Genomic DNA, 121,896 nt, shown 5'->3' with positions numbered 1-121,896 from the left:
CTGAACGAGATGAGTTCCACGCACAAACATGAGGGAACCTTGAAGATGATGGATTTGTGACAAACCCCAGGTCAGAGCCAGTGTGCGGTACAAACGCCCAAGCGGCCCCTTCCGGTGACTGTCAATCCAGCAGCAACACGAAGAGAGCAGGCGGCGATTTCCCCGCAGCTGAGGGGGCGGAGCTGCCGCTCCCAAGACCACACAGAGCCCGGTGTCGTTTCTTTAATATATAATTTTATTTCTGGTTATAGAAACAAATGCTAAGAGGAGAAACAAAACTTCCCCATCCACATACAACAATTTAATAGATAAAAGAACAGTTAAAATAAATGAGAAACAAAAAGTAGAAATTTTAAACTTTGTTATAGCTTTAAAACATTAACGTCTGGTACAATTAGAAATCACATTCAGATCTCAAACTTTAAAAAAAAAAAAAGTATGGCTCCTTATTAAAAAAATACTGTATCCCATTTGAAATGAAAACGCAGGCCGGCCCAGCTGCGGTGGGCCCCGCCCTGTCCTCTCGTCCCCGTGACGGGGTTTGTGCCGACCCTCCTGGATGTCCCACAGGCCCCATCACACTCACAGGTGGTGAAACACGGCCACGTGATGTGACCTCAGCTTCCCATCCAGTGCTCTGGGACCTAATTCACTCTACAGGATACCACCACTTTTTAAAGCACTGATGATTAAACATATTGTGAAAAATACTCTAGACAGCCACCATAAAAAAAAAAACAAAAAAACCACTCACACACAGACACGCCCCTAACAGCACCCGCCCCCCCAAATGATCTTTACAGGAGAATTCTCAGTCAGATAAGAAGGAACAATCCGTGCTGGGTTTAACCCTCCCCCACGTGCGCCAAGCTGCCCAAGGTCAGGGTCCGAGTGTAAGCCACGAGCAGGGACACACTTTCTTCTTTCCTCCCGGATCCCTGTCCTGAGCTAGAAATCGAGCCAGGTCAGTTCTGGGCTACCAGGTATTCAGAAAGCCCTTCCTGAAAGGAAGCTGGGAGGGGAGGAGGTAAGGGCCAAACTTAAAGTGTTGGAGTTTTAAATCCTATTTTTTACTTATTAAAAAAAATTTTTTGGACCAGTTAACCCAGAAATTTAGAGGCTAAGATCCTAAGAGGCCACAGGTGTAGTTCAATCCCCTTTAGGCCAGTTAACTTCATGCACAAAAAATCCATTTCAGAGTCACAGGCCTCCTTCCAGCTCAGCCAATACGTTCAGAATTTGGGGACAGGTCACAGCGCTCCTCGTGGCTCTGGGCAACAGCTCAGAGGAACAAGTCCTATTACTGCGGGTAAGAAAACCTTTACACAGGAAGCACAGAATCTTTTTAAAGTGTCAGACCACTGGAACATTAATCCCGGGGCGGGGGGTTGCAGGTCTAAATGGCCATGTCCCTCTCGGGTCTGGCCTCCCCTGCACTTTTTACTGTTTCTGACACAGAGTAAACCACCAATAAGTATCTGGACGAATCAAATGAGCCAACGATTCCGGAAAAGATTCTCAAATAAAGAATAATGAACTAGAGTTCTTCCAATTCTATCTTGACTCTTAAAATAACTGGGTTTGGGCAAAAAGGCGAGAGTAGTTTGGAGACCTCTCACGTCTCCCTTGGAAGCGAAAGGGAGACTAAAACCCGGAGGCATGAACTGAAGACACCCGGGCTCATCCGGCCGGGGGTGCGCGCCCCGTGCAGCCAGCTTTTGGCACGTCTGCCCAGGTAGAGAAGCGTGTCTGCTTTGTCTTCTCTCGACCTCTTCCCAATCGCTACCAGCATGATAAGCAGGTACAAGGAATGAATGAAATCCTCTGAGTGGGGCTCCTCCCTGGAGAGAAAGAAAGAAGCCTAGAAACAAAGTGACTGCTGCCTTCATTCTTCTAAAACACTGAGCAGCGAAAACCGTTAGGGAAAGGAAAAGACACCGAGGATCCTGAGGCCCGCTCGCCCGAAGGAGAGTTCTTCATTCCAGCCCCGCGTGAAAACACAGCACAAGCGCCCTGCTCCTGGTCCGCGGCCAGTCCGCAGGAGGCCTCCCGTCAGCGGGCGGCAGGGTCACCGTGCTGCTCAGGGCGGGAACAGGGACAGTTTCCCCGACAGATCGGACCTCCCACAGCGGCTGCTCAGACACCCACTCGGATGTGATGGGGACACAGGGGTCTCGGCACACCTAGAGGCACGAACCCTTCCAACCTCTGTCCTCTGCTGAGTCGCCCTGTGTCCCCGGGGCAGGCGGGGGGGGGGGGGCGACGGCGGTGCAGCAGGACGCGGTCTGATGGCAGGAGGGGACCGTCCCTGCGGAGGCAGGGCTGAGCTGCGGCCTGAGCCCGGCTGGGAGGCCTTCCGCAGAGACGCCCCCGACAGCCCGGCGGTGCTGGGGGCACGACAACTCGGCAAGTGACCGTCCTTTCTTTGCAGCGTAAGAGCAAAACTACTTTCCCTAAACACACTTGGCAGACGGCCCGTTTTCTATTTCCGTTTGGAGGAAATGCTGGTGGTGTGTCACACACCCCGCACTGCAGAGCGGCTGTGACTCTGGGGGCTGGACAGAGTGGGCGGCCGCTCTCCACAGAGACCCTCACAGTCGGACAAGGTCACCCGAGGGGCCACGTGGTTACCGATGGCCGAGGACACCTGCAGGCATTGGGCCCAGACCTGCCGCCCTTGGACCCAGAGGGAGCAGCTTCTGGTAGTAAAAGAAAACGCGAGAAGCGGGGCCCCGGTAGGAAGGGCGGGTACACACGCAATGGTGAGAGCTGTGTCCTGAGCATTTTGAACCCTAACGTGGGAAACAAGGCCTCGAGAAAGGAACCTGTGAGATGAGAGTAGTTTCTAAAACACGGGGAAGCAACCTGAGGACCACGCAGAGAAACCACTGCTGTGCCCACCGCACCCCAGCCCCGGGCCTCCCTCCCTCCCTCTCGGGCCCTCCCACCTTTACAGCAGCACGTGTGAACGGTTTAAATGGTGCTTTTATTAAACACCATCGTCTCTGGCAGAGGGATCACGAGGGCAGCTTCGAGCAGCCGTGGAGAAGCCACTTTCACTGTCAGCCACGTGGGGACGGGGCCTCGGTTTAGCAACTCTGGCCGTTTCTACTTGCAGAGCCTCATGATCATTTTGGGTAACTTATTCTAGAACAAGCCACGCACTGTTTACTCGGCACTGAAGCAAGGGGCGGCCGCATGGTCCGTGGCGCCCGAAGCCCGTTCCCGGAGGCACGACAGTCCCTCATCCCAGATGAAGCCATCCCAGGGCAGAGCAGAACCTGAGGCTTCTGGAGAAAAACAGCTCATTCCCCTGCATCAACTGTACGTAAGTCTAACCCCTAAAAGCCCCGCGAACAAACCTCTCTTCTCTAACATGCTCTCACATTTGGTCTGTTCTTTGTCTGCATAAAGGAAGAAACTGACCAAAGTAAAAAGCCAAAAAAAAACAGTCTTTCTCCTCCTTCTGAACTCCAAGTGGCCAAAGAAAGGGGTTTCTGTCTACAGAGATCTCACAACATGCCTGAGGAGATGCACAGCTCACTCTGAATGGTCCACGCAGAGCTACCTTTAGAGGAAGTAAGCGCATTAGCTGAACGATATCTGCGACCTTGAACTAGTCCTTCGCCAGGGCCAGTGAGGTCCAGGAAAGGGGCCAGGCAGCCCGGGGGCCCCCCACAAACCCATTCCCTTCCAGCTTGAGAATCACCGATGAGCGTTTAGCAACTCAGGAATCCACTTTCACCAAACTCCCACAAACAGCAAGCCCCAAACATGAACCAACCAGGCCCCGGGAGGGAGACCGAGGGCCCCCCTGCAGCGAGCGAGTCAGAGACGACGGTGTCCGGCCTAGGGACCCCCCCCCCCAACAAGCACGACTCTGATCTCACGGGAAATGCAGGCTGTGTACCCTTTACGGACCTAAGAAGTGAAGCTGGATAGACTGAACACTGATCGCAGGTTCTGCCCTCGACAGCGCTGTGTGACTGGGAGCTTCGCGTGCAGAGAAAGCTGCAGATGGCGGACAAGGGACCCTCGGTGTCCACTCCGGGGCAGCTGATGAGCTCCTAGGTGCAGCCCTTCCCACTTCCGACGCTGGACCCAACTGTCTTGGGGGAGATACTCAACTGCTTAAGAGCAGTGATTTTCGTGACTTCCTTCCTGTGCAGAGAGCGTGTTTTCCTGTATCTGGCACTGGTAAAGGTGATGACTCGTCCAGCACAGCCGCACAGGTGGACCCAGGTATCCGGATAGAGGGGGAGCCACTGTGACAACAGGGGCCCAAGTGCCCTGCCCCGAGCCGCACCCGCCTGGCACGGATTCCAGCCCTTGGGTGCCCTGAGGCTGCAGTGACACGAGGATCAGGCCAGGTCGACTTACTTGCGCTTATTTTCCCAGCCTCGGCTGGGTCAGCCCACGTGCCACACCCATGCTTGCGGCGGGTCATGGCTGCCAGGCCCCGAGGGCGGGGGTTCTCCTGGTCACTCTGGCCTGGCGCTCTTGCTCCCGTGGGCGGGCTTGGCGGGGGGAGGGGGTGTGGAACCATCGGAGGACATCGGCGATCCTGCTGGCCGCCACGTGCGTCTTCCTTGGGGAGCTGGCCACTCCTGGGCCTCCTGGCTGCCAGCCCCAGGGCAAGTGCTGGCGGGGGCCACGCATGCCATCTGGTCAGGTGACCAAAGGCCCATCCGGAAGCATACCGTGAACCTGGAGTGGCAGGTCCCCCGAGGCCGGGCTCCACAGGGTCCCTTCTTCTCCTTCCCAGAAGGAGCTAAAAAGGCACAAGCTCTCCACGTGGCAGAATGTCACCGAAGGATACCCTGTCCTGTCTCTCTTCCGGTTCCAGTCACCCCCCCCCCCCACTCCCTTCTCCCTGAACCACGGCCAGAATAAACAGTGGGGTCGCCGCTGATAACAGACAGAAACCAAAGAACCTCGGAAGTCAGGAAAGCGCAGGGTCAGGGCCAGACTGGCCAGACCAGGCAGCGAGGCCCGGAGCTGAGGGCGTCCTGTGGCCTCAGCTGTCCTGGGCACCTGTCCTCCGTGGGCGGCACCAGCTCTCCCGAGGAGGCGAGCCTGTGGCATCGGGGACAGCCCGTGAGCAAAAAGCCCCTGCGGGAGGCCTGCGCGGCCCCGGGACCGAGCAGCAACGAAGGGGAAGGACGCGATGGCCGCCCCAGAGCCCTGGCCGAGGACCCACAGGGGCCAGGCCACCGGTGTCGGGGCGCCCGCCTCGGCCTCACTCGCTCTCACACTCGCCCACACACACCAGACGCGGCCAAAGACAGTCCACGCGACACAACACAGAACGTCAGTGGGGCGTGAGCGCCTCTCACCACCGGGCGGGAACAGGGCCGAGGCGCCACCCCCTCCCCGTCTTGGCCGCGTCACAGGAGAAATCCTTCCCACGTGGGGTTCAGTGCCGCGGATGCCGGACCAGGCGCTTCCCGGGCCGGGCGTGCGGGGACAGCCGCGACAGCGAGAGCACCTGGCCACGCCTGGCCCTGCGGCGGCGCTGCCGTCGGGGCACTGATGCGGACGGCGCGTCGTAAGGGAGGAACCGTTTCCGCCGGGGCCCCCGGAGCTCGTGCGGAAGGGCCGACGCGGGGCGCCAGGCCACGTTTAAAGCCACTTTTCACAGAGACGTGCTTAACATTTCCTGAGAACGTTCTCCCAGAGAAGCTGAAGGACTGTGGGCTCCCCCTGCTCTGCTCACGTCTCCGGGGGGCGCAGGGGGTCCCACCGAGCCGGCGAGAGCTGCGGGCCGAGCCCAGGGCCTCTGGCGCTGCGGGCAGCAGACACGGTTCCGATGGGGAACGCCAGGCAGGCTGTCGGGCGGTGAAGACACCGGAACCCGGTGATAAAGCCTGGTGAGCGGCCGCGTGGCAGCCGGCCATCAGAGCCACAGGGAAACGGGGGCCACTCGACGTGACAGTCCTCCTGTCGAGCGGCCACCTCCTTCCCCCGAGGACCAGTGGCCGCGTGTCCCCCGTGTGGCCGGGACGCAGGCCAGACGCTGCAGCCGCCGGCTCAGGTGGGTCTTTCGTGTGAACAGCTTTCTGCCTTGAACACCAGTCCGAGAGGCCGTCAGTCCTTCTTGAAGTTAACAGACAGAGCGGCAAGTTTACTCTCCGTGGGATTAATGCCAGTAAGAAGCCCAGACCTACAGCTGCTAAACTGTCTACAGATGAAAACCGCAAAAACAGATGATCCCTTCTGTGTCTGTCTCAGGTTGACGATGAAGCCTGAATTCCGTGTTTCAGCAAAACCAGAAACACCTGGGGCCCAAAGCCAAACCAGGCGCCTCCCCTCCGTCCCATTAATGCCAATACTTTCTATGTCGCTTTTAGAAGAAGAAACCATAGGACAGTCTGAAATCCGGCGGTGCTGCCTTTCTCTCGCCTCTTTCCAATCTCTTACAAACAGGGCTGGATCCCCAGGCCTGTGCTCTCCTTCGGAGGCCCGTCCGCACCAGGCTGCGTCTCTGTCTCGTCCTCGGGGCGAAGGCTGCTCTGGGAGCCTGGCTCCTGTGGGGGTCGGGGCCGCCGGGACGTGTTCCCGGAGACGCTCAGCTACAACCTTCTCCCCACGCCCTGGACGAAAGGCACGGGGAGAAAAGGCGCTGCTGGGGGAGAAGGAAACGAACACAAAGAATTCCCAGAACCGTACGATCAGCTGTCTGAACACGTTTATGGGTTTTTGTCTTAAACCAGAGCGGGGGCAGGAGACAAGATGCCGGGAGGATGCGCGTGTCCGGGTGCACGTGGACGGAGGAGTCCTGCCTGTGTGGCCCCGAGCGCGGTCCGCGTGGAGCCCCCTCATCTCGGTCCCGAGCGGCGGTGGTGTCGGCCGCCTCGGCCCAGCTCCAGAGCTCCTTCTGGCGTGTGTCCCGCTCCACCTCCACGCGGGCGACGTCACTCCCCGGTCCCGGGGCCCTGTGGGCCAGCAGCCGCAATCGCCCCGGCCTGCGTGGTCACGGTCCCCAGGGGCTCCTCCACTCGGGACCTCTTGACCTCGGGCTCCCCGGGGGGCGAAGCGGAGGGGGCGGTGGCGGCGGTGCTGGGGGCCGCCGCTGCTGCCGGCTCCTCAGGCCCCACCTCGCGCACACGCGTGACCACCACCGGGGTGGACGAGCTAGCCTGAGCCGCGAGGAGCTGCAGGGGGCTGGCGAGGGCTAGGGCGGAGGAGAAAGAGTCACGTTGGGAGGCCGGCTGGGAGCAGCGCTCGTCTGTCCTGCGTGGCCACACGAGGGCCAAGGGACGTAGGGGCCCAGCTCCCTGGCACGCCGGGCACCTCTGGGTTAAAGCCAGCGGCAGCACTTGGCCGCCAGCCCCTCCTGGACCCCGGCCCACTCCCCGCCCCAGGGGCCTCCGTCCCTGTCTCCTCCTCGTGCTGCTGCTTGTGTGTGTGTATCCCTCTAGACACCCCGCTGGCTCCCGCCTCCCCTCCGGCAGGGCCTGCCCGCACCATGGAGCTCTCTCCCCCCAGACCTCCCCACACCCTCCTGCGTGGCGCTCAGGGCGCCAGTGCCGTTTCACTTCCCTCTCCGACCTCTATCCCCCTAGCAGGGCATGAGCTCCGTGACCTGGGGATTTTGCCTGTTCCCTCGGGGCTACCCTGGCATCGTACCCCAGTGCCTGGCACATAGCAGGTGCTCAATACACTGAATGGATGACCGCATTAACTGGGAAAATGTTCTTGCTGCACTGACCCTGGTCAAACCACAGAGCTTAAGGCCAGGAAGCGGACGCCGGGCAGGGCCTCACCGTAAGCGCTGCCGGCTAGACTACTCGTGGGGACGGTGTGCTTGCCGTTCTGAGTGACGGCCCGGACCGGAAGGTGGTGCTGCCCGATGGTCACTGGTGTGGCCGGCTGCAGGATGGTGACCGTGTGTCCGGGGACCCCTGGGGCCATCTGGCTGGCCACCGTCTGGATCACTCGGCTGGCGGCAGGGATGGTGGCAAACGCGATGGTGGGCTTCTCTTCCAAGCCTGCGGGGACAGCGTGCGTCAGAGCCACACTCGTGGCACCCGCGGTGGCACTCACAGGCGTCTCAGCCTGAGCCTGTCCACGTGGGGAGGGGGGCCCTGAAGCAGGGACACTGGGAAAAGACCCTGGTTCTCAACAGAAAACTTCCAGTGATGGAATGTTTTGAAACAAGAGAAAAACAAGCAATAGGGCTTTAGGAAAAAATTTAAATACCTTGCACTTTAACCAAAGCAAGTTTAATCTAAGAGAAAAAGTGTATTATTTGGAATGAAAGGACTTGCACTTGGAGCCATAACTTAGTTTTCTTTTCCCAAAGCGCATGTGTCGTTAGGACGGTATTACAGAAGACGTAGCCGCTGAGATCAGCCATCAGCGGTCAGTAGGAGGCTGCTCCATGCAAAAGTGTTCCCTCGAGGGTCTCTGACAGCACTGGTTGCATTTTCAACATTTACCTCATTAATTCCCGGGGACCCAGATTTCTAACTCAGGACTTTGTTTTTTTACTTTGAATGCCTTCTAAGGACCCCTGCTGGGGGTTCTACAGGACTCTTCCTCCAACTCCGATCTGAGTCCCCGTACCTAGTTCAGGGGCAGCTGGGGGCGCTGGGCATGTGAGGTGCTGCACACAGGGAACAGCGTTGCAGAGGATAATCAGTGCTGCTTCACAGGACGTGCTTCCCCAAAAACAGGAGTGGGGAGAAGCGGCCGCAGCCCGGGAGCCACTGTCGCCCAGAATAGCCTGTGCCCCACGCCTGGGCTCTGCAGCCCCCCTGGCCCAAGCTGACGGCTCCACCTTCTGGAGACCCACGTCCCCGCCGAGGGACCGCTTGGCGACGTTACCTCTCGCCTCGCTGCCCAGGTCCAGCACGGCCGTGCCCGCCGCTTCGTGGGCGCCCCCCGCCGAGGCCTGGCTGGCGAGGATGTATCCGTTGGCGGAGCTGGCGGAGGTGGTCACCACCCTGAGCATGGTGACAGGGGGCGCCTGCTGCACCACGTGGATGGCGTGGCCCGAGGGCTGCTGGGCCGTCACTAGGGAAGCCGGCATGTAGGCCACGGGCTTGGCCACCAGATTGGGCGGTCGGGGCGGCACGGCCATGATCACCGGCTGGGCGCTGACGGGAGAGCCTGCGGAGGAGGACGCGGGTCAGCGGAGACCCCCGTGTGCTCCCTTCCTGGGTGGGGCGCGGCTCCGAGCTCCGCCACATCAGACCAGAGGACAAGACCCTTCTTACCGGGTGCGCTTTGGGAATACCGATACTCGGGAACAGAAGCTAACTTTGCCCCAAAGTCAGGGTCATGCGGAATGGGTGAGCCCTCCCGGGACAGGCACTCTGGAGTCTGCAGGCCACTGGAACGCGGGGACATGAGCCCGGGGTGGGTGGGTGAAGCTGGGGCGCTCCTAGGAGGGGGGAGACAGGACCACAGCAGTGAGTACGTACGACAAGAAACGAAGACGGCACTTATCAGAACGGGAGACGTCTCAACACCCATGCCCTACATGCTGCCTTTGCCCAACTTTTCCTGATGCTTCTCTGTCCTCGCGAGGGACTTCCGACCCTGGCACTCTGCCCGGTACACGTAACATCACCCAGTGTTTAAAGGCCCAGCGAAGGCCACGATCCAGAGCGTTTACCTCCTGAAGGCCCGGGCCAGCCTCCCAGGAAAGCGGCTCGGGCTTCTGGGTGAAAAACAGCAGCTTTGCTGGGATGGGCACCAACCTCCCCCTGGACAAACTGACACCCGGAGAGCAAAGCACATGTTGGGAGCCCAGCCGTTTTGTCTCACACAGATAATAATCCACAGAACACTTCGCCTGGGTCTAAAATCGAGCACCTTGCCCAGCTCCTGCCCAGAGCATTGCCGGGATGGGCTGGACAGCAAGACCATCCCCGACCCAGGCCTAGCCGCCTCATCTGACTGGTCTGACGCTCAACCTGGTAGCCACCGGGTCACTCTCCAGTCCTCGCGTCTGTGACGGCCCTGACTCTCACCGTGAGGGCCCGAACTCCCATCGGGGCCTGTCTAATCCGGCTTTGCTCCTCCATCCCCAGCACAGGCACCCCTGCCTTCTCTCCCTGAGACGTGGCGCATACCAAGCTTTGGCTGAGCTCTCCTCCTGGCCTGGGGTCTCCCTTCCCGAGCCCCACCCGCCCCAATGCAAGTTCTACCAGCACAAGAACAGGTTCCCAACGACCAGTGTGACCTTGAGGACGGGCCCCCTTACGGACACTCTCTACAGGGGTTCCCTGGGCAGCGCTGGACACACAGCGCAGGCCCAGTCACTATTCCCAGCTGGCCGGCAGGCTTGTCTACACGTGACAAGCAGTGTTGGTCACGGGGTTGAACCGTGTCCCCCAAAGACATGCTGGGGTCCTACCCTCCAGGGCCTCAGAAGGGGGCCTTCCTTGGAGACAGGGCCTGTAAGAGGTGGTCGAGTCAGATGAGCAGGAGGGGGCCCTCATCCGCCTCCGTTCCTCCGTCTCCCCCCATTCCCACTGCGCATCACCCCAGCGTCCGAGAACCGACGTGGAGGACCAGCTGCCGTGCCTGCTCACTGCCTACCGCAGGGCTGGCCAGGCCTGAGCCGGTCTCTCCAAAAACCAGTGAGGAGGTTTGAGTGGCCACGGCCCCCGGGGGCGGTGGGGCGGGGACTTACCTGGACGACAGCGGCCCAAAGGGGGTGCGGAAGCAGGAGACGCCCCGCTGCCTCCGTTTCCGGAACGCCTGCTCCACGAGCTTGGCCTCGGAGGCGGGGTCTATCCGCCAAAAGGACCCCTTCCCGGGCTCCTCCTGGGAGCGAGGGACCTTAATGAAGTAGCGGTTCAGAGAGAGGTTGTGGCGGATGGAATTCTGTGGGCAAAGCAGAGAGAGTCACTGGTCACGGTGGGTCAGACCTGAGCACAGCAGCCGGGAGACCACGGCCTCGGGTCTGGGCCGGAGAAGTCTCCTCGGGGGCGGGGGGCGGCTCACTGGGGAAGGACAGGGGTTTCACAGTGGTTTTTCTTGTGAAAACTCAGCACAGGCTCACGACCACCCCTTATACAGGAAGCGAAACAGAAGGACAAGCCCTGGTCTGGGAGACGCCCAGCTCAGAGCTCATACTGAACCAACTAGCCAACGGGACAGAGTGGCCATGGAGGAGACCTGAGCGGCTGTGACGTGCTGGCTGTGGCCAAGGCCGGCGACGGTCTTGTGAACCCACACAAGAAACCGTCTGGAAAGAGCGGGGACAGCGTGTTTCCAAGTTAGCGCAGGAGAAGCCGGCGCACCGAGCGTGGGAACGTTTCCGGACCCAAGGGGGTGCTCACTCTGGACACGGCGCAGCCGTCCGGGGAACGAGCCCCCAGCCCCCGGGGCTCGTAAAGTCGGGGCCCAGGCGCGCCGCACCTGCCAGCCCTTGTCGGCTGTCCGGTAGTACGGGTAATGCTTGGTGATGTGCGCATAGATGCCGCTCAGCGTCAGCTGCCGGTCCTGCGCCGAGGAGATGGCCTGCACGATCAGCTGTGCGTAGGAGTACGGCGGCTTCGACTCGTCCTGAGGACACAGCCAGCGTGGGGTTAGCCCGGAAAGACGCTTCCGGTCCGGCCCCCCGCCAGGCCACCTGCTCATGGAGAAAACCCTCCAATGAGGGCGCGGATTTGCAGGGTCTCCGCTAAAACCAATCCCCACGACCTCCTCTTGTTTAATCCACGTGGTTTAAGCTAGGAAGAGCAGTGTCTCCCTCATGGGGGTAAAAATTAGGTTTATTCATAGTTTAATTCTGAAATTTCTCACCTCCTCTGCAAATTGATTTAAAAACAGTGGTCAGATGGGAACGAACTAAGACAAAGCTGTAAGGCGAGAGTCTGACATTCTTCTCAGAGACTGTAATTACGCTCGGAGCCATCCCGCCCCCGTGGAAGGGACGAGGGGAGGCCGAGGGAGGGAGGGGCAGGGACGCCGGCACCCCACGCCCGGGCACCGGCCAACGCGCCGAGGGCTGAGACCTTGGGGCTGTCGCCTCCGGACGCGTCGGCCTGCTGCTCCGAGGCGGCCTTCGCGGCGAACTCCGCCGCCAGCTGCAGGTCCGAGGTCACGTTCTGGACGAAGCGGTAGCCGGAGGACCCGGCCCCTCGGGGGCTGGCCGGGCAGGAGTTGGGGACACTGCGGAGAGAAAGGACACGTCCTGAGTTCTGACCCTGAGCCGAGGAGGCGGGCCCGGTGCTACAGGATGTCCGGACCCCCGGAGGGCGCGGGGGGGCCGGAGCTCATGGCACTGCCCCACCCCCACTGTCCTGACACCGCACCGAGGGCGGCCAGGGGACTTGGGCGGGTGACGGCCACACGATGGCGCCCGAGGAGAGGCCAGGACGCGGGGAAGCACAGTGCCCGCCTCCCCGACCGGTTCCCAGGCCCGTGGCGCCCACCGTCAAGGTCGCCGCCTCAACCCACGGGTTCCGGGGGTGGGGGGGGGTGGGGGGGGCTCCTCTCCGGTTGGAAACTGCAAGCCAATCCGTGGGCGGGACACATCGGAGCTCCCACTCCGGGTCTCAGCCCGCACGGCCCGAGCTGTCTGCGGTCTGTCCCCGCTGCCCTGCAGCTGGCACAGCGGGGCCCGCCAGCCACGGGCGGGGCCCAGTTCCCGCTGCTAACAAGGTGGGCTGCGGTCTTCAAACCATGTCGCAATTTTGATCTTGTAAGTTACAAGTATTCCGAGAAAATCCACACAAGCTCTGAAAGTGGGTCCCAAACCCAGGTAAAAAGTGTCCCTGCTGAGAGCTGACCGAGAGCCCGGGGTTGCCCGGCCTCCTTCCGCTTATCCCCGTAAGTGCTGAGGCCAGCCTGCCCGCATCCACCAGCACCCCCGGAAGTCGCCCTCCATTCTCCCAACGCGCCCAGGCGTTCCCGCCATTGTCCAAATGACAAGACGCCCCCCAAATCCCCACAAGCCAAGCTCCTGTGAAAGCTCTCTGTGCCACCTTCCCGGACACACACGCAGCGCCTCCTCTCCGGCTGCACTGCCGTCACCGGCTTCCCTGCCCAGCTCCTCGGAAGGGGGAGCCGTCTGCGGCTTGGAAGGAGGGGCTCAGGAGATCGTTACTAAACACGGGAAGGGAAGAACAAAAAAATAAAACACTGAGACTGGGAGAAACCTGGCAGTTGATATGAATGGTGAATTCCGCTACAGTCGGTAATTACCCCTTTTTGGTCAGGAATCTGCAATCTATGTAGAAATTATAAGGAATCTTTTTTTTTTTTTTTTTGAGAATTCTTGTTCTCCTCCCCACTAGATTCCCCAAACATGGAGACAGTAAGTCCTGTGAGTACAGAAATTTTAACCAACGACCGTAAGGTAGCATGCAGTAATAAAAGCAGCTCTTTCTGAATTTCATTTTGAACGAAACATACAAAACCCAAGCTTATAAAGTAAGGCAGGAGGGGAGAGAAGGCGCCTTACTAGTGACGTGCTCACACACTCAGCGTCAGGTCTTCCAAATGCGTCCATCCGGGAACCAAATGCCATGGCACAGTGGCTCAATGAAGGCGCAACCCTGATGGGGGCTGGGGGGAGGGGCTTCCTGAAGCCTCTCTGCCCTGCTTCCTCCACCGACGTGGTGCTGCAGGACCCGCCAGCACGGAAGCGCCGGCGCGCCAGCTCCAGTCCCAGACACGTTCAGCGCCCCTTCTGGACTTGCACACAGGTGAACCGAAACACCACGCCTGGCCCATGCTCTGACCACAGGGGGCGAGAACCGTCCCCCGGAAACACACCGGCCTCAGGACAGATCAGGAAACGTCCAGGTTGGTGGAAACAGACAGTGCAGGGCTTATCTGGGAAAACCTCGCTGACATCTGACCTCTGTGACCCACGGGGCACCCTGACCAGTGCAGACGACAGACAGCGACTTCTGGGCTTGGGCACCGGGGATCCACTGCCTGTCCCAAGTCCATATTTTGTAAAAGATCATAGGAAATTTATATCTAACTCTCAAAAAGCAAAACCCAGAGAAAAGTCTGTCATCCCCCACAGAATGATTTCTAGTGGAAATAATGAACAGCGGGCTGGCAAGGCTGGCTCGCAAACGGGAGGAGAGGCCGGGCAGCCTCCACGCCACTTTCTACGACGTGGCAGGCTTGTGCTGACAAACCCTTCCTGGGGAAGCATCCGCGGGGACAGGGCACCGCTGATGCCCAGAGGGCCCAGCAGGCCCGGCCCGGAGAACGTGCGTTCGTGCACACCGCCGCACAGACCTCAATAAACCCCATTCAGCTGTCACTGCAGGCTGGCCTCGGCCCAGAGGGCTGTGCCTGGTACCCCGCCGCCCTGGCGTCACACGTCCGGAGGGCAGGAGCAGAGGAGGAAGGAGGTGAGCAGGACGTCTCTGGGCTGAGAACACGCGAGTCAAAGGCGGGCCTCGTGGGGGTGTGTGTGTGTGTGGCGGGGGTCTGGGCGTCCGGGGGGCGTGTCCCACCCTGGGGAAACCGACCAAGACACTGAGTGTCCCCCGAGGGAGTTTCCTAGTCCTCTGCAAAGTCCCTGACAATCAGCAAAATAGGAAAGATTCCTACAGTATAAACACACACGTCGTCTCTAGAGGGGTGGGGGAGAGGAAATGCCGGGCCCCCTGGGACGCCAGGCTTCAGCAAAGAGCCGCCCGCTGCAGGGACCCCCAAGTGCCCGGGGTGGGGGAAGTCTGATTTGCGACGGGGTAAAGCAGCAGAGGCCAAGCAGCCTGGAACTGCCCGACCTCACGTGATAAACACCGTTCTTCCCACCTTGAGGGTTGCAAGTGGGAACGACGTGGAAGACGCACTTTAGGACATCAGTCACTGACCCCCCCCCCAACCCCCCTTTTACGGAAAAACAATTCCTAAGTCACATTTCCGTTCAGGCAAGAAGGGCTTCGGGTCAGGAGTGGAGATGGCTCATGGCTGGCCGGTCCTGCCAGCGGCTGCCCTGCATCTGGGCCACCGTCTCACCAGGACAAACGTGCCGGGCCCTGGGACAGTCCAGGCCCAGAACACGACTCCTGTGACCGCTCAGGACACACCTGGGACCACACCTCACCCCGTATTCACAGCAGCCTGACGGAGAGAGAGCGCCCAGGCCCACTACGCGGGTGAGAGCCTGAGCTGAGAAAAGCAGATCTGACCAGAGGCCACTGTCCCCAGAGACGTGCTGAGCCTCGTCCGGGCTCCTGCCGTCCCCACGGCGTGGCCCTTGCCGCCCCGCTCAGACGCCTGGCGGTCCGGCTCCGCCTGGGCCTCAGCAAAGCGCGCAGGCGGGAGGCTCTGGGTCCTGCCCCTCCCGAGCCAGCCTCCTGGGAAGGAAGTCCTGCTGGTCCCGCACCAGAAACATTTTCTGTCAGTGTTACTTGTTTATAAAGCGCTTCAGCCACTTAAAGAAAATCTGCTTATGGCACAATTTGCCTCAAATCGGTTCCAAGCCGTAGAAGGACTTTTCAACAGAAAAAAATTATAATTAAAAAAAAAAAGGAAGTGGGAATGGATCTGAAATGGAGGTGGGAACGTGGGCCGCCCAGGCGCGGGGGCAGCGTGGCCCCTCCACCCTGGCCCTGTGCCTCGTTTGCCTGGATGGAGGGCAGCTGGGCCAGACAGGACACGGGCAACACACAGAGGAGGGGCTCGCGGAGGACGCCAGATGGCGGGGAGGGGGGTTGCCGGGGAGAAAGCAAAACAAAGCAGGATCACAGCCCCAAAGGGGTGAAGAGGCTGTATTCACAACAGTAGGACACAATTAAGAGGACATCTGGAGAACAAGGAAATGCTCTTGCAATTTTTAAAAAGAGGAGAAATAAAAGTTCAATAAAGGGTGGAAGGAGAAACTTGAGAAAAGCAGAACGCAGAAAAGAGAAAGGGACGGACAGAGGAAGAGCAAGGTGGGAAAAGAAGAAGAGTACGCAGGGGGAGACAACGTCACAGAAATAAGAAGGTAACTTCCTAGAAATGTAGGAACTGAGTCTTCAGATCCAAAGGGTCCCATTAAACGTCCAGCCCCCTCCTAGGCACCCCGCTGAGACGGGGCCGGTGCTGCGGATGCCGGAGACCCAAGCCCACCCTCCGCCCCCAGGAGGACACACTGTGTACAAAAGGGCCAGGACCACAGGAGCATCAGACTTCTTAACAGACACACTCGAAGCTAGAAAGCGACATCAATTCTGAGCAAAAACGTTTCCAACCTAGAACTCTCTACCCAGGATAACCTTCTACCTAGTGTGAATGGAGAATAATGATAATTTTCAGGTGTGGAAGTTTTTATTAAAAAATTTACCTTTCCTGTCCCCTTCCCCAGGACTAGGAGATGTTGTCCAATAAAAGGAAGGAGCAGATCAGGAAAGGGAAGACTGGGGAGCTGGCAGAGAGGGGATTCCCAGGATGGTGTGGAGGACGATCCCAGGGTCAGAGGCGCCCCCCACACCTCGGGGCCAGGCGGCAGGAGGCCTGGGCTCCAGGTGATGACGTAAATGGGAAGGATATGCCAGCCGTCCCAGGTACCAGGAGACCTAACCAAACAGAGGAGGGGCCGCTGGAACTGGCGGGAGCACAGGCCGGGGAGAGGCTGAGCAGTGCGGCCGTCACACAGCCGCACTGAGGCCACTAACCCACACTTCTGATGCAATTTCGTTGGGCCGACGGGGTGGGAGGAAAAGCCAAGTCCTTCATCCCACAGGAAGTCAGTGTATGATGATCTGACACTGAGACACCAGAGGGTGAGTAGGTGCCGAGGGGCGTGAGGACAGGCTGGGCGTGGCCAGGCGCTGTTTCGTCATCACCAGCCCTGCAGAATCTTCTGCTTTCTTAGATCACGTGCACATATCACTTTGATATGAATAAACCTTTAAAAAACACGAATGACATCAGTACCGCCTCTCTCCCTGTGGGCACCTGCTGAACGTGCAGCCCAGCCGTTCTACCCGCTCTGCTGGAGAACCACCTCAGTCTCCCATCTGCAAAGTGGGGACGGCAAGGCTGTGACACCACACGGCAATACCACACAGCAACACTGCACAGGACCACTGTGGAGGTGAACGGATGTACTGAGCTCCCAGCCCACCGCGCAGGTCCGGCGTGTATGTCAGAGACAGCTCTATTTTTATCACTGTTCTTAAAATCTTGTGGCTCACGACCCTAACAAGTGTATTTTAACCAAAATAATCAAACCTGAGGGTTCCATGGCCTTAGCACAGACCGTTTAGACACTTCAGAGAGGCGATTTCAGACCCAGGAAACTAAGAAACTGGAAACAGCTGTCTGGCCCTCGGTGGGGAACTGGTCAACCAAGTACACGACACGTCAAACAGTCCACTGTGCAGCCACGAGCGAGGCAGTGACACAGAAAGGAGCCCGAGACACAGAGGGACAGGAGAAAAAACAAGCTGCAGGACACTCTGAGCTCCAAAGGACCTTTCTGGGGAGGGGTCACAAGTACTCACACCCGTCAGACAAGCTCTCGGGCATGTTCAGAGAAGACGCACCTGCAAACATGGACTCCTCTCCAAGAATGTCACTGCACGGTTTTTATTTTCTGAAACATTTCAGTTTTGTAGAGTGCACATATATTGTAATATTTCTGTAATCCGGGGGAAAATAAAGGGAAACAGAGGCCAGTCTCTTAAGAACACCTGTGCTCGCTAAGAGACACTCAGTGCTGTGAAATCCTGGGGCACTATTTTAAAAGGTTAACTCATTTATGAAACACACCTTGTCCCAGTGAGAACAATGAGCGAACCGGCCTGAACCCAGAAGTACCAGGTGCATCTCCCTCTGAGCAGAGGGCAGATCCGGGCGGGGGGCCCATGCTTCCCTCAAGTCCTCCTCCAGGCTCTGCCTGCTTCCGGAAACCCAGAGCCGCAACCTGGAAAGGAAGGGCTCTCGGCGGCAGGGCACCAGGCCGGGCCTCGCCCAGAAGGCACAGCCAAGAACACGTTACGTGGCACCCATCCCCCGAAGATGTGCCCGAGAGCAGGGGAACAGCCGCCCCAACGGACCCGAGGCTAAAGCACAAGTCCGGTCGACCTCCTCTCAACAATTTAACGCCAAAAAACACCCTGGCACGGATGTAGGCAGAAGGAAAACTATAAAGAACACGGAAGGCCACACCTTTCTGTGCAGATGAACCAATTTTTATTTCTCCCAAGTTTTCAGATGGGGAAAGGGACCAGGTGGGTGTGAGTGGGGCTGGGGGGTGCGAGGGCCACAGGTGCCCACTGACGGTGGGTCTCCCAGACCAGCCAGGCAGGGCTCCCCACTGCGCAGGCACCTTCCTCTCTGGGTCACTCGGGGGAACTGAGGAAACGCTGCAGCTGGAAACTTCGCAACAGAATAAATCACTCTCAAGGAAGGATCCAAAGTTTGCCAGAAACACAAAGACCTTCCAACAGCCAACTCGACAACCTGCCAACTCAAAAGACACTTAACACTGCGAAGTGAGTTAGGACTGAATCTCGCGCAGCGGTGAAGCAGGAGTGGGCTGGAAGGTCATGGTTAAAAATGGTTTAGGTTCTGAGGCTGGTTGCTTAATTTTTATTTCCTACAGGGTTCCGCTAACCTTGGCCAAATTCCACAACACAAATTACTTTTGGTTTTGATCTCTGTACTACAAAAATTAAGAAACGCCTTCCTCAAGAAATAGCTTCTGAAAGCTTACTCTTAGTATAAATTAGCTGCTCTCTTTCTGTGCTGCTCCCTTCCTCTGGTTGAATTTCAGCATTTTTCTTAACAAGAGAGATCATTCATTTTCTGGGTGGAGGACTTCAGCGCAGGGAAAAAACCCCGCAGAACCCGCCCCCGCCCCCGCCCCCGCCCGGCCACCAGGGAAAGGAGGGGGGGGCGGGTCAGCAGGGCAGGGCGGGGCCGCTCCTACAGGTGCAGCCGCTCGCTCCCCACACCTCGAGAGGACGGACGGGCCCAGAGCCGGAGGAGGCCGACCCAGGCCGAGGCCTGCGAGCCTCTGCAGCTGAGCCGCCGGGCGAGCGGGCCAACCGGGCAGCGCGCTCAGACGCTCCAAATGGGGACCGCGGCGGGGAGGGGCGGGGCGGAGGCGGTGGGGGCCGCGGGAGGGTCGCGGGGGCGGGGATTGCGGAGGGGGCCGCGGAGGGGGCCGCGGAGGGGGCCCCGGGGGGGGGTGGCGGGCGTAGGGACGGACGGGCGCAGGGAGGGTGCCCGGGCGGGGTGGGGGGAGGCAGCTGTTTGTAAACACGCCGGTCCCGCGCCTGCGCCGGGCGCACCGTAAAAGGATCTGGGCAGCAAAACCTCAAGGGCCTCTGAGGTTTCCAGCGGGCAATCGGATTCCGCGGGGCCAAGATAAACGGATGTAAACAGAAATCCTTTTCTGTGACACTTAAAGGCCCAAGAGTGAAAGAGCCAGTCTCAAAGTTACTACTTTCCCCGCAAAGCTGTTCTACCGGATGAAGACCAGAGGCGGGTGCCCCCGGCGGCCCGGCGCCCCAAGCCCCACTCGGGCCCGGGGTCTCCACAGTCACATGGCCGCGACTTCCCAGAACTGCGCAGGGACACCGGCCTCATTCTGCTCGGTGACGCCATCTACGCCCCTTTAGAACCGCCGGCGCCTCCTAACACACAGGCGGCCGCAGCACGTGGAGCTGCTGCACTAGCTCAGCCTGCTGGCCACTGTTTTTATTCAAAATGTTACTGGGAATTATATTTATTTTATGAAGACCTCCAGGTACAAACCAAAACATTTTTCTTTCTTAAAAAGCGTCGCAAAAAAAAAAAAAAAAAAAAGCGTCGACGTGGCCGGATTATGAACTGATTATTAGCAGCCCCACGCCAGTCTAAGGCTGACCGCGGGCTCTGGTTTCACCAGGCGTGGAAGGGCTCCGAGGCCCACACGCCTGTCTGGCTCCCAACGGCACGTAAAACACACTTGGCCACTGCTCCTGCAGCTACTCTTGAGGTGCTACTGGATAAAGGTGTCAGTGCATACAAGCTTTTTTATCAGCTTCTCTGAGCTATAATTCACACACTACACAATTCACCCGTTTCGAGCATACAATTCAGTGGTTTTTAGTGCATCCAGAGTTGTGTGACCATCACCTCATCGCACAATATTGCCGTCACCCCAGAAAGAAACTCCTTGACAGCGAGCAGCCCCACTCCCTTGAACCCCCCAGCCCCTGGCAGCCTATTTTCTTTCTCTAAGGATTTGCCTATTCTGGACATTTCCTATCAACAGAATCACACAATGTGTGGTCTCTGGGGACTGGTTGCTTTCACTTTGCATCATGTTTTCAAGGGTCATCCATGTTGTACCAGGTGTCAGCACTTCATCCCTTTTTATGCCAGAATAACCCTCCACCCCGTGGCTGGAACACATTTTCTCTCCACTCAGCAGCTGATGGACACGTGAGCTGTTTCCACTTTGGGGGCTGCTATGAATAACACTGCCATGAACCCTTGTGGATGAGTTTCCACGGAGACCTCACGATCCAGGGAGCTGCTGGGCGGTTAAGGTAACCCTTTAACATTTTGAGGACCTGCCAGACTGTATTCCAAAGTGCCTGCTTCAGTTTACTACACAGAATTTTTTATCTATGCATAAATTATACACATGTAAGTAAGTGCAAGAGCATTTTCATAGCACAACTTCATCGTTAACTCCAGTGGAGCCCTCATGTTTTAGATTATTTTCAAGGCACACGTCTCAAAGAACAGTGAGATGACATGCTAAATTTCGGGTTTGAGAACAGAGCTATTGCTGGAAACCTGGAAAGAACTAAAGAAAAAAATCTCTCGTAAATCCCTAAGGACTAAATAAAACAACACATGTCCAGTGGCTGAGCGCAGGGCCTGGCATACAGCGGGTCTCCATCACTCACTGCTCCTCCTTGGCATCCCAGACGTCTGCGATGTTGGAGGGATTCACTGAGGGAGAAAACGAAGCCCGAGGAGGCTGCAGAGACCTGCCCCCAGTTCTCCCACCAACTGGAGATGCGGCCAGAACCAGAATTCAGGTCCGTGACATTTCAAAGCTGTCCCTGAGCTTTCTCTCCGTAAGAGAAACGCGCCCGCCCGCTCACTGGCTCGGGAGGAAATTGACTCCAAGCAACTCAGTGCAAATGACTCGACACATCATGGGAGGAAAACAAAAGGCACAAGTGAAACCAGTGGTGATGCCATGATTAACCCATCTGGGCTTCTAAGTGTAACCCTTCAAGGTGCCAGACCAGGGACCACGAGCCTGGCTGGTCAGCCAGAGGAGAGACCTGGTAAGACTCAGGGACGCAAAGCTCGAGCTCTGCTGGGAAGCGCTTCTCGGAGTGTGGCTCCCAGAGGCACCCCGGGGCCCCGAAACCATTTCAGGGGGCGTGTGAGGCCGAAACTGGCTTCGTGGCGACACCGAGACACGCCCTGCCTCTTCCACGGGCTGACGTTTGACGCTGCCCAGTCCGCGGTGGCAAGCGCAGTGCGTGGCAGGAACCGAGGCACCGGCACCAAAGGCACTGGTGCTCGTGGCATCGCCAGGGCCGCACATACCAATAAGGGAAAGGCCAGCTTTGTTTTAGAATGTCCTTAATGAAGCGGTAAACTATTTTAAAGTTTATTAAATCTTGATCCTCAAGTCCATGTCTGTCAACATGTTTTATGACACAAGGGGAAGAAGGCACAGGACCCCTGTTGTCGCAAAAGTACTTGTGCCCCTGAGAGGGGACAGCTCACCAGCCACCTCCCCAGTCTCTGGTTACACACTTCACCCTCAGACCTTCCCGCAGGGACCCTCTCTGTATAACACAACAAGGATGAGAAAGTTCGAGGACTTCTCTTTCTTCAAACTCTAGATTAATTTCTAAAATTTCGCACAGGATTCCTACAAATACAGTTTAGAAAAACCTGGTCCACCAAATCCTGGTATACAAATATTCCTTTTAAACAGTTTCACTGTCTTTAAAAACTGATACCTAAGCTTGTTTTAAAAGACCCTAGTATATAAAATTTCAAACTGGAAAAGTGACTAATTAAGTAGTGATTCTTCACTTTATAAAAGAATTCTCCAGAGAGTTTATTTAAGTCCTCAGGTCCCTTGATGCACTTAAAATAGTTTCAAAATTTCCATCCATGTGCAATTTTCCAGAAACATACTTGATATTGTATGGAACACAGAACACCCGTATCACTTTCCTCCTTCTCGGCCGCGTTCTAAAGCACAGGGCCCGGCTTCTGCAGAGGCAACCGCGTGAGGGGGGCCAGGCCACTCACCTGATGGTACCAGTCGGGGAGGGGACGGGGCTGACCAGGCTCCGGAGGTCCGGCTCCGGGATGTGGATCTTCAGCGGGGAGATCTGCGGGTAGAGCGGCCGGAGGGGGGACGCCGGGGCCTCCTCCTGATGGTACAGCGACGTGAACTGGATCTTTATGGCCGTGCTGGGGAAGCGGAAGGTGCACCTGCAACGGGAGGGGAGCGCGATGTTAGGCCCAGCGGGGGAGAGGTGTCCCGGAGCGTCTACGCCGCCCGCCGTCACCAGCCGCGTCTACGCCGCCCGCCGTCACCAGCCAGTGCGCGTTCCGACCACGCCGCATGCGCACACGTGCCCAAACCTGCGCCCAAACCGCGCCACCTCCGCTTCCCTCGGGACAGGCCGGCGAGGGCACCGGGCTCCCCCCACCACGCGTGCGACAGCAAGACCTCCGACCCGGACAAGCCCCCTGGCGTCCCCTCCCACACGGGCTCCAGCCGGCCAGCCGGCTTCCTGTCTGCCACGCTCGCCGCGTGGATCCAGCACCGCGCAGAGAACGCTCCTTGGGAAACCGAAACGCCACGGTCACCTCCAGGGCAGCGTTTTAACGACAGATGCCCGTCACCCAGAAGATGGAAAGCGAGCGCTGCCTGGGAAAAGCGGCAGCGCCACCTGCAGAGGCGCCGGCGGGGGTCTCGGAGGAAGCGCCTGGAACCCGAGGGAACCGGGAACCGGCTGCCTTCACCGTCCGTTCTGGCCTCACGAGCCCCGAGCCTCGCCTCCTCTACTGGCAGGGGACCGCCCGCCCCAGGCCACTGCAGACCCCAGTCCCTCCCTGTGTGCGCACAGGAGCCCAGAGCTCATCTCCCTCCCACACACTCTGACCTGTAAAGCGGGGCGTTACTTGTCAGGCACACCTTCTAATGTCTAAACTGACCAGTTACCCGCAAGTTGCTAACCGTGGTTAGCAGACACAGGGTGCACACCGAAAGGTCCCTGAGATTTGGTCCAGTCAATTCAATTCAATTCAATACACTGTCTAAGTAGCCAATTACCTCCCACCTCCCACCCACAGAGCAAGCACTGCTGCAATCCAATTCCCTTTTCTCTTAGTAAAACAACTTTGAAGAAACAAGGTTGAAGAACAGGCGCTGGGACATGGCAGGTGGTGACCTGGCACCCCAGCATCCAACAGGGGTGCTCGCGAGCCTTCCGCCGGGAGACCCACCTCTCAGGAAATGACTCAGCAGTACACGCGTCTACTCTGAGAGCCCCTGCCTGCATCTCACAGAGAAAATCAGGAACTCCAGCTGGCCTCACTGGCCAGCACAGATTCTTCCGGAGACACCAAGCAGAGAGCGGCGGCATGTGGCTGTCCAGGCAGAGCCCCGCGGCAGGCAGTGAGGCACTAGGACACTGGGACCCACGGCTACCAGGTTTGTATTTCCCAATCTAAAAGCAGAACAAAGCGATCTTGATACTGTTCCAACAGAAGCTGTTTTCCTGTTTGATGCTGTTTTGACTCTGGGCAATTCAGCCTGAACACCAGAACGTTAGGGATGAGGGTGGGGAGGTCTGGAATGGCGACATCATCCCTAGGGTTCTCCTTGTAGGGCCACCCCAGGCTACTTAAAAATCGCCTGCCATCTCCGTCTTGTACGCCAGTTAAAGAAATGTTTGCTGTCCTTTCCACTTTCTTTAGTTTCCCCACCACCCAATGGAAATTTCCTCCGTCAGTACTTTGGCTAGAAAGTGACATCACACATTTGCCTAAGATGCTTTCTGAGGCCGAGGGTCTCTCCAGACCCAGAGGCTGGTCAGCTTTTGTAAGTCAGAGTCAACATGCATCCCCACCAAGTCCGAGATGGGCCCGGTGTCCCCGAGCCTGGGAACTGGCTGAGGGCTCCACACAGGTGAGCAGAGAGCGACTGAGGTGAGCTCCACCTGTGAAGGACAGGACTGGATGAACAGCAGGGGTGTCTGTGTACACACACACATGCACGCACGCACACACACGCACACACACCTGTTCCACCAGTGCTAGGTAGGAAGGCAGTAATGCTGACAAACAGTTAAAAAGGAGTTTCTACGGCCCTTGACCATTTGTCTCTTCCTTCAACTGCTGCAAATTAACAAAACAAGCTACGTGTTACTCTCTGCCCGAGGCGCGTGGAGTTCTGACTTCCTGCATAGTGCAAGTCCCTGTGTTAACGTGAGATCAGACTACAACCTCGAGATCATGTTACAACTACAACTGTCAATACCAACTAGAAAGAGGTTGTGGCTTCTGGCCTCTGACAGAGGTCACAAGACAGGCGGGGAATCTTAGAAAATGGGGTTTAGGGTGAAGATGAGAAAAGGCACGAGATCCGGAGAGAAGAGCTCTGGGCGGGGGTCAGTGCCTGCCTGGCCCTGGGCTGAGGAGGCAAAATGCCGGGGAGCATCGTCAGGCCCCCTTCCCTCTGCTTCCCAGCCTGACTTCCGCTGTGAGACCACCTGCCGTAACCCCTCTGCAGCCCTGGATGCTCTGAGCAGGAGAGACCACCTCCAAGACGCTTTCCAGTTCAAATCCAAGACGCTAGACAGACAGTACATGCACACAGGCTGGGGTTTCAGTGAAACAAAGCACAGCGTTTTATAGGTCAGGGATTTGGGCATGTCATCAACGGCAAAATCTGCTGCCATCCATAACTGACAGCAGCACGACAGTTTCCTACTGGAACGGTGATTTTCCAATTAAGGTTTAACCATAAACATTTTCACATTAGTTACTGCAAGAGCTATTTCAAAAGCATCTCCTGACTCACTCTTCCAAAAATTATCCCGAGGCAGCTGATCTCCCACCCGGGAGGAGGAGGAGAAAATACCAGGAAGCTGCTTAATTTTAACCAGATGCCTCCCCAGGGTGCCCGCCGAGTCTGCCAACTGTTGCTTCTCTCCCTGGAACACTTTCGTTCTGGTTTAGGGCCCCAGCTGGAGCTTTAATGAGCGTGTTCTGCAGTCAGAGCTCCTCTCTTGAAGGTGCTCCACGCTCAGGCTGGACCCAAGCACGCTCTGCCCATGCGTCGGGGTTCCAGCCGAAGGTGGGCATGCGCGTTGGAAACCACCGCCCACCAGCCCAAGGGAGGCTGCGTGCAAGCCCGCGAGTTCTGCACAGAACTCTCGCCCTGCTTTGCAGAGGCAACAGTGGTCTGGTGGCTGCCCGGGGCGGGGCGGGGTGGGGGTCCTGCAGACGGGCGCGGGGCTTCCTTCGGAGGCGATGCAAATGCCCAGCCGTCGGCTGTGGCAGCAGCTGCACGATTCCCCGGGTCTCCCGAAAACCACTGGCCTGGACGATCCAAGTGGGTTCTTCCTGCAGTGTATGAGCCGCACCCATTCGAGCTGTTTTTATTTTTTCATATAAATTTATTTATTTATTTTTGGCTGCGCTGGGTCTCCGTTGCAGCGCGCGGGCTTCTCACTGCGGTGGAATCAAGCTGTTCCACCTGTTCCTCCTGGACGTTGGGCCAAACTGGTATTGCCTCGGTTCCCCGTGAAGCTGCCCTGTTCAGCATCAGGTCAGAGATCCCTGCGTGAAGGCTGGTCTGGCCCCGCTCGGCCACTAATGAGCCTCAGGGACTCGGGCTGTCACCCACCTTCATTCCCATCTCGTCCTTAGGGAGGAAGCCCACCACCAGCCCTACCAACAGGAAGTTGTCAGAAAAGAAATGTAATTTCTCTGTCATCATTCAGTCCTCACGGAGAGGACACGGACCACCTGTATCCCCGGGACGGGAGAGGGCGCCACCTCGGCCACCCACGGACTGCAGCCCCAAAAGGCACCTCCAGGGAAAAACAAGGACCGTGGACAAGTAAATGTGACACAAAAGAAAACTTCACAAGGAAGGCTGGGTGACAGGCTTGAAAACATTACCCGGAAAAGACGAAGAAAATACAAGAAAACTTTGGAGGCTCAGGCCAGGAGGTTTAACACCTGAATGAGAGTCACTCCCCTCCTCAGGCAGTGACGGGGAGGGCGGCCCGGGACCCTGCTTCGTGGCCAGCACAGAACTGCCGCTGGCCAGGAGTCGCCAGGGCGGTCACACGGTTTGAAGTACAGGGTGCTGCCTCGTCAGAGGGCAAGGACGCGACTGCTGCAGGCTAGAAATCTGGTCACCTTCCCTGTGCCGGGTCCAGCGGTCCCCCGAGATACCCAAGGGCGGAGCCTGTGTGCCCAGGAGGCCACAAGCTGCAGGGGTCCACGGGGACCAGCGCCCGGGGCAGGGAACGATGCCACCGAGCCTGCAGCCTCAGTGGCCTCAAAGGAGCCATGACTCAGGTGAGACAGGCAGAGAGGCCCCAGCCCAACGGCAGAAAAGACCAGAACAGAGTTTTCAAGAGTGAAACCCGCCCCCAGAGACCCTTGCTGTGCACCTGACCTGCGGATGTGACGGAGCCAACGTGCTCGGAGACGCCGGAGTCGGAGCAGCCCCGACCTGGCCTGCGAGGAGGCATGACCGTCCCTCCCCAACCTGCCCGGCCCGGGGCGCCGCCAGGAAGCACGGCAGCGACGTCTCCGGAGCACCTCGGAGGAGGCCGGGGAGGCGGGCGGACACAGAGCCCTCCACGTGCAGACACGGGGGCAGCCGGGTGGGCCCCCCGGAACCTGCCCCGCTGGGGAGGGCCTTTGAGAGCAGAGCGGCTGTGACCAGTGAGTGTGCGTCCCGCTCCTCCCTTTTCCAGACGGAGCAGGGACCGCCTTCCTCTGCTTCTCCTCGGCACAGCGTTTCACAGATCCACCACTCGGGGTGCCCCGATGCGGGCACGCACACGTAACAGAGACCCTGGACCTCCGCGATGCGGTCACCGGGTGGGACTTGGGCCGCCTCCCTTGGCAACGGGGATGAGTGGTTTTTATGTCAGAAGAAGGGTCACAAACACGTGGGGGGCCGAAAGGGCAGACTATGATAGAGATGGCTAGTCCCCTGGACGTGCGCCCTCTTCTGCTTCGACACTGAACTCGTTTCAGCTGGACACATGGCTGCCCGACTAAGGACAACGCTTCTCTGCCTCTTGGGCAACCATGAGACTGTGCTGGTTAGCGGGATGCGATGGTTTGTGCCCTTAAGAGGAAGAGAGTGTCTTCTTCACTTCTTCCCTTCCCATGGCCAGAATGTGGGTGCGATGGCAGTAGCTGCAGCAGCCATGGTGGGCCATAAAACGGACACTGGGTAACAGAGCAACAGAACAGAGTGAGCCTGGAGCTGCCATATCAGATTACATTGGGACTGTTATACGCAAAAGAAATCCACCTCCCTTGCTATCCTGACCTTCGTTACAAAAACCAAACCTCCGTTCTAATTTCTAAACAGCTAAAGAGCTCCCTGTGAGGAACAGCTGAATGAACTCAGTGCACATTCATGGAGGAGTATCATGCAGCCATTTGAAAGGACGCTTTCCAGGACTGTTTGTCTCTGGACAAATCTCTTAATGCATCTGATCTGTTCTCCTCATCAGGAAAATTGGGGTATTTATGGTGTGTACTGTGTAGGGGTCTCGTGTGAGTATCAAATGAAATAGCAAAGTAGTTAGACGCTCACACAGTACCTAACAGGTAATAAGCACTCACTAAAACGGGCCCATGGAGGAACATTAAAAATGCTGATGACACAATGACAAGTGAAAACAGCAGAGACTAAACGGTCCAGCATTGCGGCTAAAGGCGTGGGATTTGAAATCAGACAGACCTGGTTTGAGAATGGGCCGCTGGGCCGCTGTGGGGGACCTGGGGCGAGTGGCTGAATCTAAGGCCCCTCCCTGGTAAACCGGAGACAGGCAGGCAGGCCTGGTGCAGCAGGAGCCCTGGGGCGGGCGAGGCCAGCACAGCAAGCGGCCGATGACACCCGCTTCGGTCATTCTCGCAGGACAAGGACAGAAGGAGGAGTGAAAACATCCCCGGGGTAAGGGTGATACTGCCGGAGACCTCGAGTCTTTCACAATGTTTTTTAAATGTTGTAACTGTGTCCTTTAAGAAGTGAAAGACTCAAGAATAGGGGGGAAAAGCTGTTACACATTTGATGACCAGTACGTTCAAATTTTGAAAATAACCACAGCCTAGTAGTGGAAAAATGGTCAGGCGTGGGGGCCAGCGGACAGCCAGCGGCCCCGCCCTCCCCCGCCGGCGTGTTCTAGGCCAGCAGGCGGCTTTTCCGGGTGGGCCCCGGGCAACAAGCAACCCTCGTTTACAGAAGGTCTGCAGCTGGCATACCAGAGGCTCTGAGTTTCGTAAGAACTCCAAAGAACAATAAGACAGTTCAGGAAATGGTTTTGAAAAACCTTTTACATGTACAATCCCCAAATCAAAGGTTTCTGATCACCTTAAGTGTTTTTAACCTAAAATATCTATCTCTATTAAAAACGTAATACATTTTGCTAGAACATCTTTAAAAAACAAAACCCAAAAACAGAACCGAGCAGAGGAGGCTGGAGGCTGCAGAGGCCATAGTTCACTGCTGTGCTGGGAAGCCGTGAGGACCGGCGAGGGGTGAGCACGTGATCCAAACACAAGCTCCATCCAGGAAGAGGGAACAAGCAAACAGCCCAGGCCCCGGGAAGGCGAAGGCGGGGCGACAACCGTCCTGACCAGGCAGCAGCTCCGCAGGGTCCCAGACACACCAGCAAAACCTCAAGTCATCCTACTCCAAAAAAACTGACGAGTGCTGCTGTATTGCGAGGCCCTTGTCCCTCCTCCTCGCACCAAGGCTACCCGCAGCCTGGACCTCAGACACAGAGGGTCCCAGCAGAGCCACACGCAAGGTCAGGCACCCTGGGGAGGAACCCAAGCCATCTGCCCAGGGACACTCTTATCCCTCAGTGGGGAAGCATCAGGTTTAAGACAAGCAAACAAAAAAATGACTGTGTAAGTCGAGCTCCCAAGCTTTACAGTTTGGAAAATCAAATGGGGCAGAAAGTCCAATATATCTGAAAAAGCAAATACCTTCCAGATTTGCCTGAGAGACACCAAAGGTGATCCAGTTGGGTGAATGGAGGAACTACAAAGATCAGAATTCCACTTCAAATGTCCTGGCTCCCTAAGGGTCACTGCCGACTGCACGGGCGCTGCAGCGGGGCATCCTGCACTGGGTGACTCAAGTGTGGGCACAAGGCCGGGCTCTCCAGGGACGGAGCTCCAGACACGGCACCGCTGCTGGGATGCACACGGCGACGGCAGAGCTCGCGGGCGACGGGCTGCCACCAAGCACAGGGCCTGGCCGTGTACCAGCAGACTCACCTTCTTCAAGATTCTGTCCCCAGAAGCCACCCCCCGTACGGAGCCCGCCTCAAGGGCCCCTGCGCATCCCCGCCGGGCTTCCCAGACCGCGGGCTCCCGGAGGGAAGTGTCCCCTCGGCCGCTGCCTGTCCCCTCCATGCCGCGCACACACATGCCGGTGCACACGGCCGGGAGCTCACCACGCTCCGCGTCTCTGTGTAACTTAGAGTCTTTCGGGAGGTAAAGGCGGGTGTGAGGCAGGAGAGCGATTCTTTCCACATGGGTGAGGCACCCTGGAGGGTGTCGACCGAAACCCAGCGGCCAGACCACAGGGAAACGATCAGACTTTTCTGACCCTGGGTTAACCTTGCAAGGACACTGACAACATGCCTTCTCTGTGTTTCGTAGAATCACTCAGCCGGAGAATCACAGGACAGCTGGCATCCCTCCATCACACATGGAGGGCAGGGGCCGCTGATTTCACCACTCAAATCCACGTCCACAGTTTTTACGCAGAGAGACTCGTGTGAAAATGGGAGCGTCTGCTGGCAGCCCGACCACCGCCTGCAGGCTGCAGACACTCCACGTGCAGAGCCCGGCCGGCCGGGCTGCCACCAGGTCAAGCGCCACTGAAGATGGGGGGTGGGTACTACAGTGGTCTGTGCAGTGATCAACACTGGCCCATTCCAACACTAACCTGATCTGAAGTCAGATGCCCAGATTATCTCCACATAACACACAGCTTCTCCCTCCCAAGGACGGGGTGTCTAAGCACGAACATGAAGAACCAGGAAAAAGCCAGGTGTGACGCAACAAGGACTAGCACAAAATAAGTAATAACCGCATTTACGCTTAAAAATTCCACCCAGAGAGCAGCAGTGACGGGCTTCCTCAGGTCAGGGACCGCCCCCTCCTGTGAGAGATGCGGATGTGACATTAGGAACCTGAGACTGGTCAGGGGCTGTCAGCCGCTGGGGCCTTAACACTTCCAGTTACCCAATCTGCAAAATCGACAGTCTACTGCCTAAACCTTAATCAACGTGAAATTCAATCATGTAACATAATACAACACTATGTAATGATAATAATAATTTAAAAGTAGCACTGGCTATTATTTATTACATGTGCCAGCAGACCATGCACTGAGCAGGTTGAGTATATCGACTAACCAGAATATTCCCTTTCTCTGGACACTTGAGATATATTTAAATACGTGTATTTTAAGGACATCCCGGAAAGGGCTCTGTGCTATCACAGCGCCTATAAATTTGAGGGGCAGAAAGAAAAGGCTCCAGGACAGGGCGGCTGTTGCACTGGGGGGTAGGGGGGAGAAACAAGAAGACAGCAGAAATCTGCTGTGCACGTTTATTTTCTGGGTCCTGGCAAGGCCCGAGTTCAATTCTGTTAAACTTGGCCAAGGAAACGCTTCAGAAGCTGAAGGCAGAGCCCAGGAGGCGCTGCCAGAAAGGTGTGGTCACCACCACTGCCACCGCCCACCGTGAGGGCCGGGGGGAGCGCGTCCTTCCTGAGTGGACCGTTGCAGGCAAACCCACGAGCCTCCTACCCAGGCATTACCGCCCAAACCAAGACCTTCCTTTAGATACCAGCCTCGGAGACAGCAGCAAAGCTCGAGAGGGAACCCCAAACACAAACCGCAGCTCCACCTCCAAAGAGAGCAAACAGCCTTTGCTGTTAAGGAAAAAGAAGAGAAAAAAGTTCCACTTGTCGGAACACAACAGGAACCGTGTGTGACTGCTTCCAGCCCGGCTCGGCTCCCCTTCCTAATTTGGAAAATCCGACAGGCACACTCGGAAACCGGACGGAGCGGCCCTGCACAGAGGCTGGGGAGGGAGGGCTGGCTCGTGGGCGGGCGGGCGGCTCCCCCTGCCCCCCACCCCCCACCCCCAAGCACCGCACGAGGCGTCCAGCCCATTTCCCCGAAGAACGAAACCGTGAAAGCTGCCGAAGCGCCCGGGGAGGTATCACAGCCGACAGAGGTGGAGAAAACCTTGCCTGCCGCCTGTCGAGGCCGGGTGGGATGGAAGCGCACCGCCCCGCCCTCGTTCCCAGGGCGGCCGCCCCGGCTCTCACCTCCGGCCCAGCAGCGAGAAGTGACCTCCTCCCACCGCCCCTGCTGATGTCAACACACAGCTCCCCTCTGTCCTCCCCAACGGGCCCCAGCAAGGGGAGAACGGGGGCGGCGGTCCAAGGGCCTCCCTGCCGGGGAGCTGGGGGTGCTCCCCCAGGGCAGCTCCCACACCCAAAGGAACCCGGGCTTCGTGGGGGGAGCCGATCACAGGGCCTCCAGGGGAAGGCTGGTGAGCGGAGTTCCGCGGGGGGCAGGTGTGGGGTGAAGGGGTGCATGAGGGCAGGCACCACCCCAAACCCACTTCCACCCCCCCCACCTTTTCCTGGGTGCCCACATCCCCAGCGTCCCCTGCCGGGGGGTGACTCATAGAAAGTGACACAGTCGCAGAAAGCCCTTGGAGAGCAGACAGACACCGCCTGAGGGGGTATTACTGCCCATCGTCCCTTCCCCCCACTCCTCACCTGGAGTGGAAATGTGACGACCGGCATGCCAGCAACCACCGTGGGCAAGGAGATGGCCTTGAAATGGAAGCCCCGGGCCAGGAACGGTGGGACAGAGAAATGGAGGCAGCCTTGATGTGAGCTGGGCCCAGAGCCCGGCCCACCTGCAGTCTGTGTTCAACACACGGCCGCGTGATTCCTCTGTCCTTTACACGTTTTGGATGAAACAAAACTGTATGGCTTAAGAAAGGAAAATAAGCCAGAGCTCTCCACTGAAGGATAAACCAACCACGGGCCGTCCTCTGCCCAGCTGGGCACCGGGCGGGGCTGCTACAGCACCATCCCCCGCACCCACACAGACTGAGAACCCAGCACACCAAGGGCCTCGACACATGGAGAAGCAGGAGGTGCAAGGGCACTTCAGTTTCTTAAAAACTAATGACAACGATTTTGAACAGCCTCTGCTTGGAAGCTGAATTCCTTGCTGTTTGCGCTGCCCCGCGGTGATCCTGCCCCGCGACGAGGAGCAGGATGTATGGGCACCGGGCGGCGTGCGGGCCCGAAGGCCAGTGTGGTACCGGTCACTCTGGGGTGGGGCAGCCCAGCGTCCTGCCCCGGCTCTGTCCCAAGACAGACCCCTCCCCGCCCACTATGAGGGAACCAGGGCGTAGAGAGAGGACGCTTTATATTCAGGATCACGACGCTGACAAATGGGGTGCTGGGGCCTGAGCCTCTCGTCCGGATGGCATCGTCTGGGGGGTGCCCCACCTGTCACCCCCTCTGGGGGTTCTTCACGCAGAGACTGCCGCCGTGCAGAGACCCCGACAGAGAGCTCTGCACAAGGGGCTTCTGGACCCAAACCAAAGGGAGAAAGGAGAAGCGGAGGTGTGCCAGAGCGGAGCGCTGGGGTCAGGGGTCAGGGGTCAGGGGCCCCCGGAGCAGGCCAGTCAAGTTTCCGTAACTTCCTTGTAAATCAGGTCTTTGAGGGAGGCCCCTGGAAACCTCCTGTGCCGTAATGAGCGAACCCCAGGCCGTCAGCTGCCCACACGCCACTGAGTCTGCCCACGGCCGGCACCGTGGCCCTGCTCTCAGCACGGTCACCACTGGGGGCGCCAGACGTCCTCTGGCCAAGATTTCAGGGAAAACCTACTCACAGAGCACTCCCTTCCCTACGGAAGTACCGCCAACGAACGTCAGAGGCTACAGTGAGAACCCGGGCACAGCTTCCGAGGGTTTCTAGAACCACACACCTTGGACAGTCCCTGCAGCAGGGACACTGGGAAGGATGGAGGACACAGACCGCAGCCCCACCTCGTGGGGTTTGTCTTCGGGCAGCAACGGAGGCGACATCAAATGTTCACTCGGACGCACACCTCCCTGACACAACCAAGCCCCAGGCCCAGGGCCTAAGCCAGGGCACCTCTCCCACGAGGTCCCTGCCAGCCAGGACCGGGGCGCGGGCGGGAGGGCGGCCACGCCACTCACAGCTAAGCTCGGTTCCCCTGGGGAGGGTCCGCGCAGGTCCCAGCTCCCGCAGGAGAAAGGGCTGCGTTGCTGTTCAAGAAGTCTAATTCTGAAATGAAAACGGAACGGACAGCTCTCACCATCTTCCTTATTTTTCGGTTGTTCCCCAGTTTTCCTGTGCTCCTTCAGTGGAAATCTAGGGGAGAATCCAATCCATCTCCTCTGCAAAGTCCAAGGTGAGCTGCGGTACTCGCACCTTTTAAAGTCAATTACTTTCGTGACGTTGAACGTGGGTCACTACTCAGAGGAAGAAGAAACAGACCACGCAACGCAGAGACCTGATCCTAGGTTTGCCGCGGATGCACCGGCCAAGGAGAGTCACCCCGCAAGGACCCCGTGGTAGTCTACGGATGGGAAGCAAGTTTTTTTCTTTTTTCTAAGGGCCAACTCAGGGAAGATTTAAATATTCAGAGGCTTTTCTACAATTAAAAATTAAAATACTATTAAATTCCGTGCAAAAACCCATACGTTCATCAGATGCTGGGCTGGAGCACGCGAGCCCACTCGTGGGTCAGGACTTCTCATCACTGAACTTTTCTACCCGCGTCGCCCATCGGGACAATGTCTTGGCATCACCACCTAATTACACATACTTGCTTACTTCTTTATGAACTATATTCATGATGCCGTCCGCTAATACACACTTCATGAAACGTGACACATACACTTTACAAGGAGAAGATTAACAATAACCAAAGTTCTGACGTCCCCTCCCGCACCCCGTGGACTCTGCTCCCGGGTGACAGGCCAGCCCCGAGGGCTTTCTGCCGCTTCCCACCCCTCCCGCCACTCTCCACAGGCCAGCGGGACAGACTGGGTGAAACCCCACCACAAACCGGGTCCTTGCTCAGCTTAGAAACCGCCCACAGCTCTCGGGAGACGATGCAGACTTCGGGCCCCGCCAGCCTCTCCGATGCCCCCTGCTCCCTCCCGTGCCTCCTCACCAGGCCTCCTGGCATTAGCGGCCTCGCTCAGAGAGGTCGCCTCCGACCTCGACGCACAGCAGGCCTCCGTCCTCCCTCGGGGCGCTCAGGCGGCCCCCTCCCAGGACGGGGCCCAGGCCTCCTGCTGGCTGTCATATGCCAGGAGAGGCGAGACGGAGAGACAGGAAAACTGCCTCTGAGCCGCCAGCCGTGGGGACTCGCAGGTCAGGGCTGGCATTATTCTCACTCTCAAAGTGTAAGAAAATTCTTTATGTGATTTATTTATTGATTTATTGATTTTTGGCTGCGCTGGGTCTTCGTTGCTGCACGCGGGCTTTCTCTAGCTGTGGCGAGCAGGGGCTGCTCTTTGTTGCGGTGCGCGGGCTTCTCATTGCGGTGGCTTCTCTTGTTGCGGAGCACGGGCTCTAGGTGTGCGGGCTTCAGTAGTTGTGGCTCACGGGCTCTAGAGCGCAGGCTCAGTAGTTGTGGTGCACGGGCTCAGTTGCTCCGCGGCATGTGGGATCCTCCCAGAACAGGGCTCAAACCTGTGTCCTCTGCACTGGCAGTGGATTCTTAACCACTGCGCCATCAGGGAAGCCCAGCAGGCAGATTCTAAACCACTGTGCCAGCAGGGAAGTCCCTTCTTTATGTGATTTAGATGAATGACTGCCGCTCTGCAGGCCCACCGCCTGCCCAAAGGAAACAGGCCTGTTGTCCCAGGGAAGGCCACCGTCTCACCGAGGCTGCTGGAGAGGGTTACACCCTCGTCAGAGGCCATGAAGCCGCAGGCGCCTCCTGGGAAATTCTGGTGGGATTTTCCATCCACTTCGACAGCACACACAATGCAAGGCCTCCACAGAGCCCAGGACCCCGTGTTAATCTGGGGCGGCTTCATAATAAAGCACAGCTAGATTTCGACAGAGACCTGCTTCAAGGCAGCAATAACAGCACCCGGAGTTTCACGGCAGAAAGCTGTTCATTAAATGGAAAACTCTGAAAGCAACAATGATAACAACAGAATAAAAAGGAAGTCTCAGGTACGCAGCACCTTTATGGAGAAAAATTATAAAACTTAATTAAAGGACAAAAAAAGACCTACCTGAATGGGAAGACAGGTCACACAGCTTATAACAGTTTACAGTAGGTTTGTCTAATCCTGTTGGCGGGGAGGAAGGGCACTGAAATGGGTGGCAGGATGAGAGGGCACCACGGCGAGTGAGGCTGGTGATTCACGAGGTCTGGCTCAGCCACCAACCCACGGTGGAGACCAGCCCTTGCCAATCACACCATCCCCCCTGGAGGGCGGGGACACACATCCTCCCCATCCCGGGTGGGGACACAGTACGTCCCCACCGAGGACAGGGGGCTCACACCACCCCCACTGAGGACCAGAGAACACATGCCATCCACACCAAGGACAGGGGACACAGGCTGGGCCCACGGAGGGGCTAGGAGACGTGTCATTCCCGCTGAGGACTCGGGGACACACAGGCCAGTACAGAGAGCAAGCAGCAGGGGTGGAGGTGACACGCGTGCGCCTGCGCTCGCCCTCAGCATCAGGGGAAGCCACGTGGGAAATAACGGGGTGTCCCCCCTTCTCCCAGGGCCGGGTCAGAGGAGTGCTAATAACATACTGGATTTAAATAAGGTCCAAAGTCTTCAAAGATTATACGCCAAATGTCCAGATTTCAATTATGAGGAAAATCTCAAACAAAATGAGAAAAGGCGTCAACAGACACCAACACAGGATGACACCGGTGTCAGAATTATCTTTCCAGGACTTTAGAGCAGCCATTATAAAAACTCCAATGAGCAATTATAAGAAATAGAAAATCTCAGTAAAGAAAAGATATAAGGAGGAACCAGGGGCTTCCCTGGTGGCGCAGTGGTTGAGAATCCGCCTGCCAATGCAGGGGACACGGGTTCGAGCCCTGGTCTGGGAAGATCCCACATGCCGTGGAGCGGCTGGGCCCGTGAGCCACAGCTACTGAGCCTGCGCGTCTGGAGCCTGTGCTCCGCAACAAGAGAGGCCGCGATAGTTGAGAGGCCCGCGCACCGCGATGAAGAGTGGCCCCTGCTTGCCACAACTAGAGAAAGCCCTCGCACAGAAACGAAGACCCAACACAGCCATAAGTAAATAAATAAATAAATAAAATAAATTTTTTTTTTTTAAAAAAAGGAGGAACCAAAGGGAATTTCAGAACTAAAAAAAATATAATACCTGAAACAAATACTCAGTGACTAGGCTCAAACAGAACGAAAAGCACAGAGAAAGTAATCAGTGAACTCAAAGCTCGAACGATAAAAATGACCCAACCTGAACCACAAAGAGAAAAGAGACTGAAATAAATGACTGGCGTCTCAGGGGCCCATGGGACCTACAACAAAAGGTCTAACTTCAGGTTATCCAAGTCCCAGAAGGAGAACAGAAACTGGGTGGGGTAAAAAAATAGCTGAAAATTCCCCAAATTTGGCAATAAAGTAAACTTACAGATTCAAGAAGATGACTGAACCCCAAACAGGATAAACTCAAAGAAATCCACACCAACCTTTTGAAAATTGAAGACAAAGAAAATGTCTTAAAAGCAGCCAGAGAGAAATGATATATTATCTACAGGAGGAAAATAATTCAAAAAAAAAAAAAATTGGCACCTAGGGCTTGATGAAGACGTGACACCAAAAGCATGATCTATAAAAGAAGAAAAAAAAAAATCAAACTGGACTTTGTCAACACTTAAAACTCTTGCTGTACAAAGAGCCCATCAGAGGATGACGACAAGCTTCCGGCTGGGAGAAGGAATGTCAAACCACACGTCGCACAAAGGACCATCCGGAATGTGTAAAGAACTCTCAAAACCCAACAGGAAAAAACAAACAATTCAGTTAGAAAGTGGACAAAAGATACGAAGGGACACTTCACTGCAGAGGACACCCAGATGGCAAATGAGCACACGGACAGACGTGCAGCACCACCAGCCAGTTGGGAAGTGCAAAGTGATGGCGACGCACCTAGAAGAGTAGCTAAGATAGAAAGCAGCCACACCACCGGATGCCGCGAGGATGCGGAGAAGCCGGGCCTCGCCTGCCCTGGTGCTGGGAATGGAAAACGGCACAGCCCCTGCGGGAGATGAGTTAGCAGCTTCTTAAGCTAAACATACCCTGATGATGCAACTGATCGACTGCACTCCTGGGCATTTATCCCAGAGAAAGGAAGATTACGTCTACTCTAAACCTGCCCGTGACTGTTCAAAGCAGCTTTATCTGTAGGAGCCAGACACTGGGATCAGCTACGGTGTCCCTCAGGAAACACAGGTGGAACCCCACACAGTGGGATGCTGATTACTCAGCAATAAAAAGGAACAAACTACTGCCCCACACGGCCTGGATGGAAGGCACGATGCCGAGCTTGGAAAAGCCGAACTCCCATTTATGTCACATCTCAAAATGACAAAGTCACAGAGACAGAGAACAGATTCGTGGCTGCCAGGGGTTTCGGGGCGGGGGTCGGTTAGGTGTGACGAGCGCAAGGGAGAACTGGGTGGTGGGGCGAGAGCCATGTGTCTTGGGGGAGGTGACGATCACACAGATCTACAGGTGCGGTAACACGACACAGAACCACACGCACCTCGTACCAACGTCAGTTTCCTGGCTTTGATACTGTCCTACAATCACGTAAGCTGTAACTAGTAGGGGGAAGCGGGTGAGGTATACAGGGGACCTCTCGGAACGTGTTGACAACTTCCTGTGAACCTATCAAAGTAACATGTGCACCTGTGGAGCTGGAGCCCACAGTGGAAAGCCACGTAACAACGGGGTCTCACTTGGGCAGCAACCCACACTCCACCCTGGACTATATAACACGTGTGGGGGGCATTCGCTCCCCTTTATCTCAAAACTGAGTTATCACGTAGAAGGAATAAAAAACCTTACAGCTGGTTCATCCACATAAAACAGTGTCTGCAGACATTCATGAAGAGAAGGTGACGGTAAAGATGCTTAATAATCCACTGTGTTTGCGACAAAAAAAACAAAACAAAACCTGACACACCTGAACAAAACACATGATCAACTCAAGGGCTGTGGTCTTCATATCCTGTAGGAATTTTAATTATTCTACAAGGGAACGTGGACTAACATCCTATAACTACAAATGCATTGGCATAATAACGTTTTAGAATCAACAGTACTTAGCCATGTGGCTCAAGCAATTTTTTTAAAAATTATTTATTTATTTATTTATTTTTGGCAGCGTTGGGTCTTCGTTTCTGTGCGAGGGCTTTCTCTAGTTGTGGCAAGCGGGGGCCACTCTTCATCACAGTGCGCGGGCCTCTATCGCAGCCTCTCTTGTTGCGGAGAACAGGCTCCAGACGCGCAGGCTCAGTAATTGTGGCTCACAGGCCTAGTTGCTCCGCAGCATGTGGGATCTTCCCGGACCAGGGCTCGAACCCGTGTCGCCTGCACTGGCAGGCAGATTCTCAACCACTGCGCCACCAGGGAAGCCCCAAGCACTTGCTTTTATAGATGAGGAACTGCATTCCAGGAGAGAGGAAGGGGCCGCCCAGGCCCAGCTGGCAGCAGGGGTCAGGGGTGGGCACAGGGCCTCGCCTCTGGGCCAGGGTGCCTGGTCACAGCACGCGGGTCCCATGCGCTGCAAACCTCCCCTCTGGCTGTAGAGGGGCTTCACTAAGAAAATCAGACGTAAACCAATTATGGGCTTTAACTTTTACTTTAAAAAAGAAAAGGAAAAATCAAGCAATCAGCTTCAAATAATACATAAAATTAAACCCCGCAGGTGTCCTTCCTCCTCACCTTTGTCAGCCAGCTGCGAACCTCTGAGACGGAGATGCCCACGCTCCCGCTCACGGGCTGCGGAAGGTGCACACACGCCTGATGGGAGCCCGTGGGTCCAGGACGAGGAGGGACAGCCGGCCTGCCCTTGGAGTGCCCGTTCCAAGGACGCGGCAGGCTCCCTTCCTCTCCCTCCCCCCGGGAACTGGACAGACTGGGCCGTGCGTTCTGACCGAGCGCATGCCCAGTGCCCCCCAGCCCACCAGGATGTGGGAAGTCTGCTAGCACACGGACCACAGCGGCCCAGGAGCTCTGCAGAGACACCCTATCCTGCGGCCCTCATTTCTGGCCCCTTAATTACAGCTTCCAGACGGTGGGGTCTAGGTTGAAGTCTGGCAATCCCACCCTGGGACCAGCCGCTAGAGGAGGCACTGCTTTCGTTCATCTTGTTTTCCCTATATTTCTCGTCTTCGAGGAACTGGCTGTGGATGTGAGCGCTCTTGCTGGTGGAATCTGTGAGCCGCCCCAGACTCCCAACTTGATAACATGCCCTGCTCAGCCACTTGGCACCACCTGGATCCCCTCGGTCAGTTACAGCGAGAAACAAAGAACTGGCAGTTTCCTGTTTCACAACACCAGAGTATTTCACATCATCCCGTCCATTCATTCTGAACTTGGCTCTGCTCAAGTCAAAAGCTGGTAAACAGACGGCTTCTCGTACGTAGGTCAGGCTTCGTAGCCCGTGCCCCCGGCCAGAGGAGGCCCGCGTCCCGGCCAGTGTGCGGACAGAGCGGGGCCGGCAGGGCACACAGACGTCCCCGGAGCCGGGAGCCGGGCCCGTGGCACACGTGGGCCTGACACTCATGGCTTCGCCCTGAGACACACTTTGCCAGCGGACGGAAGCCGTGAGTCCTGATCCCTCCTCGAGATGAAACACCCAGACACACAGCACAGTCCCAGCTAAGCTCCCTCCGAGGATTTTCCGCCAGGAGACTCAGCTGACCAGAGAAGCTGCCCTCCCTGCCCGGGGGAAGCCTGATGATCGCTGCCTGCCGCGCTTCTGACTGCGTTCTGCTTCCGCGTGCGCTCGCTTCCACCTGCACTTCCGCATGCGCCCCCCGCGTGCACGCCCCCGCGTGCGCTTCCCGTGCACTTCCGTGCGCGCCCCCGCGGCACACAGACTTCCCGCAGGGCAGGTGAGAACACACGCTCCCCACGGCTCTCTCCGGGGAAACGGAGCCCCTCCCGGGTGAGACGCCTGGGCGGGTCTGTGGGACGGAGGCTGCGGTGAGAAGACGAGGAAGCCCGCTGACCGCACCCCTGCAGCTCTTGAGCTGCGGCCGTGAATCACCTCCTCAAAAAGTACTTACATCAGAACTTAAGATGTGCATTAGAGACGAAACAAACCAAAGAGCACCCCAACTTTTATTAGAACAGAACGTGAGAAGAGCAAGAGGGTAGAGGATACCATTAATCTGCAGAGACGACTCCCCACCGCCCCCTGTCCCGTCCCTGGGATGAGGTCCGGGAGTCACTCAAAAACACCATCTCAGCGACGCCTGAGACATCAGAGCACAGGGCCCCCAGCACCCTGTTTAGGAAGCCGACCTCTCGTGGGCTTTCCTAGGACGAGCAGCTGCGTGGGCTTCACGTCTCCTGATTCTTCTCCCGCCTTGGCTTTTCCAGGAGCCCTGACCCCGGGCCAGCTCAGGGCCCCGCACGCAACAGTGCTGAACTAATTATATAAAACATTTCCCACTATTTAAAGTTTACACAGTTAAAGGTTATGAACAGTTATGAACTTTCTCTGTTGACTATTTAAAAATGTAAGCAACTATCAAAGTAATTGGGTAGGAAAAGAATTTTTTTATAAGCTTTTTTTTTTTAAATTTATTTTTGGCTGCATTGGGTCTTCGTTGCTGTGCACGGGCTTCCTCTAGTTGCGGCGAGCGGGGGCTACTCTTCGTTGCGGTGCGCGGGCTTCTCACTGCAGTGGCTTCTCTTGTTGCAGAGCACATGGGCTCTAGGCGTGTGGGCTTCAGTAGCTGTGGCTCATGGGCTCTAGAGCGCAGGCTCAGTAGTTGTGGCACGTGGGCTTCAGTAGTTGTGGCTCTCAGGCTCTAGAGCGCTGGCTCAGTAGTTGTGGTTCTCAGGCTCTAGAGCGTGGGCTCAGTAGTTGTGGCGCACAGGCTTAGTTGCTCCGTGGCATGTGGGATCTTCCAGGACCAGGGATCGAATCCATGTCCCCTGCATTGGCAGGCGGATTCTTAACCACAGTGCCACCAGGGAAGCCCCCCCAATTTTTTTATTAAGTCACAAATTTACTTGGATAAATTACCTGGTCATCTGATTATGAACCTGGATGTGAAGTTTATCAGCCAAAGGGGGCCAGGGAGTTGGCCTGCCCCTCAGAAGTACTGACCATTGTCTGTTTTTTTTACCATAATTTTAAAATGAAATCTTGTTTGTAGTTCTGCAGAAGTCACAGAGCTATGAGCACAATTTAAAAATAAATGCCATCTCTTGTCAACTGGAAATAAACAGAGAGAAATGATGCACAGCCTCCGCCCCCCATTCTCATCAGCCCTACTCTGCAGCAATAAATCTCACCCTGAATGTTTGAACAGTGTTTAATCATAAATGGATTCGAACGCACTCGGAAGCATAAACAGAACTAAGTATCTGTCAGCCGTCCAGGAGAGCAGCAGGTTAGCAAGGTGAGAGGACAGAAAACCCCAGCTGTAAAATGAGAAGCCAGGGAGCTGGCACATTTAAGTCCAATGCAGACAGGACCATTTTCAAGATGACAAGAATAAATCCAGAATTCACAGAGAGTGGTAGTTTGATTGTCAACTATCAGTATTCTTTCCCAAGGACGTATGAAAGGCAGAACAAATGGGTTTCACTGTGTCTTAGAAATGCTTATCCCTTGACAGTGAATGATCAGACTGACCTTAACTTGTCCCGTCTGCCGTGGGCGGTGCTGCTCTGTACACACAGGGCGAGTGGCGCTGGGAAGCCCTAGCGAAGGCCAGCCCCACTCTCCAGAGGGCGGCTCAGTCCTCAGTCTGGATTATTCAAAACCAGCGCGATCAAAACTACACACAAAGCAGACACAACTCACAGCACCCCGCACGTTTCCGTCTAAAGTAACTGCACTTGGGACTTCCCTGGTGGCGCAGTGGTTAAGAATCCGCCTGCCAATGCAGGGAACACAGGTTCGAGCCCTGGTCCAGGAAGATCCCACATGCCACGGAGCAACTAAGCCCACGCGCTACAACTACTGAGCCTGCGCTCTAGAGCCCGCGAGCCACAACTACTGAGCCTGTGTGCCTCAGCTACTGAAGCCCATGCGCCCCTAGAGCCTGTGCTCCGCAACAAGAGAAGCCACCGCAATGAGAAGCCTGCACATCGCAACGAAGAGTAGCCCCCGCTCGCCGCAACTAGAGAAAGCCCGCGCACAGCAACAAAGACCCAACGCAGCCAAAAATAAATTAAAAAAAAAAAATCCGCCTGCCGATGCAGGGGACACGGGTTCAAGCCCTGGTCCGGGAAGATCCCACATGCCACGGAGCAACTAAGCCTGTGTGCCACAACAACCGAAGCCCGCACGCCTAGAGCCTGTGCTCCACAAGAGAAGCCACCTCAATGAGAAGCCCGCACACCACCACGAAGAGTAGCCCCCGCTCACCACAACTAGAGAAAGCCTGCGCGCAGCAACGAAGACCCAACGCAGCCAAAAATAAATAAACAAATAAATAAACTAACCACACTGATGAGCAGGCACCAAATGCTGGAGAGACCCGAGTGGGCACCGCAGCCCGCAGGACCACGCACGAGACGCCAAACGCCGGCTCGGACCTCGTCCCCACTCTCCTGGCCTGTCTCACGCATGAGGGCAAGTAACAACTAAGCACAAACAATCCACCTCAAATATCTAAGAACCACGTGCCTGGCTTCGGCCTCGCTGGGAAAGGATTCCGGAGCCACCCCCATTGCCACTGTCCCCCCTCTGTGCACCAGCCCTCCGGCTCTAGTCCCGCCCACCTTGACCTCCCTCCAAAAGCACATCTTGATTCCCGATGTCTGGGGTCGGTGGGCCTGTCACCTGGGTCCCTGCCCCACGCACGCCCTGAGTCCACCTTAACCAAAATCAGCTCGTTAAGGCCTAGCTCGAGCCTCCAGCCCTGAGCCCTGACTTCGGGCCCCGTTCCCTGCGGCCATAGCACTCCGGGTCTGCACATCTGAACGTTTGCTTCCTGGTGATCCAGAGCTGTGTGGCCTCGGGAAGGTCCTTCCTCCGCCAAGCGTGGGAACACACACCACACCTACCTCGTGGGGCCATGGCGATAACGGTGAGACCGCGCGTGACGCGCACAGGGCACGAGCCAAGGGCCAGGAAATACACGCAGTTACCGTCGCCCTCATGGTTCTCCTATGGGTTTGGTGTTTGGGTCTTTCCTCACAAAGCGCCCACCTCACTACACTCCGTCTGCAGGCTGGTGCTGACTTGGGTTCCTGAAACACGGGCTAATCGCGTCACTCGCTTACTACGAAACCTCCAAGGGTCCCCCACTGGCCTTGGGATTGAGCATGTGTTTCCACCCTCCCACGTGCCAGGCTGCCTGAGGTCCACGGGGAGCGCCCCATCTCCCTTCACCCAAGGCCCCCGGCCGCAACATCCACATCACTCTCTCGCTACAGTGACCGCAAGCTGCTCGGGGCACAGAGCTAAACATTTCCCAGCATCCCGTGTGGTTCTGTGCATCCCTGACTCTCGTTCTCACCAAGGAAATGTCAGCGGGGGATACAAACCATCTCTGGGCCAAGGCTTCGAGGAGGGCAGTGTGCCCGCTCCTGTTCCGGCCCCCTGGGAAGGCGCTCTCCTCCCTGTACCACCTGGAAGGGGCTGGTGACTTACCTCCTCCGTGTTTGAGCCGCTGGTACATTTGTTACGACACCCTCGCCTCCCTGACTGATACATCACAATACAGACCACAAGCAGCCCTCACCTCTGCTTCACCAGAGCTGCCCTATGCAGAGGGGTGGGAACTCACTGCCCTCGTGTTTCTGGTGGTACCTGCAGGACAAATGCCAGCACAGTGATTCTTACATTAAACTAGAATAAACTGTCTTAAGCATAACATCCCAAAGAAACAGGCTGTTTTAGTAGAAAAAGCAATGGTGACTAAGGGTCAGGAGATGCGGGGTCCAGTCCCAGCTTTGCCACCTGTAACCAACTCATGGGTCAGGGTCTTGGTGCCTCTGCTCTGTGTTCTCCAGGGCCCTTCTGAGCTCTGAAACTCCCTGAGGTCCAGGAATCACGACCTGCTCTCCATACACCCCAAGGGCGAGGGCAGTGGCCAACCAGCGCCCATCGGTCACATCCACTGATGCACACACACATCACCACCAAGGAGGAACGACAGACACAGAACAGGAGAAGTGAGAACAGGACAGCAATAAGTAACTACAGTGACAGATGGAAGACAACAAAGGGGGAGAAACTTGAGACTCGTAACTCCACGTGGGGGAGAAAAGAGGCTCCGAGTTCAGCTTCTATTAAAAGCAGCCTCGGCCGCGCAGACAGATCAGGCCCCCCTCGCCGCGGGGCAGACAGCCTGGCCCCCGCGTGCTGCCCCCCTCCACGGCCAGGACCAGGCAGACCTGCGGTGCCAGAAACGAGGGCCACGGCGATGTTTTCACTGGAAGCATCAGACAGTTGTCGACACAGATTCCCAGCACTCCGCCCCTAATCCAAATGCCGATTAAAACCCGGATGGATGCTCTGTCCCTGAAGCCAACGTGTGGGTCCTGGAAGGAAACTTCCTTTAAACAGAACCTTCACTGAGGCGGCCGTGATCTCAGAGGGAAGCCGGCATCTGCACTGCTCTGCAGACAGGACACTGTGGCTAAGAGGTACAGGCCACTCCTCCAAAGTCACCAAGTCACCCAGAGAGCAAAGGGCAGCTCCTGTGCAAGCTCTGACCTCCTAACTCCTCAGAGGATGAAACAAAGAAACTGGATTTTGTGAAACAAAGTTGACAATAAAACCATAAAAAACTCCTGCTGAATCAACCTACCACCACGAAATTTATTTTAAAAAGTCGTTTCCGTGCTGCCACCGGGCTTCAGAGCAGCGCTGACCGGAGCACCGGCCCTCGCCCCTGCTGTCCCCTGTCCCCACCCACGGGCAAGGGGCTGTCATCGCACTGAGTCGTCTCACTCCTCAAGCGTTCGGGCCAACGGCCGTTTAACGGGCAACTTGAACTCTATGGTGGCAAAATTAACCAAAGATCAATTCTGAAACTTTGCCCCCTCATGCCTCGCAGGCCACACGTGCTGTCACAAAAGCAAGAAGTATTCCAGGTGGGGAGGACGCGGGTGAGGCCTGCCCAGTGGCCGGGTCCCCAGGCCCGGGCAGGGCCGTCTGGTCCACCGGGCGTCCGCTCAGCCTTTCACTCACCAACGCAGGTACCGAGCGCTTGTTGACAAACAAGTGCTGGCCCCGCACGGGCCCCGAGAATGAAAGTGATGGACCCTCCGAGGAGATAGGTAGGGCCTGCGACCTGGGCAAAGAGGCCTGTGACACGGCAGCAAGGCGGTGGACGCTGCGCAAGAGAATAAGAGGACGACGGGCCCAGCAAACGGCCCCTTGAGCCGGCAACCCCTGCGGGGCGGAGGCGCAGGGCGGCTGGCCGGGGGCTGCACGGGGGCCCGACAGCGCAGACGAGGCTCCAGGTGACACCCGGCACTCACCCGGAGGCCACATGTCGCCAGCCAGGAGCAGCGCTTCACTGCCACCCTCACCCCCCGAACTCCCCAAGAGGGGGGAAGCCGGGGGCCGGCGGCCACCCCCAGCAGCCAGGGCTTCACCAAATATCCGGGAGAAAATTCCTTCCCAGATCACACGAAGGTTGAAGTTTACACCACCTGGAGCAAACGTCCGTGTTTTTACTACACCAATTTGCTATACTTTCGCTACCTCGGTTCTCATTCTGTCACACGGTATCCCACACTAAACCAAGAAAATTACTTTCCATCATTTAAGGTCAAGTTAGACTTTAACCCTTTCAACCTTTTCCAAGGGAGTGGTGTTTCTCTGCGATCCCCTCCGACTGACCGCAGGCCACTGATAACACAGAGGCTCGATCAGAGAGGCAGGAAGCTAGCCCGGGCTTCCTCAGGGAGACGGGGTCCTCTCCGGTAACCAGCTGCGGTTTACGAAGCAGTGGGGCTTGTTTAGAGACGCCCGGGTTTGTCCTGGAGAAAGCACACGACAGAGCCCAGCGAGCAGCTACCAGCACAGGCAGAATGTGAAAAGGCCTGTGTCTGGCTGAGGACTCGGGCCCTCCCCGGAGCGCATTCCTACCATCCTGGGGGCCGGGAGAAAAGGCCACCACATCTCCCAGCTAATCCCCAGTATCCGCCCAAGCGGTGAGGCCTGGCTCTCCCTGCACTCAGCTCAGAACTGGGAGGAGACCTGGAAACAGTGCTGTGGACAATACGCTTCCACATGCGTGAAGCAGCAGACGGGGCAGGCCGAGGGACCAACCCCCACCCCCCGCCTGGCAAACAGCCGGCCCTCCACGGGGGCTCTTAAAGCCACTGGCTCGCTACCGCAGATCCCCACATCTCTGCACGTGTTTTAGCACCGTGGAGAAGAAACGATCCATTTGGGGGAAGTGGGTCATCAAACAGATCGATAACACTGAATAACTGTGCAGGGAGAAGCCTGCTTTCAGCAGCGTGGGGATAAACCAAACCGGTTTAATTGTTATGTAAACTGCAGCCTCAAACCCATCAATTTATCCCTGATGGGCTATTCGTCAGAATGGTTTTCTCTGGAATAAAAACGGAGCGAGACACTTTTCCGGGGTACACGCCTACCCTCGCGACGCAGCCCGCCCCCGGCCCGGATCTCCAGTGGCGCTTAGTGTCTGAGCAGCGCCCGCCTCCACAGGGCCCGGGCACTGGATGGAAACCAGGCACACAGCCTTCTGTCCCCAAGGCTGGAGGCCGACGCTCTGCCCAGTATCACCGCCCTGGGATCTGCGCGGGGACGAAGGCAGCATCTCTTCTCCACAGGGACGAAAGCAGGAAACCCTTCGGTTTTAATGTTCACTTTTACAAAGAAAATGCAATGGAGTTCAGTTAAGGTATAAACCAGCTAAGTTATACCTTATAACAAGTACCGAGCTCTTGTGTTACTTGTTCAGTTTCAGTAAAATTCTTTGTAGACCCTGCAAAAAGTGCTCACAACAGTGGGACGTCTCTGTGGGCCCCTCGAGAGGGAGTCACATATGGAAGGAGAGGATGTATGGGGTGTGGTACCCAGGCAGGCGAAGGAAGGACCAACCCTGACCTCGGGGTCAAACAGGACTCAAGGGCACTTACAGCAAGGGAAATAATCCCTCACGCTTCCAAACACCACGCCACCCCGTGATAAGTCCCTAACGAGATGCATCTTTTATCTTCCACATTCCTCCAGGCTGAAGACAATCCAGAAAAAACTAGAAATCACATATTGGTTTTGGTTACCATGAGCATTATCTGATCCAGTTGGTAGAAACTGGGGCCCACGATGACGGAGCTGGGTGGGGAGGGAATCACAGAAGCCAGGTCCTGCCCTGACTCAGCCTGGCCACAGCTGTCAGTGTCCAGTGGCCTCTGCCAGCCCAGCCACACCGCCCGCCCGCATTCGACACCCTGCTGGGACTCCCAACTCAGGGCAGGATCCTAACCTACTCAGCTACACAGACATTAACATAAAAAAGGTGCTTTAAAGCCCCTAGCTAATTGCATTCCGATCCCCCAGCAGTAGGGATTGCAAATATGCAGTTTCAGCAAAGCGCCTGCTCTGGTCTTTTAAAAGGAAACAGGCGTGAGGAAAACATGCTGAATGCCACGACGGTCATCTCGGTGAAGAGCAGCTGTACACGGCTTTTCTCCGTCCCACATTTCTGTATTTTCCAAACTTTCTGTAAGCGTGTATGTGACACCAGAAAGTTTGAAAAAATAAAGGTCGCATAGATATGTAACATCAAAGCTAAAGTGCACTCTTCTTTTTTTTTTTTTTTGCTTTCTTTTAAAGACTGAATCCTCCAGAAAGAAATAACACTGAACAATTTTGACTTTTAGGAAAATTAGAGAAAGCAGGCTGATAAAGTAAACTCTCCAAAAAGCTTGAGAATTCAAGACTTTTAACTTTCTGTTAACTACCACGTTAGTCATATGGAATCCTCTGGAAAAAAAAGTCACTGTGGATAGAAGAGTTCTCCAAAGAGACCCTCGTCTGCTCCTTTAAAAAGTTACTGACTTTAAAATCTTTACCCCTCCCACCCCTTTTTTTTTAGTTATCATGTTAAAAATACCTCAAACTTCCTTGGCTGCTTAAATAACAGTGAACAAAATGAAATTACGATTCTGAAAGTTATAAAAGGTGAAGTCTGAAATGATGCAGAGTACAAGGAGTTAAATGAAGGAACTGGTGGAACTGCTCAGGAAAGGTAAGCACGACCGCAGGCGTCAAATCCCCAAATGTCAGAACTGTGGGTCAATCCCTTACGCGTTAGAGGTGTATCAGAAGGTAAGAAACTTGAAGAATTAATTATCCCCAAATATGGGCTGAACGTCTCATCGGGGTCCCGGGTCCCGTACTTGCAGATGATAAACAATGAGCGATGCAGGAGCAGAGAGCACAGGAGATGCCAGCCCGGGACGGGGACGGGGACGGGACGGGGGGGACGAAGGCAGGGCACTCCCGGGGCGGCCGGCATCTGGGTGGGCGGCCTGTCTGACAAGGACTATTGCAAGGGTGGTTCCCGAGTCCTGAGACCCTCCCCACCCATCGCCCCTCCGGGTGAGCTGACGGGTGAGCTGACGGGAGGGCCACGTGTTCAGCAGGGAAAAGGCCCAGATAAGCCCTTAGGAACCGCAGCAGAAACACTTCCACACAGGGCCTCACCCTCAGGGCCTTCTAGGTTAATGGGGCAGGAAGTGGGGAGGGGAGGACACACAAATACATCATATAGGAAATAAACAATTGTAAACTACAGGAACACCTGGGGAAACACAGACTGCGGACAGTGAGTGCCCCAACCCGGCCCCGAGGCAGTGACACTGGGTGACCCCCACGGAAGAAGGTGGACGCGCTCCAGGCAGGGGATGGCAGGGAAGGCACGGGGCGCTGGGGCCACTGAGCAGGGATGGATGTGTGAGAATCACTTAAGTTAAACGGCTGTATCCGCCGGGACCGACAGCAGCGTGAAAGCGAAGGGCGAACAGGGATGCGAGAGGGGTCAGGCCCACAGAGGGCGGGTGCCAGGGGCTGGGGGAGTGGGCTGGGGCGTCGGCGGTCAGTGGGGACCGAGCTGCAGTTTGGGGAGATGAGAAAATCTGCAGATGGACGGTGGTGATGGCTGCACAACAATGTGAATGTACTGGATGTCCCTGAACTTACACTTAGAAATGGTGGAGACGGTCCATTTGATGCCACGCATGTTTTACCACAATTAGAAGAGTGGCTGACGTGGGAGACGAGTGGCCCGGGGTGGCCCGGCCCGCGGCGGCGGGGACGCGGGAGAGGTGGGGGCCTCACGAAATCTCAGGGGCAGGCAGAGCTCGGGACGCCCGCTGAGGAGAAGGAGGCCCAGAGGAGGCCGGGGACTTCGCTGCCGCGACGCGCCCACACCCCGTCCGGAGCCGGGCTGACCATCTCTTGCTGCATCACCAAGAAACCTCCTCGCTGGCCTCAGTGTCACACCTGGGCTTCTCCCTCTGCTTATAACCGCCAGCGATGACCACTGCAGATCTCACGGGCATTTAAAAAACAAAGCAAAAACCATCTACTTTAGAAAAACTAAATTCGCTGCACGGATACAAGCTCATAAATCAAAATAATATCAGGGAAAGTCTTACAAGTTAGCACAACATATATTTTTAACACTTTATACTGTATTTATTTTATGTATGTATGTATGTATGTGTGTATGTATGGCTGTGTTGGGTCTTCGTTTCTATACGAGGGCTTCCTCTAGTTGTGGCAAGCGGGGACCGCTCTTCATCGCGGTGCGCGGGCCTTTCTCTATCGCGGCCCCTCCCGTCGCGGGGCACAGGCTCCAGACGCGCAGGCTCAGCAATTGTGACTCACGGGCCCAGCTGCTCCGTGGCATGTGGGATCTTCCCAGACCAGGGCTCGAACCCGTGTCCCCTGCATTGGCAGGCAGATCCTCAACCACTGCGCCACCAGGGAAGCCCAGCACAACATATAAAACAGGAGGGAGAAGCTGTTCTGTCTCACGGTCCATCCTCACGGCTCCTCGCGGCCCTTCCTGCCCACCCCAGGACGCCGCACCAGGCCAGGGGCTCCTGGAACCCAGTGTGACAGCGAGCTGGAGAGACACGCCATCTCAGGGCCCGGGAAGAAGCGCCCCTGCGGGTGGACGCGGCCGGCCCTGTGTCTGTCCCTCTTAGACGGTGACCGGGGCCGAGGACAGACCCCGGCACACAGAAGGCGCTCAGCAGCTAGAGACAAATCCTCCGGGTTTCACTCGGAAACGGTGGGCAGAGCCCAGGTCTCTGTGGGGCTGGGGAGTCGGGAGGAGCTGGCCAGGGTGGGACGGGCTTCCCCGTGCTGCCGGGGCTGCGGCCGGGCCACGGCGCACACGCGCGCCTCCCACGACCAGCCCGGGAGCCGCGCATCTCACAGCCTGGCTCGTAGAAGGAAGGGCGCCTAGAACCCGGGCTGAGGGACGACCAAAGCTTCCAGCCACTGCCCCAGCCTTTGCTGTGACATCTGGACAAGCCCACTGTGGGCTGGATCTCAGCCCGCGGGCTCTGAAACAGGGAGAATGCTTACTCATAATCCTGTGAGCGAGACGCTCTCAGCGCTGCTGCCATCAGAAAGGCTGCAAGGGCAGGATCTGAAGCCGCACCGTCCACTGTCTGAGTGCTTCCCTCCCAGGTTATTTTATTAAGTGAGTAGTAGCCGATTTTCCAAATATTCAGATAGCTACTCTTAAAGCAAACAAAAAAACACACAATTTCTCTACGATGTCTGGCTTTCTGCATCAGCGACTGGCAGGGTTTTCAGCCTCTGTAACCTTAATCTTACGTGGCTCTCACAAACTTCCTTCTGCAAGTGGAGTCATGGGTCCGGTAGTTTCCCTCGTTTTCATGGACTATTCTACAGGCGCTGCATCACGAAAGACGAGCTGGAAACACTTCCAGAGTCCTGGAGGGACTTCCCGCAGAGCAGGTACCACTCTGAATTTCAGGGAGCCCCGGTCCCCGGGCCGGGGCTTCCCCCAAATCCTGTGGTTTATTACTGATGCTTTTAGCTTTACCACACAGAATAAAACAACCCTTCCTAACAATGTTCTGGCACTGACGCTCAGATGAATAAAATCCACCCGTCTCCCGAGCTCCGTACATTGTGTGTACACTTCCTTCCCACCGCACGACAAGGTCAGGTGACGTGGGACGAACCTGTGTAGGCTGAGGACCTGAGCTGGAGGCCGCCGGCCGCCCCTGGGGGCTCCGGGGGCCATCCTCCCCCACCCTCCCGCACACTCAGAGGCAGCCCGTCACCCAGCCCGCGGGCCACGTCCCGAATGGCCTTCAGGGTTATGAGCCTTTGCCACGGCTGCAGCCAGCACCCCGGTCCCCGTGCCTGAGCGTGGCCCCCACGGTCCGTCCCGCGGGGTGGCCCTGGCAGTGCCCACATCACTTCTCTCCTTTGAACCTGCAGGGGGACCCCGAGGCTGTCCGCTCCATCTCTGGCTTCCCCATCAGAGCACCCCGACCCTGGCCCCCGAGCCTCTGCCCTGACTCTTCCCGTCACCAGCTCGTAACTCAGACCTCCGTTAAGATGTCGCTTCCCAGGAAGGCCTGCCGCCCACCGTCTCCCCCGCCTCCTGCGGGGCCTTCCCCACTGCGCCCGCATCCCCCGGAGTCTCACCGTCACTCGCTCTGCGTGGTCACAGTGTCGCCCTCCTGCCTCCCGGGAGCGGGGAGGCAATGTGTCCCGCTTGCCCTGCACAGCCATCCCCGCAGCGCCTTACACACAGGAGCGCTCACGACGAAAGGAAACCAGAGACCTCAGGAACCTAAAGGCCGCTGGGGTGTGGGCAGGGGTTCCGTCCAGGTCCAGCACGGAGACGCCCAGGGGCCCCCAGATCCGGCCGGGAGCTCAGGGGAGGTGGCTGCGGATGAGCCCGGGGCCCCCGGGATGGGACAGGAGCCGGAGCCAACGGGTCCAAGGGCGGGCAGGCATGCTCCGTCGGAGGCCCGGGAGTGCGCAGGCGCTCGGGGGCTGAGAGGCTGGAGCGGCGAGAACAGGGGAAGGGATGCCGGGAAGGAGGCCACGGGCCGGGAAGGGCTGTGGTCAGACGGTGGGGCTGCGAAGACACAGTCAGTTATGTGTCTGACAGTCTCACCCACGAAGCAGTCTTTCTGGAGCCGTGGAAAACACACAGTATAACGAAGTAGACTGTATGACACGACTTGTGTAAATTACCCCCCCACACACACACAACTGAACGAAGCATCACTCGCAGACGTCTCTGGGTGTGGAAGGTACGAGAAAGTCCTAGAATCGAACTCCTACGGGTCTCGGGAACTCACAGGACCCCAATGTCAACTGTAACGTGTCCTTTTTCTTATTTAAAAAAAATATGACAGGACGTGAACGAGGACACGTTACATTATTGTCTACACTTTTCTGTATTTTTTAAATGCCTTGCAGTACATGTGAGTTGTTTCATCAGCTCTGGGTATCCATCTCCAAGTCACAGCTTTTCCTTTGCCAGATGCCCTGCATCCCAGCTGGTGGTGGACAAAACACCGTGGTGACGAACAGCGAATCCGAGGCTGGCTTGAGATCAAGGCCCTGGCCCTGCTTGTCTCTCAGTGTCCTGCCCAAGTGTGAGCCAGTCCCCGCACCCCGCAGAGGCTACTCAAGCCGATTCAAGGTAAAATCCCCTGTGCTCTGAGATCCCATCCTCCGGACAAGCAGCTCAGAGGAACACAAGAACACACACCCTCCTAATTCACTCTGATCGTACAACCTTAGCAGGCGGGAGGCATCCTGGTGGAGCCGAGCCTGTCCCACAGCCCATGCACGAAGGCCGCCCTCTACAGAGCCCCGCTAGCGACTGGCGCCTTGGTGAGAGAGCACAGGGCCGGTCCGCCCCAGCACGACCAGCTTGAGGCACGGCAACGGCTTCCCCAGCAACAAGCCAGATCTCGCTGCCGACGCCAGACGCCTCACCAAGCAAACACAGTCCCTCTCCTACTTGGTCCCAGGGACAGCAGGGACGATGACAACGACGGGGGCTTGCGCCGGGTGTGTCTAGCGCCAGGCACTGCGGCGAGGGCTGTGAACACGCTGCTTCCAGTTCTCAGGACCCAGGGAGTGGGCAGCGTGCCCATCGTACAGACGAGGAAACGGGAGCTTGAGTTAGGTCACCTGTTCACGGGCACCCAGCTGGGAGGTAGGCAGTCAGGTCTTTTAAAAGCTAAGCTACTATATAACCTTCGGCCACTTTCTTCGGCCGGCTCAGTTTTGCATTCAGACTTCTACTGTTTGTTTATTAATTTTGCCAAGAATTTATGAACCGGCAACTATGTGGCAAACACGCTGGTAGGTACCGGGGTTACAGTAATGAACCAGAAAAGCAGCCCTGCTCCCCTGACACTCAGACTGTGCCAGACGATCATTAACTACAAACCCTCCAGCAACAACGAGACAGCGCCACCCTGGGGCGCTGGGGGGGGGGGGCGCTGCCGTGGGACCCTACTCGGAGAAGCGTCGGGAAGGCTGCCTTGAGAAGGCGGATTTCAAGCTCCTATTGTACAGCACAGGGGACTGTATTTGGTATCTTGTAATAACCTATAATGGGAAAGAATCTGAAGAAAAAATATATATATATACATATATACGTGTGTATACGTATGTGCGTTTGTGTGTATATATATATGTATAACTGAATCACTTTGCTGTACACCTGAAACTAACAGAACATTGTACATCAACTATACTTCAATTAAAAAAAAAAAAACTAATGAAATCTGGGGAAAAAGAGAAAGTGGATTTCAGCAGCAAAGCTCCATTTGCTCTGAACCAGTTTGTAAGCTCTCCTTGTCAGGCTAGAAATGAGAAAGAAGCCCATCATCATGGTATTTATTTAGCAACACTTGGAGGCTATAGCCAACTGAACAAGACAACAAAAGCGAAGGGGATATGAAATAGTGGAAGAAAGAGACAAAATAATCGTTATGTGCAGATGAAGATTATGACCTAGAAAACACATCTGAAAAGTGAATTTAAAAACTGTTACTAGAAATGGTGAATGTGGCTGGATACGAAATTAACATTTTATTCCAGTACCACAAAAATTACTTATGAATTACAAGGGGAAAAACCGTAACTGTTTGGTGGAGGAGCCTGATAACACCTAAAGCACGTGCCCACACGACCCCATCGAGAAGGCCCAATGTGCCCGGGTGACGCCCCCAAAAGGACACACGGCCCCGTCCCAGCATCTCAGCCGAAGATGCTTCACCAGAACCTGATCAGGATGTTGTCAAATTAGGCAAACCTAAATTGAAAGGCATCCGATAAGATAACTCCTGTGGACACGAGCAGGGCTGAGGTGATGGGCACCTGAGCGCAGCCTCCAGCCTGGACCCGGCCTGGACGGCGCGGGAAACCACGCAGGAGGCCGCCAGACAACTGGCAGAAGTGGCATCTGGACTGAGGGTGTGATAAAGCGTCACAGTTACTGTGACGTTTCCTGAACTCACTGCCAGGACTGTGGTTATGGAAGCATCCTTGTTCTGAGGAAATACATTCTGTGGTACAAAGGCAAAAGAGGCCCCTCTTTCCTACCCGTGAGCACTGACCCTTTAGAAAATAAAGAGGGAAAAAAGATCCCATCATATTAACCATGCCCTAAAGAAATATATAAAATGCCCAGGATTCAGCGTAACAAGAAACATGGGGGCTCTGCGTAAAGGGAACCAGGCACACAAAGGTGCTGGCTGTGACGCTGGTGGCCGCGCACGATGTGGAGCTCGCTGTGCAAGCCGTCTTAGGCTTTTGTGCCGTGTGGCCCCAGTCTGGATCGAGCCGCGGAAGCCGGTCAACGAGCGGGTGTGGCCGTGCACCGAGAAGACCTGACCAACAGGACTCTGGGGGGGTTTCGCTACAACGGAGCGGCTCCAGTCTCCTCCGGGCGGCCCAAGCCCATCACACGCCCCCGCACAACCTCCCGGCACGCCTGGTGTGGACACCACTGCCGCCACAGGCTGAGCTGACCGGGGGCGGGGACGAGGGGACATGACACTGGACAGTGCCGGCCCGGCTCCCGGCATCGCCACCGCTGATCAGAAACCCCTATTTTGGACTTTCCGTGAGCAAGCTGTTGGAAGGGACCCTTCCAGCCGCCTGCAGGCCACACAAGGTCAGGTACATGGGTAAACGCTCAGCCGACGTTTAGCGTCTCCCAAGGGCCAGGTGTGTGCTGGCCCTGGGGACGCAGCGCCACCCCTACGGAACCTCCAGCTCCCCGAGGGGGACAGATGCGGACCAGCGCTCTCGCAGGATGGCGACCGACCCCGGGAAGTCCCGAGGGCTCGACGCGCGGGCCCCGCGCGGGCACACGGAGCAGCACCACCTGGTCCGAGCAGGCGTCCATGCGGACACGCGACAGGCACATGTCCGCCTGTGAAGGAATTAAAAGTCTGCAAGGACAGAAACATAAACACTAGCGTTGGGGAGTTGGACTCACAGGGGATCCATCCGTAACCAACACGCACAGTAAACCCAGGGCTATGGAGGGCCAGGGAGAGGATTTTTTTTATTTAAATTTTTTTTTTTATTCGTTACATGTGTTTAATCTCCTCCTCCACCACTTTAAATTTATTTATTTATTTATTTATTTATTTATGGCTGTGTTGGGTCTTCGTTTCTGTGCGAGGGCTTTCTCTAGTTGTGGCAAGCGGGGGCCACTCTTCATCGCGGTGCGCGGGCCTCTCACCATCGCGGTCTCTCTTGTTGCGGAGCACAGGCTCCAGACGCGCAGGCTCAGTAATTGTGGCTCACGGGCCCAGTTGCTCCGCGGCATGTGGGATCTTCCCAGACCAGGGCTTGAACCCGTGTCCCCTGCATTGGCAGGCAGATTCTCAACCACTGCGCCACCAGGGAAGCCCAGGGTTTTTTTAAATTTCCCTCAAAGCTGCAAATCTGTCTCCATCTTTACCTGCCATTCACAGGGGTCGTGTCTCAAACCCTCTCACTTTCTTCCTCTGGCGTCAAGAACAAGGGCAACAAAGGGAAAAACAGAACCCGTCCATCCGGACTGCGTGCAGACAGGGAAGGGGACCCCTCTGCGGAAGGGCCGCTTGCCCCGCACACAACCTGACCCCATGGCCTGGACCAGGCCTTCCCATCCCTGCACCTCGAAGCGCACGGCAGAAAGCAAGACTTGTGCCTCGGAGTCGAGCGGGTAAACTGAGGCAGCAGCCGCACCCCTGGGCCTGGGCACCCACGGACCTACCACGTCCCCAAGGACACCCGGGGGCCACGGCACATGCAGTCAGTTTAACTTAAATTAACTGAAAAATGAAATAAAAATTAAAATTCAGGGACTTCCCAGGTGGTCCAGCGGTTAAGACTCGGCGCTTCCACTGTAGTGGGGGCACAGGTTTGATCCCTGGTCGGGGAACTAAGATCCCATATGCCGCGCGATACAGCCAAAAAAATAAATAAAAATAAAAATTCAGTTCGTTGGTCACATTCGCCACATTTCAAGTGTCAACAGCCACGCAGGACCCGGGCTGCCCTGCTGGACGCTTCTATCATTGCGGGCCGTTCCAGACTCCAGGAGATCCCTGCCCGGCCAACCAAGGGTGGGCAGGCCTGGAAAATCTGCTCACGCCGCAACGCCAGAGAAAACCAGAATTGCTAAGAAAGTGGAACAATCAGTCGAGTCATGCTGCAGGCCAGGTCCTAACAGGGCAGCAAGCGCTCCTGGTCAACACGGAATCAATCAAGGAGCTGGGCACTCTGGAGGGAAGGTGCTTTCCCTCCGGCTGCGATGAGTCACTGTTCCCTGCCAAGCAGACCAGATATTTACGTCCCCACGGGTGGAGGTGGAGGAGCGCGGACTTCTGCTGTGCGATCTTCCTTTTCATGCCGCCCCGACGGCTCCAGCCTGTCTGCTCTGTCATCTGCTTTGCCATCAGTATCATCGGATTTCATTCCAACATCCTTTCAGAATCAGCTCCAAAAAGTTACTAAATTTACAAATTATTTTTTCACTGAGGAAAGTTCCAGCCAAGACCTCCTGGTAACACATAGGAGGCTCCTTAATTTCCCCAGTAAACTGTATCCAAACCACACTCGGGAGGGAGGATTTCTGGGCAGGCTTTCTACAGACAACAGCCTGGCCCTGGGAACATGCGTTTGTCTGCGGTGACTCATGCCCGGCTCCCGAGGCTGGTCTCCCCGCAGCTCACCCCGAAACCCAGCGCTGCGGGTTCCCCAGCAAAGGTACACCCGCCACATCAGATCAGCACCACCCACCTTACATGACGATGGGCACAAAATCCCAACTGAAAGATATACAATCACTTTTTGAATCCTATATGCTGCTCCCTGACCAAACACAATCTGTGAAACAGAGCAATGCAAGTGGGGGGCGGCAAGGGAGGCATCCCAGCACATTTGACGTTACAACCGTCCACCTGGAAAACAGCAAGTCCCGTCGGTTTTCATGATACAAGTCACAAAAGGCAAAGCTTTTTCAGCATAGACGAAAAATGGGTTTTATCCTATGTGTGATACTGAGTTACTGGGAGGAAGGAAGAAAGAGAGAGAAAAAGACCGGATTGGGAAGGGACAGAATGAGGTTTATGTTCATCAAAAGGGGGGCCCAGTTTTTCACAAGCGTGCTCAGAAAGGTTGCATGAAAACCCCCAAAAAAGGAATAATGTCCATAAAAGCCCGTTTTGTCACTGACATCCCTTGAGGGCTGAGTCACTCCATGTCCACCCGCTTCACTCCGCTGTTTCCTGGTGGGTCCACACCCACGGCTGAAGGGAAAAAGCAGGGGTGTCATACAGGAACCCCAGAGCACCCTACTTGGTTGTGGGAAAATAACAGAAATAACTGACAAGCTGGATGGTTCCACCTGAAATAATCAAGAATTGATTGTACATACAAAAAATACTAAATTTAAGCCAAATTATGCCACCAGATGCTAATAAAGGCCAATGACAAAATTATGACTTCTTTATTTCTACAAAATGTACTGTCACTCAACTTTTAAAGCAAATTTAAAAATCAAATTACATCAAAAGCCTGATCCTTTCATAGATTTCTGTTTTCAAAAACATGAGTTGTGGGACTTCCCTGGTGGCGCAGTGGTTAAGAATCTGCCTGCCAGTGCAGGGGACACGGGTTCGAGCCCTGGTCTGGGAAGATCTCACATGCCACGGAGCAGCTAAGCCCGGGCGCCAAAACTACTGAGCCTGTGCTCTAGAGCCTGCGAGCCACAACTACTGAGCCCACACACCTAGAGCCCGTGCTCTGCAACAAGAGAAGCCACCGCAATGAGAAGCCCACACACCACAACGAAGAGTAGCCCCCGCTCGCCAAAACTAGAGAAAGCCTGCACACAGCAATGAAGACCCAACACAGCCAAAAATAAACAAATAAATAAATACATCAAAAATAAAAAATGAGTTGTTGGGTTCAAGGGGATCAATTTAACTACCAATCGAACAAAGATAAAACATTTGTATAGTAAGATATGTGGACATTACATCTACATAATTCAATCAATATTTTTCTCAATGACCAACGCAAGAGGTTACAAATTCACACATGGGTAAAAGATTTATTCAAAATGCAAGAGAAAGCAACGGATTTCACAGAGTTTCACCAAAACTCCACTGATGAGGTTTCAGATTCCATCCTGCAACTAATGTTTAAGAAACTACTGTCCAGTTCCCGAGAGGCGTCAAAGAACATCCACAATTTCCTGAACGGCTACTAAAACACTCCTCCCTTTCCCAGCGACATATTTCTGTAAGGCTGGATTTTCTTCATATACTTAACTGAAACAATGTATCACAGCAGACTAAAAAGCCAAGGCAGCTATAAAATTCAGCTGTCTTCTATCAAGGCAGACATGAAAGACTTTTACCAAAAAATGAATACCCCTATCCTAATCTCTTTTGTTTGAAATACAAAATAGACTGAGCTATTTTTTCATAAAAACTTATTTTTGAAAGAGGCTTATTATTGCTATTTTTGAATAGATTAAGAAATATATAGATTTTTAATTTCTCAGTTCTAATTTCGAATATGGTAAGTGTAACAGACAAATCCCACATAAACAAAAGCTCTCTGGGGTCCCCAGTAATGTGTGAGGGCCCCAAACCCTGAGAGTTGATGGACTAAACAGAGGTACGGGATGCCCAGAGGTACCTTTGCCCAAAGGCAGCCGCGCACCTTGAAACGCAGGCGGCAGGTGAAGGGAAGGCCTGCAGAAACGCTGGGACCTCTGCTAAGAGATGGGCACCAGCAGCCGTGGGCAGCAGGGTGGTCAGAGCTCAGCTCTACACACACACACCGGGGGTGACAAATGGCTAAACACATCATGGATGACTAAGGGCAAAAGTTCCTTCTGAACCAAGTCATGGACAAAATATCCAGACTGAAAATCGTTCTTAGGAGAGAGAAGCCGCATATTTGCAAGCAGTTCAGGATTTAGCGCTGGAACCGTCAGGTCTCAGGGAGGCAAGCCCCGCACTGGCTCACCCCCCCATCGCACCCAGGGAAAGAAAGCCTGTGATGTCCACCTCAGGGGTGCAGCCACGGCCCGTCACCACCAAACCAGCCGGGACGCCCAGCGCGCAGCCGCTCTGCAGAGCCCAGGACAACACCCAGCATGCCTCCCTGGCTTCCCTTCACACGGTCACGAAACACGTGCACACAGGCAGATTACATTTTTCTTTCTTTTTAGATCAACTGGCAACACCTTACCAGAAAACCAGAAACTCGTGAAAAGCGATAGCAGCAAGGAAAGTTAACTACAAAATCTCCTAACAAGTCACAATGCAAGGGCCTATTTTCCAGGAAATCAAAGTAAAAGCATTTTATAAAATCCTCTCATTTTAATATGAAATCCTTTAAATGTACGGTAATTATGGAAATGAGGCATCACTGTAATTCAAGTTGTCATTAATTTAGCAAGTTTATCTCCTGACATTCACAAGATGCAAAAACAGCAAATAGTAAATTACTGTATCTCCAAATCAAATGCTTTCATTTCAGCACATAATTTTAAACATAGCTGTGTCTTTTTCCAAAGTACTATGAACACCATTAAAACTCTACTCAATACCCTTTTAGCACCTACCAATTCCATTCCTTCATCAATGACAAAGACTTTAATAAGCTTATTATAAACTCAACACATACTACACGATAAATACCATCCTTCTCCCAGACTGATTTTTTAAATACTACAGAAACTTTCTTATATGGGTGATAAGCCCAAAAAACTCAATGTGAACTCAATACTAGAACATAGATTCAATGTACTAGCTCCCAATTTGCCACACTCCTATAAACCTTTTTTTTAATTAAAAAAATTCTTTTTTATTTTTTAATAGATCTTTATTGGAGTATAATTGCTTTACAATACTGTGTTAGTTTCTGTTGTACAGCAAAGCGAATCAGCCATATGCATACATATGTCCCCATACCCCCTCCCTCTCGAGCCTCCCTCCCATCCTCCCTATCCCACCCCCCTAGGTCATCGCAAAGCACCGAGCTGATCTCCCTGTGCTATGCGCCTGCTTCCCACCAGCCAACTATTTTACATTCAGTAGTGTATGTATGTCGACACTTCTCTCACTTCACCCCAGCTTCGCCCTCCCACTCAGTGTCCTCAAGTCTGTTCTCTGTATCGACCTCTTTATTCCTGCCCTGCAACTAGGTTCATCAGTGCCATTTTTTTTTTTTTTAGATTCCATATATATGAGTTAGCATACAGTATTTGTTTTTCTCTTTCTGACTTACTTCTCTGTGTATGACAGACTCTAGGTCCATCCACCTGACTACAAATAACTCAATTTCATTTCTTTTTATGGCTGAGTAATATTCCATTGTATATATGCACCACATCTTCTTTACCCATTCATCTGCTGATGGACACTTAGGTTGCTTCCATGTCCTGGCTGTTGTAAATAGTGCTGCAACGAACACTGTGGTACATGACTCTTTTTGAGTTATGGTTTTCTCAGGGTATATGCCCAGTAGAGGGATTGCTGGGTCCTATGGTAGTTCTATTTTTAGTTTTTTAAGGAACCTCCATACTGTTCTCCATAGTGGCTGTATCAATTTACATTCCCACCAGCAATGCAGGAGGGTTCCCTTTTCACCACACCCTTTCCAGCATTTATTGTTTGTAGATTTTTTGATAATGACCATACTGACTGTCGTGAGGTGATATACCTCACTGTAGTTTTGACTTGCATTCCTCTATTAGTGATGTTGAGCACATTTTCATGTGCCTCCTGGCCATCTGTATGTCTTCCTTGGTGAAATATAAACCTTTTTAAAGGAAGTCTTTAACAAGACACAGTCTAACTTTGAACAAATACACATGACACACAATAACCGCCAACTAGCAAGAAAAGCAGAAGACAGCTTTTATTTAGAGAAAATGCCGCATTTCGTATTTTGACCACACCATCCGGAGGCGGCCTAAGTCTAACGCTCCGTTCCCTCCACGGCGCGTTCCCCGCACCCCTGACCCCCCCAGCTTCATTCTGCGTGGTTTTCATCCCTCCAGCTTCCAGATGCAAACCGTCTCTTCTACCCTGTCACCAGATCAGCACGTTCTTCCATCAGAAGATCTTTCAGCTGAATCTCTTCCTCGCCAGTCCCTGGGCCACCCTCCCGCAGGTCCTGCCGGCTCAGGCCTGAATGACCGGCTGGCTCCGTGGCCCTCCCAGCTCCGAGCATGCCCACACACGTCACTGCCCCCTGATCTCCGCTCTCCTCTCCACGTGGAAACACAGCTGGCACAATCTCAGTCTCTACATCTTCAGCCACTGCAAACAGACTGATCTGATGCCCTCTCTGCCCCAAGTGCACCCCCGGCTCAGCACGCAGATCCACTCCTGGACCAACCACCCAGGAAGGAGGCATCGGGTCATGGAAGGACCCCGTAGCTCCCAGCAGACTGGGGAGGCACAGTGAGGAGGGTGGGGGAGAGAAGGCACGCTGTTGCTGTCTCTGGGGACGCTGGGCCCTGAGGCATCCGGCAGACACCTGCTGTCCTCACTAAGTCTGGGGCGTTTTCCAGTGAATTTCAATATAATCTCCATCTGAGAACTACTGTCAGACGGTTAGTTACAAATTCGATGTTCTTCACGTGACCAGTTGGAACAGCAACGAGAAACTACGTCCTGTATGTTTTCATGGGGCCTAAACAATTATTTATGTAGTAAAATGCCTTGGTGGTTACACTTAATTACTTTTTATCACAGTGCACGTGCGGAGGCCGTGATCCGTAACGTCTGCCGCTCAAAACATGCCTTTCACGGGGCAGAATGCGTCAGCATGGTGAGGTACGTGTGCTGGCAGCCAAAATGAGTGACAAGAGTGCAGGTGATAATAGATTTACGGACACAGGCAGTGCCCATCAGAAGCTGCCACGGGGACAAACAGACGGGCCTGCTTCCTGACAGACCAACGCACCACTGCCTGTGCGGCAGTTCCAGCAAAACACATCGAACCCGAGTCTGATCAAATCTCCACGTCCGACAACCAATTTACAGGAACGACAGGGGAGAGGACGCAGTAAACGGACACCATGGGAATCCAATCTTTAAAAAGAGACCGTGGGAAAGTGTACAGGACAAATGACCCTGTTTCTTCATTGAGAAAAGAAAAAAAAAGAGTGAGATGAAGCCTATAGATTGAAAGAGATGTAAGAGATACGCCAACCAATCATAGTGTCTGGACCTGATTTGGTTCCTGATTAAACAAACACACTGCAAGAAAAGAAAAAAAAAAATTCATGAGATGGTAAGAGAAATCAACACTCATTGGAAGTTTGATGATAGTAAGAAATTGTTATTAATTTTCTAGGTGTGATAAGGACATTGTGGTTAGGTTTTAAAAAGGGAATCTTTATCTTTTACTGAAATATTTACAGATGGAGTGATAGGACATTTGTGATTTTCTTCCAAATACCTGGGGTTTGGGGAGAGAGGGCGGGGGGACGAAGATGAAACAAGCTTGGCCACAACATGGTAGCTGTAGAGGCTGGGTGATGGGCACGTGGAACTCACTCCTCTGTTTTTATGCTTGAAACTTTCTGTAATAAGAAGTGTTGAAAAGAAAAAAAAGAGCCATGCTCTTCCCAGAAAATTTGGGACACAAAGAAAAGTAAAAAGAAGAAAAGAATCCCATACATCTTACCACTCACAGAAACCACCACAAACACAAGTCTAGTTCTTACTGTAATTATTCATATAGTCCATGCTTATTTTATAACAGTATCAGGAAAGAAGGTTGGAAGAAAGAAAGGAAGAGCAGGTACAAGGCTGTGCATGGGTCTTTTTCCTGTAGTTCACAGATTACATCTAATTCAAACTCCAAATCTGCTGGTATCAAGACCTACAGTCACACACACGAACCATGTCCCCCCCATAGACCCAGGAAGGCCTGCTGACCGCCCACCTCGGAAACCCACTAAGTTGGCGACACTGCTTCTCCCCCGGGGAAGCTGCATAGTCACTCATGGATTTTTCATTCAACAAACCTAACTCCTCTGTGCACACCTACTGCCAGCCAGCTCCTGTGCTGTCTCCACTTAAAGATAAAAAGTGCCCAGCCCAGCCCTGGGGAACGAGGGCCAGAGAATCGCACAGGAGGGGCTACACCAGGACCCGCTGCACCTCCCTCTGCATGCACCCACGCTCATGGATCAAGGTCAGCTCTAAGTTGTGTCACGCGGAATTTTTTCTCTACCAGTAATTTCAATATTATTTCATTTTAGTTTTGGAAAAACTTACTTGTAGTCACAAGTGTCAGCGGACTCTGGGGCTCCTCTCTGCCTCGTGCTTCCCTGAGTGGGGGCTGGAAAGGGAGGGACGGCCCCGGGGAGCTGTGCCCTGGGGGCGTTGGAGTGGGGGATGCGGCGTCACAGGGCAGGAAAGGGTGAGACGCCACAACACAAGGAAGAGCTCCAAGTCTCAGGCAGCTGTAGCCACAAAACGCAGACAACAAAATTCCAACACGGATAAGAAGTCTGAATTTATGGTGGAGAAATTCACAACTTCAAACACTCCTGGCAAAACTGTGCACCAACGCCTGAAAGGAAACAGACAATAACTGCTGCCGTTCTTTGAAAGTCAGCACTGAATTTCCCATTTCGAGGTGACAAGAACGTACACATCCAACTTCCTTCCTCTGAATTCATTAGCATTTCTTGATTACTCTCCACGTGGTGGGCCAAACACCCTGATCTAATTCTAAAAAGCAGCTTCCAACAGCCTGTCCTACAGATGCTACCACCTACAGGTTAAGTTTTCTCAAACAAAAAGAACATAAAACCACTCAGACTGCTAACATGTTTGTCCACAGGCTTTGACCCGTGGTTGGTTTCAGAAGCAAACTGCCCTCTGCCGGGAGGGCAGACACGGACATCCACGTGCTGTTTCTCTCTCTGCCAGCACGTCTGTCCTGTTCCTGTAAATTCTCCATCACCACCTGCGCGGCTGCTCGTCAGAGCACCGCTGAACTTGAACGCAGCCAGACGCGCACCGTGGGCAAAGCCCCAGCCAGAGGGCAGGGGACAATCTGGGCTGCTGGCTACATGGGCTAGGAAGGCAGAGTGAACACCACCCACGTTTCATAAACAACGGACTCAGTACTCGCACGTGATCTGAGGACCCCTCGGGCTGAAATGTCCTACCCTTGAGTTAGAGAAAAGACTAGTGCATTCGAGACTCGGTAAGCTGGGGCCTCTTCGGGGCTGCACCCACTCAACAGCTAGGCAGGGAACTCTGAAAACAAGGTTGCTGGATGGACGCCCTTACAGAACCTGAATTATAAAAAGGGGCCTGAGCAGAACGGGCCTCTAAGAGCCACCGGGCAGGGAGGGGAAGGCGCTGTTTACCTGTCACTTTCTCACCGTGAGGGACTGGACCCAGAATGCATTTAAGGGCCCAGAAATGGAGAGAGTGTGTAGGTCACAGAAAAGGCAGGACAGAGTAACAGTAGCCATGGGATAAAACAACTCTGTCATTCACCAAGTCCTGACTTTACAGCAACACACACACACCTTCCACGTTCGGAAAACAAAGTCTGTATAGGCACCCCCCTCACGCCCCGAACACCAGTGAGTCATCGTTGATTTCAGTACAATACTTACAACCAAACGTGCCAAATGCTCTCGAAAGGGGAGATGGTTACAGAAACAGGCAATCACCCTGGCAAAAACTCCCTGGACCCAGGGTGCTTATAAAAGCGAGAGTAATTAGTCAGAGACAACTCTGGAACACAAGCACGCTGGAGAAATATAAACACTGCTGAGGAGCTAGAGGCAACTACTACACAGAAAAAGAAAGTGCCTAAAGACCTCATGAGTAACCAAACAGGCTTTCTCCTGATCAAAAGATCTCCGGAAAGCAAGGATCTCCTGGGGCAGAGCAGCTGCCCCGGGAACCGGAAGAGCCCGGGAACACGAGGATGTTGCTAAAGCACCGTGGGGCATCCGCGGCCTGTCCCCAAGTGCGCCGGGTCCCCCTCTCCTTGCCCTGCCTCCCCGCCCGGCCTCTTCCCCTCCTGCCCAGGAGCCCCAACTGTGCGGTGAACGCCCCCAGCGCTGGCGACCCCTGACCTGCGTCCTCAGGTCCACTGAGGAGAGGGCACTTCCTGTCCCGACCCCAGCCCACTCTCCGGCCGTCCCCTCCCGGCCCAAGTTCACAGCTGGCCCCTATGGCCGGGGGCTCGGGCCTGCCGGGGGCACTGGCGTTGCCCCCGGGGACCCCGCACCTCCCGGAGCGACACCGCCTGACGCCAACCCTTCTCCTCCGGAGTGCGTTTGGCGGCGACCCGGGTCCAAACAGGGTGGCGGGGGGAGGGCGACCCTGGTGTCCAGCTCGGGGAGGGGCAAGGGCGACCCTCGGGGCCCAGGCCGGGCAGGGGCAGGGGGCAGGAGTGACCCATGTCCAGGTCCGTCGGGGATGGGGGCCACCCCAAGCCCTGCTGCTGCGGGGAGGGGCAAGGGCGACCCTCGGGGCCCAGGCCGGGCGGGGATTGGGGTGGCTCCCGGTCCAAGGCGGGCAGGGGTCAGGAGGCGACTCCGTAACCAGGCCGGGCGGGGATGGGGGCCACCCCAAGCCCAGGTGGGGGGAGGGGCAAGGGCGACCCTCGGGGCCCGGTCCTCGGGGCTCCCGGGCTCGTCCCCGGGGGTCGGGTTGATCTCGGGCCCAGGCCCGGCGGGGGTCGGGGCGGGGGCGGGGGTGACCCGGGGCCCGGGCCGGGCGGGGGCCGCGGCACTCACTGTTTGGGCAGCTGCAGGGCGGGCGCGCCGCGACGCTGGAAGGCCCCGTCCACGAAGACGCCGTTCTTGCCGAGGCAGCGCAGGTAGAAGTGCGGCTCCTGGAAGCTGAGCTGCAGGTGGCGCCGCGAGATGAAGCTAGACAGACCCATGCTCAGGTCCACCGAGCCCTGCGACGAGTTGCGGCCGATGGTGACGCTGGGCTGCCGCATGAGAAACTCGAACTCGCGGCCCTCCAGGCGCGCCAGCGCGGGCCCGGGGCTCCGGCGCACCGAGGCGGCCGCCGCGGCCACCAGGGCCTCGCCCGCCGCGCCCCCAGCGCCCCCGGCGATCGAGCCCGGCGGCGGCGGCGGAGGGGGCGGGGGCTGGGCGGGCGGCGGCGGCGACGGCGCGGCGGGCCCGGGCGCGGGGGCGGCGGCGGTGGGGAAGGCGGCGGCGGCGGCGGCGCACAGCACGGGGCTGCAGGGCGCCGAGCGCAGCGCCAGCAGGGCGCGGGCCCCACTGTCCTCGCCGACTTCGGCCATGTTCGCACAGCTCCAAGCGGCCTCCGGCGGCGGCGCGGCGCAGGGGGCGGGGCTCCGCGGGGCGCGGCGGGCGCGGGATCCCGGACCGGATCGCGGCGGAGCGGAGCCTGCGGGCCACGCGCCCCGCCCGCCGGGGCTCGCGGGGGCGCGCGGGGCGGGGTGGGGGACGGTGTCCGCGCCCGGCCCGCCTCGCCGGCCCCCGGGTAGCGCCTCGCCCACCGTCCCCGGCCGTGGGCTGTCCCTTCCTCTGTCCCGGGACTGGGGCGGGGAACCCCCGGAAAAGTCTCCCTGGAAAGTTTTGATTCTGGGTCACTCACTGGAGAAGGGACAACTGACGTCAGCAGTCTCCGGGGCCCTAGTGGCTCCATCCGCCAACCCTAAAGTGCGCTACTTAAGCACCAAATTTAAGGGGTTTCGAGCTGTAACTGAAGTTTGCCTGAAGATGCTTGCGTTCCCTGTTGCCCTGTGTTCCTTTTTGGAGTCATACATTCACTCAACAAGTATCTAGACAAGTATCCTGGGACCCATACTAGGGCCCGGTGCAGTCGCCGCCGGCCCTTTACACCTCTTACAGTCTCATGGGGGAAGGCAGACGCCTGCAGAGGGGTCTTCTGTGAAAACGCGGAATTGGCCACCTTCGGCATCCTTCAGATCCCGCAGTGCTTCATGCATTCCTAATTCAGCCAGGGCCCCCTACAAAAAGGTGGCAGTGTCTGCACACTGCCATCATTTAATAATTATTGAGCGGGAGAAAACAGACCCTCCCTGGTAGAGCTTACGGTGTACTGGGAGATGCGGACAAGAATCAAGTAACATTCTAATAAATACATACAAAATTACAGCTGTCTCAAGTCCCGTGAGGCATTGTTGCCCAGTGACATGTGTAGGGACTGTGGCCCTCCCTAGGGTGGGAAGCTTGTATGCGTACCCACTGTCCAGCCTGGGGCTGCAACAGATATTAGCCCAACTGTCACATGATTGAATATATAGGTACAAACAGAATTAGTCCTTGGGGGCAAGTAAGACATTTTTACAAGAAGCTGTAACGAAAGAACCTACTTGAAGGTGGAGGAAGACAAAAACGGGGTCAGGGATCTCTTCCCTAAGGAGTGACACTTGAACTGAAGTCCAGGGATGATTAGGAGAGGGGGTTGGAGTCCGGGGATGGCATTCCAGCCAAGGAACAGCATGTGCTAAGGAACGGAGCATGGTGCCTTCCCAGGACTGACAGGTGGAAAAGAGAGTGACCACATCAGCTGAACAACATCAGTCATGTAATTTGGGTCTGATCCCCAAAGCAATGGGAACCACTGAGGGGCTGTAAGCAGAAGGGCAACATGCAGACCCACATATTGGAATTAGGATCACTGGCTGTCGGGCAGAGCCTGAATCCGAAAGGGGTCTGCGTGACCATAGGAGGCCAGCTAGGAAACTCGTAGACCAGGCCAGGGGCTGAATTAGGGAGATGGAGAGAAGTTGAGGGAGTCAAGCAATATTTATCTCAAAGACGTTTACAGACACATTGTTGGTGGGAATGGAGAATGCTGCAGCCCCTCTAGAAAGCAGTTTGGTGGAAAACATACGATCATCTGATTCAGCAATTCCGCTTTTCGGTCTATACCCACGAGAATTGAAAGCAGGGTCTTTATTTGTTTTTAAATAAATTTATTTTTGGCTGCGTTGGGTTTTCATTGCTGCACGCGGGCTTTCTCTAGTTGCAGCGAGCGGGGGCTACTTCGTTTCCATGCATAGGCTTCTCATTGCGGTGGCTTCTCTTGTTGCGGAGCACGGGCTCTAGGCGCGCAGGCTTCAGTAGTTGCAGCAGGCGGGCTCAGTAGTTGTGGCTCGCGGGCTCTAGAGTGCAGGCTCAGTAGTTGTGGTGCACGGGCTTAGTTGCTCCGCGGCATGTGGGATCTTCCCAGACCAGGGCTCGAACCCGTGTCCCCCGCACTGGCAGGCAAATTCCTAACCACTGCGCCACCAGAGAAGTCCCGAAAGCAGGGTCTTGAAATGACATTTGTACGCTCACGTTCATAGCAGCGTTATTCACAATATCCAAAAGATGTTAACAAGCCAAGGGTCCACTGACATGTCCGATGGGACATTATTCAGCCTTAAAAACAAAGGAAATTCTGACACCTGCTACAACGTAGATGAACCCTGGAGACAAGACAAGGGGCTAAGTGAAATCAACTGGTCACGAAAAGAGAGATCCTGTATGATTCCGCTTATGTGGGGTCCCTAGGGGAGTCAAGTTCATAGAGACAAAAAGTAGAAGGGTGGTTACTTCCCAGAGAGACGGGAATGAATGGGGAGTGAGTGTTTAATGGGGACAGAGCTTCCGTTTTGCAAGATGAAAAAGTTTTGGAGATGACGGTGGTGATGGCTGCACAACAATGTGAATGTACTTGACACTACCGAACTGTAGTTAAGATCGTAAATTTTGTGTTACATGTCTTTTACCACAATTTTTTCTTTAAAGAGAGAGATTTACATAAAACCTTCAAAGTTCTTTCCTCTGGTTCATCTGGGGTGACTTCCCTCTTGTTAATGACAGGTCTGTTTGAGAACAAGAGGGATATATGTGCTTCCACGGCCCTCAGGCTTGACGATATTAAATGTGAAGACTTCTGTGCAGACTGACAGACCTGGACAGTTCTTTTCCTGACCAGCAAGAACCTGTATGTGACAATGGCAGGAGCTCCCAGGGCTGACTCACGATGACCCTGCAATCCTAGATGCCCACTGAACCTTGCAATTCCTTTCCTCTTAAACAGCAAGCCTTCGATACACTGACAGCTTCAACAGAGAGGGCCAGAAAAGGAGCAATAAAAAGCCATTATAGAACCAGAATCGGAGAAAGTGAATTCTTCTCACACTCTCTCCGGGTCTAGAGGGCCTGCTTAAGCTGCTTCACGATGCATTCGCTCAAAAAAGGAAAAAGAAAAAATTTGCAAGGGAGAACCCAGTTAACTGCTGGGAGCCCACGACACCCAGGCTCTTACCCTGATGGAAGCCTCTGGAGCTGGTCGCAGGAACAAAAAGGAACAGAATTAACTACAAGACACTAAACCGTTTACAAGAAAAACACACTGTATTGGGGGGTGACGATGAAGGCCATGTTAAAAAGAGGCCATGAAATATCTGGAGAAACAATCCATTAAAAACAAATACACGTGGGACTTCCCTGGTTGCACAGTGGTTAGGAATCCGCCTGCCAATGCAGGGGACACGGGTTCGAGCCCTGGTGCAGGAAGATCCCATATGCCGCGGAGCAACTAAACCTGTGCACCACAACTACTGAGCCTGCGCTCTAGAGCCCTCGAGCCACAACTACTGAAGCCTGCGCGCCTACAGCCCGTGCTCCGCAGCAAGAGAAGCAACCGCAATGAGAAGCCCGCGCACCACAACGAAGAGTAGCCCCCGCTCGCCGCAACTAGAGAAAGCCCGTGTGCAGCAACAAAGACCCAACACAGCCAAAAAACAAAAACAAAAACAGATAATTAAAATAAAGTCTTAAAAAAAATAAAAACACATGAACAGATCCTTCACTAAAGATATAGGTGTGAAAAACAAGCCCAGGAAAAAATGCTCAACATCATTCATTGTTAGGGAGCAGGTTAAAAACCACGCTGGGATATCTGCTAAAAATGATAAGGTCTGGAGTTCTCCCACATGGCTCGCAGAATTCAAGACGGTACTGCCACTTTGGAAAAGTCTGGCAGTTTCTTATACAGTTCAACTACCTTTCTGAATGACCTGCAATCCCATCACTAGCTATTTATCCAATTGAAATGAAAACTTGTGTGGACACAAAAACTTGTACATGATTATCTGTAGTGGCTTTTTTCCTAAAGACCCCAAACTTGACAACCCGACAATCCAAATGCACCTCACTTGGGGAGTGGAAAACAAACTTAGGTACAACCGTACGACGGAATATAATGCTGCACTAAAAAGGAGCGAAGGACGCGTACATAGAACAACACGGAGGACCCCAAGTGCATCCTGTATGCTTTCATTTGTAGGACACTCGGGAAAAAGCAAAACTATAGAGACAGAAACAGATGAGTGATTCCAGGGGCTGGAGGTCTGGGGAGAGGCTACCTACAAAATGACACGTGGGAATCCCGGGTGGGAGGTGATGATTGTGGTGGTGATTACATGACTCCGTGTATTTGTCGAAAGTAGCAGAACTGTGCACAAAAAAAGTGAATTTTACTCCATGTACCTTTTACTCTATGTACATTTAATTTAAAAAAAAAAAAATATATATAGAGAGAGAGAGTTTGTGATTATAGACCCAAAACAAGGATTAAGAGCCATGTCGTCCAATTCAGAAGCCGCTAGTCACATCTGGCTATCTACACTTATACTCTAATGAAAATGAAATAAAATGAAACCCTTCCTTGTGAAACGTGGCACGAGCCACATTTCAAGAGCTGGATCTGGAGACCCACGTGGCTAATGGCTGCTGTACTGAACAGTGCAGATGAAGAAAGTTCCCATAACTGCAGAAAGTTCTGGACCGTGCTGCTCTGGGGGCGGGGTGTGGCTGAGCTGCCTCTGCCCTCTCCTCCCTTCATCCTCCAAAGTCAGGGAATCACACCAACGTGCTCCGGGCAGAGCTGTACCACAAGACCTCCGCAAAAAGCGCCGATGGGGTCACCCTCCTGCCTTGAGCCGAAGGGGTCCTCGCTTGGCCTGTTCCCCATCACAAGACAGGGGCCCGGTGGAAACCCCTCCACCTAGTCCTGGCTGGGTCTGAAGGTGGGCAGATGGGCTGAGAAGCCTCAGCATCTGAAAGCGGCGGGTCCACACTCACAGCTTCGAGGGCCTGAAGCTCGACGTGCATCTGGCAAATGACTGAGGAGCCCAGACCATTCTCTGTGTTTTCAGCGTCCCCTTCCTTTTCCTGTCTGCTGAATGTCACTTCCTGCTGCTTCTGTATCCTTCTCGGATCCTCCCTGCATCCCCAATGCTGCTTCCTGTGTGTTCACTGAGTCCCTGGGGCGTTACATCACACAGTGACGGGCCTCTGACCACTACTGGGAAGGACTGCATTTTTGTATCGCTACAGAAGATAGAGACAGACAGACAGAATAATCCTCCAAGAAACTTCCTCACCCATTTGAGGCCCCCAAAACCTGAGAGAGATGGCCCCTGTGTCCTCAGCTCACTTGGAACAGGCTGGCTTGTTTTTCTTTTACAGCCGCCCCTGGCCACCCTGTCATTTAGAACCGATCATATTTCTTAAACGCTAATTCAGGAAAAGACATGTCTGACTTCGACACCACAGGAAACTTGTTCAAACAAAGCCGGGTTGAAAACTACTCTTGACAGAACACTCGGGTGTTGGCGCTCAGGGAAAAAAAGATGTTGTGTGTTACTCATCCGTGGCTGTGTAACAGCAAACGGTTCCAAAACGTAGCAGCTGAAACCAATCAACGTGTACCATCTCACAGTGTCTGCGCGTCAGGAATTTGGGGGTGACCCAGCGGGGTGGTCCTGGCTTGGGGTCTCTTGTGAGATGCTGGCAGGGCTGCGTCTTCCAGAAGTTCGCCTGAGCCTGGGGGATTCGCCACGTCAAGACAAAGTGGAATGAAGGTGCTGGGGGAGGGGCACCAGCCCCACTGTTAACCAGCTCTGAGCCCTCAAACAAGTTAGTTGGCCTCTGGGCCTCAGTTTCCTCTGCTGTGAAATGGGCTTAGGGCTGTTGGGGGACACTGAGAGAGTCACTCCTGTGACCTCAACAAATGCAGAGTGTTTTGTAAAAATAGACTTGGAAATAAGGAAAGCAAGACTCTTAGCCCGAGGGCCAGCTCCGCAGAAGCCCCCAGAAGCTGCTCAGCCAGGCAAGCCTTACAGAGAATAGAAAGAACGCACGATGCCTGTTCTCCTCTCCTGATGGAAGAAAGCTCAAGGGGATTTTCTTCTTCCTGATCTTTACTGTGAAAACCTGGCAGGGCTTCGGGTGGTAAAACTCACGGCAGCGTCAGGGCCCCCAGGAGTGTGTGATCTGTCCACCCAGCCCTGGGTCCCCCCACCGTCTCCTGTTCTCCAGCTTCGTGCATCGTGACTCTGCATTCGTCTGTCTGTCCCAACAACCTAGGGCGGCGGTTTGCCCTGTGACCTCACTGCTCTGGCAGATCTAAGACAAGTTTTGATTCTTCAGCTCATTTAGCTTTTTTCTTGCGTGGCTGTGGTGTGTTATGGACCAATGTAAGCTCCGTGCGTGCAGGAATGGAAACAGAGGTCATTCCAAGCAGTAATTCAGCAGCTCTGTTTCTGCTTCTCTGCGAAGGTTTTTGTGCTGTTACTTCCACCACAAACAAATTCTCTAAGCGCTCAGGGGCCCGTTCTTCTGGAGAGACATCCGATGGGCTGCATAAATCACCTTTGTACCCGGTGAACAGGTCACGCCAGGTTTTTAAATCAGCGGCCTGAAGTCAGGCCCTCCGAGTGCGCAGTCAGTGGGGTCATCCCAGTGGAGGGTCCCCACTGCAGACAAAACCAGCCCCTGACTGATGAACCACTGGGGTTGTGCCCTCGGCGGGAGCCTTTGCTACAATCCTGGGGATGCAGCTGGGCAGAAGTGATGGCCCTTCTAAGGCTTCATGATCCAGAACACACGCAGAAACCCCAGAGGGATCATTTATAGCCGCTGTATAATTTATAGCTCTTGAGCACTGGAAACGCGACTCAGCCAAAGTGAGATGCACTGTCCATGAAAACACACTACACACCGATTTCAAAGACCTGGTTTAAAAAAAAAAAAAAGGCAAAATGTTATTAATAGTATTTTATATATTTATATTGGTTATAGTTTGAAATGATAATTTTTTGGATATACTGAGTTAAATAAAATGTACTACCCAGATTAATTTCACCTGTTTCTTTTTACCATTTTAATGCAGTTACTAGAAAATAAAAAATTACCTCTGTGCCTCACATTTGTGGCTCGTATTATACTTCTATCAGACGGGACTGTTATAGACCAATGTAACTTTTTTGTCCCAATAGATGTTTCCGTCTCAATTATGATGGTGCTCTGAATTTGTGTTTTAGCAGAGCTCGGGCTGATCGCTATCAATCTGGTGTCTTTGTATCATGTGTATTCCTTCCTCTTTGGTTATCAGAGCACTTTGTGGGAGTTTTAATGTCCAAAGGGTCTGTGTTTGTGGCTGGATCAGCCCAGGGAGGTGGAGAGATTTAAAAGAGCCCATTGACCACTTGGTGAGCTTTGCTGTCTCCGCCGCTGGGTGCTTCGGTTTTCTGCCACGGAAACCGACTCTGGCCAACTTCAACAAAAAGGGAATGTGTTGGCATGATGCTAGGCTGATCACAGAACTGGAGAAAGCCGAGATCCAGCTTTCAGAAAGGGCTGGAGTCAGAGCAGCCCTGGGGATTTAGCTGCAAAAACCCCAAGGCTGGTCCCCCAGGATGCCCGCGCTGGGATTAACCAGCTCCGAGCTTTCCCCTTTCTTGCATCATTCCACAGGAGATTGGAATTCCCAGGAGAAAGCGGCTGACGGGTTTAGGGAGGTTCTGTGCCCAGGCCTGGGCCAAGGGAGGGCAGGCAGCAGGCGGGGCCGGCCCTGGAAGGCGTCGCGCAGCCCACGCTGTGGGGCTGGCCCGTCCACGAAGCAGTCTGCTTACTGTTAGCAGAAGGGGCGGGGACGCGGAGCAGGCAGACAATAGATGTCTACCTCCTCATTCCAACTGGATTTCGTCAGGGGCCCGCCAAGAACTCAGCCAATTCAGCATTTTTGCAAAGACCCTTAAGCTCATCTTTTAAAACTTTTAATTGTGGGAATGTTGAACACATAGACAAAAGAAGACAGAATAATGCAACAAACCTCCATGTACCCAAAACCCAGCTCCAGCAGGGATCCGTATACACAGCCTTGTTTCATCTATAAGCCGCCCAAATCCTCTCGTAGTATTTTGAAGCCCATCTTAGGCATTATATCATTTCCTATAATTCAGTGTGTATCCCTAAAAGATAAGAGTTGGTTTTAAAAAAAAAATCACCTCAATATTATAATCCATGAAAGAATCCTAATCCTGCCTTAATAGTATACAATTTTGGGCCAGTGTTTTGATTTTCATCTTTTAATAACCTTATCGAGGGATAATTTACCTCAATTGAGGTATAATTTACATACCACAAAATTCACGCGCTGTAACGTACAGTTTGACAAATTTTTGGAGGATTGTACAGTTGTTCAATAATCACCGCAATCCAGTTTCAGAATGTTTCTGTCACCCAAAAAGTTCCCTCAGGCCCATTTGCAGTCAATCCTCACTCGGACCTTCAGCCTCAGGCAAACACGGATATGCTTTTTTCTCTATGGCTTTTCCTTTTCTACCAATTTCCCATACACAGAATCACACACTATGTGGTCTTTTGTGTCTGGCTTCTCTCATAAAGCGCAAGGTTTTGGGGTTCATCCATGTTGCACAGATCAGCAGTTCATCCCTGTTATTGCTGGCAATGCTTTATTGTATGAATATACCACCGTTTAAAAAAAGAAATCAGTCCACAAGTTGAGACACACACATGTTGTTTCCAGTTTGGGTTTTAGTAAAACTTCTGCTATAAACTTTTATGCACTACTTGTTGACATGTGTTTCCATTTCTCTCCAGTAGATTTATAGGGGTGGAATTGCTGGGTTACACGCCGAATGTATACTTAACTTTTAAAGAAATTACACCAGACCGTTTTCCCAAGTGACTGCAGAATTTGATGTTCCCAACAACGAGTGAGGATTCTCTTAATCTCTTTTAGTCCATGTTTTCCCTCCACCTCCTTTTTTCCCCCTTTCGATTTATTTTTAAAAACGGGGTCACTTGTTCATTAAAGTTTCCCAGAGTCTGTTTCCCACTTTTGCTGATTGCATCTCGTGGAGTCTAAGTTCATCTGAGCTGAAACAAACAAACCAACAAAAACAAGATTAAGCCACACAGTCAGTACACAAAGTGCAAACCTTAAAGTCTACGAGAGAGTCGGTAGAGATAAATCCCGGTTTTAATTCTGAGCTTCCTAACAGCCCAAAGAAGGAAAGAGGTTTGGTTACAGGAGTCACTGTCATAAGATAAAAACAAACTGATTGCTCTGAGGAAGCTGGCTTTTTCCTGCCAGAGACCAAAGAGACATTTCCACCATCATTCCCTCTTCCTTATTAGGGACGTGGTAGGAATTCGTGGGGCAGCGCCCTGACTGGTGACCCGGCCAGCTCACGACAATGTTCTTTGTCAGGGGATGCCAATGATTAAAAAAAAAAAAAAAAAACCCAGTAGGCTCCTTTGGGATCTGATGAGGTAACGTAACAAGTCAGACTCCCAATCCCAGGTCAAAAAAGGCAACTTTTAACCACATAATTCAGGACCTCATGTGAGTGTTCATCAGCCAAGCCCCAGTGCTGTGCTGCTGGGAAGAGAAAGAAACATTGTTATAACGTAAAGATAATTCCCAACAAAGCACCTACTATATTAGCTGCCCTTTCAGGTCTGTACCAAACCTCCCCACAAAACACAAAAATACACAAACAAAACGAAAACAGACAAAAAACCCACTGTCAATTCATCCTTTTTTTTTTTTTAAATTCACATAGAGTTGATTTACAATATTGTGTTAGTTTCAGGTGTACAGCATAGTGATTCAATTCTTTTTGATTCTTTTCCATTATAGGTTATTACAAGATATTGAATATAGTTCCCTGTGCACTAAAGTAGATCCCGTGTTGTTTATCTATTTTATATACAGTAATGTGTACCTGCTAATCCCGAGCTCCTAATTTATTCTTTCCCCCCGCTTTCCCCTTTGGTAACCATAAGTTTGTTTTCTATGTCTGTGGGTCTGTTTCTGTTTTGTAGATAAGTTGATAAGCAGCCTTTAAATGCAGATCATAAGCACCGTCCTCTGTGCCCATTCTCTTACCCTCAAGTGACAAACGGGCAAGTGTGTGAGACGTAGGGGAACAATGACCAGCACATGAGTAAGTGGCACCTTCCTGACAAGGGTGACTTCCCCGGCCAGCTTCCCACGCTGTGGACCTGCCTCTCCCCCCGAGGCCACATTTGGCCCGCTTATCTCGGAGGCCCAAGAAGAGACCCCCCCCCCCCCCAGTAAAGGAGATGTTTGGCGCTGACCTTGCTTGTTGCAAACCTGGCTTAGATAAACTCACGTCCTTTGCATCCTGTTTTTCTTCGAAGTGTCAGCTGTACATCAGGGTCCATCTCAGCACTTTTCTCTCCCTCCCTCTCTCACTGCCCACGTCAGCCTTGGAGGCCTCCACGGTGACGAAGGGCACTGGACAAGAGTGACTTTTCACCCCAAGAAACTTGAACATGGAGTTCCTGGCTTACTTGAAGCCTCACTGTTTATTCCAAGTCCGACTTCCTGGCAGGAGCTAAATAATTTCAATATCTTATATTTTTGTAGCGATTTATAAACGTTAAGATGTGAGAGAACGAATTCGAATCCAAGCCCCAGGAGGGCGGGGACCGTCTTCTGTTTGCTGTGGCTTCCTAGCACCCATAAAAGAGTTCGTGCTCAAACTGTTGTGTGAATGGATGCGTGACTGTGAATGTACAGCCATTCTACGGGATGTAGGAGATGTCCCCGTGTTTCTACAAAATTTAAAAACAATTCTTTGAGTGCAGAGGTGGTGCAAAATTCAGTTTCTCTCTTGCTGGCATCCTCCCTCTAACCCGGAGGGGTGCAGAGGCCTAGGTGTCCTGCAGGAGGGCTCAGGCCTTTAGCCCACACTGAGCTTTGCTGATACGTCCTTTGACCAAGACCAATGCGGCCAAGGACCCCGCAGCTTTGTGGCCAAAGTCAGACACAGGAGTTTTTGGCAAGGCTGGAGGCCTGGTTCGTGGGGTCCAACCTTCCCATGTGCGGCCCTGTTCCCTTCTCGGGGCTCTCCAAGAGAGCAGGACTTGGGTCCCCGTGGCTCACAGCACCCCGCCATCTGGCGCCTTCCTTGATCTTGGTTTGTGACCCCTCCTCTGGGAGGGGCTGGGAGCCACCGCTTCTGGGAACTTTTCTCTCTCCTCCTCCCTCCTCGGAGGCCCTAGTATAACCCCTCACTGAAAACTTAGGCTTCACTTCTGCAACTCAAGCTCCCCTAAAACAAGAGGACACAAAGCCCGGCTACTTGCAAAAATAAACACAGAGAGGACAAAAAGACAAATTTATATATCGGGAAACACCCTGCCGCAGACGCTTTGAGGAGCTTGTCTTCATGTCTTACCATTTTCAAAGCTGCTGTTGTTTTTTTAAAAAAATCTGATTTGCTTGCAGAGGCCAACGCAGAGGGAGGTGTCATCAGTTCCACTGTACGGCCTGGAGACTGAGGTTCCAACAGGACCGGCGAGGTGCCCTCGGCTTGCAGAGGTGGGCCCGCAGCCCAGGCTTCTCAGGGTCTTTCCCACCCTCGTGAGGGGATTAGAGACTGCTGTCCTGGTTTTACAGCCGAGAAGATGGCCACGCAGACTTGAGTCTCATCCAAGCTCACAGAAGCCACTAGTGAAACATTAACCAGGCTCAGCCCAGCAGACCTTCCCCTACCAGACCCCCAGCTCTCCCTTCTGAGTCACAATTTACTTTAGTTGACATTTATCGAGCACCTATTGTGTGCCAGGCACTGTGCTGGGCGTCTCGGGTATACTATTTAATTCTCCAAGCAACCCTGTGAAAGGCGTTACTAGCAGCAGCTCCATTCCAACAGAGCCGAAAAGTGAAACTAAGACCCAGAGAAGGGAAATGACTTGCCTGAGGGCATGTCGCTGGCGGGACGGGCTGAACTGAGGCTTAGCTCTCAGGCCATCCGATGCTAAAGCCCCCTCCAGCTCTTGGTACTACTCCCTGCTCTTTGCAAAGGGATGGAAACAATTAATTGGAGGGGAAGTTACTAAATACTCAAGCAAAAGGCTTTCCCTTTGTACTTTCTACAAAATGCTCTGTAACCCATGCAGATGATAATATGCCTGTGTCCTCAGGTTAATGGAGCTGATGGCATGCGGGTGTGTTGGGTGCACGGACAGGCCCTGGAGTCAGAGCCCCTTAGGGTCCAAATGCAGCTCCAACACTTAGTAAGTGCAGGGCCCTGGGCAAGGCACTTAGTCTCCACAGGTCTCAGTTTCCCCTCTTCGCACGAACCTCCAGACCACAGGAGGGCCGTGTGTCTGGGGCATGGTGCGCGGCCCAGCAGGTAAGCAAGCTCTCCACACGTGCTACTGAGTGTCAGGACGACCCAGATGCAACTGCCACTCAGAACTGGGCAAACGCGGTCCATCGGTGTTCCTTTCACATGGTTCAACCTAAACTTATAATCAAAACTGAAGTTGAGGGTCTTCCCTGGTGGTCCAGTGGTTAAGACTTCGCCTTCCAGGACTTCCCTGGTGGCGCAGTGGTTAAGAATCCGCCTGCCAATGCAGGAGACATGGGTTCGAGCCCTGGTCCGGGAAGATCCCACATGCCACGGAACAACTAAGCCCGTGCGCCACAACTACTGAGTCTGCACTCTAGAGCCCGTGAGCCACAACTACTGAGCCCGCGTGCCACAACTACTGAAGCCCGTGTGCCTAGAGCCCGTGCTCCGCAACAAGAGGAGCCACCGCAATGAGAAGCCCACACACTGTAACGAAGACCCAACGCAGCCAAAAATAAATAAATAAATATAATTGGGAAAAAAAAAAAAAAGACTTTGCCTTCCAATGCAGGGGGTGCGGGTTCAATCCCTGGTCAGGGAGCTAAGATCCCACATGCCTCGCAGCCTAAAACCAAAACATAAGACAGAAGCAATATTGTAACAAATACAATAAAGACTTTAAAAAATGGTCCACATCAAAAAAATCTTAAAAACAAAACAAAACGGAAGTTGAAACAAATAGGCCCAAGGGTGGGAGTTGAACTGGAAATCTTCAGAACTCTGAACAGGGAACAGGATGAAATAAAAACAGTGAGAGAAAACGAAATTGGGCTTCGGTGACTTATGCGCCGTAGGTAGGAAATGCTTGTTTCTCATTCTGCTCTAGGTATATACATTCCTAGTTTTGAAGTCGGAGAAAAGGAAAAAGCAAATGTAGCTTCCCACATCTATGGGGAAACCTGTATCCGAGAGCAGGAAAGGGAATTCAAGAAGCCCTAGCTTTCAGCCCTGCTCCGGCCGTGTGTAAGAAGAGCAGTTGTACTAAACACACACGGCGCTAGGGTGACGGAAAGCACAAGAGACGCGGCCTCCTGTTTTGGGTGGACCTTGCGGATACCTAAGCATCACCTCGTCCCTACGCAGCTTAACCTACTCATGCTTCAGGGGAAAGAACAAGTTGGCTAAGAGAGTCTTACGAAGTTCAAGTTAATCGAAAGATTAAATCTTCAGGACATGATGTCGCCTCCCTCTTTTTATGTTTTTTGTTGCCATAAAGAACAGGCAACAGCTGTTGAGATTCAAGTGAGTCAGCATACTGACTTACCGGCTTTGAAATCCTCCCTAGCAAGTGTTTTCCTACCAAGCCAAGAGTAGTAAATGCAGGTACCGAAGGCTATTTGGAATAAACCTAGGATACGATGATAGTTACCGTCTGAGAAAAGCGCCAAATAAATATGATTTAAAAAAGAAAAGAAAAGAAATACAGGACCCAAGATTCCTGAACCCCTCTCAAAAGTAAGAACTGAAAACCCCGATTCCCACTCGTATACGAGTGATTTCCACTCGTATAGAGCCGTATTGGGCTGCACACACAGAAAGGAAAATAGAACTTCTGTAAACCTGCCACGTATCACGTGGTGGGAGGGGTCACTGCCCAGCCCCTCGGCTACAGGATTTAAGCAGCCCCTGAAGATTTGAAACACTGAAGGATGGGCATGATTCTCCCCTTCAGGCTGCCAGAGAGGAATCACTGTTTGAATGAGGAAAACAGGCAGCATGTCCTAAGGGAGACCACTGTCAGAGGACCCGGCTTCTTGTCACAATCTTGATGACACCCATGTCTCAGGCAATGCCCGCGGGTAGTTAGTGGTTACAGCCTGGAGTTAAAAGGGCAAAACCACCAGCAGCCTCCCCTATGGCCATTCTGCCCTTTTCCCTAATTTTTCCTGGGATGGTAATGAGCCCAGCTAAAAAACTACATTTCCTGGGATGGTAATGAGCCCAGTTAAAAAACTACATTTGCCATCCTTCCTTGAAGCCAAGTGCGGCCATAAGACATAACTAGGGTTAATGCATTTGATGAAGTCACAGGGTTTAGGACGACCAACTCATTGCCTATACTCTCTGAATTTCAGCCACGAAAACCCTGCATCCCGGGAGACTCAGCCCCGGACAAACTGGGATGGCTGGTCATCCTAGTCGAAGGCTCTGTGAAAGGCGAGATGCAGGTGGCACGTGCCGGCTCCCGTCTGCCCGTCCCCTCTTGATGCACGGGGTGTGGACTCAATCCTAGAGGTGACGATGAATCGACAGACATGAGGACAAGAGCCACCAAGTTATGTTAACAGCAAGAGCTTGACAGGAAGAACCGTTAACTAGGTCCAAAGCTGTTAACAAGGTAATGGAAAGGGTACAAAGAGAACTCTGTCTCTTGGAGGTCTGGACTAAACGAGGTGGCTAATTCGGTGGTGGTGATGGGGGCACGAAGTGAAGGGCTTGGGATTATGGAAATGTAGGAACTCAGAGGAGCTGAAACTCCGGTTCACGAGTGGGGGCCGGCTGTGCTGGTGGTCCCGAGGGGTCACAGTGAGTCGTTTCCATAGGCGTTAGAAAAGCAGCAGACAAGAAGCTGCTGCTACCCAATGGAACTGACGATGCAGCAGTAGAGAGGCTTTGCTAGAACAGAGTTTACGGGAGTAAGGAGCTGGTGCAGACCTAACGCGGAGGAACCCTTCTTTCCTTCCTCTTCCCTGCCCTGCAGGCTTGGTCTAGCGCCACCTACTGGCAGATCCTGCCAGGGAGCCAGCTGGCTAAACAGAAGCATGGTGTGCAGGTCTCAGCCGCAACTCCACAGAGCCCCCGTCTAGGACGATGGGTTTGGGGCTGAGAGGCCGTAACTTAATAACCGGCACACCTTCCCCGGTCACATCACCTTCCCTTCCCCCCAGGAGGAAACCACGGCACCAACTTTTGTTTTCTTGCTTTTCCTTAGAGTTTTATCACATACCCATGCAACCCTGAATAACGTGGCTTGATTTTCCTGTTTTTAAACACTTAATGATTGGAATTAAACTGCATATGATCTATCCTGTCTGGCTTTTTACAGTCGAATTGGAGATGCACCCATATTTTGCAGGTGGGGGTAGTTCATTCATCTCCAATGCTTTACAGGATTCCATTGCATGAACGTGCCGCACTTTATTCATTCAACTGTCGATGGACATTTTTAGCTACGACTCTGAGGACAGTTCCTGTACGTGTTTCCTGAAGCCCATGAGCACACATTTCTCCAGGTGGTTCTCAAAGTGTGGCCCCCAGGTCAGCTGCATCAGCGTCACCTAGGAGGGAACTTATTAGGGATGCAGATTCTGGAGTGCCACCCCACACCTACTGACTCATTCTGGGGATGGGGCCCAGAAGCCCTCTGGAGGACTGTGATGTCGGCTAACGTTCGAGAACCACTTTTCTAGGTTACACATCCAGAAGTAGATTTGTGAGTCATCGGATATTTTTCTAGACAATGTCAAACTATTTTCCGAAGTCACTGTACCAATCTACACTCCCACCTGTGCTGTCTTAGAGTCCCCATGGCTCTCTGTCTTTGCGACCACTTGGCTGGTTTTTGCCAGTCTGGAAGGTAAAGAGATCTCTCACAGTTTTAACAGGCACTTGGATAACTTCCAGTGAGGTTGAACACCTTTCTCAAATGTTTCTTGGCCCTTTGGATGGCCCTTTTTGTGAAGTGCCCATTTTTTCCTATTGGATTGTCTATTTTTCCTTATCAGTTTGAAGTTCTTTACATATTTGGAAAACTGGTTTTTCTTGGTTATATTTGTTGCAGGTATCTTCTACCACTCTGAGAGTGGCCCTCTCAGAGGGAAAGCTCAGTTTTCTCTTTGTTGCCATTCTTTGATGAACAACTTCTTGATTTTAATTTATCGCTATTTTTATGATGAATGCTTTTAATGACATAAGAAATCATTCCCTACCCCAAAATCCTGAAGATGGTCTCCTTTAATGTCTTTTTAAAACTTTGTAGCTTTGCCTTTCACATTTAATTCTTTTTTTTATAAAGTATTTTTTTTTAAATTTTTATTTATATTTGGCTGCGTTGGGTCTTCCTTGCTGCGCACAAGCTTTTCTCTGGTTGCAGTGAGCGGGGGCTACTCTTCGTTGTGGTGTGCAGGCTTCTCATCACGGTGGCTTCTCTTGTTGCGGAGCATGGGCTCTAGGTGCGCGGGCTTCAGTAGTTGTGGCGCACGGGCTTAGCTGCTCTGCGGCATGTGGGATCTTCCCGGACCAGGGCTCAAACCCATGTCCCCTGCATTGGTAGGCAGATTCTTAACCACTGCACCACCAGGGAAGCCCCACATTTAATTCTTCAATCCAACTGCAATTGATTTTTGCATATGATGTGAGGTAGGGATTCCATTTCGTTCTTTTACCATGTGAATACCTAATTTTCTTAGCACCATTGATTGAAAACTACGCCTCCGCAGTGCCACTTTTGTCATCGTTTATGCACGTGGATCTGTGTCTGAGTGCTCTGTTGTTTCATTGGTGTATCTGCGTGTACTTGAATGGATACCGCGCTGTACAGGATACCCTGTCACCTCTTCGCTGCCACTCTCCACAGGAGGATCCATCCTCTCAGAGGAGCTTGATGCCCTCGAGTTGAGTTGTTCCTTTGCCCCGATATCATTACAGCTGGATGAGGTAACGGCCTTGTCTGTAATTTTGCTTTTGGCTCACATGTTTCCATGGGTGTTTCACGCCCTCTCCCCACACAGCATCCCCGCCTGTTGACACCCTACCCTTCCTCCAAGGCCCCTGCGAGGCCGACACCGCTGATCATCTGCAGCCAGAAGGGATCCCCCTTCCTCCTCAGACACACCCGCAGTAGGATGTCTGTGTGAGTGTGCTGGGGCTGCCGTAAGAAAGCACCACAAGTGGAGCAACTTCAACCACAGAAATATATTACTGCGCAGTTCGGGAGGCCAGAGGTCTGAGATCAAGGTGTCGGCAGGGTTGCGCTTCCTCTGCAGGCTGTAGGGAAGGGTCTGTCCCGGCCTCTCTCCCACCTGCTGGCAGTTCCTTGGCTTGTGGGCAGCTTAACTCTAATCTTCCCAGGGCATCCTCCTGTGTGCCTGTCTGTCTCCATTTTCCCCTTTACATAAGGACACAAATCATATTGGATTTGAGGCCCACCCTACCCCGATACAGTTTCATTTTAACTAATTACATCTGCGACCACCCTATTTCCAAACAAGGTCCCATTTCGAGCTACTAGTGCTAGGGTTTCAACAGGTGAATTTTTCAGGGACACAACTCAACTCATAACAACAACTGTATAACTGATCATCTGAAACTGGGACACTCTGGAGAGTGAACCAGGACACTCGTGATAATTATCCCAGGATCACAGGTTAGACCGTGAGTGCTGGGGATGGTCCACGAGGCGTGGGTTACCCCACGAAGGGGGAGGCCAGGGGATCCCCATCATGCAAACCCGTAGCATTGGCACTGGCTCACGTGGGAGGCTTTGACTGCAAACAACAGAGAGCCCAGCTTGACGTGGCCCCCGCACGGGGCAGGTTTACGACCTTACAGACGAGAACTCGGGAGAAAGGGCGGCCCTAGGAGGACTGATTCAGTGACTCAGTGATGCCATCAAGGACTCAGCTTCTGGCCAGCACTTGGCTCCTTTGTCCCTGATGGATCGACTCTTGCGATTCTGAGGTGGCTGCAGGGGCCTGAGGCCCCTCATCTTCCCAGACCAGGATCTGGAGACCGTCTCTGCTTCGCGCATCTCTTTTCTAGGAACAAACACTTCTCTCAGGACCTCCCTCCCCCAGCCCACTTCCCCTCACGTCTCATTCGCCGAAAAGACACCACATGCCTGTGTTTAAACCACTTCCAGGCAAGGGGTTTGCGACCACCATGCTTTTCTTAGCCCAATCATGGGTTTCTCTTAGGAGCTGGGCCCCAGGTCTCCTGAAGCTGAAGGAAAGATGGTACAGGACAAGAATCTGGGTTCTCGTGGCAGGAAAAAGAGAAGGGTGGGGAGGAGGCTGGTAGGTCGGCAACTACAACACATTTGCTGCAAAGGAGAGAGAACAGGGTCCCGGAGACCAGCAGCCTCTCAGGGACAGGCAGAGGAGAATTTCACGGCTGGGCATGGGAACGGAAAGCTAGGAACCACGGATGTTTAAGGCGTTATTCTTTCTAGTACATTTATTAAATGTAATGTTTGGGGAAGTTGGCAGCAGTACCCACAACTCCTAAGGTGGAAAGTGTGATAATTGAGGTCAGATAGTTTCGTTTATTGCTCTGGTCTGAAATCATTTCACACCGTTTTGCTCTGCAATTCAGCGTCACTACAGAGTACCAATGAGGAAAAGGCAATCAGTAACAATGATTGTTACCAAGCAACAAGCAGCCATGGCAAGAATTAAATAAAAGGAACGTAAATGGACCACAAAACTCAATCACCAGAAAAAGGAAGCATATGGGAGAAAAAGAATATAGGAGAAAGTTTTCCCAGTTTCTGTTAAACTTCATTGAAAAAAACCACAGGCCACGACGCAACATACGGTCACTGCAGAAAATTAGGAAAATATGTATCAAAAAGAAACTAATCACAGGCATGACTTCACCACTGATGGCTTTTAAGAAGAGTTCGGTGCAAAAAAAAAAAAAAAAAAAAGTTGGGTGCATTTTCTTCCCAGCACACACATGCTCAGTTTCCTATCTTGCTTCTTAAGCCACTTCACTTTATACAGTGTTTCCCCATGTTATTAAAAATCGCTAGTGGACATCATGTTAAGTAACTGCATAGCACAGGCATTGATCAATTACTCTTTGCAAAACACTATAAATTGGTGCTTTGGAAGGACCGCACAGGGGAAAGGAGGTGAGTTGAGAACCTAAGCGCCAGGCCTCCCTCACTGTTCTGCTGTGCTGAGTTCTGACGTTAGGTCAAAGGTGTGGCATCTTTCTAATCACCAGTTTGGGAAAAATAAAAACCTGTGCTGGGGATGGGGTGGGAGGGAGGTCTCTGAATTTTTTGGTGGCACCCCGTGCATTGCTTTGTGCTGCAAACCATAAAGCCAGTACACAAAACTTTCCAATTATTAGTGGCATTTTTTTTTTTTTTAAGGTCAGCCATCAAGGGCCTCAGCCCTTCCTGGAATCACAGTAAGTGGGCCTTCAGCTGTACCTTAAATTTCCTACCTTCACTGGTGTGCTGGCTCCTTCGGAAGCTCTGTAGAGCTATTATTATAATCATCTTTCCTGTTAGAGGGTCATTTTATTTAATTAAAAAAAAAAAAAACCCTCACAATAGCAAAGCTGCAGAAGTACTTTTTAACTGCCGTGCTAGCAATTTCCCCCGCTATGTGATTACAGCGCGTGCCAGGCAAGACCATCCACATTCCAGCCGTTTAACTCCGTTAACCTCTGAGGAATGAGCAGGCATCATCGATCGCAAATCCAGTTGCAGAATCTGCCTCTCAGGTTTTTCTTTGTGACAAGAGCGCTGCTAGCCCTCTTGGGTTGGAGCAGTGCATTGGTGGTGTCATGTGAGACCGCGCTCCCCTGGTCTCCTGGGCGGCAGCACGTGAGAACCACCCTCCCCCGGCCCCAAAGTGTGTTCTCATAAATTATTCAAGAGGCCAAGTTCAGGGGAAGGAGCATGGACTCCGGAGCAAGACAGACCTGGGTTTAAATCCTAGGTTTACGCTAAGCGGCCTGTTCTCGTGACTAGACCGGGCCAGCTGCATGTCCCCTGGGAGCCTTGGTGTTCTCACCTGTAAAACAGGAAAATAATACCCGCTCCACAGAACCCAGAACTCAGCAAGGGCTCAGGACTGGACGAACATTGCTAGTGGGAGGCTTCTGTGCTCAGAGCCCAAGGTCGTGTTCAAGGCGAGACCGGCATGCCAGAGGGAGGCCGTATCCAGGGCAGGCAGAAATCTGTACCGTGAGTCACACCCCTGCCTTGCGAGGCCAAGGATGATCCTTTTTCAATAAACTGCTGTCTCTTTATTCATCTGATTCTCCAAGCTCATGCTCTGCGTTGCTTCTGGATGGACTTCTGCCCTCAAATCTAAACGGATGACATGCCGATGCTCTTTGAGCCAGCTTTTTTTCTTTCCTTTTTTCCCTTCAAATTAAATTTTAACGACAAAGAGCTTGCCTGCACTCAGAGGCATAAACGTCTCGGACTGTTGCTCCTCCTGCCTGATAAGGGGCCCCAGCACCTGGATAAAAAGGCCATTTCTCTCTGTAACAGGACAATTCAGACACAGACACGGGACCAGAGATCACATTCCCCTTGGTCCCTGGGGGGATGAGGGCTTGCTGGGGAAATGACTGCCTAGTGCTCTGGCCTGGGCCTTCTGTTAAAAAAGAGCAGCCAAACTTCCTATTTATAGATGAACGAATAATGCAGTATCAGTTATTGGTTAAGGCAGGACAACAACATGGGAAAAAAACAGACAAAGGGGCTGAGGTTCAAGGTTACGTCGGAGAAAGAAAGCAGGTGGGATTTTTGTTTCATCTCTCCCATCCTCCTAGTATGTGTCCACTTTTAAAAAATACCATTTAATTGGGTCTTGGTGGTTTCTAAAATAAAACAAGGCAGGGGCTGCGTGCAAGTGAGACCCCTCGCTGGCCATCCCAGCGCAGCCTTTTGGGGCCACAGGCGCAACCGGCTGAGGTCCAGACCCCTCTCCAGGCGGCTCCTGTTCGTGTGTGCGGGTGCGGGAGGCCCCGGCAGGCGTCTGGTGAGCGTTTCGCCCGTGAGAGGGGCTGGGGACCCTCTCTGCTCAGCTCTCTCTCTCTCTCTCTCTACAAAGCTCTTCCTGCTTAGAAAAGAGGTTTTGTTCGACTCCTTTTTTGGCCTCGGAGGCACCAAAGGGAGTGGTTAATAGGGAACCACCTCGAGGTTTCGACAGGCCACAGCGAGAACTCCAGGGCCGCGGGGCCTTTGTTCACTGGGCTGCGGCAGCCTGGGGGTGCGGCCTTGCGCTTCGGGTGGGCCCAGGGGGCGGCGGCTGGGCCTCGCCAAGCGCTAGGGCCCGCTGGGGCCTGGAGACCCGGTTTCTCCTGTGAAATCCAGCAGACAGGAGGCAGGGCTGGAGACGGACATGCCGATTCCCTGGGGCAGGGTGCAAGGAGGGCTCCTCGGCGGAGGCGGCATCGCGGTCTGGCCTCCAGGCCTGGGGACAGGGACCCGGCGCTGGGCCAGGCTCGGCTAAGCTGTGGGCAGGCTGAAGGGGGCTCCTGTGACCACAGAAAAGCAAGGCGGGCTTGGGACGCAAGCGGAAGGTGACCAGGCACGGGGTGGGGAGTGAGGGGGAGGGTTAAACAGGAAGGAAAGCAGCCTGGCCTGCCCAGGCCTGGAAACCATCGTCCCTGCGGGGGGCACGTGGCTGGATGCTTCCTGGGACTGCATTTGTCCCCGCGGTGGAACAGGGGGATTAGAAGGTTCTCCTGTGGAAGTTTCCTTTCCTCAGGCCCCAGGCCCCTTCCCTTCATTCATTTGACAACTGCCAGGCCCCCGTTAGGACGGGAGCATCCTTGCAAACTCAAGCCGGGCACCTGGCAGCATCTGTGGAGACTGTGCCCGGCCCTGACCACGTTCGCAGGCGCAACACAGAGAGGAAACGACGACACGGCTGACAGCGACCTCCCTGTAGCACGGAAGTGTTTCACGGCATGTTTTCAGAGGAGGTAGAGCATGGTTGATGCGGGGAGTGTCTTAGTCAGCTCGGCTGCTGTAACAAACACAGCACGGACTGGGTGGCTTAAACAACAGACATTTATTTCTGACAGTTTGGAGGCTGGGAAGCTCGAGACCAAGGTGTCAGCTGATCAGATGTCTGGCGAGAGCCTGCCTTCTCTCCGTGTCCTCACGTTGCGGGCGGAGAATGAGAAAAACTGCTCTTGTGTCTTTTCTTATAAGGGCACCAACCCCATCCACAAGGACTCCACCCTTGTGACCTGGTTACCTCCCAAAGGCCCCATCACACTGGGGATTAGTGTTTCAACAAATGAATGGTGGGGGAGGGGATGGATAAACATTCAGTCCACAGCAGGGAGTAAGGCTACCTGGGTGTGAGCCCTGGCCCTGCTCCTTATAAGTCACGTGGCCTCGTGCAAGTGACGTGGCCTCTATTTCACCGTCCTCAGCTGCAAAGTGGGGCTTTGTTGTGGCTGAACTGCATTTCCTCCAAATTCATATGTTGATGGCCTGAGCCCCAGTGCCTCAGAGCGTGACTTTATCTGCAGACTGGCCTTTACAGAGGTGAATAAGGCAAAGTGAGGGCACAATGTGGACCCTAATCCCATGGGACTGGTGCCCTTATAAGAAGAGGAGGTCAGGACACAGACACGCACAGAGGGACGACCATGTAGAGACACAGGGAGAAGATGGCCGTCCCCCAGCCAAGGAGAGAGGCCTCGGAGGAAACCAACATTGATCTCAAACTTGCAGCCTCCAGAACTGTGAGAAAATAAATGTCTGTTGTCTAAGCCGCCCCATCTGTGGCATTTATTATGGCCGCCTGAGCTAAGATGGGGTGATAACAGTACCTGCCTCCCCCCAAGGCCGTTCTGAGGATGAAGTGACAGAACGCCTGGGGAGCAGCTGCAGGCGATATGTCGCAGGCCACAAAGGGCTTCAGCCCTGAAAACACGCCGCCCCTGTGCCACGCCCGCCCATGTCTAGGCGGAGCTGCAGACACAGCATCCAACGGCCACTGTCCCTCGTCCCCATCCCCGTGTCCGGACCTGGTTAATGGCTTTACATGGCGAACGAATCAGGATGCAGGTTCAGCCCATCAGGCACCAGAAAACCCAACTCAGAATGGTCTAAACAATGCCGAAGTGTGTCAGTCACATACCTGGGATCTGGGTGCAGATGGAAGTTCGGTGTGGCTTGACCCAGGGCTCCAGCTTCCTCGGTTGATGATGACGCCGGAAGCCCGATGGTTGCATCGTCCCAGGCTGCACACGGCTCATCCTCTGCCACCGCCCCTGGAGGGGAAAGGCCATTTCTTCTCACGGCTGCCTCGTAGAAGATGGGAACCCTTCTCTGGAAACTCCTACCAAATGCCTGTTTCAATTGGACGCCTGATCTTTCCTGAATGGCTCAGGGAATGGCAGACGGTGACTTAGATCATTTGCTGGCGGGTCACCCTGTGTGGTGTAGACTCACCCGGACCCAGCCCAGAGCTGGGGTCAGCACCCCTTGCCCCTTGATGGCTCTGTAATGGGTGAGGGCTACAAGGAACGCTGGCCACTTAACGACGTGGTCCACTGAAAGGGGCCATCTCACCACATCCTGACGCTGTCCCACAAGGCAGGGACCACTGTCATCTCCAATTTAAAGGAGAGGAAACAGAGGCTCGTGGACACAGGTAGGCAGGAGGTAAAAACTCAGGCACTGGAATCCAGCTCTCAACCTCACACCCACTTTGCAGTGTAGACAGGCCACAGAGTCAGGACAGTGAGATCACAGGGACAAACAAACCCACTAAAACCCACTGCCAACCCTCCTCAGACTACCCGAGAGCATTCTGGTGCAGTTATTTCCTGCTATTTTTATTGTACTTACATTTCCTCCCCAACCTTTACAAATTGAGAAATGTAACTCACATACAGAAAGATGCATACGTCTAGTGCTGCAAAACAAAGGACCACAAGTTTAGCACCTAAAACGTACACACATTTCCAACCTCGGTGTCCGTGTGGCAGGAGTCTGGGTATACGGCTCAGCTGGTCCTCTGCTAAGGGTCCCACGTGGCCACGATTGAGGTGCTGGCCCAGCTTCTTCTGGGCTGCTTGCTGCCCTCAGGTCCAAGAAGCTCCATGGTGCCCTGCCAAGCATCCCTCTCTGGGGCTGTTTGCTCCTGAGAGGCCAGCGGGAGAGTCTGTCCTGGGAATGATGGGCGTGACATCCAACTCCCTTTACATACAATGCTACCCAAAGGGATGACATCACAGCCCTTTCACCAAATTCTACTGGTTAGAAGCACATTGCAGGCCCCGCCCACACTCATGGGGAGGTGATGATACAGGGCATTGACTCATTGGGGGCGGTGGGGGTGTTTCACCTTCCCGTGTGTCTAAGTTTAACCCAGAAACAGAACATCGCTTACCCTCCCAGAAGCCTGGCTTACCCACCCCCAGGTCCACTTAGAGGTAAGACCAGTGTGGAGTTACAGCCAGTTAGAGCTGATTGTTAAATATTCAGGAATTCCATGAGCTAGCTGTTAAACACAGATGTTATAAAAAATTGAATTATATAGAGTAAAATCAATTCTATCAAAAACAAGGTCTCAAAACTCACCACTTCATGATTATTTTACTAAAACCAGTGCTTTTGAGGTTACTTACGTCTCTTGTACCTGTATGGTGGAAATACTTTCCCTAAGTCTGCATTCAAGGTATTTCATGTTGGTTCAGATACTCCCAAGTTGCCCATTAGAGAAATAGTTACACTGTGGAACTCTGAAAATGCTACAATTCAGAGCTTGAAGGCCAAACGAGGCCCTTGCTCAAGCTAAGAATGGCTTTTACATTTTTAAAGGTTCGTAAAAAATAAAACAAAGAATATGTGTCAGAGACCATTGGTGTCCGGCAAATATGTATCTGGCCCTTTGTAGAACACATTTGCCAACCCCTGGTCTAGTAATGGAGAAAATTAACAGTGCAGCTGAACTTAAAATTGTGTCCAGTTTTTAGCCATTAAATTATGACTGGCACAAAATATTCATCCAGTACTGGAAAATGATCCAATACAGCAAAGAAGTTGCTTACATCACTGATGAATAAAGATCTATTCTATATCTTTTTGGTTCATTTCTGTCTTACTCATTGATGTGATTAAATCAACCAAAGTTCATATCACATATTACACTTAATGACAATGAATTTATTGGAAAAACAGTGGGTTGGGAGACAACTCAATGTGATAGATTATGATTGAATTTTAACCACAGGTTGGCCATGGATACAAGAGTTCATCAAAAATAAGCAATAGCAACATCTGAGAATCAACTGGCTCCAGGGAATTTACAAGAGTACTGTATGTTTTACCATTTTTGGTAGGCTGTGTACTGCACATGCTTTATACTAGTTAAAATTCGTAATAAATGTATGTGTCTACATATGCACTCCTCCCCCTGCCAGCTGTTAAACATGTACCATCAGCCTGAACTTTGGGCGAGATACTTCCTGATTTCCTTTATAATTTAACCACTTTTAGGTTTCCTCTTACCTAGGTGTGGCCCATCTTCCTTAGGACCTGTGGCAACGTCTGGTACGTACTAGGTATTTTAAAAATACGGAAGTGGGTAAACTTCTGAGAAACACTAATTTGGCAGAGCAACCAGCAGTGGCAATGCAACTGTGAGCCTTTAAGATAAAATGGCAGAAAAAAAGGGGAAAGTTTGTTTGCTTTTCAATCTCTATAAGGCCCTGCTCAAATCTTTTTACACTTAACGGAATAAAGTCAAAGGACAAAAAAAAAAAAAAAAAAAAGGCAACAGCCGTTAACAGTAACTACCACAGACTCCTTGCTTACTATGGGCCCAACGGTGTTTCTCACGTAGGATCCCATAAATAAAACCGATAGCATAGGTGATAGAATAAAACACCCAAAACAACACTTCCTGAATATCCTAATAATTAATTCACCCTCCGTTCACTTATTTTACTAAGCATTTTACAGCGCGCCGACAGGAAACCAGCGGTGTCGGCCCTCCGGGAACTTAAACTCAGGCTGGGGAGGCGGCAGCCGGCCTGCACCCACTCCGGCCCGCGCGGATGCCCCCAACGCGCTTCACAGCCCGGCCGCCGTACACGTCCGGCCGCGGGCCCCACTTGCACGGGGCACGGCCCCGAGCCTCCGCCAGCCCCGCACGTGCGCCCCCGGCGGCTCGTCCCGCCCCGCCCCCTCGGGACCCGGGGCGCCGCAGACCCGCAGCCATCACGAGGACGCAACGGATCCACGCCCGGCTCCCGCGCAGACCGGAAGGCGCATCGTGACGCGTTGTGCGCAGGCGCGACGTGCAGCGCAGAGCACCTGGCCACCGCTAGGGGGCGCCGGGGCCGCCGGCGCCATGGGGGAGGGGAGGCCGCCGCGCCGGGACCGGACCACGTGCGCACCACGTGGCGCCCCCTGCAGCCCCGGACCGCGGTAGGGTCGCCGGACCGGCCAAGCCGCGCAGCCAGCAGCCCGCAAAGGCGAAGGGATGGGTCTCCCCGCCGGCGCCCCCGTTGACCTCTGACCTCCAACCCCACTACCTTTAGGGTTACCCCTTGCCGGTGGCCGCGCGGTGTGTTTATAAACAGAACTCCCGGCGGGGCCAAAACCCCGGATCGCGGATTCACGCCCGGGGGAGCGGAGCTTTCCGTGCCGTGCGCCTTCTGCGCATGCGTCCTGCGGGGCGCCGGGCGGCTCCTCCTGCTCTTGCGCACTGGCGGGCGGGGCGGGCCGCCGCGCCGGGTGGGGTCGCGCTGCCGGGAAGGGGCTGGCGGCGGCCGGGAAGAGCTGGATGCGGCGGCTGCAGCCCTGCCCCCGGCCTTGCCCGGTCCTTCCCCGCCCTTCCTGGCTGTGTGACCTGGGCAGGCCGCCTGCCTGCTCTGAGCCGGGTCCTCGCCTGTACGGCGGGGCACAGATGGGTAGTCGCGCAAGTGAAATACTGACCTTCCCTGGCTGCGTCCTTGGCCCTTGTTGACCCCGCGGGGCAGTATCGCCTGGCCCTGAAGCGAGCCTTAAACATTTCCGCCCACCTGTGTTGACGAGTGGGTGAACAAAATGTGGTATCTACCCGCAGTGGAATACTATTCAGCCTTAAAAAGCAACGGAATACAATTTGTGTTATGTATATTTTAATCACAGTATGACATGTGCTGGATGCTGGACATACGCTGGATCCACATGGGTGGGTCTGGAAGAATACTCCAGACACAGAATTACACGTGCTGTATGATTCCACTTACAGACATCTCTAGAATAGGCAGATTCACAAGTAGCCAGGGTCTGGGGAGGGGACTGGGGAGTTTTGATAGGGACAGAGTCTCAGTTTGGGACGATGAAAAAGTTCTCTAAAGGGATACTGGTGATGGTTGTACAACAATGTGAATGTACTTAATGCCCCAGAATCTACACTTAAAACCGGTTAAAGCAGTAAATTGCATGTTAACGTGTATTTTAAGCCCCCGCTCTCCCCCCCCCCGCCCCCCATCAGTTCACGTTGTGCCTGAAAATATCCTTCCCATGTTTTAAAAGGCTTGGACCTCTATCACCCTGCCTGTGTCATTTTGAAACCCTCTAGCCTCAACCTGGTGCTTTTCTTACCTGGAACACACCACCCTCCTCACTTCTTCTTGCGGTTCTCTCTGACAGAAATGTTTGTCCCTCTCATCTTTTCATGGCTGTGTCCTTCTTTGTATATTCATTCATTTAATCAACATGTATCCATGCTTATCTTGTGCTAGGCTTTATACAAGGAGCAGGGGACACACAGGTGATCAAAGCAGGGAAGGGCTTTCCTCTCACAGACTTTGTATCTGGCAGAGAGCATAGTCAATAAACACAAACAGAAAAATATCAGATGGTTAAGTGCTTAAGAAACCCCTGGCGATGTGACAGCGGCTGGGGATCGGAGATCTAATCTACATCAGGTGATTCTGAGGAGCTCTCTGAGGGTGGTTTGAACTGAGACCTTAGAAGATAAGGAGGCGGCCATGGAAGATGGGGGGAGGGAGGGGAATTTCCAGGGAGCGAGAGGAAGCTAGTGGAAAAAACCCTGAGGCCAGAACCATTTCAGTGTGTTTTAGGAACTGAAAAAAGGGCAGGTGGTAGGAGCCCGCGAGCAAGGGAGAGGTTTAAGAAGTGAGGGCAGAGAGATAGGTGCTCCCATTACTAAAACCATGGAACAAATTACCCTCAAACTTGTAGTGTAAAACAACCAACTTATTTGACTCGCGATTTGATGGCTCAGCAGTTCGTTGAGGGCTCAGCCAGGTAGTTCTTGCTTGTGGGGGGGGGGGTGGTCTATGCGGTGACCATGAGATAGTGATGGGGCTGTGGGCAGCTGAAGGCTGGACGGGGCTGGATGGGGCTGGATGCCCAGGTTGGCAGGCGACACTGGCCGTCAGCTGGGAGCTCACATGGGGCTGCCCGTCTGTGGCTTCCTCCACGTGGTGATCTCAGATGAAGTGCTCTTCTTGCAAAGCAAGGCTCCCAGGGGAACCAGGTGGAAAGGACACCGCCTTTTAAGACTTATCCTTGAAAGTCATGTAGTCTCATTTTTGTCATACTTGGTTGGTCGGAGCAATCAGAAACCCGCACAGATTCAAGGAGAGGGGGAAAAAGAAAAGATGACATGAATGCATTTCTACCCTAGATTCCTAGATTCTCAAACCAGTCCATAAGCACCCTCTGGGAAATGTATGGACTGATCGTCATCAAAAATAGTTAAACACAACTGTACCCAATCTAGCATTATGTATTTACTCTTTTAGACTATAACTAATTTAGTGTTACTTTAGTATTGCTTCAAGAATAGCTCACGTAATGTTGGTGGAGATAGGGGGAAAAAAAAAAAAGCAGAGGGGATGGAGACCCCACCTCTCAGTGAGAGGAGTGTCGAAGATTTTTGGAGCCAGGTTTTAAAATCACTGCACAGGTGATCTTAGCTCTTTGTACAGGTGGAGAAAATGATGCTTCCAGGCCAAGTGACTTGCCCAGTGTCACAGGGCCGAGCAGGGCTGGGCTGAGTGAGCCAGGCCCCTCCCACATCTTTCCTACCCTTCTGGGCTCCAGCCACAGGGAAGGGAGGCTTCAGGATCAGAGTCTCACGACCCGGTTTTGGCTCAGACGTCTCCTCAGAGAGGCCTTTGGAACACTGCCCTGTTCAAGTAGCGCATGGCCCACTGGTTCATGACCCTGATTTAGTGCCTTCACAGCCCTTATCACTCGGATTATGGGTTCGTTGTCTTGCCCGCTCCCGGGAGCCTCGTGTGTCTCTCACCGCTGCCTTTGCAGCCTCCAGCCGGGGCTTAGCCCGCAAGAAGCATCGATGAAGCCCCCGCAAGGAGCCTATGGGTTTAACGCAGGGTTGGCTCAGCCGGTGCACCCGGCTTTCCTAACTGCCGCCTGAGACAGCCATATAGACATCAACGTGGTCCTCCCAGCAACCCTTAGGCCCATTTTGTAGAATAGGAAATAAAGGCTCTGGAAGGGAGAAGCAGGATTCGAGCTGCGGACTGGATCGTTTTTCCACTGATGACAGCCCTCTCCCCCTCTCCCAAACTTGTCACGGGTTAAAGAGGCAGTAAGTGGGAGGCTTTAGTCGACTGTGGGGTCCGACGGGGATGACTGTGAGGGGTCTGTATTAAAATATGTGTGTCTGGGGACTTCCCTGGCGGTCCAGTGGTTAAGACTCGCGCTTCCACTGCAGGGGGTGAGGGTTCGATCCCTGTTTGGGGAACTAAGATGCCACGTGCCACGCAGCGCGGCCAAAAAAAAAAAAAAGTGTGTCTGTTTACATCACACTTTATCTCTGAAAGGACAGAGGCTTGCCACACCCTTTGGTGACATCTCCTTCCTCAGTGGAGCCAATGGTTGATTTTAGAAGAAGACCCTCGGGGAGTCTATCTGAAGGGTGTTGGCAAGTTTCATCACCGGCCAGCAGGATGGGGAGGCCCGGCCGGGCCCGTGGTCCCAAGGATCCAACAGGAACAGCCCTCGGTCTCCCGACGTCATGTGACTTGTCCCCCTGCCAGCAGAGTGGAGCAACTGGCGGAGTCCCAGACACCACTCCTCTGAGTGTGCCACAAAGAGCTTGTAAGACATGCGGGGGCCAACATGTAATTACAGGATCCCAGACCTGGAGACAATTCTGCTGGTGCAGGAGCCGTGAGGCCATTAATGCCCCTTGTGACACGAGTCCACAGTAATGGGAAACAGCTTCACTGAAGCATCTGTTTTTTTTCTTTCATTTTTATTGAGATATAATTGACACAGCGCTATGTAAGTTTGAAGCATCTATTTTTAAAAATTTAGCTTTCCCTACCCACCAAATTGTAATTTGTTCAGAATTTTTAAACCTTATTTTTTGGGCTCAGTTTCCTCCGGCTCTGCCTCACTCCCCCAAATTTGGAGAAAATCTATGAACTCCTTCAATATCAAGGTATATATCTATCCCTGGAATGGTATCCCTTTTTTCCGCTTTTCGACAGAAAAAATCCATTACACACACACACAAGTACAATGTAACTTTGCATAAGTAGTATGATCTTGTAGTAATAAACAGAGTTTGGCTGCTGAACATGAGAACACATTATAGGGTATAGGTTTGGAATTCTAACATTTAATAACGTTGGAGCACGTTATTGGAGACATTTAATGGAGACACGTAAATGGAGACATTTAATAATGTCTAAAGCAATGATCCTCCAAATGAAGGCTGAGGACCACTCCTGGTCTGTCCAATGTTTACTGGTCTCTGACAAAAAAGTACGGAAATCGGAAATAAGCATTTAGAAACTTCTTTAGCAATTTGACCTTTTAACGACATCCAGGAGTGGATTCTGTAGACGTCATTTATTTTACAAAACACATTGGGAAGAAGACTGAAGCCTGGTCCTTCACCACACATAGACCTCACCTAAAATTTTTTGTACATGATGTGAGCTCTACCTAGAAACCCAAGACAGTTGGAAAACTACCATAAGGGTGGGTATATAGCAAAAAAAAAAAAAAAAAGAGAGAGAAAATTGATAGAAGCTCTATATACAAATAATACCTCCTTATAAAATAGAAGATCCCTTTTACAGTAGAAGCTAAAATGAAAATACCCAGGAATAAATGAAAAACTGTGCAAAATCTTTGTGATTGATTTTTCTCCCTTTAAAAACCGGAAGACACAAGGAATTTTCTTGACAAAATTGAGGTGTTTTAGCTGACTAAGTAGGACTCTGACCACTTTGCAATAGTCCAAAAGAACATCCAAGAAAGCCAAGGTGTGGGTCCAGGAACTCATGGCTTCTTGAAGAGACTGAAAAACACGTCTGCCTCTATGAATCTGCCTATTCCAGATATTTCATGTAAAGGGATCATACGCTATTGTTCTTTCCTGTCTAGCCTCTCATTTAGCTTATAATGTTTTCAAGGTTCATCCATGGTGTCGCATGCATCACTACTCCATTCCTTTTTATGGGTGAATAATATTCCATTGTGTGGATCGACCACATGTTGTTTATCCATTCATCTATCGGTGGACACTTGGGTTGTGTCTATTTTTTGGCTGTTGTCAATAATGCTGCAATGAACATGCATGAACAAATACGTGAATTCCCATTTTCAATTCTTTGGAGTGTATCCCTAGGAGTGGAATTGCTGGGTCATACGGTAGCTCCATTTTAACTTTTGGAGGAACTGTCAGACTGTCTTACAGCATTACACCATTCTACATCCCGTCGGCAATGTGCGAGGGTCCCAATTTCTGCCCATCCTCACTGGCACCTGTTATTTCCCACTGTTACAACGAGATCCATCCTGGTAGGTGGGAGGTGGCATGTCACTGTGGTTTTCTCCTGCTTTTCCCTACTGATTAGTGATGTTGAGCATCTTTTCCTGTGCTTGTTGGCTATTTGTATATCTTCCCTGGAGAAAAAATCTCCAATAGATATTAAGAAAAATATTAGCAAAACTTAATAAAAATATTGATAAAGTATTCTAATAGAAAGCAACTTTTCTATTAGAATCACCTGGGAAATTTTTAAAAATCCCTGATATGCAGGTTGCAGCCAGTACAGATTAAATCGGGGTCTGTAGGGATTCCCACATCAGTAATTTTTTGTTTTTAAAGCTTCCCGGGTGGTTTCAATGTGCACCTGAGCTTAAGGACCATGGTTCTTGAGCAGAGCATCTCAGACTTTACCATGTCTATGAATCACCTACAGATCTGGTTCAAACGCAGGTTGTGATCCAGAAAGTCGGGAGTGGAGCCTGAGACTCTTATTTCTAACAAGCTCCCAGGTGGTGCTGATGCTGCCCAAATGGGAACAGCATCATGAATAGCAAAACCCTTCCAGGGATGCTGATGTCGGGGCTGCTGGCCCTTGGACCACAACTTGAATATAGTGGACGGACTGCTGCATCAGACCAGCAGCACCAGCATCTGGCATTTGCTAGGAATGCAGACTCTCAGGCCCCACCCCAGGCCAGGGCCACGGAATCTGCATTTTACACGATTCCGGGTGCTTGCCAGGCGTGTCACCCTGGGATCAGCGCTGGTCTGGCGCTGTGGTCTCCCCAGCTTGTGGAGTAGGAGGCAGGCAGTGGGTGTCACCACTGCACAGCAACGATGAGCAAATGCTTCTCTAGTGCTCTGACCTTTCTCGGACCAAAAGCTCTGATTATGAGGGTGATTCTGCGGTTCCAGCCAAGTTGGCCGCACCTTTGATCATCTCGGAGGGCCCTGGTGCCCTGGAGATGGCACTGCAGGACGGGAATTGAACAGGACCGAGCTGAGAAAAACTGCAGCAGCTTCTCCCTGACTTCTTGCCAATCGGTCTAGCTGTAACTGCCAGGACTGGCCAGGGGTCTCCCAGGGGTCCTCCCCTGACCTCTGGCTTCCCAGATAAATGGGGGGTGTGAGTCACCCCAGCACCCCTCCCTGTGAGATTCTCTAACAGGACGACTTGGACGGACACTGGTGGGAGGTTCACATTTATTGGCTGGAACCGGAGAGCATTCATTCAATTACTCAACCAGCATTTATTGATTGATCACTGTGTGACGGGCAGCCCGCTAAGTGCTGGGGACACAGATCCAGGGCAAAGAAAACAGTCGGTGATGAAGCGTCACCCAAATGCATGAAAACTATGAACAAGTGCTACCGAGGAGAGCTGCCCGGTGCTCAGAACGGATAGAAGAAGGGGTTTTGACCTTGTCTGGGAGGAGAGATCTAAGGGATAAACAAGGAGCAGACAGCTCTGCGGAGTGGGGTGGGCAGGAAGCAAGCGCAGTGACTGTAAAACATAAAGCATGGCTCTGTGTATCTGCACGAACGACAGATTTCCTTAGTTTCCCCTTCTCCCTGGTGACAACTAGTCTTGGCCAAGCAAAGCTGGAGTTTATGGGTCATTGTGTCACTCGGAAAGTGCCATAAGCTCTCCTATAGGGATGGCCCCAAGCTCCGGGGCAATCCCTGACCTCAAAGCAATCAGCATGTGCTCCCTGAGTGTGTATCTTGCGCAAGATGTGGCTCTGGGTCATCCCGAGAAGTGCTAGCCGGGCTCTTATCTGCAAAGAGCCACTGAGTTTATTGCGAAGATTGGAAACTACCAAGGAAAGGAAAAAGAACCATGCATCACGGTTTACAAAACGGCCGCTTTGGGAGTTCAGAGGAAAGGAGGTGCTGAGGGAGAAGGGGGTGGTCTAGGGGGGTGGGGGGCAGGGTGGGCCGGGTGGGAATACAGTACAGACAAGAGGACTAAGGGGGTCCATGAGCCTCACCCTGGAGGGAGGGGTGGAGTGCCTTGTCTCAAATGTACACGCCTGGACAGGTGTAGATACAGATGGGAACCCAGGTACGACTGGCTGCAGGGACCCCATTCCTCCCATACAACCAAACTGCTCAGCTGTAGACATGTTGAGTTTGCCAAGATGGCGGGCTTCTAGATGGATACGTCCAAAGGGCGCTCGCAGATGGGAAGGGATTGTAGAGGCTGTTGCTGTACCCTTTCATCCAGGACTGGACTCTCGTGTTCCTGGACTCTTCCTGTTCATGGACGGTGGTCATCCAGGGGCTGCTCAAACATACCTGGTGATGGGATTCCCCACCACAAAGGGCCTCCCAGTTCTTTTTTCAGAGACGTTTGATTGCTTAAGTTCTTCTTTATCCTGAGCCAATATCTCATTGCGGTGGCTTCTCCTGTTGCGGAGCACAGGCTCTAGGTGCGAGGGCTTCAGTAGTTGCGGCACGTGGGCTCAGTAGTTGTGGCACGTGGGCTCAGTAGTTGTGGTTCACAGGCTCTAGAGCGCAGGCTCAGTAGTTGTGGCTCACGGGCTTAGTTGCTCCACAGCATGTGGGATCTTCCCGAACCAGGGATCAAACCCGTGTCCCCTGCATTGGCAGGCAGATTCTTAACCACTGTGCCACCAGGGAAGTCCCCCTTTTTTTTTTTTCTTAATAATAAACAGGACAGAGCCAAGAGGAGACCCATGAGATCTCAAGACCTTTCTCTGGGTTGATATCAACCCATTCATCAAAACTTTGCATCTAGTCCTTCAGCTTCTTCTGAATCAGTCTCACTCAACTACCTTTGGCCCATAGTTGTCTAACCTGCCCAGAGGGGCATCAGGAGGACCTCTGTCAAGTGTCTGGCTGAAACCCAGACATGCAGTCTCTTTAGTCTTATCCTAAAGATAAGGGAATAAGGAAGGGGAATGAGTTTCCTCTGGTATGAACAGTCTCTGTGGATCCAAGCAGTCTCCTAAGGACCATCTATCTGTGCCTTCTACTCCCAGAGCCTACAAGAGTGCAGAATTTTTGCCCAGCCAGTTGTCCAGCCGTGCAGCTTCTAGAATCTACCCTTCCTTGCTTTTTGGCAAAGTGGGACAGCTGTCTGTTCATTTCTCCTCTCCTGGCACCTCCCCAGCCCTCGGGGCTCTCTGAGGATGGGGACTACATCTGTCTTGGTCACTGTCCTGTTTGCTGCAGCGCCCCCAGAGCCTGGCAAAGAGAAGGGCTCAGTCACGGTGTTGTCTGTGCTGAACTGAACAAGCTCCGATTCTGCAGTCTCGTTCCCGAGCTCTGTCCATCCCAACCTGTCTCCTGCTGTTGCTATTCTTAAAAAAATAAAAAAAAAAACCAAACAAAACCCAGCGTATTCTCTTTTGTAACTAGACAAGAAACACATGCCCGCTAAGGATCCTAAAAATAACCAAACAAAAATCATCCACAATTCAATGCTCAGAGGTAATGACTGCCAACATTTGCTTCCTGAGTTTTTGACTGAGATTTCCAACTGCCGGTAGAATATTTCCATCAGGATGTCTCTCAAGCATCTCAAGCCCTACCTGACCCCAATCAACCTCATCATCTTCCCCAATCACACTGCTCCTGAGTTCCCTAGATTGGTGGACAGCACCACCATTCACCAGATCACCCAGGACAGAAATCTCGAATTATTTTCCTTTCGACCCCCAACATCCAATTATTCATCGAGACTTGTCCCGTCTAGCTCCCTGCAATGTGGTTTTGCGCTGTTACCCTGGCTTCCCTGGTCTCCAAAGCAGCCCCTTATCATTGCTCATCTGAATGACTGCAGCAATATTCTTACGGGTCTCCTAACTTTTAACCTCTCCCACCGGGGCAATCTAATCTCTACACAGCTGCTGAGATAAGACCATATTATCTCTCTGCTCAAAAGCCTTCAATGACACTCCATTTTCCAAAGAAAACTTCAGCATGACATTCAAAGCTCCACATCCTTTGGAACAAATCTCTATCTTCATTCTTCTCATCTTCTACTCAAATGTCACCTCCTCCAGGAAGCCTCCTCTGATCTGGAGGGTCAAAAGTAACAACTCCCTTTCTCTGTTCTCCCATGGTGCTCTGGTCGGGTACCTTTAATAGGTCTTAGTGATCATCTTATGGTTTATCCCATGTATATCTTGCTCCCCCTCTAGATGAAGGAGTCATTGATGCTGGGGACCACTACATTTATCTTTGTGTGACCTGAGAGAACCACAGCGGTGTTCAGGTTGATTTCAAGATTCATCTGGGCATGAAAACTTGAACTCTGTAAATTTTAAATTAATTTTTCTTTTTTAAAAGTTTAATTTAAAATTTGCATGTTTAAAAAATTTTAAATATATCTATTTCCCAGGTATCCATTTTCTCTGATCTCCCTTGAGGAATTGCCAATCCCTTTCCCGTTGGCTAGAGTTCAGTGGAGGCGGGGTGGAGTTTATAAATAGGAGTCTGCCCTCCCCAAAAAGGGAGTCTGTGACCCACGCTAGACCCAACTAGATGCTTCTTCCTCTGGAAACTGAATCTGGGGCAAAAGAATGAAGAGGATAAAAGTGAGTGAAGTTCTTGTCCATCCTCCCCAGCTCTCCTTGTGGGACCTTCTGTCTTAGGGTTAGGGCCCCAGCCCTTGTGCGTTAGGTCACACTCCGATTTTTTTTTTGCTAATTACAAGATGGAAATTCCAGGACTCCAGAGGGCTTTGCCATCCACCCATTCCCTGTCAAACGCTACGTTAAGCCACATTCGGATATACCCATAGTACTTACAGTTCTGCCAGAGACAGGCTTCATCACTTGTCTAAACATCCTGGACCTCTGAGCTGGCAAGGCTTACCTGGTGGGGGTGTGGGCGCCAGCCATTGGCTGCAGTTTACAGTTCAGCCCAGTGGGGAGATCATTCACGGTGGAGAAATGCGGGCACACCTACTCATAACTCTTGTTTTATTTGAGACACTGAGAGGGTAAGTTTCCCTCTGGAAATATAACAGTAGGCAAGCAAAATCTCCAAAGAGGGACCTTTTAGAAGGCTGATTTATAGACTGGTATGTTCTCTCTCCCCATCCCAACATATAGCTTAGCTTCCAGGAAAGGGTGTGGTTTGTTTTCACATGCCAATGGCTGTTTATTAAGCCAGCTGCTCCCTTGGGAAGGAGAATCATCATGTGATGGTGATAAGGTCATCCATAACTTGAGCTGCCTTGGTTCTTGCTCATTTCCAGGACTGGTTCTCCAGATTCCTATTGCTCCTGTGAGCCCTGGATCGGTTAGGGATGAGTTTGCAGGCAGCAGAAAAAGACTGGCTTAAATGTCAGAGGTAGACAGCCCAGGTCTGGTCTGTAGCTCCACAGAGTCATCAATGTTCCAGACTCTTCCTCTCTGCTCCAACCATCCTCAGCATGTGGCTTCCATCCTCGATGTCTCATATGGTCATAACTGCTGCTGTGGCAGCAGCCATCACAATGATATTCCATACAGGAGAAACAAGGAAGGGAGGAGGGTCAAAAGGACTTTGCCAGCATGGCCAACCACTTAAAAAAAAGCTTTCCCAGCATTCCAACCCAGTGATTTCCATTTATATCTTATTTGCCATAACATGACCATCCTTAGTTTTACGAGAAACTGAGAAGTGCAATTTAGCGGGACACATTCCTAGCCTGAAAACCAGGCTTCTGCTAGGAAGGAAGAGGTAGACGATGGACGTTGGGTGGGCAGGTCTTGTGCTTTGTCTCCGCCTCCAATATTCTTCCTTTTTTTTGCCTAGATTAGTTTGAGTTACTTTCTATGGTTTTCAACCAAAGAAGGCTCACACTATATTTTTCTTCTTATAGAAACAATGCATTCAGATTTATTGTGGGAAAAAGGGAAAATACAGGTTAAAAAAAAAAAGGAAGATCAAAATCACCTATAATCCCACTATTCAGAGATAAATATGAATAATATATTCATATTAATAAGTATTCTACTAACTAGTGGTTTTCTAGCTTTAAAAAAAAATAAAATCTTAAAGGGATGCTCAGTTCACAAAATAGATAAAATGGATCTGCTCTGATCGATGCTGGAATGGGAGGCCCAGACCCCTCCCAGTGAGGCCCCTCTCCTCTGGCTAAATTTTGGATTTAGCTGGGAAACGACCATTTTAAAGGACTTCCCACTGGCCACTGCACGGATACATCGTCATTTACTTAATCAGTCCCCTATTGATGAGCATGTAGGTTGTTGCCAGTTTTCCACTGTTATCAACTTTGTTATAAACAAACTTTGTTATAAACAAACTCTCTGAACTTTTCTTTCCATGTAGCCAGGTTTGTTGGAGCTCATTTATTGCCTTGGAGAAGGTGGCAGGACAAGGGGAAAGATGAGTCCTTCTTCTTCTTTCTCTGCCATTTAGTGGCCTTACACCAAGGAAGTATGTCCCTTTTCTTCCCTCATTCCCATCTTTAAAGGCACCAAATCTTTTCAGTGCATCCCCTCCTGGGATGCAGCCTTCCACGACACCTCCATTTGGTTTCATCCTGGGGTCTGTGAGAGGCCTATGTGCGCCAGTATGGGGGTGACCTTGTTCCCTACTTCCAGTTTCCCCCAATGGTAACATCTGGCATAATTATAGTACAACGTCATAACCAGGAAATTGACATTCGTACCATAGAGCTTATTCAGATTTCACCAGTTACGTGTGTGTGTGTGTGTGTGTGTGTGTGTGTAGTTTTTTGTAATTTTTGCCGCACGTGTAGATCTGTATAACGACCACCACAATCAAGATACAAAACTGATCACCACCACCACAAAGATCCCCCTTATGGGAAGGATTGGGAGTTTGGGGTCAGCAGATGCAAACTCTTATATACAGGATGGATAAACAACAAGGCCCTACTGTATAGCACAGGGAACGATATTTGATATCCTGTGATAAATCACAATGGAAAAGAATATGAAAAAGTATATATATATATACATATATATATATAGGTATAAAACAGAATCACTTTGCTGTACAGCAGAAATTAACACAACATTGTAAATCAACTATACTTCAATAAAATTTTAAAAAAAGTCTCCCTTGTGCTGCTCCGTTATAGCCTCCTATCCACTCACCCCTATGCCTAAACCCTAGAAACCACTAATCTGTCTCCATCACTGTAATTTTGCCATCTGAAGAATGTTATATAAATGGAATCATATAATATGTAACCTTTTGAGACTCACTCCTCCCTTCCCCCCAACATAATCCCCTTGAGATGCATAAAAGTTCTTATGTGTATCAACAGTTTGTTCCTTTTTATTGCTAAGTAGTATCCCCGGTGTGGATGTAACAGTTTCCTTAAAGGCAATTCGGTTCTTTCCAGTTTTGGGCCCTACGAATAAAACTGCTCTGAACAAAAGTTTTTGTGTGCCGTAGTTTTCATTTCTGGGTAAACGCCCCAAAGTGTAATTTCTGGGTTGTACGAAAAGTGCATATTTAGTCTTGTAAGAAAGTGTCAAACAGGGAGTTCCCTGGCAGACCAGTGGTCAGGACTCAGCGCTTTCATGGCTGTGGGTCCAGATTCAATCCTTGGTCAGGGAACCAAGATCCTACAAGCTGCTCAGTGCAGCCAAAAAACCAAACCAAAACAAAAAACTGTCAAACAATTTTCCAGAGTGGCTGTACCATTTTACTTTCCCACCAGCAATCATGTACAATCCAGTTTCTCCACATCCTTGCCAGGTTTGGGCGCTGTCCCTATTTTTCATTTTAGCCTTCCGGATGTAGTCACACCCCACTGTGTTTTTCATTTGCATTTCTCCTGTGGCTGACAATGCTGAAGTCTTTTCATGGGTTCATCTGCCATCTGTATATATTCTTCAGTGAAATATCTCTTCATGTCTTTCGCCCGTTTTCTAATTAGATTGTTTTTTACTATTGACTTTTGAGAGTTCTTTTTTTTTTCTTTTAAATAGATTCTAAATACAAGTCGGTTGGTAAATAAATGGTTTGTAAATATTTTCTCCCACTTTGGAGCTTGTTTTTTTTTTTTCACCCTCTTAATGGGGTAATTTTATTTTTCTATTGAGATGTAATTGACATACCATAAATTCACCCTTTTAAAGTGTACAATTGGGTAGTTTTTAGTATATTTGCAAAGTCATGCAACTGATGCCTCTGTTTAGTTCTAGAACGTTTTCATCACCCCTAGAATAAACTCCAGACCCATTAGTAGTCACTCTGCATTCTGTCCCTCCCTACAGACTCTATAAGCTGCTTTCTGTGTCTATGGATTTGCCTGTTCTGGGTATTTCATTTCATGTAAATGGAGTCGTACTCTACATGACCTTTTGTGTCCAGCTTCTCCCACTTGGCATCATGCCTTCAGGTTTTACCCACGGTGTAGCGTGTGTCAGTATTGCATTCCCTCCCATGGCTGGATCATACCTCATTGTGTAGATACACCACATTTCATTTATCCATGGTTAGGAGCTGAATTGTGTCCTCCAAAAAACAAATGAAACCCTAACCCTTAGTTCCTCAGAATGTGACCTTATTTGGAAATAGAGCTGTTACAGAGGAATTAGTTAAAATATGGTCATCCTGGAGTGAGCCCTTAATCCACGATGACCAATGTCCTTACAAGATACATAGAGAGAAGGTGGCCATGTGACAACAGAGGCAGAGATTGGAGTGATGCAGCTGCAAGCCCAGAAATGCCAAGGATTGCCAGCAAAACCAGAAGCTGGAAGAGGCAGGGAAGGATTCCCCTACAGGTTTCAGCCCTGCCGAAACCTTGATTTCAGACTTCTGGCCTCCAGATCTGTGAGACAATATGTTTCTATTGTTTTAAGCCACTTGGTTTGCTGTAATTTGTTTCAGCAACCCTAGGAAACCAAAACATCCATTCCTCATGTGATGGTTATTTGGATTGTTTCCACCTTAAGGCTGTTAGGAATCATGCTGCTATGAACATTCATGGACAGCTTTTTGTGTGGACACATGTTTTCAATTCTCTGGGCTCCACACTTCAGAGTGGAATTGCTGAGTCATATGGTAACTCCAGGTTTAACGTTTTGTGTGTGCGGCAAAATGCACACAACATAAAATCTCTCATTTGAATCATTTTAAAGTGTACACTTCAGTGGCATCAAGTAATTCACAGTGTTGCGAAACCATCACCGCTATCGAGTTTCAGAACTTTTTCATCACCCCAAACTGAAACCCCACCCATGAAGCACTCACTGCCCCCTAATCCCGTCCTCCCCCCTCCCCCCCACCCCTTGCCCTCCCAGCCCCTGGAAATCATTCACCTCCTTGCTGTCTCCATGGATTTGCTATTGCGCGTATTTCACAGAAATGGAATCACACCATGTGTGTGTCCTTTTGAGTCTGGCTTCTTTCACTTAGCATCATGTTTTCAAGTTCAACCACATTCTAGCATGTATCAGTACTTGATTCCTTTTATGGAGGAATAAAATCTACTGTATGACAAATGAACTTATCTACGAAACGGAAACAGTCTCACAGACGCAGAGAACAGACCCGTGGTTGCCAAGGGGAAGGGGGTGGGGGAGGGATGGATGGGGAGTTTGGGATTAATTAGCAGATGCAAACTATTATACATAGAATGGATAAACAACAAGGTCCTACTGTAGAGCACAGGGAATGAGATTCAACGTCCTGTAATAAACCATAATGGAAAAGAATATGAAAATGAATATATGTATATGTGTAACTGAATCACTTTGCTGTACAGCAGAAATTAACACATTATAAATCAGCTATACTTCAATCAATTAAAAAAATCTACTGTATGAGAGTGAAGTAAGTCAGAAAGAGAAAAACAAATACCGTATGCTAACACATATATATGGAATCTAAAAAAAGAAAATGGTTCTGAAGAACCTAGGGGCAGGACAGGGATAAAGACACAGACGTAGAGAATGGACTTGAGGACACGGGGAGGGGGAAGGGTAAGTTGGGATGAAGTGAGAGAGTGGCATGGACATATATACACTACCAAATGTAAAATAGCTAGCTAGTGGGAAGTAGCCGTATAGCACGGGGAGATCAGCTCGGTGCTTTGTGACCAACTAGAGGGGTGGGATAGGGAGGGTGGGAGGGAGACGCAAGAGGGAGGAGATATGGGGATATATGTATACATATAGTTGATTTACTTTGTTATACAGCAGAAACGAACACAACATTGCTAAGCAATTATACTCCAATAAAGATGTTAAAAAAAAATCTACTGTATGGATACATCACATTTTGTTTATCCATTTATCAGTAGATGGGCACTTGGGTTGTTTCCACACTTTGGCTGTTGTGAATAATGCTGCTATGGACATTAGTGTACACGTTTTTGTTTCAGCTCCTGTCTTCAGTTCTTTTGGGTACCTACCTAGGAGTGGAATTGCTGGGTTGTGTGGTCATTCTAGTTAAAGGCATTTGCAACCTAGAAGAGGGCTCTCACCAGAACTCGGCCATGCTGCCACCCTGATCTGGGACTTCCAGCCTCCAGAGCCGGGAGAAATAAATTCCTGTTGTTCAAAAGCCACCCAGTCTATGGTGCTTTGTTAGAGCAGCCTGAAAGGACTAAGACAGTTTTGCCTGTCTTTGAACTTGATCTGAATGGACTCGTACAGCACATACAGTCTAACTTTGCTCAGTGTGGTGTATGTGAGGCTCACACATGTTGTCGGAACAGGCTTTGTTCACTCTCACTGCTGTATCGTATTTCATTGTTATAGCCTATACACCCATGCTACTTACCCATTCACCGTTGACAGACATTTGAGTTGTTTCCAGCTTTTGCCTGTTGTAAGTAAAGCTGCAGTGACACGCTTGAACGGTTCTTTGGGTGGGTCCATGCCCTGCTTCCTCTTGCGGATTAGTGAGCTGGCTGGGGCATGGGGAATGTGTATAATTAGCTACAGCAGGCACTACCAAATAGACTTCCCAAGTAGCTGTACCGTGCTGTGCTCCCATGTGATGGGAGAGAGTTTACTTTTGCCCAACCTGGTATCGCACTGTAATTTTTCTTGTCATTTCCTGGATGGTTAGTGCCGTGAAGCACCTTTCCATATGCCAATTTCCCACTTAGTATTATCTGCAACACTCACTATAATCCTGAGAGGTTAGTGCTCTTGGGTCCATTGCACCGAGGACAGAGGCCAGTGGCCTGTCCGAGGGTGGGCAGCTGGGAAGCGCTGGATCCCGGGTCTATTCAGATAACAGAGTGAGTTCTCACCCTCTGTTCTGTAGAGAAGGCTTGATTCCAGGAGAGGAAAATGTTCTTTTCCCCTGTCAAACTGGAGGAAGAACTCAGATGAGCACCTGACAAGTTCAAGCTGGGCAATGCATGGGTTAAGAAGGCTTTTTCTGGGAGCGGGCTTGGTCAGCGGTGGCACGGATACTGATGTTAGCCGACGCTGTTATTTTTATGGGAAAGTGCATCCAAGTTCCACGCCGGGGACTAGGAATGAAGCCTGGGGTCCGGCCTGGGGAAGCACATCTCTGTTCCCAAAGAAAACAGCACAGCTTGAGTAAGTGCAAATCCTGGAAATGATGACAGCCTCTCGCAAGCTTGTTGCAAGCGACTCGCTCTGTTTGCAAAACCGGATCCACAGGCATGTGTGGAAGATAAGAGGCGTGCTGCTCTGGGTCTCAGGTTACCAAAACTCCAAGTTAATGGAATCCATTCTCTCCTCCGTTTTAGGTCCGGGTCCCCAGAAGCAAACCCTGAGATGAGGGTTTATGTGCAGGTCACTTACGTGGGTCGTGGTCCCAGGGAGGTCTGCAGGGGAGACCTGGAGGCCAAGCGGGCCAGGACTTCTGGGCTGGCATCGGCAATTCGAAAGCATCCTTGGCCTCGTTTTCCAGAGGAAACCAAGGCGATCAGCACATCGTGGAACGATTTATCAATGCCTTGGAGCCAGATGAAGTTGATGTGTGATTCCAGCGAGGCGGGCAGCCTCCCATCTCCCCATTTCTGAAACGGAGACACCCAGGAAAAGCTAGGAGGTCAAAGTCTAGACTCAAGGTCCTCGTGTCGCAGTAGGGCGAGGCTATCCGAGCTCCCCCATGTTCCCATGACTCTTTTCACCAAGAGGTGAAAGCACCAAGGGATGCTTAGCTTTGGATGGCCTGCACCTGAGCTGCTCTGCCTGCCCACGCAGAGATCAAGGGGTTTTCATCTCCCAGGTGAGCCCTCGGACGAGGACCGACAGGTGTGAGAATATGAAAGCCCAGCTCCCTTGCCCGAGTCTGGACAAACCCTGAGGTGTAACCTACTTTCCAGAGGCCTGGACTTTGCCCCAAAGTCCTGCCTTCCCTTGGCTGCTCTGTCTCCCCTGCGGATCTCCTGGGAACCGCGACCCACATAAATGACTAGCACACAAGTCCTCGCCTCAGGGAAGCACGGATTCCTGGTCGCCAAACCCTGTACCTCGGCCCGTTGACACAGCCCATCCAGGGGTGCTGGTTTTCCTTGGTAACAACACAACACCTGTGATTCCAGGCAGTTCTGGAGTGAACGTTATACCTGGAGGTGGCGATGCAGGAACCTGGGGGTTTCCTCCCCTTCCCCCCTCCAAGCCCTTGCCTGTCCAAAGCACATGTGGATTTCTCTGTTGTGACACTTGTGTGTTGGACTCATATGTGTACGGAAAGGGAGCAAACCACGAGTGGATTTCCCAAAGGGACCCCATCCGCATCATCACCACCAGGTCAAGCACCAGAACCTTACCAGCACCCCAGCAGAGACCCTGTGTGCCCTTTCGGTCACCACCCAGGCACCCCTAAGTGCTATCCGGACTTCTGACACCATAGCTGAGCTTTGCCTGCCGTTTACATTCCACACAAATGAAATCACACAGGACGTTCCTTTTTGTGGCTGTCTTCACGTACCTAACATTACTTTGACGAGGTTTGTCCATATCCTGGTTCATTTGAGTTGCTGTCTGGTATCCACTCTGTGAATATACAGTTTATTTATCCTTTCTATTACTGATGGACATTGGAGCTCTTCCTAGTTTTGTCTCTTACAAAGGCCGTGCCCACCAATGTTCTAGAACATGTTTCTGGGTGCATGTATGTATGTGTGCTGTTGGGCACACACCCAGTGGAATTGCTGGGTCACGGGTATTTTCTTTTTTAAGTTTTTTTGATGTAGACCATTGTTTAAAAGTCTTTATTGAACTGTTACAGTATCGCTTCCGTTTTTTTTTTTTAATTTATTTATTTATTTTTGGCTGCGTTGGGTCTTTGTTGCTGCGCGCGGGCTTTCTCTAGTTGTGGCGAGTGGGGGCTACTCTTCGTTGCGGTGCACAGGCTTCTCATTGTGGTGGCTTCTTTTGTTGCGGAGCACAGGTTCCAGGCGTGCGGGCTTCAGTAGTTGTGGCTCACGGGCTCAGCAGTTGTGGCGCACGGGCTTAGTTGCTCCACAGCATGTGGGATCTTCCCAGACCAGGGATCGAATCCATGTCCCCTGCATTGGCAGGCGGATTCTTAACCACTGCGCCAGCAGGGAAGTCCCATTGCTTCTGTTTTATGTTTTGGTTTTTTGGCCACAGGGTATGTGGGATCTTAGCTCCCCGACGAGGGATCCAACCCACACCCGCTGCATTGGAAGGCAAAGTCTTAACCACTGGACCACCAGGGAAGTCCCATGGGTCATGGGTATTTGTATGTCCAGCTTGAGTAGATGCTGCCAAACAGTTTCCAAAGTAGGGGGTGTATCAATTCACACCCCGCCCCCGCTCCCCGGTAGTGCATAGTTCCTGGTTCCTCCATAACCTCACTGACGTTGGTATTTGGAACTTCCATTCTGCAACCCAATCAGAAAGGATGGGATCATTCACTTGAGTATTCTCCACCCTCAGGGCTGCTGCTGGTCCTTACATCCCTTCTGTATGAATTAGAAGAAGGACATCCCTGCCTTAAGACACTTTATATCCATCTGTTGAGAATTTTTGTGATGTGCTGTGCTGTCAGAGCGTGACATGCTACTGCCCTCTGCTGGACAACGGTTGACATTCATAGTACAAATCTTGGATACCTGGGATCGTAAAGGCAGCCTCTCAGGTGGGGGGCCCTTGGGCAGTGCACTCCCTGGACGACCGCACATGGTGACCCTGGCCACTCTCCTCTCCTGTTCACACATGCTGGAGGTGATGGTGAGTACTGGATGGAGGAGGCTTAATGAAATCTCACAAGGTGATGGCTCGCGAGCTGAATCTGGTGTGCAGTTTATGTTTTACTTGACTCACAGTGTAAAAAAAAAAAAAAAGAGCTAAAATTTTAAAATTATTTATTTTAAAATTATTGATTTTAAAATTTGGGAGATTTTAAGTAAAAATCTGAAAAATCAGAGAAACTAGAAAAAGTGGGCCCTCATCCTCAAATTATGACCTAGAGGCAGATCTGCTCGGGTCTGCACTTAGCCTCAGTCTCTACCACGCCGCGCTGTCCCCAACCCCAAAGCCTCTGTCAGTTGGCAGCAGCGAGACCAAAACAGCAAGCCAATGCAGTGCCAGATCCCCAGCCCCTCCACCCAAAGCGCTGTCACTTATTTATGGTTAACTGCCTTGCTGCTGTGTGGATATACCTTTGTGATCACTGTTTTGACATTGATAAGGGAAGGAAAAACCATCCCAAGCTGACCATTAGAGTGTGAGATAAAATAACTCCACTCTTCTGCGTACTGGAGTAAAAATCCCATCTGATAAGGTCTCTATGGAACAGTAGGGTTTTAACGACTAGAGTTTACTGACAGCCCTGCCCAAAGGGGCTGGTGCTTTACGAGCTGGTGACTGAGAAGTGAAGCACGAGGGGTGGGGCAGGAGGGGCTGGGATGAGCAGGTGAAGGGTGAGCAGGTGGCATCTAGAACTTTCTCAGAAAAGCTCTGGTGTCCCAGGAATCAGGGCTGGGGCAGCAGCCTAGCAAGTTAGGGGGCTGAGACTGAGTTGAAAATTCCTCATCTGTATGTTACATAGTTAAACTAGTTTCTTGATTAACTCAAGAATTTTTCACTTATCTGTATATCTTACCAATTTTTAAAATCTAGTGCCTAAATCAACTACCTCTGAAGTAGCTGTCTTATCATTTTGGTTACACGTGAATGATCACCTTACCCGTGTTTACTGGGCACTTACTCTGTGCCACGTGCTGTATCACCTCATTTAATCTTCACAGTGATGCTCTCTGCCCTAATGCAGACACTATTACCAGCTCCATTTTGTAGACTTATTTTACAGACAAGCAAACTGAAGTCCAAAGAGGTTAAACAGTTTGCCTAAGATCACGCTACGTGGGAGGGGCTGGGTTTGAACCCAGATCTTCCTGCTTGCAGGACTCAAGCTCTGGACGCTTCTGCTCAGACACCATCTGACTTAGAAGCAGAACCTCTTCCTGGGTGGCGCCAGATAAAATCTAGGTTGGAAACCAGAGCTTTGTGATCATTACAGATGTGTTAGTGCGTTACCTCTGCCCATGTAAGGTCTTTCTCGGAGATGCGGGTCTTTCTGATCTTTGACGTTATGAGCTTTGAGACCTCGTGGGCGGAAGACCACTGATGTGCTACCCCACCTTCTTCTTACAGGAGGCCCCGGGGGACAGGGGCTGAGGCTCTGTACAAGGTCACAGGGCCCGTCCGTGGGGGAACCCGAACTGGGAGCTTGGGTCCTGACTCATGGATTCCCCTCCCCCCCTCCCCCATGCTGAGTCTGAGCACGCAGCTCTGTAGAAAGGAGGGAAGCGACTACATCCCCACCAGCAGGACACGGGCTTCCCCTCCCCCGGAGAGGCCCTTGTCACACTGGCGGGTGCCAGCAGCCCTGATCCACGCGCGGCTTCTGCACGTGGTCCGCCTGCCCGGGGAGCCGCAGCTCGCGTTTGATTCCGGTCACGGGAGGCGGCCCCCGCCTGCACACTCGCTCCGGTAAATTCACTCCTGTCCTCGCCGCTGGGGCTCAGCTGGGATGTGGCGGCGGATGATCAGAGCTGCATTCCGCCCTCGCAGGAGGTTATGGTGAGGATCACACGAGAGTTTTGGGAAAACAGAACAACTCCGGGCGGGCACACAGCGTTATGAGGACAGAGGAGAGAAGCGGGAAGACGCAGGTGGGAGGGTGCCTTGGCTTTTCCTCAGGAGTCGTCTCCAGAGCCCAGCGGCGCCCCCTTCTCGCCCCTCTCACCCTGCAGGGGCTCACGGCTTCTGGGCCAGCAGGTGCGTGGGTCCTGAGCTCCCTGACACTTCGTTGCTTCACTTTTATTTGCCCCGGAGCCTTCCATTTAAGACAGCTGCCGGCCAGCTCAAACAAAAGCTTTTCTACGGCCGAGAAAGTGATTATTTGCACTGTGTGGGAGTCGCCATCCACGAGAACCAGCAGTTTCCCTCTGAGCAGAGAATGAGAGCCGTCTGAGCCTTCGGAGGGAGGGGGGCCACTAAGTGTGCAAAATCCTCCCGGGGGCAGAAGTCAAAACAGGTCGGATGTGCTTATTCATTTATTTTCCTCCTTAAAAAATATCACTTATTGATCACATACCTTGTCTTATGTATGAAGCCAACCCTCGGGGCCCAAAGTATAGGCAGAGATGGACACTCACACTAGTGACAAAGTACTGTAGGGGCACAGATGCGGGAAAAGCCGACCCTGCTGGGGAGGCGGGTGTTGGAATGTTCTGGAAACCAGGTAACATTGCACTAGGTCTTAAAGGATGTATGATTTTTTTCCAATTAGACAAAGGGACGGCATTTATGATGGAGGAACAGCATGTGCAAAGGCCCTGAGGCTGGAAAGTGCAGGGAGTTTGGGGGCATAAGGGTCACCTGGGTGACTAGAGCATGGGGAGCTTGGGCAGAAGAGGGGGCGAAATCGGCTGTGAAGAGCCTCAAGATGTGGTGAGGGAGGGACCCTTATTGCTCTTTTCCTCATATTTCCATAGAAAGGAGGGCTATTTGTCTCTGGGAGGGAAAAACACTGTACAGGGCAACATTCTCTGTGCCCCTTGCAGAAGGAGGACGACCCTTCTGATTGGTAGGCTGAGCTGAAAGTGAGTGATTTACCGTCCTCGGATGTGAAAATAGATTATTTGGGGTTCGCCCATGCCGACATACACCATGTTCGCACTCTCAATTGCATAGAATGTGATTTCTATTTCAGTGGTTGCCTTCCATCTCCAGACAGAACTCTGAAAGTGTCCAAGTGATCTTAGAAACTGCATAATTTTATCTGCCTGCTGAATATTCCAGAAGCTTCAGGGAAGCAAGTGTGCGCTGTGGATTGTGGTGAAGAGGTACGCATTTTCATGTATGGATCCGAGAGTGACCCTGGATCTGACACAAGCAGGGCAGGGAGTCTCTGACTTGGATGTTTCTGTCCTGTCCCACAGTCCATACAGCGCAGCCCCACAGAGAGCGGGGCAGGGATGGGGCGCAGACTCAGTACTGGGTCCTCCGGGTACCTTGTGGAAACATCGTCTTGGGTGCTGTCTCTAGTTCAAAACAAACCAAGGAGCTCCCTGCAAGGGAGGAATTTTTCTCCTAAAATGTAAAAGTAGAGTCTTAAGTGTTCAAAATCTGAGTGAGGCTGCCAGGCACATAGGTGGTGCTCAAGAAATATTTACAAAATAAATGAATGAGGAGAATTCCCTGGAGGTCCAGTGGTTAAAACTCCGTGCTTCCACTGCAGGGGGCATGGGTTCCATCCCTGGTCGGGGAACTAAGATCCCGCATGCCTCGTGGTGTGGCCAAAAAAAAAAAAAAAAAAAAAAAACCCAAACAAAAATACTCCAAACAAACAAACAAATAAAAACCCTTAAAAAAATGAATGAGTACGTAAGTCTAGTCTTTCAAACCTGCCCAGGTTCAAGAGGAAGGGACACGGCCCCCATCACACCACAGGAAGAGTGTCAAGGTAATATTTTAAGAAGAGCAGTTGGGATGGGAGATACGGCTGTGGCCACTTTTGGAGAACAAAACCTGCCATAACACTGGAGGGAGGTAGTTACACGAGGGGGTCAAAAGATTTGGAAGAATCCTCTGCCAATCCCAGCGAGGTCCTGTGTTTATGATTTATGTAAAGAGAAGGCAGGAGAAGGAGTGTGGTCTGTGGTCCAAATCCCAGCTCATTCACTTATTCCTGGAGTGACCTGCATCTTCTTGCATCCATAGCAACCTGCATGTGTGACGTGCCCACCCCAGACGGGAGCTCACGGATCCCTGGTTAGGATGCCTGTTAGTGTCACCAGGACTGGTTACAGGTGGTCGGGTCGGCTGCAGAGCGCTTTGCACAGCTTAATAGTTCTGTGTGTGGTCTGTACCCCACGCATCCCACGTTGCTCTAAAAGCTGACCCTGTTTGGTGCTGACTTTGTGTGCTGGGACAACATATTTCCAGAAAAGAGGAAAATATGGGACAGCCCAACAAGCCAGAAGCCCTGTGTTTGTTGAGACAAAGGCTTGGATCCAGCAAGCTATTGGGGGCGGGGATTGGCTGGGGAAACAATGCCCAAAGGTGCCCCCGTAGGGTGGGTCTTGGCTCCAGACCTGCCCCTGGGTGGGAGGGGGTACTGTGTGCTCACAAAACCATAGTCAGGGGACATAGCAAAGGCAGCCTCTGGATTTGGAGAAATCCCTCACTTCTCTCCAGGTAAGCACTGTGCACTCATGACATTTCCATTTTTGGTCATTTTCTACCCTAACCCCCAGTAAGAGCCTCTTGTGTTAAGTGGGGAGGGGGCCGATTTTGTGCTCCACCTTGTAAAGAGAGAGGCTCAGTCTGGCTCCCACCCAGAGGTGAATGGGGCTGACTCTAGATTCTCCCCGGCTTGGAGGGGGCAGAGGCTGGAGCAGTGGGGTGACAGAGCCACACCTTTCTTGGGATACGAAGCTCTGAGCTGAGTTTTGGCCAACGTTCAACGCCATCTTCCGTGACTTGCACCCTGCACAGCGTTTTGTGCCTATATTTATCCATCTGCAAAATCTCTTTTCCTTCCCTAACTACCTCCCAGGGATATAAAATGCCTTCAAGGTACATTTGTGTTCGTCAGACAGAAAGAAAAAAAAAAGGCACTACCGAAATAGAAGAGATTATTACTACTGTACGATTGTAAAAATGGTGATCAGGGAATTGGGAATTCAGGCGTGATGGGAGAGCCGTGGTAGTGAATATTTTAGAAATAAAACATACATGATAAAAGAATGATCAGAGCGGACTAATTATAGAACGGAGCCTATTAAGGGAAGCGAGGAAAATCTATGCTGAGGAGAAAATTGGTGAGCAGAGAAGGTAGAAAACGGAGCGGGAGGGAAACATGTTCGTCGTCTTTTACACGCGCGGCCTCTGAAATGTGATGAGTGGAAGGCGCAGGAGTATTTGAAGAGGAAGATGGTCGTTGTTGAACACGAATGATTTGGTCTATATTTCTGTATATTGAAGGCACTGACGTGTAATTTACACCGAGTGAAATCCATCCATTTTCAGTGTGCACTTCTGTGAATGTTGACAGACAGCTGGAGTCATGGAACCTCTCCCGCAATGAAGGTCTAGGACACTCCATCACCTTCAAAAGCTCCGTCTCCACACCCTCCTTCCCGCCCATTCCTCAGGCTACCACAGTCCATCTTACTGCCCCCCGCACCCGGGAATGTCCTGCACGAGGCCTGGGATAACTTCTTGATGACCAAATCCAGGAGACATATTTGAGACACTTCAGATGTTTATTCGACAGAGTGCGGTCCAGAAGGAGGTGTGACGGAGGCACAGGTGTGGGTGTGGGTAGAGGACAAACGGCAGAGCTCAGACCTGCAGGTCTTAATCATCGAGGCGAAGGGGAGGAGTCTGGGGCATCGGATGACGGTCTTGACGGGAGCGGTGAAAATCGGGAAAGATCAGGAAGAAGAAGAGGGAGATTAGGACGTGTCTCCGGGTTCCCTTTACTACCTTTGAGATGTTGTCGTCATGGAGACGGGGAAGGGGCAGGGGAAGAGGAGGAGGTCAGAGGCCCTGCAAGGGTGGGTGTGGGGCAGCTACCAGTGACCGGTACTGAGAGGATAAGGCGCTGAGTCAGCTCGCCCGCCTGACTCGTCCCTGTCGGGGGCTTTCTAAGTGCAGTGGGGCAGCGCAGCGATGGGGCTCTGATCCTCGACTGTGCTCTCTAGAGCCTCTTTTGGTGGCTGTTCAAGTTCGCCTTGAGCAAACAGTCCAGCGCACCGCTCCCTCTGCACCTGTCTCGTGTCCCCTGGGGGTGAGCGGACGTGTGCGCCCGGCTCTGACAAGGTCACGTCCAGCGTTTTCGGTCTCCAGACCCAAGTGTGATCTTCCGCTCCAGGAAGGCTCAGGTGACACGACTGAGTCCAGAAGCCAGGCTTGTGCCTTCATGTTCTGATGAATTGAGACTCTGGCCTCTCCGTCATTTTCTGAACTGGCAGGGCGGCTCCCACATCTGGGAGATCAGTTTTTCCTCCTCAGTGTTGGAAGGAGAAGGAATCCCCCTGGCATCTGGCGTTCGCCTGGAGTCTGCCAGGAGAATGGACCGTGAGATAGAGTGTGAACGAGGGTCCTAGGATGGAAGCTGAATTCAGACGACCAAGCATCCCAGGAGGACCTGTGGAGTCCTGGAGGGACCTGGTGAGAGATGACATTGCTTTCTTGACTCTAAGACTTGAGAGCTGCTGACTTCATGGGGAATCAGGCAGCTGAAGAGTAGAAATACCAAACGGTCGCTCATTTAAAGTGAAAGCTCCAGGTTCTCTCTCTCGTTGTGCCGGCCGCTCAGAACTAGGGCCCTGCCTCTCCTGGGGGTGTTTGCACTCACCCTTTGCCCTTGGGGTACCTGAGTGAAGATGTTTGAGAAAAAGGGCATTTCTCCAGGGAAGTTGCATCTGTCCAAGGGCCGTGCGCATCTTCAGCAGAGGCTGCAGGGGATGGCTGCTGGTGATCAGCCCTCTACCCCTTGGGGTCCCGGTTATGGTTTGACGGGTCCCTCTCAAGATTTGGTGCACCTGTGCCCTTCTGCAGAGGGCGGCCTCTGGGCCACTGGAACTGCCCCCCACCCCTGCCCCCCATGCTTTGCTGGGCCCCATCCCCGTCTCTGCCCTCCCTTGCTCCCTGGCTGGCTTCTTCTGGGAGAGAGTCCTTCATGTGTCCTCCTGCTTGACTGAGATCTTCACTGGTCCCTCCTCACACCCTTGACCACAGAATACTGGCATTTCCCACCGCCCGGCCTTGGCCTTGCTTTTCCACTTACATTCCCTTCCTTGGTGATCTTGGCTACACTCAGAACAGATGTCTGTCCAGCCGGACTTCTGTCCAGTGCAGCTCCTGAGACCATCTCCCCACCCGTGCTCAGGCTCCCCTGCCTGATGCCTTCACACCTGTCCACCCCCGACCTGGGCCCCTCTCCTGTGTCACTGTCACACCTGGGCACTGTCCCCTTCCAGGTAGATCTTTGTGACGCTATAGGGATGCCCTCCCATCCACCTCAGCAGAGAGGGTTCACCAGGTGTCTGGGAGGCCAGGCGGGTCAAAAATCCAAGGTCAAGGTAGAACTGTCCCTTTGAGCCTCGTTCAAACCAGGTCATATCAAACAGAGCCAAACCGACGAACGACACAAAGCAACTTCCTGCAAATCAGACTCAGCGACCACTTAACGTTCCTTGCCTGCAAATGTCTGTTAGGATACATCAGTTTTATTTTAACTACTTTTCACAGACAAATGATATAATGTAGAACAGCTTTTTGTTCAGTTTTAAACAGATTGTTTAGTTTATCTATAATTCAAAACACTAAACAGATTCAGTAGGTGCCACAGATTCAAGAATCCTGCACCATTTGTCCAAGTAGCACAGTCTCTCCTCACGCAGGGGACGGTCAACTTCACCTTCTAATTACAAACAACTCATACTCAATGCAAAAAAATTCAAAAACAAAACAAAACAACCAACCCACAGAAAACACAAAGATTAAACATCTTTCCTGCATCCTGCTACTCAGAGATAACCACTACTAATATTTTGATAATGATCTTGCGGTTTTAAAAATATGTATACACCCACCCATACCCACATAAACTATATGTATTTATAACTTGTCAATGATTTATAGATAATTATAATATTATACATTTGTGTAAAACTACAAAGTACACACATTTACAAAATTAGTGGCGTACTCATCAGCATACTTGGATGTCTCCTTTTTTCTCTTTGCAGTATATTATGAACTTTTTTGCATAATAAATATTCTTCCTCAACACCTTTTTTTTTTTTTAGCAGAATCTATTATGTGAATTGCCCAAATTTTTTTTTTGGTAAAGGGAGATTTTCTTGTGCATTCTTTCTATCCTTGGGCATGTTCCTAATTCCTATCTCATTAGGTTCTCATAGCAGCTGGTAAGGAACTCTTATCATCATTTTGTAGGAAATACACTCCAGCGGCCACGGGTGGCTCATGAAAAGCGGCGAGTGTGACTAAGCAGCCTCGGAGGAACTGGGATGAGCCCACAGGGGCTGGAGCAGAGGGGCCCCATAGCCATGGTGAGGATTTTGGACTCTGTCTTAAGAAAAATGGAAGCAATGAACGGTTGTAAGCAGGGGAACTGGAAGGGTAGAGTGGGCACAGAGTGTGCACGCGGAGACTGGTAAGGAGCTTCCTGCAGTGGGTCAGGGAGAGAGGAGGAGGACAGCCCAGGCCAGGTGCCTGTGGAGACAGAGAGAGGCCGATGGGGTCTGGAGGTATTGGGGTGGTGAGATCGACAGGTCTTGGGTTGGGTGTGGTTACCCTGATTTAGAGAGAGGGGATAAAAGCGCTTTGTAAATGTTGAAACTGAACCAAGATCACATCGATTATTATGAGAATTAAGGGAGAATCTTAGGGCAATGAATCTT

At 52.6% G+C, this 121,896-nt stretch overlaps 1 protein-coding gene and 2 long non-coding RNA genes across 11 annotated transcripts; 1 reads left to right on the top strand and 2 right to left on the bottom strand.

Moving 5' to 3' along the window:
* Window positions 1-214: 214 nt before the first annotated feature.
* Window positions 215-67,348, bottom strand: FOXK1 (forkhead box K1). Its single transcript, XM_057528435.1, has 9 exons — window positions 66,797-67,348; window positions 22,207-22,392; window positions 11,976-12,132; window positions 11,377-11,523; window positions 10,646-10,839; window positions 9,222-9,388; window positions 8,830-9,114; window positions 7,767-7,991; window positions 215-7,174 (listed from the first exon to the last, which is right to left on the bottom strand). Exons 1-9 carry the CDS (start codon window positions 67,315-67,317, stop codon window positions 6,915-6,917), a joined length of 2,142 nt encoding a protein of 713 aa, XP_057384418.1. The 5' UTR covers window positions 67,318-67,348; the 3' UTR covers window positions 215-6,914.
* LOC130704828 (uncharacterized) lies at window positions 23,417-30,534 on the top strand. Its single transcript, XR_009005311.1, has 2 exons — window positions 23,417-23,620; window positions 29,842-30,534. It is a non-coding gene; the product is annotated as an uncharacterized LOC130704828 (long non-coding RNA).
* Window positions 67,349-69,053: 1,705 nt separating the features above from the next.
* On the bottom strand, window positions 69,054-93,908 carry LOC103017022 (uncharacterized). 9 transcript variants are annotated; one of them, XR_009005415.1, is made up of 6 exons: window positions 92,765-93,742; window positions 91,208-91,420; window positions 90,387-90,519; window positions 78,580-78,851; window positions 75,177-76,246; window positions 69,054-74,076 (listed from the first exon to the last, which is right to left on the bottom strand). It is a non-coding gene; the product is annotated as an uncharacterized LOC103017022 (long non-coding RNA). The 9 variants fall into 9 exon arrangements; XR_009005413.1 differs by lacking the exon at window positions 78,580-78,851 and adding an exon at window positions 93,805-93,908 and having other exon boundaries at window positions 69,055-74,076; window positions 92,765-92,901; XR_009005414.1 differs by lacking the exon at window positions 78,580-78,851 and adding an exon at window positions 93,793-93,839 and having other exon boundaries at window positions 69,055-74,076; window positions 92,765-92,901.
* Window positions 93,909-121,896: the final 27,988 nt, after the last annotated feature.

Source organism: Balaenoptera acutorostrata, chromosome 15 (assembly GCF_949987535.1).
Source record: "Balaenoptera acutorostrata chromosome 15, mBalAcu1.1, whole genome shotgun sequence".
NCBI classification, from domain to species: Eukaryota; Metazoa; Chordata; class Mammalia; order Artiodactyla; family Balaenopteridae; genus Balaenoptera; species Balaenoptera acutorostrata.
This window is presented reverse-complemented; position numbering and strand designations above follow the sequence as displayed.

What these genes read in the sequence shown, in the direction of transcription:
- FOXK1 (XM_057528435.1), bottom strand. Translation starts at nt 67,317, where the DNA reads ATGGCCGAAGTCGGCGAGGACAGTGGGGCCCGCGCCCTGCTGGCGCTG. An exon ending in TCCCCGACTGGTACCATCAG is followed by an intron (nt 12,133 to 22,206) that starts GTGAGTGGCCTG and finishes TTCTCTCCGCAG; the next exon opens with TGTCCCCAACTCCTGCCCGG. An exon ending in CAGCCGACAAGGGCTGGCAG is followed by an intron (nt 10,840 to 11,376) that starts GTGCGGCGCGCC and finishes CTTTGCCCACAG; the next exon opens with AATTCCATCCGCCACAACCT.